General features: G+C 40.4%; 2 protein-coding genes across 5 annotated transcripts; one reads left to right on the forward strand and one right to left on the reverse strand.

Moving 5' to 3' along the window:
• Positions 1 to 3434: 3434 nt before the first annotated feature.
• Positions 3435 to 98644, forward strand: LOC134349420 (transcription elongation regulator 1-like). Of its 4 annotated transcripts, none has more exons than XM_063053697.1 (22): positions 3435 to 3599; positions 7804 to 8032; positions 23063 to 23215; positions 25430 to 25670; positions 29542 to 29772; positions 40382 to 40411; positions 40981 to 41043; positions 43580 to 43777; positions 49768 to 49880; positions 50913 to 51001; positions 61162 to 61322; positions 61931 to 61997; positions 62620 to 62755; positions 73414 to 73503; positions 76201 to 76319; positions 83016 to 83166; positions 88997 to 89161; positions 90788 to 90970; positions 91701 to 91880; positions 94189 to 94272; positions 94357 to 94457; positions 97969 to 98644. In XM_063053697.1, the coding sequence occupies exons 1-22, from the start codon at positions 3484 to 3486 to the stop codon at positions 98168 to 98170; spliced, it is 3102 nt and encodes a 1033-aa protein (XP_062909767.1). In that variant the 5' UTR covers positions 3435 to 3483; the 3' UTR covers positions 98171 to 98644. The 4 variants fall into 4 exon arrangements, with proteins under 4 accessions (XP_062909767.1, XP_062909764.1, XP_062909765.1 ...); XM_063053694.1 differs by having other exon boundaries at positions 3436 to 3599; positions 29431 to 29772; XM_063053695.1 differs by lacking the exon at positions 40382 to 40411 and having other exon boundaries at positions 3436 to 3599; positions 29431 to 29772.
• Positions 98645 to 105332: 6688 nt separating this feature from the next.
• On the reverse strand, positions 105333 to 106660 carry gpr151 (G protein-coupled receptor 151). The gene has a single exon (XM_063054881.1). The coding sequence runs from the start codon at positions 106658 to 106660 to the stop codon at positions 105380 to 105382; it is 1281 nt and encodes a 426-aa protein (XP_062910951.1). The 3' UTR covers positions 105333 to 105379.
• Positions 106661 to 144179: the final 37519 nt, after the last annotated feature.

Raw genomic sequence — 144179 nt, forward strand, 5'->3', positions numbered from 1 at the left:
TTCACCAGATTGATTCCTGGGATGGCAGGTCTTTCATATGAAGAAAGACTGGATGAACTGGGCTTGTACTCGTTGGAATTTAGAAGATTGAGGGGGGATCTGATTGAAACGTATAAGATCCTAAAGGGATTGGACAGGCTAGATGCGGGAAGATTGTTCCCTATGTTGGGGAGGTCCAGAACGAGGGGTCACAGTTTGAGGATAGAGGGGAAGCCTTTTAGGACCGAGATTAGGAAAAACTTCTTCACACAGAGAGTGGTGAATCTGTGGAATTCTCTGCCACAGCAAACTGTTGAGGCCAGTTCATTAGCTATGTTTAAAAGGAAGTTAGATATGACCCTTGTGGCTACAGGGGTCAGGGGGTGTGGAGGGAAGGCTGGGTTCTGAGTTGGATGATCAGCCATGATCATAATAAATGGTGGTGCAGGCTCGAAGGGCCGAATGGCCTACTCCTGCACCTATTTTCTATGTTTCTATGTTTCTAAAGCCAAAGCCATTTTCAGCTGGACTCAAAACTTATGTGAGACTGAAAAAGCACATCATTGTAAACTCCAATCAACCTATAATTATTTGCTGAACGACAAGGCAAAATCATTTTAATTAAGGGAAATATTGGAATTGGCTGATGTACCCAATTCCTAATAAGTGATTTAGGTAACCTCAACTTCAATCAGCACACTTAATTAAAAGAGTACATTTTGATAAAATGAGTAGCCCTCTGTATTTTTGCCCTTATTCAGACCGGAAGTGATTGCCATCTAAATAGCAACTGCCACTAATTAAAAATAGGAGCTCATTGTGAGGGAAAATGCAAGACTAATTTTGTCTCCCAACATTCCGTGAGGTAAAATCTTCCAGATCTCCATAAAGCTGAGCAACAAATATGCCAGGAACAACAGTGATTCAGACTAGCTTTGCAAACAGATCCCGTATGTCTGCAAAACCTTTTTTAGAATCAGAGAAGGCAGATGCTGGAACCGGGACCAAAAATCAAACTGCTGGAGGAATTGAGGGTTGAACATCTGTTGGGGGGAGAAAAGAGTGGTCAATACTTGTCTCAAGCCATGTATAAGGTCTGGACTCACTTCTTTTATTTATTCATGGTCCACATCTGAAAGGGTCAGTACAGTAGAGCTGCTGTCTTACATCTCCAGTAACCCAAGTTCAATCCAACTCTGTGGAATTCATACATTCTACTTGTGACCCTATAGTTTTACCCTGAAGGTTGAGGGGGAATTGATGTGAATACAGGGAGAATAAAATGGGATGAGTCTAAATGGATGATTTTCTGGTTAAAGACTCTTAGTCAGATCTGCTTCTAGCCATGATTATCAGGGCCCATGTGCTCTAACCAACTCTCCACATAGGACACTTTTGAATGCCTTCTGAAAATCAACGTATAACACTTCCACTGGTTTACTTCATATTCTAGTCCATGGGCAACATATTTAAAGAACTCTGATAAATTAGTTAACTTACTTTACTTTCACAAATCCATGCTTACATTATGTGGCTTTATGTTGGAGGCGCAGCATCGGTGCAAAAAGACTAAATAAACTATCAAAAAGTCTGGATCTGTCCTTGGCTACAACCTGAACTCTTTTGAGTTAATAGTGGAAAGGAGGTCACTAATCAAACTGTTATCCATTACCGACAATTTGGCACATCCTCTCCATTACCAACTGAATAAGCAGTCAAACACCCTTTTGAGCAGACTCATTGAACTCTGCTGTCACAAGGATTGTAACAGCAAATCTTTCTTTCCAAATGTAATTCATCTCTGTGCGACAGGAGAACACATATCATAGCACAATAGTCTCTGTTTTATTATTTCATACATTATTTCCCATTAGTGAATTATTATGTATATTATTATTCTGTACTTTATTATTAGTTAAGTCTGCACACTGGTAAGTGTGTTTTTAAATGTTGCTGCTGTACGAGAGAATTCCTCATTCAGGATCAATAAAGTATTTATTATCTCATTCAGTCTTTTTGTCTTTTCAGGCTGATTTTCATTTATGGAATCCAGCATAAATCCAGCAATAATGTTAGGCTAAAACATTCCAAAGTTGTTTCATGCTACCACTGGCAACCTTGACTTAAGCTCCTCAGACCACAATGTCTTGAATTCCAACCTTGATGTATCTCCTTTAATATACTTGAAACCTAAATATTTTAACAAAACTGGCAGTTATTTGCCTAAGTATCTAGTTAATTGTGTTGGTTTTTGTCTTATCCTACTCCTGCAGAGCATCTGAAAACAGTTGATGAAAATAAGGATGCAATACAAATTTTACTTAATTTGTGATCCAGTTACAGCAGTGGGATACTTTAGACAAGTTAATGATTTCACAAATTTATTTCCAAGGTTGCTTACCAGCAGCACCTGTTCCAGGGTATTCAATCCTTGTTGGTTTACTACTTCTTGCTATCCATCTACCCTTTGTGAAATAACCTGAGATATTAAAAAAAAAGCACATATATTTTCTTCTACTAGCTTGATCTTAAACTTTGAACTGATTGCAAGAAGGTTGTGTCAATACACTTTAAAATTTAACGAAGAGAAACTAATACATTAGAACGGATCTGAGGAAAGGCCTCACCCTGCAAGGTTAACCTTCCTCCTCTGTGCACATAATGCTGCCATCCTAAATTTATCCAGATTTTATTTCAGGTATCTGGTATCTAACGTTTTTCGAAGTTTAATAAATCTGTCACATCACAACAGGTAGGCCGCAGCCACGAAAAGTCATGTTGACGAGAATACAAGTAAGAGAAAATTTGCAGATGCTGGAAATCCAAGCAAGACGCACAAAATGCTGGAGGAACTCAGCAGGCCAGGCAGCATCTATGGAAAAGATGTCCTGCTAAATGGTCTTAGCCCGAAACGTCGACCGCACTCTTCCACAGACGCTGAATGGCCTGCTGAGTTCCTCCAGCATTGTGCGTGTGTTGTTCTGTGACGAGAATACATCTTGGTACGTGGTCTGTCTAGATAGCTATCTCTCTTCCATGGCCTGGTCCACACCCGACAGGGCACCACGAAACCTTCCATGACTGGTGGCCATCACGAGACTCAGTACACGACAGATGATGCCTTGAATCTACGAGCTACCTTTGCGCGGCTCCGAGTGAACTGTAACCAGGGAGAGTTATTTATTTTGTTTGATGATAACCTCGCAGTCTCCTCAGAAAGGCATTCCCACAGCAGCGGAACGAATGAAGGGGGAGGGCAAGGCAGAGCACCTTGGAAGCTGCAAACATCACTTCCTACGTCGCACTTCAACCAAACGCGATATCCGACAGACTCTCCGATGTCATCCGAGTGGCAAGCAGCTGGGCTTATCAGCTGCGGGCCCGGCAGCCCAGCAGCGAATGGAGTTTCGGTGACTGGGCGGGAGACTTCAGCAGGGTACGTTGCGAGAAGCGGTCGGTGGTAGCGGAAGGTTTTTCTGTCCTCCCCTCCCCCCATAGCTCTTCATGATGGCCGACGTGGGGTTGTTGATGCAGGATGGCTTGTTACACCCGAGCCAGGCGCAGGCGGATGGAGCTGGCGATCAACCTAAACCCAACAGCGATACCTCCAACCAGGCTCGGTACGTGGATATGAGTAGGTTTGGGACCCTGAGGTTAAATCACGCCATTTGCCCCAAACCTTCCCCTCCCCCCTTCCCCGGAGAGGGCGATCTGACTGAGCCGGGCCTTGGGCCGCCAACCTGTACACCAGCCGGAGAGAGGTGTGAAGTCTGTTCTCCCACACTCTGGAAGAAAGGAACCGGCACCTCTTCCGTCCAGGCTCAGTAGTCATTCAAATCTTCGTAAAGGGAATTAAACCGCTGGGAACTCTGCTAACTTTGCAAGGAGCGCATGTATAAACTTCACACGAGTAGCGTCTGAGGCATGGTACAGCCACGGTTAATTAATCACATCGCACGTACTTTGCTCATACTGATTTTTCTTTAAAAAATTCAAAACCAATTCATTTGCAGGAATTTTGTCTTTAAGTTGCTTTCCTGAAATCATGGAGTTTGATACATGACCTTCTTGGAACTTGCCAATCGACCATTGCTTGTAAATGTTGGCTATTTGATTAGACTGCTGTGACATCTTCTCGTTCCTGTCTTTCTGTGTAGTTATTTGTTAGGGTAAAGGATACCAGGATAAAATCCTGTAAGCCAAGGGTTATTAATCTTTTTTATGCTGTGGACCTCTTTGGCAGTCCAGTGAAGCCACGGACCTATTCTCAGAATATATTTATCAAATATGTAGGATTTAAATATATAAAATCAAATACATAGGATTACAGAAGAAACCAATTACAGAAGAAATACTGTTATCAAAATAGTTTAAAATTTGTGATATAGTAATATTTGTGCTTTATTAATACATTCAACAATAACACTATGCATTTAAAGTATAGATAAGTTAAAATTAAATTTATTTTTAAAGGCATATCAGTGTAAAGGCTGTTGTTGCTTAGCTTGAATAAGAGCATTAGATATGGGTGGTCTTTGATAAAACAACACATGTTGGACGTCCAGTTGATTTCAGTATTTAGGATTATAGTTCCAAGTACAGTATTGAAAATCCAGATTTGCAAAAATGTGTTGTTGTAAATGGAATTACAGCTTCCATAACTTGATTTACAAGGTAGGAATAGGCTTCTCTCTAGGAACGCCAGAATTCTCCAAAATCCCCTGCTCTTCACTACCACAGATATATTTATTAATTTGCACTTTTTATGATACTTAAATGGAAATCTTTACATCTGTGAATTATCTCAAATTGTTTAATATCTAATTAATTTGTGAGCAAAATATCAGTAACAGTAAATGACTGGTAATTGTTTTAGTGATGGTTTTATTGGGGAATTCAGTTAACTCCCATCCTTTGCTTTGAAATGTTATGCAGTCCCTTATGTTTCTTTGACATTTATGTCTCAGTTGAGATTATTTCTTCACATGCTAGTACTGAAACTTTTGTGAATGAGTTTCAAAGTTTAAAAAAATTAAACAGAAATAACTTCTGAAGTTAAAAATTTTGGTGTACAGTATTAACAAATATACAGGCAGAAATCAGGAAGGTCACAGAATTGACTATTTTGGCTGATCTCCAGTGTGATAGGTCTGTGCGTACTGTGATGGAAATTGGGGAGGTCCTGATATCTGATGTTTCTGATTGCTGTTCATCAATGTTAAGAATGCTAAGAGTGGTCCTGATCAAGTATTTTGCTAGCTGTTGGGGCAGAAGCAACAATGCCACTGGGCTGATGCTGCCCTTGGAATATTCTGCCAGTCAGTGTATTAAGTGCTTTAATGCCAAGAACTGACAATCCTTGCAGAAATATTGAAATGACCAAGACTTCTTGAAGGTTGGCTGATATTGACTGCCCTGTTTTTGCATAAAATTACATTTGCATCTTGTTAAGATGTTGATTTCAAAGCCTGCTTGGATTACATTGCCTCATGCCTTGTGAATCAGTTCACTGGATGTTCATTGGAGTTTTTCCCTGTGAACTCTGTCCTGCTGAAGGGTCTCGGCCCAAAATGTCAACTGTACTCTTCTTCCATAGATGCTGCCTGGCCTGCTGAGTTCCTCCAACATTTTGTGTGTGGAATTCTTCCCTGTTTGTTTTTCTCGTTTATATTCTTCTGTATTATATGAAAACCTTGAAAATGATGCATTGAGCCGTTGCTGCTTTCAAGGAGGCTAAGGACAGTCAGGCGATACATTGTTTGAGAGCCTCTGAGATATTTCTCCTTGAGCATTGAGCAGAATGTTGCATATATGAGTATTGATAAATACATTCCACTGCACAGTTTCGACAAGTACGTGAGCTCCACATGTTGGAATGGATACTGACAAAAGGGAATTAGTGCAAGTGCTAAAGTAAAATAATGATTGACTCTACACAAACACAAGAGATTCTGCAGATGCTGAAAATCTTGAGCAATATGTACAAAATGCTGGAGGAACTCAGCAAGCCATTCCCTATTTTTCCATTCCCTGTTTTGGCACCTCTTCCGTCTTGCACTTTCCCTTCTCTTCATCTGCCCATCACCTCCCACCTTCTTCCTTTTCTTCCATGATTCATTTGGCTCACTCTTCCCTCTTTTTCAGATTCCTTCTTCAACCCTTTATCTCTCTCATCTCTCTAGTCCTAGCTTCTTAATTCATCCTCTCACCCACCTTCCCCCCTCAATTGGTTTCACCAACTGACTGTACTCCTTCCCAATCCCCCAACCCCAACACCTTATTTTGACTTTTGCCCCATTCATTTCCAGTCCTGATGTGGGGTCTTGGCCTGAAAGGTTGACTGTTTATTCCAGTTCATAGATGATGCCTAACTTGCCAAGTTCCTCCAGCATTTTGGTTGGTTTGAGTCAACAGTATGTTCCCAGTTGGTGCTATGTTGACAGGTAATAGTTCAGTATCTGAGTTAGGAGACTCGTATTATTTGGAGAGTAATGCATTGTAAAAGTATATGGAAGAACATATCTTGATATATTAATCTCCAGATAATGTGGCAGGTAATTGGTTTGAATTAAAAGGTAATCTTTTTGTGTCGTGAGATTTGTTTTCCTAATCTAAAATCCCAAAAGTTTTAATGTGATATGTAGTTGAATATTTTATTGTAATGTTCAAATGTCCAGTGTTCTTGAATTTGAATTGATTTGCTTTGTGTAAAATTTTCAATAGATTGTGTGCAGAATTTCTCATCCACACCCCAAGCTTATCCCTGCAAAAAAATGTAGGTAATTCAAAGTATAAATTTGTTTACAAGCTGACGTTAATTTCAAAAAATGAATTATTGAATTTTTGGTCTTTGCATTCTTGATTTTGAAAAGTGGGAAATTTGAAATCCTGAAGAAAATTGTTGCAACTGAAACGGGGATATACCTAAGTCAGTATTTGTATTTTTGTTTGTTGTTTCTCCTTTCCCTTGTAGACTGCTGAAAGTTTCCATGTCCCGGCCCCCTTCACCATCTTTGTTGTCATACCGTTGAATCTGGTGCATGAGATTTATTTGTTCCCATTATATTGAGTTTGCATGGGAAACAAATGTTTATGTTTTTAGTGTGATTAGTTTTGTTCCATGCAATTGTAAAGGTTACAATGGAAATGGGTCAAATGTAGTTGTCACTTTCTTTGTGTTAAAGTTACTGAGGGATTTTAAAATAACATTCTGATGTTCGTTTCTTAAGTTCTGTTGTGCATCGAAAAGTGATATTTGTTTCTTCTGATTTAGGTTCATGTGATGTTTCTGGAATTAATTCTGTTCATAGTACCCATCAAAGTAAAAGAATAGCAAATATGTTTCTCTGTACAGTAAAACTTTCTAAAAATTACAATGAATGTATGTTTTGAAGGCAAAAGAACGCATGTTTGCTACGTGGTTCCAAGGTTCCAGCTTTGAAACTCAGTTCTGCTCAGTGAGTTCTGAGGGATATCTAACTGCTTGCTTTTGTACAAATTATCCAAGTTGTTATTAACCATGATATGTCCACTAGATATTGGTCATTGGTTAAAGAGCAGATGAGAACAGTGGTTTCCGACCTTAGGTCCGTGGACCGCTCAGTTAATGGTAGGGGTCCATAGCATAAAAAATATTGGGAACCCCTGGATTGGAAGGTAACTATTACTGCAGAGACATAGAAATTTGATATCAAGCTATTGGTGGATGGCTTATGCCGATCAGTCAAATGCAGAAAAAGAACACAAAATGTGGAAATGGAAATGATTGATTTAAAGATGATACTCCAGTAGTCTCATCTATTTGTGTTTTATCTTTCCCGTTAGGATGGCGCATCAGCAGGCATTACGATTTCGTGGCCCTGCTCCTCCAACAAACGCAATGCTGCGGGGACCACCACCACTTCATGTGCGTCCACCTCCTCCACCATTTGCCATGATGAGAGGACCACCACCACGTCCTCCATTTGGGCGACCACCATTTGATCCCAGTATGCCACCAATTCCACCGCCCCCAGGAGGAATGCCACCTCCCATGGCTCCACCACATATGCAGGTAGGTATAAAAGGTAGAAGTAATTGGAAGCATTTTTATCCACTCTCCTGTGGTCATTTATATTTTAACTTATTTGATATCTTAACTTATTTTATTTGAACTTCTGATCTTGTAGATCATGTTTATAGACATCAAGGGCGTTTTGTTTTAAGTCAGTGATTTGACATTTTTGGAAATGTCTGTCCAGTTGAGTAAATTGCAGTTAATCTGTACTAGCATATCTAGGTCAAGGTAACATCAGCTAAGGCTCTGATTTCTAATTTTGGTAGTGATGGTTTGGAGTGGAAGGAGTCAGGTTGGGCTGGGTAAGTGAGAGGTAAAATGGTGACCCCCAAAGTTATACATTGGCTTAAGTTACTAATTTGAAATGGAGAACAATGGAATTGCCTTTATAAAAAGCAAGTGATCTTCCTGAGTGATCAGCTAGTATACTGTTTTTATCATGGCATGGACTTTATAGATGTTTTTGGTCTGTTTCTATAATTTGTGTGCATTGTATGCATTTAGTATCATGTAGTTTGAATTGCTTGCCTGCCTGCTTTCAAAAGTTCCATATCTGTGGAGGAGATGGGAATAGGAGATTTTAGGATTGGATTTCATTGAAGTACAAGCCTAGTTAAGTTTGTCCCAGAATGTGTCAAGTTGTTTGATTGTCAATGAAGTTACAATTTCAAGTTAGTGGAGAGAAAAGTAATGACAGAAGTAATTGGAGAGAAAAACAATGACAGAACTAATTAAGTGCTCAAGCTAGTTTTTGCCTGTCATTGTTTGACTATTAGATATCACATCTCAGTCCATGTGTGAGTATTTTCCACTTCTTCATGTGCACATATTCATTAAATTATTTACTGTCCAAGCTATTTCCCCTTTTATACCTGTCAACACACTTGTTTAACTGAAGTATTGCCAAACAAAAGAATACTGGTGCACAGATGTCCTTTTCCAGAAATGGTTGAATTGTTATGAAAGACAATTGGACTTTTCATGCCAGAGCTTCAAGGATCAGTGTGAAATGTACTTCTAATTTTTCCAATTTGTTAAATTATGAACACTGAATCTTCAATGTTGATATCTTTAGAATTTTGGAACACCCATGTTGAATGGTTATTTTGGAAAACTCTTTAGTATATCTGGTTGATCATGTGAGTCAAGGTACCTTTTACATTAATTTCCCATCCCACACCAATTGGGAATTTTGATCTGTATTTTTGGCCACCTGGTGTGGCTTAAAGTAAGCTTGAGAAACCCATGTCATGAATGGTCATCCATTCTCTTCCAAAAACACCTTTAAATGGAACAATTTCACATCGACTATTCTGGCCTTCAGTTTTATTTTTCTCTTCTGCTAATTTCAGATTTCATTCAATCAGAGAACATAGAAACGTGTCCCTTGTCCCTCCATATCCATGCTAATAATCAGGTATCCATCTCCACTAATCCTGCTGGGTCTTGGAGATTCAGATGCTCATCCAGATACTTAAATATTTTGCAAGTTCCTGCCTCTGCCACCTTCTCAGTCAGTGCATTCTTCTGGATGGACAGATCCACTCTAACCCTCTTACTCCTCAACTTTAAATCTCTGCTGCCTTGTCTTAGATGTCCATTATGGGGAAGAGTTTCACACTTATCCACTATGCTGCACATAATCTTGTCTACTGTTTGTATACTTTTCTTCTATTTTTGGTTTAATAACTCTGTCCATTTTTTTGTTTGTTATTTATGAGCCGTTATCACTCTCATTGAGTCTGCATCCCTGAATATGTTTTTACTGGGGTACATTGAAAAGCTTGTCTTGCATACTACTCACACAGATCAAATCATCACAAATCGTAGAAGGTGAAACAATAACAGAATGCAGAGTATTGTAGCAACTAAAGAGAGTGCCGTGCAGGTAAGCATTAAGGTGCAAGATCATAACGAGGTAGATTATCATGTCAAGACTCTAGTTCCCTAGTATGTTAAAATATTCAATAGTCATAAGATAACAGCAAGATCAAAACTGTTCTTGAGCCTCATGGTACAAGCAGTCAGGCATTTGTATCTTCTGCCATAGTTAAAAGGAGCGAAGAGCAAATGGATGGGGAGGGTGGGGTCTTTGGTAATACTGGCTGCTTTATTGAGGCAACAAGAAATACAGACAATCCATGGAGAGAGAGTAAGCTGGTTTCTGTGATGTGCGGAGCTGTATTGACAACTCTTTGCAGTTTCTTGTGGTCACCAGCAGAGTAATTGTCATTTCAAGTTGTGAAGTAGCCGGCTGGGTACTCTTTATGGTGTTTCAATTTATCTCCTTGTACTCCGGCTCATCATTACTTGAGATGTTGCCTACTGCAGTGGTATCATCTGCAGACTTGGATTTCAGACAGAAAATACTGTAACTCCATCTACAGAATCTGACCACACAGTGATAAGTGAACAGCGAGAAAAGTAAGTGGCTGAGGATGCAACCTGTGAGCACTAGTGTTTGGAATAATCAGTGCAGAGGTGTTGCTGCATACCCTTACTGACTGTGGTTTGTTGGTTAGGAAATTGATGGTCCAGTTGCAGAGGAAGGTGTTGACTCCCAGCATCTGGAGTTTGAAGAAATCTGCTTGGAATTATACTATTGAAGGCAGAGTTGTAGTTAATAAGCAATTATCTGCGCCTTTATGTGTCTGTATGTGTCTTTATTAAGAGATTGTGGGATGAGTGTCATGTCAGGTAAATGCCATCCGCTGTAGACTTGTTTTAGCGGTAGACAAATTACAGTGTGTCAAAATTGTCTAGAAGGCTGGAGTTAATTCATACCATGACTAGCCCCTCATAGCACTTTATGATGGTGTTTGCCAGAGCCACTAGACAGTAGTTGTTACCTTGTTTTTTCAAAGTACTGTGGTCATAATGGCCTCCTTAAAGCAGTGGGACCACAGATTCAAGATTGTTTAATGTCATTTTCAGTACACAGTGTAAAGGAGAACAAAATAATTATTGCTCCAGATCTGATGCGGCACAAAAAATACACCTAAGGTAAAGAACACAATAATACAATAAAACCCAGTATGTATCCATACATACATAGCTTATAAGACAGGAAATAATAAAGCAGTGGTGGTGGAGGTGTGGGTTAGTGTGTGGAGGTGTTGATTAACCTTGCTGCTTGGGGAAAGGAACTTTTTTTGAGTTTGGTCCTGCCGTGGATGCTACGTAGTTTCGTCCCTGTTGGGAATGGGACAAACAGGCCATCAGCAGAGTGGGTGGGATCCTTCATGATGTTACTGGCCCTTTTCTGACATCTTTCTCCATATATGTGTGGTAGGCTGGTGGCAGTGATGCGTTAATAGTTTTGACTACCTATTGTAGAGCCTTCCTGTCCGCTGCGGTGCAGTTTCTGTACTACACAATGACGCAGCATGCCAGGGCACGCTCTGCTGTGCATCTGCAGAATGACGAGAGTATACATGTGCGAAGTCCAGCTTTCTTCAGCTTTCTCAGAAAGTAGATTGTGTGGAATGGTCTGGGACCATGAGAAAATGTGTGTAATGTGCACTCCCAGTAGTCCTAAGCTACTCACAGGTTCCACTGATGTAAAGTGAGGGGGGTAGGGGTTGGGTATGAGATGTGTGAGTTCTTCTGAAGTCAATAACCATCTTCGTTGTCTTATTGACATTGAGGACGTTGTCTTATTGACAAATAAGACGTTGTCTTATTTGCCTTGCACCAGACCTCAAGATCTTCCACCTCCTGTCTAGCCATCTCATCATTATTGGTGAGCCCCACCACTGTTATGTTATCAGTGAACTTGACAATGTGATTACTTGGGCTTTTGGTCATGCTATCACCTGTGAAAGTGTACAGCAGTGTACAGATAAGAACAGGGAGAGGTTAAAAAAAAGTCTGCAAACACTCTTGCCAGCTGATCTGTTCACTAAGGGTATGGCTGGGGACACCAACTGGACCAGATGGATTCCGCAGGCTCACTCTCTGGAAGACTGATCTTCCAGCTGCAAGGTGATTGTGGGTTCAAGTGCGTTTGAGGATTTCAGGGTGGGTGGTGACATACCAATTGCTTGCTGTACCAAATGATCACAGAATGTATTAAGCTCATCTGGAAGGGATGTGTTGTCAGTGATACTACCTGTTTTTGTTTTTTTAGTCCTGAGTAGCATGTAAGACTGACCACAAATGACAGTTGGTCTGGGGCTGAGTTTTGAACCAATAATTGTTCTTGGCATCTGTTAACTTTATGATGGTCATATCTCAATTTATTGTAAAGATCAGGGTCAGCAGATTTGAATGGTGCAGTCCTGTCTTCACTGAAGGGATCTTCTGGTTCATCCACAGTATCCAGTTTGGGAACACCCAGACTGTGCTCTTTGGTACACAGTCCTCCACATTGTTTTAACAGTATAATGTTTTTTATTGTCAAAACTCCTGGTCTACACTCGTTGTCATTTCTTCTTGGTTTCTTGGACCCTTGACTCTCCTGTGCAACTTCAATCTTAACTTTTCCGGGTTATGATGAACGGTCATTGACCTGAAATGTTTATGGTTTCTTTCCATAGATGCTACAGATCTGCCAAGTGTTTTCTGAATTTTCTATTTTTAGTTCAGTTTTTCAGCATATGCAGTGTTTTGCTTTTAAATTTAAATTTTCATGATGTCAGAAACCAAATGTAGCCCCCTGGCCAGCCTCAGGGTCACTCAGCTTGCTGTCGTCTAGGGAAACAGCCTCGGCCCCACTAAACTGGGTAATTAGTTTGTGTGGATGCTGTGTGATGTACCCCACCCCACCCAAATTACAGACAATACACCAGATACGATTAAATGAATTACAGTTTATAGACATTACTGGATCTATATAATTAATAGAGATAAAATATAAAAGGAAAATAAAAGGAGCCACACTTATCAAAGTTCAATCACTTCATGCACAAACAGTTGGAGCTCGGGACCCTTCTTCACCCTGCGATCCCCTCGGACCACCTCGACCTGCCGCCTGGGACCAACAACTGTGGTCGACCAGACGCTCCACACGAGTCCATCTCCGTCTCCTCTCCTCGCCGAACACCCTGGACCTTGGACTCCTGATCGGGGTCTGACCCTGTTAGCGACTCACAGCACCTTGTCCATCCTCTCCCTCTCCCCCTCCCTCTCTCCCTCTCCCTCTTTCTCTCTCGCCTTCTGCCCAAAAACCCGTGCATCACAATAACTTACAGACACACAGAAAGAATAACATCTATCCCAATTGGTTCGTTCATCCTCTTATCAGTAACATAATCCAAACAAACGGCTAGTGGGAGGATTTTCCCATCAGTTAACATAACAAAGAAGCCATTTCAATTATAACATAACAAAGAGCCATTTTAAGTAGCCTACGCAGTAACATAAAAGAAGAAACCCCTTACACAAATAAACCTTAAACTAACAAGTTTTAACACTTTTATTTAATCTAATAAGGCCAGCAGTGGTTTCCAGTAATAAGTGGAGATGGCTCAAAGGCATTGTTAAGCCAATACCTTTTCTGCATGCTTAGGTGAAAGAAAAAAGGAGCGGGGCACTATTTGATCAGAAAGTTGATTTTGTGCTCAGTTAACTAGGAATAAAACTAACCAGTCATTGACTATCGGAAATTAGGAATATAATTTTCTCTTCTATATAAAACAATTTGCCTCTAATTTACATGCAATGTGAGTACTGATGATGTGTGAACATATTATAGACTCTGTACAGTAAATACAACAAAGACTAACTTTACATTCCATTTTACATGACCACTTCCTGGGAACAAATACAAACGTACAATGTGCTGGAGGAGCTCCGCAGGTCAGGCAGCATCTATGGATGGGAATAAACAGTCGCTGTTTCAGGCAGAGACCCTTCATCAGGTCTGGGAAGGAAGGGGGAAGAAGTCAGAATATGAAGGTTGGGGGGAGGGAGTGCAGGTAGGGGAGGAAGAGGTACGAGATGTATTCCACCATCCTGGGCAGAATATTAGAAAAATAGACCATTTAATCACCAAGCTTGTTCTGTTATTCAGTGTGTTTTGGTGTGATCTGTAAACTATTTCCATGTGTCCACCTTTCTCCTGTATTCCTTATACCCCTGGGTGACATCAATCTACCAGTAGGAAGGTGCGATGTGAATGGTTGCTACATAAATTGCCATTTGTGGAAGAGAATTCTGAATATTTATACCCATCTGGTGTTTGAATACTTTCTTCACTGGATGCCTACTTCTAATTTTCAGATTATGAGTTTAAGGCTAAGACTTGCCAACCAATGAAAATAGTTGTTTTGTACTGGCCCTATTCTTTCCTCTAGATGTTAGAACTTCTGCTCGTTCTCTTAGGCTGACATTCTATGGAGCAGATGCCTGGTCTGTAGCGTTTTCTGTCAGTAATTTATCCCACCTGTCCCATGTTTCATTCTCATAAATTTGCTATTTCCACACACCTCTGGGCTATTATGTCTTTTGGAAGTGAAGCTTCAAGTGTTCATCAGAATATTTCGGATGGGTTCTGGCGAGAGCATGAAACATTAGTTGAATAACTTATTCTCTAGTTTCCCAACTCTTCAGATACAATAGCCAGTGTTCCATTTATTTCGTTTGTTTGGGTAGTTGTCCTTGACATTTAAATTTGTCAGTGTCCAAGGATTTAACATATTTATTTGCTTTTTGCCTTTTTCCATTTTTCACCAATATTTTTTCATCCAAAACTGAACAGAATGTTTTTGATGTTTTCCTTATTGGAATTCAAATGAGAGTTTTCCCATTTATTTCATGATATACTTTTGCATTAGTAAATAGTCAATATACAAAATCATTTTGAATTATTTTCATTGTTTTGTCTGTAAAATATGAATCATATGTGAAAATGTAAAATACAAAAAATGAGCTTTCATCCAAATTAGTCCCTATTTTCCATTTCACCACTTTCGTGGTGAGGCCACACTTAGGTTGGAGGAACAACACCTTGTATTCCATTTGTGTAGCCTCCAACCTGATGGTATAAACATTAATTTCTTAATCTTCTGGTAAAGCCTCCCATCCCCCCCAACTTCACTATTTCCCAAGCCCTTTTCCTCTCTCACCTTATCTCACCATATCTCGTTGCCCGCCCTTCACCTCCCTCTGGTGCTCCTTCCCCCTTTTCCTTTCTTCCATGGCCTTCTGTCTCTTTCACCAATCAACTTCCCAGCTCTTTACTTCATCCCTCCTCCTCCAAGTTTCACCCATCACCTGGTGGTTCTCTCTTCCTTCCCCACACCTTTTTAAATCTACTCAACTTTTTTACTCTAGTCCTGCCGAAGGGTTTCGGCCCAAAATGTTAACTGTACTTTTTTCCAAGAATGCTGCCTGTCCTGCTGAGTTCCTTCAGCATTTTGTGTGTGTTGCTCAGATTTCCAGCATCTGCAGATTTTCTTTTGTTTGTCATCTATTAAGTGATAGTTAGGCCTTTGCTTTATTTTGGAAGCTGCCTTTGTCTGATTGAAACTTTCTAAACGGTTATCGGGTGTAATTTTTATTCAACTGAAAAGAACAGAAAATAATTTTTGTACATAGCTAAATAATTTTGCTCCTTCTGCAGAAGTTGGGACTGTGGATCAGTAAATTCGAAAGGCATATCGGGGAATGATGGAGCGTGTTGTCAGTTAAGTTTCTGTGATATTTGATTAGAAACCATTCAGGCTGAAAATGGAAAATTGAGTGCTTTGCTCTGCTCTTGTGCAGTGTGTGCCTATCAATGTAGCAAAGAAAAAGTATACAAAAATTTCTGTGCTGAGCAGTTTGGAGAAACCTCTTGTCAATGTCCTCACCTGTTTGGTGAATAAATCCTCAACTGGAATATGCAGCTGTTCATATTGGTAGCATAAGACTTACACACATTCATGTAAATGTGGAATTACATTTCAGACTTGGCCTCTGGTCAGGAATATTTACACACAAACCTATTATGCTACAGTTATGTTATTACCATATTATTTAATTTTGTGAATGTGCAAAACTTGTATTTGTGCTGCATCATTCCTATCAATCTAATTGTATTCAACAATCAATCCCTCACCCCCTCACAATGCAGAAATCTACTTGTTCAAATGAAAAGCACTACTATATTATGCATTGAATGTATTCAAAGCTATGTTCATGAGTTTGTGGTTCAATTCAAACTTCATGATGCACAAAAGCTTAATATTCTACTTCTTCATGTTTAAAAAGCGTCTGTAACATTTGTGAGTGTGGGTCTTCTGGCTCCTGTATGGAGTGGTGAGTGCATATGCTGTATGGTGAAGGTCCTCAGCAATGGATGCCACCACCTTGGATGTGGATGCTCATATCATCTCAGTTATTTGACAATGGAGGTATTGAAATGAAACTCAATCTGTGGTTATCAATTTGAGCAAATTGTAGAGAATGTGGCTCAGATTAGATTTTCTTTCTGACGTGAACTGACTTACCCCAGGTAAGATTTCAGGTCATCCCCAGATTACAGCAGGGTTTCCTTACTGGGCCAGAATATTCCTGCAGCCCCATAGTAGCAAGCAATTTCATGCTGCCCAAATGTCATTCGTATCAAAGGCTGCACAAAACAGGTGTTCATAACCTGGGGCAAATCTGTGGTTAAAAGAACACAAATCATGAAACACAAGGCGCCTCTAGACGTGAAGAGCGCAATGCTATAGATTGTCATACAATTTTGCTCGCTGATGTGTGGATGTCTGGATGGGTTTGATAATTCATCTGGCAGTTACCAATTTATTGGACCTTCAAATGGAATGGAATATAAGCTTTTAGTGACAATGGCTTTCTTTTAGATGGAGAATTGAGTTTTAAGGACATCTGCAAGTGATTCTAGCTGTTACTCAAACAAACTTTTGCAAAATAGTTTTTCCACCTGCCATTTTTGAGTTTAAGACCATAAGACAGAGGAGCAGAATGAGGCTATTTGGTGCATTGATTCTGCTCCGCCATGATTTATTATCCCTTCCTTTTAAAAACATAAATGTGAATAAAAGTACAAAATTTGTGGTCCACATCAAACTCCCTACACCCCCAAATGCAGTTCTTGCTGTCCCACGGTGCTGTTGAGAAATGGTCTGCATTACTCCTATGTGAAGAGTGTCATCACATGGTCAGCAAGTTGCGTGCAAAATGGTCAGTGCTCGTTCTGGAATTTCAGAAAAGCATTTGTGACATTTTCAGCCATTCTCTACTTGTTGCCGCAGTGCCTCCAGTGGAATATAGAACTGTACAAAATAGAAGTTTCTGCAACTCATTTGTAGCATTATTAAACTGATTCCTCGTTAATATGTTCTGCAGGGGGATAAATTGTTACTTTTTTTCTGTGTATTAAAAGCAGCATTTCAAACAACTCAGGGAGATGCTAACTGATAATTTGTTCCATCTCTTTTAACTGCAGAATGGTTGTTGAGGTCGTATAGCAGAACAGTGACTTGAAAGTAGTTGCTTAGATGCCAATATTAATGGGGCATCGTAAGGAATTGAAACATGCTAAACTGTCTTAATTTTAATAGTATTCAGAGTCATTCAGCTTTTTCATTTCATTAAAGCTTAGCATATTTACACAACAATGCTGGAGCTTTGCTCCACAACACATGTGAAGCCTATTCTTATGATCACATCTCCTCATTGACAATCAACATTGGCGCACCTCAAGGATGTGTGTTTAGCCCACTGCTCTACTCTCTCTACACCCATGACCATGTGGCTAGGTGCAGCTCAAATGCCATCTATAAATTTGCCGATGACACAACTGTTGTTGGCAGAATTTCAGATGGTGGTGAGGTGGTGTACAGAGGCGAGATAAATCAGCTGATTGAATGGTGATACAACAACAAACATGCATGATGTCAGTAAGACCAAGAAATTGATTGTGGACTTCAGGAAGGGGAAGTCGAGGGATCAGCAGTGGAAAGGGTGAGCAGTTTCAAATTCCTGGGTATCGACATCTTTGAAGATCTATCCTGGGCCCAACATAATTGATGCATTAAAGAAGAAGGCACAACTGCAGCTATATTTCATTAGGACAGCGGTCCCCAACCACCGGGCCACAAAGCATGTGCTATCGGGCCGCGAGGAGACGATATGAGTCAGCTGCACCTTCCCTCATTCCCTGTCACGCACTGTCGAAAGTTGAACATGGGGTTGCCAACTGTCCCATATTTGCTGGGACATCCCGTATATTGGCCTAAATTAGTTTGTCCCATACGGGACTGCCCTTGTCCCGTATTTCCCCCACTAGGGTAGAGCGTTCCTATGAAACCTTTCGTGCCGAAATGGCGTAAAGTGAAGAAGCAATTACCATTAATTTATATGGGAAAAATTTTTGAGGGCACCCAGACCCAAAAAATAACCTACCAAATCTTACCAAATAACACATAAAACCTAAAATAACTCTAACATCTAGTAAAAGCAGGAATGATATGATAAATACACAGCCTATATAAAGTAGAAATAATGTATGTACAGTGTAGTCGAGAAGATTAAGCCAAAACTGATTTGGGGGGGGGGGGCGGGGGCGGGGGATCGGCACATAAATGCATGCGCAGACAGGTGCCAGCGCAAGGCTTCATGGTCATGGTAGTCTTTCTCAGGGTAAACATAAGTGTCCCGTCAACACAAAAAACGCTGCTGAACGCAGCAGGCCAGGCAGCATCTATAGGAAGATGTACAGTTGACGTTTCGGGCCGGGACCATTCGTCAGGATTTGACTGCTCCTTTTCTCCCTTATTTGGGAGTGAGAAAGTTGGCAACTCTAACTGTAAAAGAAATGTTGAGGTGAATTTAACCCTACTTGAACACCCCCCCCCCACCCCCCCCCCCCCGCCGGTTGGCCGGTCCACAAGAATATTGTCAATATTAAACCCGTCCGTGGTGCTAAAAGGGTTGGGGACCCCTGCATTAGGAGTTTGAGGAGACTTGGTATGTCACTGAAGACTCTTGCAAGTTTTTACAGATGTACCATAGAGAGCTTTCTAACTGGTTTCATCACTGGTATTAAGGGACCACTGCACAGGATCAGAAAGAACTGCAGAAAGTTACAAACTCAGTCAGCTCCATCATGGGCACTATCCTCCCCAGCATCAAGGATGTCTTAAGAAGGCGATGCCTCAAAAAGGCAGCATCCATCATTAAGGACCTCCATTACCCAGGACATGTCTTCTTCTCTTTGTTGCCATCAGGGAAGTACAGGAACCTGAAGACATTGTAGCAGCTTCTTCCCCTCTGCCATCAGATTTCTGAATAGACAATGAACCCATGAACACAACCTCACTTTTTTCTTTTTTTGCTCTTTTTGCACTAATTTACTTTTAAAAAATGTATCTTATTGTAATTTATGTATTGCAATGTACTGCTGCCATAAAACAACAAATTTCACAACATATTAAACCTGAATCTGAAGATCTTTGATAATTTCGAGTAAAGAAAGCAACATTTGAGCAGTTGTATGAAGCAATGCTATGGTGATACTGTCAATGAAAAAGTGAAGGTTATTGTGAACTGGCAAATATTTTTAGTTACTTTGAGATGGACAATAAATTTTCGGGCTTCATCTCAATGGCTAACTTGATTTGAAAAATGTGAAGACACTCAAGATCAGCCTTCAAGGGGAGAAGTTAGTGTGGGCAAGTCAAATGCTGATAGCTTCAGGTCAGTGTTCATTGAGAAATAGAGCTGCAGCTTAACACATTTACAGTGCTATTGAAACGAGACGTTAATAGAAGTGCTTATTTAAAAAAAATGGCATTGGAGACTGATCATCATGCTCTTGGACAGAAGAGCCGTGAAGGGAGCTTAACATGTCCTCTACAAATGGCTCACAAAGTTTTGTGTAATCTGTAATTAGCAAAGCAAGAAAAATATGCCATATAAAGGAATTGAAACCTTGTTCTTTAGCTGGAAATTAGCATGGACTATAGTATTTCTAATATCCTGTACCTGTGAAAGATTTGCCATAACTTGTGAAAAATGCCTTTTCCTGTTCTTAAGTCATTTCGCAAGAGAAGATGTTGAAGCATGTAAGACAACAGCCTGGATGAGTTAAGTGTTGAAGAAGTCTGTGAATATGTCAGTGAGTTGGTGTGTACTTGGCTGGGGATGTCATCTGGTCTGTTGGCCTTACAGGGGTTGACTTTGCAGAGCCCTTCTCGCGTCTGCTGCTGTTATAGGCAGTGGCTGCTCACTTGGAAGGGGTGGGGGGTGGCTTTCGTGGCTGGCATTGTGTTGCATTCCTTGTGTGTATACGTTGTGTAGAGCAATGGGGAGGGAGGCATCAGTGGTACAGTCGACACACTTTTTCTTTGTGTAGTCAGTCCTTTGAAGATAAATCTATGATCCAAAAGCAAATACTTTGTACAAGACCCTGCATCTACCCCAGGCACAGCTTGTGAATCTTGTAGTCCTATGTGTTCAGATTTGCTGAGTCATTATGCTTGTGCTGAGCCAACCAAATTGACCTGCTGAAAATGCCATGTATGCCTTGGTCTGTGATGGTTGGCTGAGTAAAAATCACTTAAATCTATATAATGTTTAATGTTGTGAAAACACCATAGGTGCTTGACAGTAGTGTTATGCGACAAGCATTGTCACCGAACCACGTTAGGCATTATTTGGGTAGCTGAAAGTCTGGAGCACTTAAGGGAGTCTAGTGATGTCGGAGGTGACATTCAGAGAGGGAATTCTGTGGCTTCGACCTGCAGCTGCTCAAGGTACATACAGCTTTTGACAGAGTGACTTGTTTATTTCACCAACCAGAGTTTGAGAACATCACATTACAATCTAAGGTGCTCTTTTCCTTCAATGCATAGAAAAAGATATTCTCTTATTTGTTGAATATTTGAGACTTTAAGAATGAAACGTTTACTGATTTGTCTTCAATTTTATTTCTAGTGTCACCCGCTAACTCTGACCCCCTCTCCGCAACCCCCCCCCATACAAACTCTTCACTGTGCAGCCATTTATGTGTGGGCAAAATAAAATGAAGTACACCAATAGTTCACTTACCTTGCACAATCTGGCCATGAGCATTATGTGATAACGCTATTCATCATTCTTCAGTAATGAAGTTCCATAGCAGAGCTAACCAGCAGATGGTGGTATCTCCCCACAGTGAGCTGACTAAGTAATCCTTCCTCTTCATTCCCTCCTTTGGATACTCTTGTAAAAAGTAACAATGTATCCACCCACTGTGACAACTGGCAAACAGTTTTGAGAGCATGTCCCCAAATTGACGATAATCTTAAAGAAAATATCTCTTGTGCTATGATAATTTTGAGCAGAGATGATCATTGATATAATGAATTAGTAATGATAATTATGGATTTTTTTTTCAGGAAAAAGGATGAGTTTTGCTTATTTATGTGTTCCGGTTTAAGATTGCATTGGTGAAGCTCAGTGAAGACCTGCTGGCAGAAAGAACTATTAACTACTTTACTAATCACACCTTTTCTCAAAGGATTACTGTGATCAATAGTCTGTAACTTCCCTTTTGGAGTTGAGCTATCGAACTGCCTGTACAACCTGGCAGTTTTGCAGTGTGAACTGAAGTCTTGAAAGTGCAGGATGGTTGCAGCTAGGTATGTATGGGCCGAATCGGGGCCTGGGCCTGAGAGTGAGGAACAACCCACTGTCTGGCCAATTTAAGTGCCAAGCCAGATTGAAAAGGTCAGGGTGTTGAGCCAGAGGTGAGGGACTGGGTGTTGTTGGGTTTGCTGCTCTGTGAGGTTTGCTTGTCTCTGCACTGAACTAAGGCTGTAGCAGCAGTATACTGCAAAATGTAGCAACAATAATAATAATAACTATAATCTACAATAACAAGTTTATATTTTTTTTAAAAAGTTGTGTAAAAAGGGAGGGGAAAATACTGAGGTAAAATTCATGGATTTGTTGTTCATTCAGAAATGTGATGGTGGAAGGGGCAAAAGCTGTTCCTGGAAAGTTGAGTGTGCCTTCAGGCATCACCTTGATGGTAGCAGTGAGAAGACGGCTTGGAGACCCTTAATGATGGATGCAGACTTCTTGAGGCATCACCCTTTGAAAGTGTTGCTGAGTTTTGGGAAGGTTGTGCCCATGATGGAGCTGGCTGAGTTTACAACTTTCTGCAGCTTTTTTTTTTCAATCCTGTGCCGTGGCCCTTTCATACCAGATGGTGAGGCAACCAGTAAGAGTGCTCTCCATGGTACATCTGTAAAAGTTTACAAGTGTCTTTGGTGATAATCCAAGTCTCTTCAAATTCTCAATGAAATATAGCCACTGTCGCACCACCTTTGCAATTGCATCAAATTTTGGGCCCAGAATAGATCTTCAAAAGATGTTGACACCCAGAAACTTGGAACTGCTTGCCCTTTCCACTGCTGATCTCTTGATGACGACTTATGTGTGTTCTCTTGACTTCCCCTTCCTGAGTTCCACAGTCAATTTCTCGGTCTTACTGACATTCAGTGTAAGTTTAATGCTATGACACAACTCAACCAGCTAATCTGTGTCACTCCCATATGCCTCCTCATCACTGTCTGAAATTCTGCCAACAATAGATGTGTAGTTGCCATTTTTATTGCTTAGATCTATTTATTACATCTCTTTATTGCTAAGCATCCACCTAGTTGGGCATAATTGAACATAGCATAACTTCATGAAGGCACAAGTTGTTTCCTTAGCAAAATGTAGTTGTCCAAAAGTTTGCTGCTGTTAAAAAGATATTGGAGAGATGAGGTATGTTCTAGTTTGTTAACTAAAGGACTGAAGGCTCTGTTAATGATACACTAAGAACGTAACTGCAGTACAGTATGTTTCAAGTTTTTTAATAATTGTAGGAATTTGCTCATTTTCACACCTTTTTATTTTCTGAAATTTTCAACACAGAATTTGTTTAAATAGTTTGTAGATCCAATCATTTTTAGCCCTTTCTGTATTTGCAGCGTGCACATGGATTGTATCTTCAACAAACACATCGATTGAATCTTTGTCCTCGTGTGGTCCTTATTTGGAACTTACCTCAGGTCCTGATTCATGTCTTTTATTTTTTTTCTCAAGAGACCACCTTTCATACCTCCTCCTATGGCCAGCATGCCCCCACCACCAGGAATGATATTTCCACCGGGGATGCCTCCAGTTTCTGCTCCAACAGCTCCTGGGTTGCCAAACAATGAAGAGATTTGGGTAGAAAACAAAACCCCAGAAGGAAAGGTAAGATTTGGAAGAATTCTAGCTTCGTTACATATAATTGAATTATTTGGAAGTAATGGAATATGATAGTTATCATTTTGAAATGATAAGTCATACCTCTTTGCATCTGTTCCCTAGAGATAGAAAAGGATTAAACATTAAGATTTAATTGCTTCTGCCTGTCTTCCTAACAGTATGCTCTGGAGTGATAGCTGGTATGCAGGACAGTAATGCTGGTCTTCAAATGGGGGAAACTCAGTACTGTTACTACTCACCCTAGGAGTGGGCATCCTGTAAGGATCACACCAGGAGCACGATATGCAATGCTGAAAGAGGTTTAAAAGAACCCAAGGGTAAAACTATTGTTATCACTTCTGCTACCAAATTAGGATATTATCCGGTACCACACACACAATATGCTGGAGAAACTCATCAGACAGCTTCTATGGAAATGAATAAACAGTTGGCGTTTCGGGCTGAAACCTTTCTTCAGGACAGGAGAGTTAGATTAAGAAGTTGGGGTGGGGGAGGGGGAAGGAAGATAAGATAGGTGATAGGTGAACCCAGGTGGGTGGGGGAGAGGGAATGAAGTAATTAGTTGGGTGGTGATAGGTGGAAAATTAAAAGACTGGAGAGGGCGGAATCTGAAAGGAGGGGAAAGTGGACCATGGGAGGAGGAGGAGGGGCACCATGGGGAGGTGAAGAGAAGAGGTAAGGGGGGGGCAGAGTGGGTAAATGGAGAAGCCAGAGAAGGAAAAAAATTACCAGATGTTATTCACATTCTTCTATAGGTTTCCATTGACTGCTATTGTTCAGTGTTCTATGAATCAGCTGGACAGGAATAGTCACAAGTAATTCACTGCTGATCCTGTAACAGAAGATAAGACTATTAATGAACCAAATGAAGATATTTCCATAAGCTGCACCACTGAGCAGTCCTTGTGTTGATGTCTGACTGGGATGACAACAGTGATTATTTACATAGAAACATAGAAAATAGGTGCAGGAGTAGGCCATTCGGCCCTTCGAGCCTGCACCGCCATTTATTATGATCATGGCTGATCATCCAACTCAGAACCCCGCCCCAGCCTTCCCTCCATACCCCCTGACCCCTGTAGCCACAAGGGCCATATCTAACTCCCTCTTAAACATAGCCAATGAACTGGCCTCAACAGTTTCCTGTGGCAGAGAATTCCACAGATTCACCACTCTCTGTGTGAAGAAGTTTTTCCTAATTTCGGTCCTAAAAGGCTTCCCCTCTATCCTCAAACTGTGACCCCTCGTTCTGGACTTCCCCAACATCGGGAACAATCTTCCTGCATCTAGCCTGTCCAATCCCTTTAGGATCTTATACGTTTCAATCAGATCCCCCCTCAATCTTCTAAATTCCAACGAGTACAAGCCCAGTTCATCCAGTCTTTCTTCATATGAAAGTCCTGCCATCCCAGGAATCAATCTGGTGAACCTTCTTTGTACTCCCTCTATGGCAAAGATGTCTTTCCTCAGATTAGGGGACCAAAACTGCACACAATACCCCAGGTGTGGTCTCACCAAGGCCTTGTACAACTGCAGTAGTACCTCCCTGCTCCTGTACTCGAATCCTCTCGCTATAAATGCCAGCATACCATTCGCCTTTTTCACCGCCTGCTGTACCTGCATGCCCACTTTCAATGACTGGTGTATAATGACACCCAGGTCTCGTTGCACCTCCCCTTTTCCTAATCGGCCACCATTCGGATAATAATCTGTTTTCCTATTTTTGCCACCAAAGTGGATAACTTCACATTTATCCACATTAAATTGCATCTGCCATGAGCTTGCCCACTCACCCAACCTATCCAAGTCACCCTGGGTTATTTTTCTTTATGGATTTATTTTGCATTAAATTTCTCTCAATTTAAGTCAAAGTAAACATAAATGTAATTTGTTACATACCAAGCTAAATGAACCCAGAGCCTTGGGGCTTAAGTGAAATTCTGCATTTTCATCACATGTAGTTAGTATCGGTGAGCAAACGGGAATAATTCAGTGGGAATCTGCACCCACGGATGAATTGTGATCATCTGTAATGTACTGTTTTTGGGAGCGGCCACATTGATACAAGCCCAAACAATAATTAATCCCCATTCATATGGGGAAAATACCATCTTTTTGTTGCTTGCTATATGTTTTTTATACATTGGGATATGCCTTTTGCATTTTGCATTGAAGAGCTTTTGTTTCTTTCTTGCTTAGGTATACTATTACAATGCTCGGACACGAGAGTCTGCCTGGTCAAAGCCAGAGGGTGTAAAGATAATTCAACAATCAGAACTGACACCAGTCCTGGCATCGCAAGTTATCACTACAACATCAACACCTATTGGTAGTACGGCAGCCCCATCTGTTTCAACACCCACTTCATCTGTTCAGTCTACAGCGCCAGTCTCTTCCAGCACACCAGCTTCAGTTGTAACGGTCTCAGCAGCAGGTCCAGGTGAGCATCTGGGAACACAGGGCATGCAAGAATTATGAGCATTTACTTCAGTTCAGCAAATGAATCTCAGAAATTAAATTTATTGGTGCTTCAGGTTTTACATTCTACAAATACAGTTTTTCAATCTTGTGAAATTTTTGAAAGTTAATTGATGCCTTTTCCAAAGGAAATATTCTCAGTATTCATTAGCAGTTTGGAATATTGATAAAATGAATATTTGATCAATAAGATAGATCTTAAATATGGAAGAGGTAAAGTGTTGAACTAATGTATCCTTCTTAATGCTCTTTGCTTGATTATTGATCTTATGAATCACAGGGATAGATAGAGTTGAGCAACACTGAAGCAGGCCATCGTGATTATGTTCATGTCATACATTCGTAGTGTCTCTATATTGAAGCTCATTTACCAGCACTTGGTCTGCACGCACCATTTCCTTAGTGATTCAAATGCCCATGTAACTAGTACTTAAATGTTGTGAGAGTACCTGCCTCCCAACTATTCAGGCAATGTGTCTGAGATTCCAGTTACCCTCAGGCTATGGGAAATTCTTCCTGTGATCTTTTTCAGACCTGCTGTCCCTGAGCCTAAACCTATGCTGGTTTTTAGGGAAAGGTTTTGATATATTAATTCCATCTCTGCCTCTTGTAATGTTAGTCTTGACGAAGGGTCTCGGCCTGAAACGTCGACTGTACCTCTTCCTAGAGATGCTGCCTGGCCTGCTGCGTTCACCAGCAACTTTGATGTGTGTTGCTTGAATTTCGAGCATCTGCAGAATTCCTGTTGTCTGCCTCTTGTAATTTTGTTGACTTTCATCAGATCCCACTGTCCACCTCTTCCCCTCCTCCACCCCACACCATGCTAAGGAAAACAAACCTAGTCTATCTAATTCCTCCTCAGCATTCTAACTACAATGCCTTTATTGAGACACAGGTGAATGTAGATGCTAGAATCTAGAGAGGAAAAAAAGCAAGTTGATGGAGGAACTTGGTGGGTCAGCTAACCCCTGTGGAGGTGAAGGCATGGTCAACAATTGGTGTCAATATCCTATGCTGCCTGACATCTTGAGTTCTCCAGCAGTATTTTTTGTTACAATGTCTTGCAGCAGATGCAACATAAGAATAAGCAATTCTTGAAGAACCCCACAAGCTTTTGTATGATCTACTTGCTAGTTTGGATTATCTTATCAGCATGCTGATTAAAGTCTCTTACAACAATTATATTCTTCAAACATGTCTGAAATCTTCCTTTTATTAATCCTTGCCTTTTCAATAGAAGTTAATGTTGTCCCTCTGGTTCTTTTTCATATAACTTCAATACTTTGTTAGTCACCCAGGCATTTAATTGCCTGGTTTACTCCTATTTTTCTTGAGCAATGGTACCACATTTGCTGTCTAGTCATTTGGCACTGAAGCAATGTCAGGGACCCAGCAGTCTCCTCCTTTACTTCCCATAGCAGCTGGAGATGCAATACATTAGGCCCTGGAGATTTATTTACCCTTAATCCCATTTAAAAGCATACTTCACTTTTTAATGACATGTTTTAAATTTCACCTTCCCTATCTGAATCATGCAAAAAATAAGGAAGCTTTGTCATCCTGACCAAATTTTATCATTTATCCAAATAATCAAAAAGGTTTATTATTATTATTTAATCCAATGTAGCACATCTGCAGAATCTCTTGTGGTAATGATCTGCAATACAATTTCATTTCCACAATTCTTTTCTCCAACACCCACAAATTTATTCTCTTACAAGCCCACCAATTTCCCTTGATGTTTTGCCACCCACCTTTGAGATGTGCGAGCAAACTGGACCACCCACACGAAGTGTCTGCTACTTGTATTCAGCATTTGGGGTCAAGATTGAAACCCGGAGCTGCGAGACCACAGCCAAAGTGGCCACTAACCATCATCAGCCCAAAGGCAATCAGGGAAGGACAATAAATCGTTGTGATATCTGCACCCCATGGAAAAAAATTGAGTGCGCATTTTACTTTGCCATGTTTCTAGCATTTCAACAGTGTTAGCTATTTTGGAACATCTGAAGGTTGGACAAAGCATTTTATAAATGCAAACATTTTTCCTTCAAACTCACCCACCTTAAAATTCATGCAACTGAGATTATGGAACTTCCATTGTTTCTGTTAATCTTGGTGATTGATGTATATGTGGGAAAATTATTGGTTGTTTGATGGTGTTGCGTAAAAAAGGACAAGATTAGATAATTTTTAAAGCGAGTTGGCCATGCGTTAACTGAACCCATATGTATGCTAGGGCAAAGCAGTTTTTTATTTGAAGATAGGCATCCTGTTCTCAATTCAATTTTAAGGAGCATTTTTTGTTATAAATATGGACATAGAAATCCATAATTATCCTAATGAGCTGGAAGAACAAGTAAGTATCTTAGTTGTTTTAAAAGTTACCAATTTTTAAAGGTAAGTTTAAAATGTCGAAGTTATGGCACCATGGCTGAGAAGATATGTGCTTGTAGAAGTACAGTGGTGCACAGAAGTACACCAAAACAGAGTATTTTTATTCATCAGGGGAGTCATAGACCCAAGGTTACTCTACCATTTGTATGTGAAATAATTTGACACTACAGCAAATATATAACATTTCATAATTTAAGGAGTAACTATCAAAAGTTTGGTGCAATTCAAATTAATGGATTGTTTGTTTCTATATACTGTATTAGCAGTGGGAATTTGCCTAATATGCAGTAGTGAGGGAGTACTTTGTTTTGATCAATTCTCCTCTGTGGATTCATTTCATGGGTTTCAGATAGCATCATCCAGGAATATTTCACCAAGTAGTTCTTCATCATATTTAAATTTAATCGTTGTCAATAATTAAGAGTTTCAAGTAAATGAAAAGATAGGTATCGTTTTTTTAAATCACACTTTTCTAGTCAAGTGATATTGAGACCAACTACAGAAACTCATCAGTATTACTGACAGAGATTGTTCATGCTTACATAAAAAATATAACCTTGGTGTTATATGTACACTGGTTATTCTGGTGTAAACAGTGCACAGAATACTTGGAATATTGTGTATAGTTCTGGTCATAACGCTGTAATATGGATGTGATTTATGCTGGAGAGAGTGCTGAGATTGCCAGGATGTTGCCTGGATTGAAGCATGCAAATTATGGGGAGAGTTTGATTTCCCTGGAGTGAAGGAGCTAAGGAATGACTTGAGAGAAGTGTGTAAAATATGCAAGAGTCATGGACATATTCTTTTCCCATGGTAGTGGATATCCAAATCAATAGGGATATAGGTGTAAGGGATTCTAAAGGGTATTTGTGGGAAGATTTATTTTCATTTACTGATATAGTCAGTATGGATGTGAGGGCCAAAGGGCACAATTCTGTGCTGCACAGTTATGACTCCATGTAGAGGCATTAAGAAATATTTATTGTCTATCCTAATATTTTCTGGAAGTTGACAAAGTAAAGCTTAATTGCAACAAACTTTACTTTTTACAAGTCCTCCACCAATCCAACTTCATCTCCTATTCCTTAACTTTGATACAGCATTTTGAAGCATTTCAAAACAGTAACCATGATTGTGGCAGTACAGTCTCTGATTTTATGAAACAAATCCTGAAAGCCATACTTAATGAAATAGTTGTTTTAAAGATAATTGTTATTCTTGGAAAAGATTTTGCTTGTATTAAAGAAGTTAAGGCTGTCATAGCCTGTTTAGTGTGATATATTTTTCCAACAGCTGCTTTTGTTTCATTTGCAATGGTACAGATCATATGCGATTAAGCACACCAACTTATTCAGCATTAAAAGGGTTTGGAAAAAGTATGAGGAGTGTGTCAAGTGACGGTGCCAGCTTTACTTTTCCACTGGTATCTGCAGCTCCCGATCAGCCTCCACCTGCTGCCTCTGTGGCTACCCCAACACCACCAGTCTCTGTAGCAGTGACTACCAGTGCGACACAACCGTCTGTACCTCAGTCTATGCAACAGGCCATGCCACCGCCTGTACCGCATTCAGTGCCTCAACCAGCCGCAGCAATCCCAGCCTTTCCTCCAGTGATGGTGCCGCCGTTCCGTGTGCCATTGCCCGGCATGCCAATTCCACTGCCAGGTAAGATACCAATTCTCTAATAGTAATGTTATTCATGTCTATTGGTTCATTTTCTCTGGTGGTCACTTTTTTTTTTCTTGGTATCTGCTTCTTGAAACTTGGAATTTGTGTGCTCTATCTTGGTTGTAATCTTTGTGTATGTCCTGGCTTTCTGCAGTAACAGGTCAGTAAAGCTAACCCTTTGGCATTTAAAATAATTAATTTCAGTACTTAAGTTTATAGCATTTCCTGATTCAACTTGCTGATTCTGAACTGTAGAAGTAACAGAAACACTTGAAATCAACATCAAATAGCAGCTCCCTGGTCCCTAGAAAAAAAAATCAGGGTGCTAAAAGCATGCACAATAATCTATTTTGTATCTGATGGATAAATGAAATATGTTGCTGTGCTGAAATAGAGAAATGATATCTAGATGTTAAGCTTCTGACTTAACAAAATTATTGGACATCCCATAAGCATAAATGCCTTTGCATTTAGTGAGCTAACTCCTTTGCCTGATTGTCAGTATAAAATTTTGCTGAAGCGAACACTGTCATTAGAGTGGGAGGGGTAAGGGGGGCTGTGGTCTGGGTGCAGGTTGATGAATGAGGCAGAATAATAGTTTGGTACAGACTAAATGGGCCAAAGGGCATGTTTTTGAGCTGTAGTGTTCTATGACGCTAGCATTCTTTATCGCCCACCTTCCACACATGCCCACATCATATATATTTATCGTCTCTCAGTGAGCATATTTTATTTCATATTTTGTTTAGGAATTCAGAGTAACAGATATGTGTGATATTCAGAAATAATTCATTTGTCAAAAGATAATCCCTGCAGTAGATTAGAAGGTTGCGCAATGAGAAATTAGTAACCTTTGTCTAAGTGGTGTCCGGAATAACCATTGGCTAGTCTGTTTACCTTTTTATGGCTTTGTAATAAGAAATTGCATTGGTTTAAACGGTGCATTTATTAGTCAAACTTTATATATTTTTTCATTATTACACTTTTTAAGGTTGTACTTATTTTTAACAACAATCATTTTGGGTTTAGCAATTAAGATTTAACTTGGATTCTCACATTTATAGCAGTAGTTCTGTAAATGTGCTTGAGAACCTGATGGATAGTGATTCCCAGTGCAGAAATTAGAAATGTTTCATGCTGCTTGTATAATTTAGTATTGGAAATTGTGTTTCAACATAAAGAGGAGAGGCATTTATTCAAATTGCAACGTAGAGTATGAGTTGTACCTGGAAAATAGTATGGAAGGCCTGATTTAATCCCTACAAGAGCCATGTGAACTTGACAACTATGGTCCAGATTTGGCCAGCTGCATCCATTGGCTTGACCTGTTAAAAGGAAAGCCCAAGGAATTTTATGATGTAGAAGAGTCACTTTTGTTTTGCAACATTGAACTGGCATATAAAGTGAAGTTTGGGGAGACGATTGTTTAGAGCTAGGAGTTGAGGACACAGATTGGATGAGCAACAGGTCAAGTCAGAGCCTATTGGGACAGGATGTTTATATGTTGGGCAGATAACAGGTATAAGGGAATTAGACAGCTGATTTGAATGCATGGACTGGAGCTTGTGGTAGGTGATTTTGGAGTTTGAAACTAACAGAGTAAAATGATTAATGATTATGGAAGGTAAAGTGGCATTTATTTGGTGTAATAAGGATGTCTCTGATGAGGTAAGTTAAACATTTGAAATTCTATCCACACAAACCTTCACCTTCAGGTGCAGACCTATGTTAAGCTTCTAGTCTTTAAAGCGATAATGCATGGTTGATTATTGTTCAGAGGATGCTATTTGTGATCCTTTGACTCCATTCAGATGTAAAATTTTGGTTTACACAGAGATTCACTGTGTGACTTTGGCTGGTTGAAGTTGAAAATGAGAAGGAATTATTCCTCATTTACACTAAATCCCAATGGATTTGCAATCCCTTTGGTATAGGTAATGTCAGAGAAATATTAGATCAGAAGTATTAGATCAGATTAGATTAGATTCAACTTTATTGTCATTGTGCCGAGTACAGATACAAAACCAATGAAATGCAGTTAGCATCTGACTAGAAATGCAAAGAATAGTGTTATTTACAAAATAACTGCGAATAAAAAGTAAGTGCTACAGCACACAAATATAAAAGTACTGAGACAGTACAATATGGGTGCAATACTGCTTAGCGCTGTGATGTGAGGTTCAGCAGGGTCACAGCCTCAGGGAAGAAGCTCTTCCTGTGCCTGCTGGTGTGGGAGCGGAGGCTCCTGTAGCGCCTACCGGATGTGAGGAGAGTAAAAAGTCCATGGTTAGGGTGAGATGCGTCCTTGATAATGTTTTTCGCCCTGCCCAGGCAGTGTTTATGGTAGATGTTCTCAATGGTGGGCAATTGGGTGCCGATAATCCACTGGGCAGTTTTCACCACACGCTGGAGTGCTTTACGATCCGATACGGGACAATTGCCATACCACATTGAGATGCTCCTTTTTGATCAGGATGGAGGAGTTCAGGGACCAGGTGAGATCCTCAGAAATGTAGACACCAAGGAATTTGAAGCTTGATACACACTCTACTACAGCTCTGTTGATGTAGATGGGGACGTGAACGTGGCTCCTAGCATGCTTGAAGTCCACAATGATCTCCTTGGTCTTCTGGGTGTTAAGGGCCAGGTTGTTGTCGGCGCACCACGCGGCCAGGTGCTGGACCTCGTCCCTGTAGGCTGTCTCGTCATCCACTCTGATCAGGCCAACCACCGTGTTGTCATTTGCGAACTTGATTATGGAGTTAGAACCATGTACAGGAACGCAGTCATAGGTGAAAAGGGAGTACAGAAGAGGGCTCAGCACACAGCCTTGAGGCACGCCGGTATTCAGGGTGAGAGATGGAGGAGAGAGGTTGTCTAACTTAACTGATTGGGGTCTGTGAGTCAGAAGGTCCAAGGTCCAATTGCAGAGGGATGATCTGATACCAAGCTGGCGAAGTTTGGCGATCAGCTTGGAGGGGATCACAGTATTGAATGCCGAACTAAAGTCAATGAACAGCATTCTGATGTAAGAGTTGGCGCTGTCCAGGTGGGTCAGGGCAGAGTGAAGTGCCGTGGAGATGGCATCCTCTGTTGACCTGTTGGTGCGATAGGCAATTTGATGGGGGACCTGGGTAGTGGGCAGACAGGAGTTCAGATGTGATAGAACCAGTCTCTCAAAGCACTTTGCAATGATGGGGGTGAGTGCAACTGGACAGAAGTCATTCGGCCTCTGGCAGTGGAATGCTTCGGCACTGGCATGATGATGGCGATCTTGGAGCTTGTGGGGATAACTGCCTGGACCAGGAGCAGATTAAAAATGTCCGTGAAGACTCCGGCCAACTGTCCTGCGCAGACTGTGAGCACTTGGCCAGGTATTCCATCCAGACCAGCTGCCTTCCGTACATTCACTCTGCTCAGGGTGGCGCGAACATCGGAGGTGGAAAGTGAGAGAGGCAGTTCACTAGGTGGGAGATCTGCTTTGAGGGTGACTTCCTTGTTCTCTGTCAAAGCGAGTATCAGTAAAATATTCAAAAGGGAGAGAGAAATTGGTTTGTAGTTAGCTTAGCATCTGTATTTGAGAAAATTCTCAAAGCTTTTTAAGATGTTTCAGTAGGGCCATCAGAATAGTTTTGTGTAAGGCAAATCAGGTTTAACAATTATTTGGTGTTCTTTTGAAGCAGCAACTTGTGCTTTTACTGAAATGGAGCAAGTGGATGTAATGTTGAATACTTCAATTCCACAAAAACACTTTATCAGGGAATTTCTAGAATTGAAATATTTTACAATACTTCAGTTCCAGAAAACCCTTGATACTGTACCACATTAGTGGAGATTGTGGAAAACAGAAGGTCATGGTGTAGAAGGTGACTTATTGACGAGATTTGTAGATTAGCTGGTGAAGAGGAAACAGAATCTGACCATAAGTGGATAGTTTTCCATTTTGCAAGATGTGTCAGGGCTTTGCTTTTTACAATTTATACTCTAAATGATGGACTAAAGCACCGAAAAGAATGTTGCTGAATTTATTAATGACACAATTTAATAAGTCCCACACAAGTGAGTGGATAAGTTTCTGGGAAATGGAACTTGATATGGAAATAATATGAAATTGCCCAACTTGGACCATAGATGTATATAAAGTGCTGATTAAAGACCTGATTACAAGTCTCTGAGATGCAGAGGAATTTGTTATGTTCTTGTGCATGATTTGCAAAAAACTAATGTAGTTATAACAACTCATTAGAAATATTAATGTTTAGAAAATGCAAAAGTAATGAAGTTATGCTTCAGTTGCACATGTCCTTGGTAAGTCCATATCTTGTACTGTGTCCTACATTGGTCTCTTTATGAAAAGAAGGATGGTATGGCATTGGGGACAGTTCAGAGGTTTGCTAGATGAGCTGCTGGAAGAAACTTGATTGATTGAAATGTGCAGAATCCTGAGTTGTCTGTATATGGTGAGGATTATGCCTCTTATTGGAGAATCTGTTTTTCAAAAAAAAGGGTTTGACTGTTTGAAATGTAATGAAGCCAATTTTGTCTTTCCAGTTGTCTTTTGTGCTATTTCTTGGAGCAGTGAAAGCAGAATGTTTCATTAGATAAGTGTGGTATAAGTTTACAGCAGGTAGACAGGAATTCAGAGTTGTGGTTATGGTCTGATAGTCATAATCTCAATGAATGTTTGAGTAGTTTCAATGGTGTGAATGGTCTTTTTCTGCCTCTAATTAATATCCTTCTATGTGAGATTGACAAATCAATTGGTGGTCAAGGGATCATATTTTTTCCCAATTGTTAGTGCTTGTGCTGTAGAAATCTACAGACTTACCTTGAAGATATGGAGAGGAAATGTTTCTGACATGATCAAATATGATGTGAAAATTTTGCATGTATAAAATTATCAGAATGCACTCAGTTAAAGATCAACTGCAATGTCAGGGAAATCCTACAATGAACAGTTTATGGGCAATTGAATTAAATAAGTTATTAAAAGCCAGGTTTCAAAAGGAAAATAATGAATCTGGAAATGTTATTGAAGTTTGGGTGTGTTAGAGTCTTGAATTCTTTGTTTCCCTTTTGCCTGCTGTTTTGGGAGCTCCAGTTTCCTCCTATGTACCAAAGACTTGAGGGCTGCTAAATTCGGTGGCTGCTTTATTTTTCCTTTTATGTAAGTGAATGGTATAATCTGTGGGATGCTGATAAGAATTTGGGGAATAGTAATGGATTTGTGTAAATGGGTGTTAGTCATTGCAGACTCAGTGGGCGAGAGGGCGTGTTTCAATGCTATATGACTCTGAGTCTGCCCTTTCTCATGTCTTAACCTCATCTCAGCTGTGAGTTTACTGGTGGTATTTTTCCCATCCTGATTATTCTTTTCCTTTTCCTCCCTTCTCTTGACATTTTCTCTTCTCACCCTATCAGATATTGCTATTAACCCCCAGAACAACTCACTTTTTATTTCTCCAAAAGCTGTATTCTTCTGTTTTGGAGAAAGGGTCAATTGTTAGCTCTGAAATCAAAACCAGAAATTTAGCTTAGTACTTCATCATGTGGAAGTTTGAAGGAAATCTGTACATAAAAATCTGTACTGAAAATGCCTCCAGATGGTGGATCCTGTATACAGGAGTTCTTCTAATGTTTTGTGTCATGGGATTTGCCTTCGTCCAATTTGTCTATTTTTGCTTGTGTAATGAAGTGATATGTGAATCATGGTCAATGGATCCTTTCAGTAAATCTCACTATGGGATTTAAAGTATTTTAAAACTTCCAAATTGTGCTCAGAAAGCTTGTACCAGAGAAAATTCATAATTTCACCGAACAATGTCTCGAGATATTTTTCAGTGTTCATGCTGTGGTAGTAGAGAGTAGATAATTTCTGCACTTTCTATTATGGACAGCAATAATGAACTCCATTATATCATCTTTGAATGTTGCTTCAGTGTTACAATTTTAGAACTTGGCACAACAAAGAAGATCTATGTTCTTGTAGGTTCCTCGGCTTCAGTTTTATGCCTGTCACTTGCCATTGTATAAAACAAGATTAGTTACACCAGCTACTTTTACAGATTCTGAAGGCAAATAAAGCAAAATAATTTGAAAGCTTAAAATTCTTCTTAATGATCTTTCGCAGACAATCTAACAAGGTCATGTAATTGCATCTCTGTCGATGGTAAGTTCAAAATAAATTTCAAAGTACATAGATGTCGCCATATACAACTCTGAGATTTATTTTCTTGTGAGCATATTCTATAAATCCAATAATAATAATAGAATCAAAGAAAAACTGCACCCAACAGGACGGACAACCAGTGTACAAAAGACAACAAACTGTGCAAAAAAGGAAGATAAAGAAATAATAATAATTAATAATATATATTGAGAACATGATATGAAGAGTCCTCGAAACTGAGTCCATAGGTTGTGAGAACAGTTCAGTGATGGGATGAGTGAAGTTAGCCCCTCCGGTTCAAGAGCCTGATGTTGAGGTGTGATATCTGTTCCTGAACATGGTGGTGTGAGTCCTGAGGCTCCTGTACCACCTCCATGATGGCAGTAACGAGAAGAGAACATGACCTGGGTTGTGGGGGTCCCTGATAATGAGTGGTGGGGAGGGATTTCCCCTTGATGGACAGAGCGATATCCACTACTTTTTGTAGGAATTTCCATTCAAGGGCTGTTTCCATAACAGCTTGTGACGCAGCCAGACAATATATTCTCCCTCACACATTTATAGAAGTTTGTCAGAGTTTTAGATGTCAAACAAAATCTTCGCAAACTCCTATGAAAACAGAGGCACTGCTGTGCTTTCTTTGTAATTGCACTTATTGCCTGGGTCCAGGACAGGGCCACTGTAATGATAACTCAGAGGAATTTCAAGTTTCCAGTGATGACTGGCTCATGGATCTCTGGCTTCCTCCTGAAGTCAGTAATCAGCTCCTTGGTCTTGCTGACATTGAGTGAGAGGTGGTTGTGGTATTACTTGGCCAGATTTTCTACCTGTCTCCTATATGCTGATTTGTCACCACCTTTGATTCAGCCAGCAACAGTGGTGGTGTCAGCAAACTTGAATATGGTTTTGGAGCTGTGCCTTGCCACACAGTCATAATTGTGAAATGTGAAGAGCAGGAGGCTAAGCACACAGCTTTGTGGTGTACCTGTGCTGATGGAGATTGTGGAGGAGATGCAACCAATCCAAACTGACTGGGATCTGTAAGCCCAAACAAACTTGAAATATTAGTCAAGCTTTTGTGTTCTATTCATTAAGTGATTGACAATCTGTGCTTTACATATGATGATCCAAGTCTCTTTTTAGATATTGGTAAATGACATAATATCTTTTAACTTATAGCATACTATGCTGCACACTGGCATATTTTCAACACAATATGTATCATCTGCTTTGGTCATAAAATCATTCAGTGGATAAGGGGCAGAATATACATTCTGCCTGTGTTGACTATTCAATGAATCAAGTATTCCTGTTTTGTTTGCACTCATTGCAGTTCTGTTTCCCAAGTACAGATTCAGTTCTATTTGACATCAGAATCTACTTATCCCAGTTTTTTTTGGGATTAAAAATTGCAGACTAACAATTGTGCATTTAAAAAAAAATTACTAGTTCTCTTGCCTTTAATAATTTGGACAGTTCCCAGAATCAGTCTTCAAGAAATAGTCTGAGGAAACTTTATTAGATTTATGGTAAAGTCTTACTTTTTCCTAAATTTGCCGAGATTTTAGCGTATAAATTCTGGAATTTGCTTTACAACTAAATAGCAGCACTGATGGCATTTCAAGCAATGGTGTATTCAGCAGCAAAGGGGAGCAATACGGAAATTCTCGGAAAATGTTAAGCGTCAGAGCTAATGGACCAAGTCATTAACAGTGCAAACATCCAGTTTATGCCACAGATATATCTCTACAATTGCGTAGCTATAAGGGAAGTATTGGGCAATCCATGGCAGAAGACTTGTTTTGAAATGTTAATGTAGCACAAGTAAATCCTGTGAATTTGAAGAGTTCATTTTCTAAGACAAAATTGTGAGTGCAGCAGATAGAAATAGGTAGAGTGAACACAGTCTGCAGTTAACTCTTGATTATAATATTCTTCTGTTGGAGTAATCTTTCATGAAAGATGAAGTAACAGCATATTGAAAAATAATAGCAATGAGTAAAGTCAGCATAGATTTATGGGGAAAAGATTATTTGACTAATCCACTGGTGTTTGGTTACAATTAGAATAGTTCAGTGTAAAACAAAAACTAGTACACATGGGTGTTTCTAAATTTGCAGAAGACTTGACAAAGTGCTTCACAGGACATTGATAACTCAGCTGAGAACACACAGATTGAGATTATATACCGATATGAATTGAGATTTGAAAGCAATGAATGGAAATAAATGAATCCTTGTCAGTTTGATGGGCGATGGCTAGTTCGGGTCCAGAGAATTGGTACAATCCGTCAGCAGTAATATTAACAATGTGGCTGAGGGGGGAGGTGGTGGGCAGATGTCATATTTCCAGCTTTGTTGAAGAAGTCAAATTAAAGGTGATTGTGAATGTGGAGAAGGACTCAGAGGGTTCGGATGGATATGACAAGCTGAGTGCATGGAAGAGAACATAGTAATGTAGAGAAATGTGAATTCTTCCATTTAGTGCTTGAAACAATAAAGGAATGTATTTTTAGATGGTGAGAGATCGGGTAGTGTTGGTGGTCAAAGGCATTTAAATATGATGTAGAAAACTCACTCAAAGACATCTTGCAGGTGTAGCAGGTCCAGGTGACTTATCTACCTTCAGACCTTTGTTTCCCAAGCACCTTCTCCCTAGTAATAGCAACTTCTGGCATACTGCTAGTGTCTTCAACAGTGAAGACTGATGCAAAATACTTCGTTCACCCGCCATTTCCTTGTACCCCATTACTACATCTCCAACGTTGTTTTCCAATGATCCAATATTTACTCTCACTTCTCTTTTACTCTTTGTATATCTGAAAAACTTTTGGTATTCTCTTTGATATTGTTGGCTTGCTTATCTTTATATTTAATCTTTGACCCCCTTATGGCTATTTTAGTTGCCTTCTGGTGGTTTTTAAGTTTCCCAATCCTCAAATTTCCCGCTAATTTTTGCTTTATTATATGCCTTCTTTTTTGCTTTTATGTTAGCTTTGACTTTTCTTGTCAGCCATAGGTGTAACATCTGTTTCATTTGGTAGCAAAAGATTTAAATCAATTTTTGGATGTAGTTTTTATTAAATTTATGTTCTAAGCTGTGTGCTGATGCTCTTTGTAAGGGTGTAGTTAAGACTCAGATCCATGATTTGGAGGAACTAGATTGTTTTATCTTTTTCAGTTCAAAGGGCTGTTGAAGAAATTGATATAATGGTCTTCACAATGGATGTGTAATTTCTTCATTTTGATGTATATAAAATTCTCCTTAAGATGCTGCCAGCTAAAAATGAGATTCGTGAAACTGAAGGAGATCAATTGACTTGGTGATGAGATGTGCATCAGATGGCAATAATGAAGAAAGATTCAGACTGGCAGAATGCAAGCATGTATGTTAGGGCTGTTCCACTCAAATAATATTAAAACATTTTTTTTCTCATACTGTTGCTTGATAAGATTGTAGATGGAAGTTTTGAATTGAAAAAGATATTAAAAAGGGCTTATGGACAATGTCGATTTAAATGTGGATATATGTGGGTCATTCACTTTGGACCCAAAAAAAGTATAGAATGTAATGCTTTCTGGATGATATCAAAGAAGCACTGGAGATCTTGAGAGGTGTGGGGGTCTTGAGCTTAATGAGAGAACCCCATTTCCTCCATTGTTAAAATTAAAAGGATTGCTTCTCTGTAAAAATAGCAGCTTGTGCCAGTTGTACTAATCACATATAAAGTCGAGTGGCTCAACTAGTTTGTGATAGATCAGTGTCAGAACCCAAAATGTGTCAGCGAATCCATCAGTTACATTCAAGAAAAAGTGCTGTTGTTGGCATTGCATTCCATGGTGAAGGAGGATGACAATGTTTTCTTTCTGATCTTAACTTGGATGTAAAGGCAGGACATCATGTAAAATTTCATGTTTAATTGAATGATGTGAAGCATCCTAAGAAACTTGGATGATGTCCAGTACAACTGGCACGCAATTGAACTTTAGCTCAAGACAACCCAGACTTAGAAAACGTAGACAAAGTCAAAAATTGATTTGGTCAGCATGTGTAATTAAATAAAGTCTAATTTTAGTGAATGCGATCATAGGATTGGTTTTAGTGGACTGAGTTCTTCAGCTTAATAAGAAATTATTGTATTTTAATAAGCATTTTTGATTGAAGATCATTTTTAAAGTAATAAGTAATTATATTTGGCAAAGTTTGATCTGAATCTTTGGTAGAATCTGTATCAGTGAGGGATAAATTTATTCCAGCTTAGTTTAAAGCTGCATTATATTTAAATTTGTTTTAGTTGTTTCCTGTAGAAAATGTGCATATATTCTTACTGAAGTAGGTTGGTACGTGCACTTCTTGATGTTCAGTAATTCATCAGTTTCTGTACATTATCTGAAAGATTCATTTATCCTGAGGATGTACATGTGTCAATTCTTGCAGGTTTACAAGTACAGTCTACTCCACTTACCTGTAAGTGCATACCTCAGTTAAGTGTCTCTTTTTTATGTTTTTGAACAAACCACCGTTTTCCTTGTTTAATCAGGAGACTTTGGTATTAATGTTTGCTAGACACCACAATTTCATATCAGTACATCTTTCCATCAAGTTGCATAAAATATAGTTAAATAACTGTAGTTGTCATTGATCTGTTACTCTGTATAGTTCAGGCAATGCAAATGTCTTGATACATTCCTAATGTTGCTGTATAACACGGTATTTATTTTTAAAATAAATGTCATGATGTACACAAGTTTGTTCCTTTTAAATGTTCACCCAACAATAAGTGTGTACATCTCATTGGAATGCAGTGTGCTGTGAAATCCCCTAGAATGCCAGTTTACATTTACACTTCAAACAGTGGCAGTGAATGAAATAAACTGATATGCACACGTTTCATCTGCAATGTTGTATTGTGTTTTCCCCAAGTAATAACCTTAGTGAGGAATTGGAACATGTTTTTACTATAATGCAGCTTTAAAGTCATTGTAGCAGCTGACGCCTATCTTTTCTCCAACATGCTTGCTTATCCATTCCTACAGGTGTAGCAATGATGCAAATAGTCAGCTGCCCGTATGTAAAGACAGTCACTACCGCCAAGAATGGTAATACTTTAACTTGGTCCTTTCTGTCTTATTAGTGGCATGATATTTGAATGTTATGACTTTATTTTAACTGTCCAAATAAGTACTCATCCCAAACCTCTGGCTTTATTTTAAGTTAGATAGCATTATACAAATGTTCTATCAATAAAAGAGTCACTCGGGGCCCTTTATTAGCAACAGATTGGAAAATGCCATGCTCCACTAAGTATTGCTTTGGTTGAGTTGTGGAGGGTGGGATGGGGTGGTGCAAAATTGATACAGTTCACCAGTATTTTTGCTTGTATTGATTTGTGTTAATTTGTTGGTGCTTGAGTAAATCCACCCTTCATTTACTTTGTGCCTCCTCTGTTAACCTGTGCTTGTGTGCGCAAATCCATTTCTTTATGTATGGTAACTAGTTTGCATGCATGCCTTTAGCTGTTGCCGCATAACCTGTCTTTGTAATTTTGTTCTGCAGTTTCTTATAAATCTGTTTCTTTTTGCTTCATTAGTTTTATTAATCTAGTTTAAATAGTACAATATAATTCCACTTTGAAAGAAAGGAGAACTCTGCCATTATAATAATTGTGGTTACAAGGAGTAGAGGAAATTAATTCCAGTGTTGCATCCAACTGTGAACAGGTTTTTGATGTTAAAAGAATCTCAATGTCAAGGTGCTATTCTACCATCGTTTTGACTGGTTCCTTGCATTTATTATGAGCAAGGATCTGTGGTACTCATCTTTGGTGAGTAAAATCTTGGGTGGTGGGCTTATCTCCAGACCAGTGATTTAGTTTTTCCAGCCTTGGCTTTGTGGCCCAATATGTTGGATAGTTTTCAAGCGTACTTTTGTGGAAATATAGGCTGCTGTAGTCCACGAAGGTTTTCTAATGTAGCATTGTGGAATAGAAAAGTTATTTCATGTCCCCAGACCTATCAGTATATGTTAGACATTTCAGTACAAGCTGGCTTTGAAAATTCATCAAAACAGTAAGTCTTGTTCCTTGAGTATCCAAAATGTGGTTTCTAAGGATGTTGTTCATGGGCATAAAAGCCAGGAGCATTGTAATTTGAGTAAAAGATGGTGTGCAGCAAGACTGAGATGAGAGAATATTTGATTTCTTATTGCATAAAACTGTGAAACTTCATGTACAAGCCATTGAAGCAATTTATATTGATTGTCATGTGGACAAAAAAATCGAAGTGGCAGCAGTTTCAATACTAATGAATGAACTACACGTACTTCAGTTCAACAGTATAAAAATCTTGAGAATATATTTTAAAAAAAGGAAGTGAGAACTCATCATTCTATAGGGTTGGGAATTAACCTTTGATTTCCCTAATAAGATGCAGTTGAATTTATTTAAGATAATCTCCTATCTAGCTTTACAATTATTCTTCCATAAAGGAGTCTTTTCTTGACTGTGCAGTGTTCACTTACCTTTTGTGCTTAGGCACTTTTGGAATTGCATTCAGAAATCAAATGTGCTGCTGGCTGGGCAGTGTTAAGTACTAAATGGTAATCTGAGCAAAAGTGAAAATTAAAAATGTCAAAAAGTAAGATGGTTATCTTTCATTCTTTAAAAGTAAACTTACATGCTATAAAGAAAATACTGGTGAAATTGTTATTTGAAATATGAAATATTTTTGAATTCTGTTTTTTGCTGTGTTTTGAACATTAAAAAACAAGCCACAAATTAAAATGAAGGCAGAGGTCTCATTTTAATAATTAGAAGTCTGTGCATTTTGCTTAAACCATTCATTTAGAATTCTGTTCATATAGAGTAAATTATGATTAAGTTATTATGTTCATTGGTGGTGGGTGGTGTTTCCCTTGGATGTATAAACAAGCTTGTTTAAAGTTGTACTGTATCTAAGTTTAATTAAGTGTAAGCCAGGGCACAAGCTTGTTTTAGACTTGCAGGGAACAACTAAAAAGAAATTGATTAAATTTGTTTGACAGCTTGCTTCCAGGTTATGCAAAAGGTTTCTCATTTGTTATTTCATTCTGCATGTTTCATCTTGCAAGTGGCAGAATGAATTAAAGGTGGTTCTGCAACTTGGAGTGTAAAAAAAAGAATAGATTTTAAAAACTGAAAGGTAGCAATGGAAATTATGGAAGGATATAATTTCCACATGAAAAAAAGTTTCAACTCAGTTTTATTTTGGCACAAGAAATTTTACTTCAAACTTACTGATTTTTACAGCAGTATTAACAACTTAGAAATAACCATATCCCCTCAAACCATTAAAGATAGTGGTCATCCTGATAGTGCAGTCTCATTAAATAATAATGGGATTTGAAACTATTTTCAAACAATGATTTGAGCCAGAAGAGGTCATGGTATAGAGAACAGTGAAGACAATTTTTGGATGCTTTGCAACAGAATGTGTTTGGCTAAGTGGGTTTAATTTTTGAGATGGGTGGTCAAAACAGTTACTGATGTAATCTTAAGTCTCGGTCCTAAAGCAGCAAGATAGAATATTGTTCTCTTTTTAATCAGAACTTAAATATAGCCAATATGGTGTAACTTCAATATTCTGTTCTCCTTTTCAGGTATGTTGCCAGGAATGGCCCCACCTATGGTGCCGATGTTGCCTCCACAGGTTACAATAGCTTCCTCTGCTGCCCTACCCGGAGGTATACCAGGATCTGAATGGACAGAATATAAAACTGGTGATGGAAAAACATACTATTATAACAACAGGACCTTGGAATCTACCTGGGAGAAACCGCAGGAACTCAAAGAGAAAGGTAAATATTCATCAATTTTTTAAAGGAAGGCTGTGACTTGCAGAGTTTATCGATTTTTACCTCCATTATCCATCCTTCTGTTGAGCTCCAACTCGAGTACAGTTCTATGACTACCAGGCCTTCAACACCTATGTAAGATGGTTACTTTATCAGCAAAGTTGATGAGCTACTTTCCCACATGGGATATAGTACCTGTGCTGGAATTTCACCTGCATCCAGACTGGCAATAATAATCCTATTCCCTTTCTCCTATCACCACTTCGATCAGCTACTACCCAACCACTTGCTACCTGTGAGAACTATTGTGTGACTTGCGTTTGTGCTATATTTTAATGTCATAAACATCTCCATATTATAAAGAACACTAACACTTTTAAAACTGAACACAGCAGGATATTAGAACATTTAGAGTTTGGCTAAGAATTGTCCTAAAGGAAAAGGGAGTAGTGAAATCTGGAGAGGATTAGGCAAGTGGTGTGTGCATTGGAGATAAGCTGGTATCTCAATGTTAAGGCAAGCGAAGATTTTATAAATAGGAAAGAGCAAGACTGGACTGAAAAATAAGGATAAGAATGTTAAAATAATATATTTTTAAAATTGGGAGCTGATGCAAGCATGTAAGTATAGTTTAAAAACAGAAATAAAAGGTGAAGACTATTCAGACCTGCTCTAACTATCTGGATGATCCTAGCTGGTACCCTGCTCCTGTTTTCTCCCCTTATTTCTGATCTTTTCATGTTTAACGATAATATCTACCTCCTTGAATATATTTAATGAGTTGGATTTCATTTTTAACAGTGGTATAGAATTAATGCTCACAAGCCTTGGATGAATAAGTTTCTACTGATCTCAGTTCTAAATGGCATATCCTGTATGCTGAATCTGTGATCCCTGGTTCTACTCCTTATAGATGATCAAGCCCAAGGTATCTGTTATCCTTCAGGCCCATTAACTTCCCAAGCAATAATTTCTTTACTAATGATGACTTCAGTTCCTCCCCTTTACTGGACCCTTAGATTTTGGGAAGTGATTTGTTTTGTTCTCTGTGAAATATATGTTGAATTGTTCTACATTTTGATTTTGTTCCCAATAATGAATTTCCCATTTTCTGACTATCCGGGAACCTACCTTTGCTTTCACTAACCTTGATTTTACAATCACATTTAATATTTCCTTTACGTTTACTCTCACCCACTCCCTTCATCCCTTAATATATTTTGCCCACCTTTGAATGTTAAACAGCTCCTAGTCTCTGGTCTATGCTTTTCTTGAAGCAGGATCCTGGTCTGAAATGTTAACAATTCTTCCAGCAGATAGTTTTCTGCTGCTCCTTTTCCTTGCAATTGTAAATGTTCTGTGCTTGAGTCTTAGCTGACTGACTTCTCTGCCAGTTAAGAATGAATAATTTTTGTAATTCATCTATATTTCATGTAGATTAGGGCAGACAGTAGATTAGATTCTCGGAAGTGGGACTGTGTTGTGTACTGCTTTCCTTGTGTGTGAAGTAGGAAGTACACACTTCAACAGCAAGCAAAACTCCACTCCACCGAACACACTAGTCAGGATATAGCCTCCAAGTTGCGGGTGCTTTATTTGGGCAGCACTCGCATACAATTGGGTAAGAGTAAAACTGATAGGCACAGAAAAATATTCTAAGTACCTAATGCAGCAAACTTATGATTTAAGTCACAAGAAATTAGGAATATATGAGGCATGACATCTAAAACTTTGACAAACTTCTGTAGATGTGTAGTGGATATTGACTGGCTGCATCACAATCTGGTATGGAAAAACCAATGCCCTTGAATGGAAGATCTTACCTAAAGTAGTGGACACAGCCCAGTTATTCACAGTTAAAGCCCCCTCACTGTTGAGCACATCTACATGAAAAGTTGTTGCAGGAAACAGTATCCATCATCATGGACCCATGCTACCCAGGGCATGCCTTCTTCTCACTGCTGCCATCAGGAAGAAGGTACAGGAGCCTCAGGTTCAGGAATAGTTATTACCCCTCAACCATCAGGCTGCTGAACCAAAGGGGATAACTTCACTTGCCCATCATTGAAATGCTCCTGCACCTCTGGTCTCACCTTCAAGGACTCGTCATCTCATGTTCTCAATATTTATTGCTTGTTTATTTGTTTATTATTTTTTTGTATTTGCACAATTTCATTTGCACACTGGTTGAACACCCAAGCTGGTGCAGTCTTTCATTGATACCATTAACGTTATTATTCTATTATGGATTAATTGAGTATACCTGCAAGAAAGGTAATCTGTTGTATATAGCGACATGCATGTACTTTGATAACTTACTTTGAAGCAAGACTTAAATGTACAATATCCAAAAATTATACACAACATGAGTGAACAATGTTTTAAGGTATACAAGAAAATTAATATCATGCTTGCTTTCCTTAAATTACCAAGGCTAATCGGAAATAAACTTTTATATAATATTAATGCAAAATATGGCTCGGATAGAGTTCTCCTTTATGAAATAAAACAACACTTGCAGACAGTGGTTTCGATGGCGCAAATGAAAGATAGCACAGATTGTGTATATGTACTTCAGTTTGATTGAACAAGCACCAAAAACAAAATGGCTGCCCTCTTGACATGGTCCAGCTGAATTTCAAAATTAAAATGGGTAGTACTATCAAAACAAATGTAGGCAGGACTATATTTAAAAATAAAAGTCTGAACTTGTTGGAAAACAATTTTTGAGATTTTCGGCAGCAGAAGAGCCCTAGCAATGTTGGACCAAGAATAGAATTTATCATTTTAATATTATCCTGCTGCTATAAAACATAATATAATACATTTTTTCCACTGGGCCATTAAAGGTTGTAATGTGGGATGATGTTAATTTACTTTGGGCTGAAAGGAAAAATAATTGGGTCTTCAAGCAATTCACTGAAATAAATGTGTTCACCTCTAGTAGAATTTTCCAACATGAAACTTAGTCATGTTTATCATGGGCATGTAAATTAGTCGTCAACTTTTTTTGGTACTGGTCACTATCAGTTTTTCATTGAGTTTAAAGATAGCTACCATCATTGACTTGATGGTGTAGAATTAGTTCTCAGATCATTGAATTGTAGTACAGTGGCAGATACTTTGACTACCATATTCATGATAATCATCAAGTGCCTGTCTATACTGTTAGCCAGTATTTGGTCGTAGCCTTCTATGCAATAGTGATTCAAGTACATGTCTAAATTCTAAAATGCTGTGAGATTATCTGCTTCCACTACCCACCAAGGCAGTGTGTTCCATGTTCCAACCACACACTGAGTGGAAAAAGTTCTTCCTTGGATCTCCCCTAAAGCTGTTACCCACTTACCCAAAACCTCTGCCCTCTGATTTTTAGATACTTCCGCTATTGGGGAAGTTACCTCTCAGTGAGCCTCCAAACTTTGCATGCCTCTATCAAGTCTCTGTTGAGTTTCCTCTGCTCAAAGGAAAGTTATTGTCATCCAGGTCAACAATTTGATGAATATCCTCTGCATCCTCTCCGGTACAATTACATCAGTCCAGTAATTTTGCAATCAAATCTCCATCTTTGGTCTAACCAGTATTTTATATATTTGTACCATAACCTTCCTGCTCTTGTATTCTTTGCCCTGGCTGCTGAAGGTAAATATTCTGTATACCTTCTTCACCTTTTCTACTTAAGCTATTACCTTCAGGGATCCTTGTGCACCAAAGTCTCTCCATTCTTTGGTATTCCCAAGCAAAGTACCATGCATTTTGTCCTACCGAAGTGCATCACCTGAAACATCAGGAGTAAATTTCTATCTATCTTTACTATCTGCCATTGCTATACCCATTTTATCTACTGATTGATATCACTCTACAGGCTTGACTATCCTCCTCACTATTCACAACACCAAGTTTCATGCCATGTGCAAACTTAATTATCCCTCCTAAATTCATACCCATATTGTTAGTGAATATAACAAACTGCAAAATGTCTGCAACAGCATGTGATTAGTACCATTCTCAGCTTGCTTGATCTTCAGGTTGGTTCAAAGCGTTTCAAATCGTATCTTAACCAGTTAAAATAAAATATTATCTTTCTCACACTTTCAGTCCTTCCATTTATCTTGTGCCTTTGTCCTTCAATTACAGTTTGTCCTTAGTTGACTATTCAACGTCCCTTCTAAGTTATTATACCTGAGCAATTTTGAAAAGAAGAAACGACTAAATGCAGTCTGACATTGACTAAGGCTTATGAATTGAGCTCAATTTCAAAGGGCACCTACTTAACAGCATAGTTAAGTTGCAGCAAATACCTTTGTATGTAGGAAGAACTTGTTTCAGGACCTTATTCAGTTTCACATTCTGAAATTAAAATTGTTGTAGGGTAAACAACAGTGACCATGAAATTGGTGTAGAAGCATAGGTTGATCCATACAGGTACAGGATATGATAGGTAAGTAGAAGTGGTTGCTGGATGAAATTATGTGGATACTCTAATATTAGTGTTCTGTTGCATCCCTTCACTATTCTTAAAAATAACAAAATCTATTAATTAAACCAATAACTTTTTGTTATGTGCTGCACCTAAATTTACCGTGGACAAATATCCAGGTGAGGCATCCATCTTCTTGACCATTATGTATTGACGGCTCTTGTATTCTTGCTTAGTATTGATTGTATATTTTCTGATGCCCCCACGAACAGTGCAGTCTTCTGTGATAGTTTTGCATTTCAGACTATTTCTGTTGCCCTTTTTTAAAGTTTCGAAATGTTGTCTGAAGTGACATCAAACCTCTGGACATGCTACATCTTTAAAGAAGCCTTGCTGATCAGTGTCAACTTACAAAGAGATATTTCAGTGTGTGCATTACTATGCCATTTGGGATAGTCTTACTGTAGGAGATTTTTTTCTAAATAGAGATGTGCCTTTTCACTTTGAGTCAGCAGAATCAACAGAACATGGGCCAGTGGAAATGAAAGAGCACAAGTTCCTCCTTTCCTGAGGTATCAGTGTCCTGCCAAGATTAAGTTCCATGAGCTCCATCTGTGAGCTTAAGGTGTGAACACCCCATGAGCCTTTGAATCCCCACATCATTCTTTGTAACTTCCCATTAAGCACATCTTCCCCCTCCCCTGAACTCCACTTTCTACTTTCAGTTGGGATTAGTCTCTACATGACTCTTTCCACTCGTCCCTCCTCACAGATCCCTCCTGGCACTTAGCCCTGAGAACAGGACAAGTCCTACACATGCCTCTACACCAACTTCCTCACCATCATTCAAAGTCCCAAACAGTCCTTCCAGGTAAGGTGACACTTAAAATTCTGTCAAGGTCATCTGGTGCTCTTGTGCAGTCTCCTCTATATCAATGAGACACACGCAGAGAGATGCGTGAGACACACACACACACAAACACCCCTTGTTCTGGCTTCTTCCCTCTTCCTTTCCAGTCCTGATGAAGGGTCTCAGTCCGAAATATCGACTGTTTATTCCCCTCCGTAGATGCTGCCTGACTTGCTGAGTTCTTCTGAGTGTGTCTGCATACACTACTTTCTTATACTAAGTAAGCATAAGAAATGGAATTTGAATGACGTTTTTACTTATTTAAGAACAGAAGACAACTAAACTGCTAAACTCTTGGACTATTGCAAAACATTTACTGCTCAGTAGATATCTTGGTGTTCCAATGCAAGTCTTTAAATAAAGTACTACAACACAAAGTATGGATTGAAACCATAAAATGTTGATCTTTCATTGTCTTTCCTAAACTGTGTGGTAGCTTTTGCTGCTGGTTATTGGAGCCATTATTGGGGGACATTAATAATAGAGTATACTGTCTCCAATGTTGCTCATTCAATGTTTTATCTGGAGTTGAGTGCATTTTTGTTTTCAGCTTTGAATTTGAAGTAAAGAAAATAAAATTAGTTTGATGTTTAAATGAGCTAAGATGCATTGTCTAGGGACATCTGCAAAATGCTGAAGGCTTTTATTTTTTCCCCTGTATAGTGGAGAAAGAAGTGGAGAAGCCAAAAGAGCTGAGCAAAGAGCCAACAGAACCTGAACCAATGGAGATGGAGGTGGAGGAGCCGAAAGAAGAACCTCCAAAAGAGAAGAAAGAGGTTTGTGGGAAGGCTGTGGGAAAACAGAAAGCTCTTCATACATTATTCCTTTTCATCCTCTATTTCTCTAACTAATTGCAGGGGAGAACACTATAGCATTTGCAGTTGAGCCCTTTTTGGAAGGAGCTCACTCAGAACAGTTTTAAATTAAACCTGATCAACTCAGCTCTGGATTAAAAATCATGCAACCATTGGGTTCTGCCTTCATTTCATTGTATTATGTGTATCATGGGTGTAAAATAGTGTAATGTTTATGATTGGATTGTAATCCAGAGTTCAGAGCTCATTATCGTAATATAAAAATTTGAATTTTATTTGAAGTATTGGGGAATTAAAGGCAGATTATCAGTAAAAGAGTATGGAGCTGCCAGGTATTGATTTGACTCCCCACATTAACCAAATTGCTATTAATTGGCAATTCAATGCAAATACTGAATTGCCAGTTATGTCCACATCCTGAGAATTCAAAAGTCATCAAGCTTTTCTAAGAATATCTAACAGTGTTCTTGTATATTTCTTGATGGCATAATTTAAAAATTATTATTCTCATAGGTGCTATGTATTTTTTATGTTTAAACAATGGTTAAAAATTATTCCTAACATCACTTTCATTCTGTGAAAACAAGGCATGCTTTGCCCCTACAGAATATTGATTAGGAAAGAGATTGATATTGTTTAAGTCAATTTTGAAATTAGAACGGGCATACTGCAGGCAAGGCATTCATCATTGTCCATTTAACTTCTCCATGCACACAGATTTGTGCTTACAGAATTTCGTGCTGCTAACGGTTTGCAAGAAATTGCATTGAGCACTTTAACCACAGTGTAAAAAATTTAGGGGTTGGAATACAGATTTTCAGCTTGCAATCAGTGCGTTGGTAAGTATAATCATTTTCATCTTCTATTTTACAGCAAAGCTCTGTGATACACACTTAATCTGCACAGTGAGATAAAGAGCTTGGATGTGTCCTACAGTTTTAATCAGCATATGTTTATAACATAGCAGTCTCTGCTCTCTAATTTTTTTTTTAGGAGCCAAAGGAGGAGATATTGACTGAAGAAGAAAAAGCTGCACAAAAAGCCAAACCTGTGGCTACCACCCCTGTTCCTGGTACACCATGGTATGTTTATAAATAAGTTTAAGTTATTCATCTTCCCAACATGGAGCTTAAAACTATTTAGGAAAGTAAATGAATTTTTGTTACCTTAGGTTGAATGCTATCCTTGTCAGCGACACTAACATTGCAAATATTTAAAGAATATGTTCACAAACAAGAGAAAATCTGCAGATGATGGAGGAACTCAGCAGCCCAGGCAGTATCTATGGAAAAAAGTACAGTCGACATTTTGGGTGAAACCCTTCAGCAGGACTGGAGAGAAAGGGCTAAGGAGTAGATTTGAAAGGTGGGAGGAGGGAAGAGAAACGCCAGGCGATAGGTGAAACTTGGAGGGGGAGGGATGAAGCAAAGAGTTAGGAAGTTGATTGGTGAAAGAGAAAGGAGGCCATGGAAAAAAGAAAGGGGGGAGGGGCACCAGAGGGAGGCAAAGAAATAACATGAGAGAGGGACAAGAGGATGGAAAATGGTGAAGGGTGGTGGTGGGGCGGGGGAGGCATTACTGGAAGTTTGAGAAATTGATGGTCATGCCATCAGGTTGGAGGCTACCTAAACAAAGTACAAGGTGTTCCTCCAACCTAACTGTGGCCTCATCCTGACAGTGGAGGAGGCCATGGCTGGACATTTCTGAATGGGAAGTGGAATTAAAATGGGTGGCCACTGGGAGATCCCGCTTGTTCTGCTGGACGGACCCTAGATGCTCAGTGAAGCGGTCTCCCAATCTATGTCAGGTCTCACTGATTTACAAAGAGGCCACACCAGGAGCACTCATCATCATAGCTTGTCACACCAGACAGCCAGCCACTCTAGTGTTGCAACACACATAAAAGTTGCTGGTGAACGCAGCAGGCCAGGCAGCATCCCTAGGAAGAGGTGCAGTCAACGTTTCAGGCCGAGACCCTTCGTCAGGACTCTAGTGTTGTTTGGTTGATGTTGAGCAGGTCAGTGTCAGCTAAATCAGGTGAGAGTGGGCAGTTGTGCAGAACGTGTTCAATGTTCTGCACCCTTTCACCACACTCACAGGATTCGCTGAATCCAGGAGTACTGAACACAGTATATGACCCCAACAGACTCTCCTCTGCCCAGTGGAACTTGTCCTTACTCTAAATAATTTCTCCTTTGGGTCCTCCCACTTCCTTCAAACTACAAACAGCCTATGTTCCAAGCCTACACTGGTGACTGTCCCGCACTTTTCCTACGCTACATCGACAACTGCATTGGTGCTGCTTCCTGTCCCCGTGCTGAACTCGTCGATTTCATCCACTTTGCCTCTAACTTCCACCCTGCCCTCAAATTCTCTTGGTATATTTTCAATACCTCCCCCTCCTTTCTTGATCTCTCTGTCTCTGAAGACAGCTTATCCACCAATGACTATTACAAACCAACGGACTCTCACAGCTACCTGGACTATACCTTGTCCCACCCTGCTAGTTGTAAAAACTACATCCCCTTCTCTCAATTTCTCCGTCTCTGCCACTTCTGCTCTCAGGATGAGGCTTTTCATTCTAGAACGAAGGAGATGTCCTTTTTTCCAAAGAAAGGGACTTCCTTTTCTCCACCATTAACGCTGCCCTCAACCGCATCTCTTCCATTTCACACACGTCCGCTCGTACTACAACCTCCCATCATGCTACCAGGGATAGGATTCCTGTGTCCTCGCCTACCATCCCACCAACTGCCGTGTCCAGCACATAATTCTCTGAAACTTCCGCCACCTCCAACTGGATCATCCCACCACCAAACACGTCTTTACCTCCCCTCTTCCTCCCCCCCCCCACTTTCTGCTTTCTGCAGGGATCACTCCCTATGCAACTCCCTTGTCCATTTGTCCTTCCTCACTGATCTCCCTCCTAGTATTTATCCTTGCAAGCGAAACAAGTGCTACACCTGCCCCTACACCACCTCCCTCACTACCATTCAGGACCCCAAACAGTCCTTCCAGGTGTGAGTCTGTTGGGGTCGTATACTGTGTCTGGTGCTCCCAGTGTGGCCTCTTGTACAACGTTTGTGTATCAGTGAGACCCAACATACATTGGGAGACCGCTTTGCTGAGAATCTATGCTCCGTCGGCCAGAACACGTGGGATATCCCAGTGACCACCCATGTTAATTCCACTTCCCATTCCCATTCCGAGATGTCCATCTATAGCCTCTTCGAGTGTCATAATAAGGCCACACTTAGGTTGGAGGAACAATGCCTTTATTCCGTTTGGGTAGCCTCCAACCTGATGCCACGAACATTGATATCTCAAACTTCCAGTAATGCTTCCCCCCTCCCCCCCACCTATCGATTGGCGTTTCTGTCCCCTCCCCCCATTTTTCAAATCTACGCTTCAGCACTTTTTCTCCGGTCCTGCCAAAGGATTTCGGCCTGAAACATCGACTGTACTTTTTTTCCATGCTGCCTGGCCTCCTGAGTTCCTCCAGCATTTTACGTGTGCTGTGAAAATATATATATTCATGCTTTCAGTCTGCTAGTTATTTCATGGGCAGGAGCTGTTACACATTATTAATCAATTTTGAAATTCATTCATTCTTGCATAGTTTTGAAACAGCATCTTAAAGTAAAAGGAAATAAATAATTGAAACTATTTTGCTGCCAGTTTCTTGGGAAAGAATTAGATTTTTAACTGGTAATCTGTACGCGAAAGGTAACCATTAAGTACAAGACACTGCACAGCACTAAATGCTGAAGAATATTGCTGTCCTCCATTTGCTTATCTTATTCTGTATTTGGTGGGCAGTTTTCTTTGGTTGAAACAATTGTTTGATTTGACATGAGTTTCCCAGTGAAGATTCCTCAAGAGATCCATGAACTCTTCCATTACTACTGTCATTTGAGACAATATTGGGGATTCTAGGTATAGCCTATATATTACTATGCCTTTATTTTTGTTCTGAAAGCCAAGCTAACCTAAAATAAAGGAACCCATTATTGTAGGAGCTCTGTTTTTTGTGCAAATTCCTTCAGTGTTTTTCTCAGGACGTTCAGTTGTAATTTTCATTGGGGATTGGACTTCTGGATGATGCCAGTTAATTTAAGATATGGTATGGTAAGTAAATGTGAAACAATCCCAGTGCACTGAATTCACATACAAAATGACAGCTCAAAATCCTAAAGAAAAGGACCAGAGAGTATGGATTTGTTTTATAAGAAAATGATATACTGAAATATTGATTTTGCAAAGGAAGAAATACTGTTGGTCTTGAAACGCATAAAGTTGGTTAAATCCCTGGGGCTGACGAAGTGTATTATAGATATTGTGGCAATCAAAGGATGAAGTTGAGATCCTGGCAGAGATTTCTGTATCTTAGTTTTTGGTGAGGTTCTGGAAGACTGAAGTGTGGCTTATGTTGTACCTTCTATTTAAGAAGAGCTGCAAAAACAAGGCATTGAACTAGAGGCTGGTGGGCCTTATATCAGCGTGATTGACTGGAGGGAATTCTGGGAAACAGAATCTATCTTCATTTGGAAAAACAAAGACTGATTACTGCATGGGAAGTCATGTCTCACAGATTTAATTGAGTTTATGAAGAGATGCTCAAGATGATTGAGGGCAGAGCAGCAGACATTGTGTACGTGGACCTTTTGATAAGATCCCGTATAATAAATGAGCCAAGAAGGTCGAGGCGTATGTCATCCAGGGTGAGCTAGCCAATTGATGAAGATTGTATATCTTGATTGGATGGGGCTTTGAGTACAAGAGCTGAGACATCATGTTACTAGTGTTTAGAGAATTGATGAGACTGCACCTGAAATATTGCGTGCATTTCTGGTCGGCATACTAGGACTGATGTGATTCAGGGTAGAGTGGGTGCAAACAAGGCTTACCAGACTAGACTTGAGTTATGAGGAGAGACTGGATAGGTTGGGACTATTTCCCCTGGAGCAAAGAGGCTGAGAGGTGATCTTGGAGACATTTAAAAAAAAACATTCGGGGCATGGATATGGTTGATGTTACAATTGTTTTTTCCTAGGTCTGGAGTCCAAATTAAGAGTTCATAGGTTAAAGGTGAAAGAGGAAAAATCTACAGTGGACCTGAGGGGCAAGTGTTTCATACTGATGGCATTGGGTATATGAGAAAGTGGTAGAGATGGGTTCAGTTGCAAGGTTTAAGTGATATTGGGGCACAATTATTGGTAGGAAATTTTTAGAGGAATATGGTCCAAATGCAGGCAAATTGGACTAGTTCAGGTATCTATCTAAAAGGTGAGTTTATTTTATTTATTTAGAGATGCAGCATCAATTGGTCCCTTACGGCCCTTTGAGCCATACCACCAGCAATCCCAGATTTAACCCTTAATCAAGGGACAATTTACAATGACTAGTTAACCTACTAACCGGTACATCTTTGAGATCTGGAGCACCAGGAGGAAACCCTCATATTCCACAGGGACGATGTACAAACTCCTTACAGAGGATGCCAGGATTAAACTCTCATCTCTAAAGTACCGAGCTGTAATAGCGCCACACTAACTACTAAGCTGCCGTGGTGCTCTCAGTGCAGCTGGGGGACTGGTTTCTGTGCTGTATAACTATGGCACCTGGTTTCCTGTAATAAATGCTAATCAATGCTGTTCTATCAGATTAATATGCTGAAGTTGTAGAGGAGCATTTCTTTTCTTGCAAGTGTGTAGCACAAGCTGACATATAGTTCATATCACATTCGGACTTTACTTTGTATGTTTGAGATGAACTGTTGATTATTTGGAGACTAGTTTCGTAGATAGAAACAGAAAACCTACAGCACAATACAGGCTTCTTGGCCCACGAAGCTGTGCCGAACATGTACTTACCTTAGAACTACCTAGGCTTACCCATAGCCCTCTATTTCTCTAAGCTCCATGTGTCCATAGAAACATAGAAAATAGGTGCAGGAGTAGGCCATTCGGCACTTCAAGCCTGCACCACCATTCAGTACGATCATGGCTGATCATCCAACTCAGAACCCTGTACCTGCATTCTCTTCATACCCCCTGATCCCTTTAGCCACAAGGGCCATATCTAACTCCCTCTTAAATATAGCCAATGAATTGGCCTGAACTGTTTCCTGTGGCAGAGAATTCCACAGATTCACCACTCTCTGTATGAAGAAGTTTCTCCTAATCTCGGTCCTAAAAGGCTTCCCCTTTATCCTCAAACTGTGACCCCTCGTTCTGGACTTCCCCAACATCGGGAGGAATCTTCCTGCATCTAGCCTGTCCAATCCCTTTAGGATTTTATATGTTTCAATCAGATCCTCCCTCAATCTTCTAAATTCCAGTGAGTATAAGCCTAGTCGATCCAGTCTTTCATCATCTGAAAGTCCTGCCATCCCAGGAATCAATCTGGTGAACCTTCTTTGTACTCCCTCTATGGCAAACCTGTCTTTCCTCAGATTAGGGGACCAAAACTGCACACAACACTCCAGGTGTGGTCTCACCAAGGCCTTGTACAACTGCAGTAGTACCTCCCTGCTCCTGTACTCTAATCCTCTTGCTATGAATGCCAGCATACCATTTGCCTTTTTCACCACCTGCTGTACCTGCATGCCCACTTTCAATGACTGGTGTATAATGACACCCAGGTCTCGTTGCACCTCCCCTTTTCCTAATCGGCCACCATTCAGATAATAATCTGTTTACACCTGTTCTTGCCACCAAAGTGGATAACCTCACACTTATCCACATTAAATTGCATCTGCCATGAATTTGCCCACTCACCTAACCTATCCAAGTCACCCTGCATCCTCTTAGCATCCTCCTCGCAGGTAACACTACCGCCCAGCTTTGTGTCATCCGCAAACTTGGAGATGCTGCATTTAATTCCCTCGTATAAGTAATTTATATATATATTGTAAACAACTGGGGTCCCAGCACTGAGCCTTGCGGTACCCCACTAGTCACTGCCTGCCATTCTGAAAAGGTCCCGTTTTTTCCCACTCTTTGCTTCCTGTCTGCCAACCAATTCTCTATCCACATCAATACCTTACCCTCAATACCGTGTACCTTAAGTTTGGACACTAATCTCCTGTGTGGGACCTTGTCAAAAGCCTTTTGAAAATCCAAATATACCACATCCACTGGTTCTCCCCTATCTACTCTACTAGTTACATCCTCAAAAAATTCTATGAGATTTGTCAGACATGACTTTCCTTTCACAAATCTATGCTGACCTTGTCCGATGATTTCACCGCTGTCCAAATGTGCTGTTATCACATCTTCGATGACTGACTCTAGCATTTTCCCAACCACCAATGTCAGGCTTACCGGTCTATAATTGCCGGTTTCTCTCTCCCCCCTTTTTTAAAAAGCGGGGTTACATTAGCCATCCTCCAATCCTCAGGAACTAATCCAGAATCTAAAGAGGTTTGAAAAATTATCATTAATGCATCCACTATTTCTTGAGCCACTTCCTTAAGCACTCTGGGATGCAGACCATCTGGCCCTGGGGATTTATCTGCCTTTAATCCCTTCAATTTACCTAACACCACTTCCCTACTAACATGTATTTCCCTCAGTTCCTCCATCTCACTAGACCCTCGGTCCCCTACTATTTCCAGAAGATTATTTATGTCCTCCTTAGTGAAGACAGAACCAAAGTAGTTATTCAATTGGTCTGCCATGTCCTTGTTCCCCATGATCAATTCACCTGTTTCTGACTACAAAGGACCTACATTTGTCTTAACCAATCTTTTTCTTTTCACATATCTATAAAAGCTTTTACAATCAGTTTTTATGTTCCCTGCCAGTTTTCTCTCATAATCTTTTTTCCCCTTCCTAATTAAGCCCTTTGTCCTCCTCTGCTGAACTCTGAATTTCTCCCAGTTCTCAGGTGAGCCACCTTTTCCTGGCTAATTTCTGTTTTTTCTTTGGAATTGATACTATCCCTAATTTCCCTTGTCAGCCATGGGTGCACTACCTTCCCTGGTTTATTCTTTTGCCAAACTGGGATGAACAATTGTTGTAGTTCATCCATGCGATCTTTAAATGCTTGCCATTGCATACCCACCATCAACCATCAAGTATCATTTGCCAGTCTATCTTAGCTAACTCACGTCTCATACCTTCAAAGTTACCCTTCTTTAAGTTCAGAACCTTTGTTTCTGAATTAACTATGTCACTCTCCATCTTAATGAAGAATTCCACCAAATTATGATCACTCTTACCCAAGGGGCCTTGCATGACAAGATTGCTAACTAACCCTTCCTCATTGCTCAATACCCAGTCTAGAATGGCCTGCTCTCTAGTTGGTTCCTCGACATGTTGGTTCAGAAAACCATCCCGCATACATTCCAAGAAATCCTCTTCCTCAGCACCCTTACCAATTTGGTTCACCTAATCTATATGTAGATTGAAGTCACTCATTATAACTGCTGTTCCTTTATTGCATGCATTTCTAATTTCCTGTTTAATGCCATCTCCAACCTCACTACTACTGTTAGGTGGCCTGTACACAACTCCCATCAGCGTTTTCTGCCCCTTAGTATTATGCAGCTCTACCCATATCGATTCCACATCCTCACGGTTCATGTCCTTTCTTTTCTAAGGCATTAATCTCCTCTCTAACCAGCAATGCCACCCCACCTTCTTTTCTTTCATGTCTATCCCTCCTGAATATTGAATATCCCTGAATGTTGAGCTCCCATCCTTGGTCACCCTGGAGCCATGTCTCTGTGATCCCAACTATATCATATTCATTAATAACTATCTGCACATTCAATTCATCCACCTTGTTACGAATGCTCCTTGCATTGACACACAAAGCCTTCAGGCTTGCTTTTACAACACTCTTAACCCTTATACAATTAAGTTGAAAAGTGGTCCTTTTTGATTTTTGCCCTGGATTTGCCAGCCTGCCACTTTTACTTTTCACCTTACTACTTTTTGCTTCTACCCTCATTTTACACCCCTCTGTCTCTCTGCACTTGTTCCCATCCCCCTGCCACATTAGTTTAAATCCTCCTGAACAACAGTAGCAAATGCTCCCCCTAGGACATTGGTTCCAGTCCAGCCCAGGTGCAGACTGTGCTGTTTGTACTGGTCCCACTTCCTCCAGAACTGGTTCCAATGCCCCAGAAATTTGAATCCCTCCCCCTTGCACCATTCTTCAAGCCACGTATTCATCTGATATATCCTCCTATTTCTACTCTGACTAGCACGTGGCACTGGTAGTCATCCAGAGATTATTACCTTTGTGGTCCTACTTTTTAGTTTATCTCCTATCTCCCTAAATTCACCTTGTAGGACCTCATCCCATTTTTTACCTATATTGTTGGTACCAATGTGCACCACGACCACTGGCTGTTCACCCTCCCACTTCAGAGTGTCCTTTAGCCGCTCAGAGACATCCTTGACCCTTGCACCAGGGAGGCAGCATACCCTCCTGGAGTCTTGTTTGCGGCCGCAGAAACGCCTATCTATTCCCCTTACAGTCGAATCCCCTATCACTGTAGTTCTCCTACTCCTTTTCCTTCCCTCCTGTTCCGCAGAGCCACCCATGGTGCCATGAACTCAGCTGCTGCTGCCTTCCCCTGATGAGACATCTCCCCCCAACAGTATCCAAAGCAGTATATCTGTTTAGGAGGGAGATGACCTCAGGGGACTCCTGCACTACCTGCCTACTGCTACGCTGTTTAGTGGCCACCCAATCCTTTTCTGCGGTGTGGCCAACTCACTGAACGTGCTATTCACGACTTTCTCAGCATCGCGGATGCTCCAGTATGAGTCTAATCGCAGGTCCATCTAGGAGTCTCATAAAAGACCCTATCGTTTCCACCTTTACCACTGCCGCCGGCAGCCCATTCCATGCACTCACCACTCTGCATTTTAAAAAAAAACTAACTAACTTACCGCTGACTTCTGCTCTGTACCTCTGACTATCCACACGATCAATGCCTCTCATTATCTTGTGCACCTCTATCAGGTCACCTCTCATCCTCCATCGCACCAAGGAGAAAAGGCCGAGTTCACTCAACCTATTCTCATAAGGCATGCTCCCCAATCCAGGCAACATCCTTGTAAATCTACTCTGCACCCTTTCTATGTTTTCCACGTCCTTCCTGTAGTGAGGCGACCAGAATTGAGCACAGTACTCCAAGTAGGGTCTGACTAGGGTCCTATATAGGTGCAACGTTACCTCTTGGCTCTTAAACTCAATCCCACGATTGATAAAAGTCCAATGCACACTATGCCTTCTTAACCACAGAGTCAACCTGCGTAGCAGCTTTGAGTGTCCTATGAACTCGGACCTGAAGATCCCTCTGATCCTCCATACTACCAAGAGTCTTGCTGTTATTGCTGTATTCTGCCATCATATTTGACCTCCCAAAATGAACTACCTCATACTTATCTGGGTTGAACTCCATCTGCCACTTAGCCCAGTTTTTGCATCCTATCAATGTTCCACTGTAACCTCATGTTACATTTTTCAAAATTTAAAGCAGATAAAACATAGTTGAATACCAGATTTTGTGTCTCTCTTTCTCTTCTCCCCCCCCCCACCGCTTTGGATCAGGGAAAATGGGAGGGAAGACTGACAACTTAATTTTATTTTTTATTTTGTGTTATTAACATGATATTGGGGGGGAGGTGCAACAACGTCACATTGCAATCCACTGTTAAATTCAGAGCTCAAAGATTTTCAAGGTATAGGGCTGTTCTTCCAGTAGATGGTGCTAAATTTGCAAATATGACATGCTGTTGGAATTATAGTATTTTTTAATAATTCTACTTCCACCCACCCACCCCACAATCCACCTGTAGGAGTTCTGTTGAAATTAGTCTTGCTAATGCAATCTCCTCTCCTCTTCAGGTTTTGGTTTCTTAATGCATTCTACTTTGCCTTTCTTTATTCTTGTCACTGCTCATCTTCAACTGCACGTTAAACAATTGATCCAAGGCATTCTACTTTGCCGCTTCAGTCTGTGTCAATAATCTTTGCCATATCTTGAGTTCCATCTTTGTTTCCAAGGATTTCAAAACTTTGGAACTACTTTACTCTTTTGTCCACTTCAACCACAGCTTTTTCCTCTCTCTCTTCTCCCTGTTCCTTCAATTAGTTTACAATTTTTGATTTCTTGTCATTTTGGTCTTTGTCCCAGTTCTTCTGTTTAAACAAGAGAAAGTTGATCTCACCAAAGGTGGACAGGAGTGATGCTCAACTTAATGAAATATTTTCATTTTAGGTGTGTTGTGTGGACTGGTGATGAGCGAGTATTTTATTATAACCCAACAACCCGCTTGTCAATGTGGGATAGGCCAGATGAACTGGTTGGAAGAGCTGACGTTGACAAAATTATCCAGGAACCTCCTCACAAAAAATGTTCTGACAATGAGAAGAAACTTGGTGAGAGATCCTAGTTATTGATTTAAGCATTACTGTAGCATTATTTCTCATGTAACACCAGTCCATATCTCCAAGTCTTGATGATTAGACTAGCAATGTCAATGTTCCTCAAGGTCATAGTGTTATTATTGCAAGAACTTGGATAACTTAAGATGTGTTTTTTAATCAAATCCAACTATTCTAAAAGGAGGTAGTGTAGTGGAGAGGATGTCCTATATAGAACATGGTTACTGTTTTCTGTGAATTGTGATCTGGGTTTTATTGAATAGTTACTCCTGACTCCTGAAAGTTGCACCTGACATGATTGGTTCAAAATTTTTATTTGAAATGATTATTGCATTTTAAATATCTTAAAAAAGCACGACTTTTAATGACTGTTAAGTTGATTTATTTTTACCTTTCGCATTTGGAGTTGGGTTTGCTTTTTAATATCTTCATTCATGTAAAGAATCGAATTTGCAGCGGTTTCTCCGAGCAGTGGTATTTACTTCAAGTTTAACATGAGTTAGTTACCCAAGGAAATATTTGAATGTTCAACAAATAAAATGGTTGTGTCAATTGGAAAGGGTAGATTAGTTCATATTTAAAAATTGTCTTTTTTTATTTAGTGAGAGATGAATCTGAACCCCTGGAGGATGAATATGATGATGAACCGATTAAAGCAAAGAAGCGAAAGTAAGGGAAAATTGAAAAATAGGCTACACTCTTAAAATATTTACTGTTCCTCAATTCGTGTGAGACTATTGTGTATTTAGTTTGCTGCTTTAATGTATTTGCTTACAACTAAACATTTATTCAAAGAAAACCATTCATAGTAGGGATTGACCTTTTGGCTTATCAAGCATGCTCTGCCATTCAACAAAATCATGGTTGATCTTATCCCATGTCCCTGATTCCTCTTGATACTCTGAAATTTATTCCTCTACTATGAATGTAATCATTCATAATGTGCAATCATTAATATAGCCTTCATAGCAATCCAAGGTGAGAATTCCTAAGATTCACAGAACCAAGTGATGAAATCTATCCTTGCTTCAATTGAAAATGGCCTGTTCTTCTTTCAAGAGTTTGACTCTTTTGTTGGGATTTCTGGAAAAAATTTGCAACACTTGGCTGATTTTGAAATTGCTAATTCAAAGAAGTACAACAGTATCACCTTTCCTCCAGGACCTCACTAAAATAAGTATACTTCAACCTTCCCTGGTTTTGTTCCTTTCCAATATTTTAAATCCTTTGATGTACAACAATTGCTTTTGCTTTTGTAAAGTCACTTTTTAAAATTTAAATTATATTATAGGAAGGATGACCTGAAAGATCCAGAGTCTGAGAAGGAGGCAGCAATGGAAGCTGAGATCAAAGCAGCACGGGAGAGGGCCATAGTTCCACTGGAGACTCGCATGAAACAGTTCAGGGATATGCTGCTTGAGAGAGGGGTAAGGACCTATGTGGATTCTCTATTTTTGTCTCAAGCTTTTGCAAATAAGGAGTACTAAGTTTAGGGTTGACTTCCCCTTTGATTGCTAGCCAGTAATGAATTCAGTTTGTTTTTCTGGCGGCCAAACCAAATCATCAGAGGAGGCTCCACAAAGGTAGGGGCAAGTGATTTAAAAAGTAACGTTTGCGAGTCTTCAGGATTTTTCTTCTGGCCTAATTGTATTGACAGAGGAGACTTCACACAGGTAGGGGCAAGCGATTTAAAAAAAAAAGTAGTCTTTGCAGGCTTTCATGTTTTTCTAGCGGCCCAATCATTAACAAGGACAAATAAAAACTAAGGTAGGGACAAAGGGAGCAGCCATTGTTGAGTGTACCAGTGTTGGAGTGGTGAGGCTTTAGCCCAACAGGCTTGAGTGAGACAAGTTTCTGATAACTTTCTTCTTCATTCTTCTTTGTTAGTGCAGTGAGTACAGTGCAACTCCAGGGTCTGTGCTGTGTCCTTTGTGTAAGATGTGGGAATTCTGGGAGAGCTGCAGCCTCTGGGATAACCACGTGCGCCAGGTGCACCCAGCCGCAGCTCCTCAAAGAATCTGTTAAGGAACTGGCGCTGCAGGTCAGTGACCTTTGGCTTGTACATCAAACTGAAGAGATAATAGATAACAGCTACAATGAGGTAGTCACCCCTAAGTTGCAGGTAGCAGGTACCTGGGTGACTGTCAGGAAATGGGTAGCTAGTGCAGAGAACCCCTATGGCTGTTTCCCTCAGTAATAAGTTTATCACTTTGGATACTGTTGAAGATGACAACCTAGGAAGAGGGAGTCACAGCGACCAGGTCTCTGGCACTGGTGCTGCTGTGGCTCAGAAGGGAAGGGGAGAGAAGAGGATTGCAGTAGTGATGGGGATTCCAGGAGTAGACATGAGATTCTGTGGTGTATTGCTTCCCAGGTGCCAGGGTCATGACATCTCGATGGAGTCTACGGCATTCTAAAGGTGAGCAGCCAGAAGTCTTGGTGTATTTTGGCATCAATAACATGGGTAGGAAAAGGGAGGAGTTCCTGAAAGAATTTAGAGAGTTGGGCAGAAAGCTGAAAAGCGGGACTTCCATTATTATATTCTCTGGATTGCTGCCTGTGCGACACACCAATGAGGATAAGAATGCGATAATTTAACAGAGGAGCTCATGCAAGGGGCAGAGTTCCAGATTTCTGTGTCATTGAATCTCTTCTTCGGAAGGAATGACCTGTACAAGAGGAATGGATTACACCTGAACCTGTGGGGGACCAATATCCTTGCAGGCAGGTTTGCTAGAGTTGTTGGGGACAGTTTAAACTAATTTAGTAAGGAGATGGGAACTGCAGTGATAGGAGTGTGCAAGCAGATGCAGTGTGTAGGGAGACTGTTAGGAAGGACAGGTATTGAAGTATAACATGGGGACAAAAATTAAAAGGTGACAAATACAGGACTGAAGGTGTTATATTTGAATGCTCGCAGTATATCCAATAATGTAGATTAATCTTGTTGCACAGTTAGAGATTGGCACGTATGATGTTGCAGGCATCACGGAGTCATGGTTGAAAGAAGATTATAGTTGGGAGCTTAACATCCAAGGATACAATTGTATGGAAAGGATAGGCAGGTAGGCTGATTGGTGGTAAAAAATTAAATCAACTCCATAGAAAGAGGTGACATAGGATTGGAAAATGTATAATTGTTGTGGGTAGAGTTAAGAAACTGCGAGGATGAAAAAGACCCTGGTGGGAGTTACATACAGGGCTCCGAGCAACAGCCAGGATGTGGGATACAAATTACAACGGGAGGTAGAAAGGGCAATGTGACAATCACGGGGGATTTCAATAGGCAGGTAGATTGGGAAAATCAGATTGGGGCTGGGAAGGTAATGTGACAGTCAGGGGGGATTTCAGTATGCAGGTAGATTGGGAAAATCAGATTGGGGCTGGATCCCAAGAAAGAGATTTTGTAGAATGCCTACAAGATACCTTTTTTAGAGCAGCTTGTGGTTGATTCCACTAGGCGCAAAACAATTCTGGATTGGATGTTGTGTAATGAAGTGAATTTGTTTAGGGAGCTTAAGTTAAAGAAAACTTTAGGATTCAATTATAATATGATAGTATTCACCTTGCAGTTTAAGAGGGAGAAACTAAAGTCCGATATATCAGTATTTCAGTAGTGTAAAGGGAAATATAGAGACATGACAGAGGAGCTGTCCACGGTTGATTGGAAAGGGGCACAAGCAGGAATGACAACAGAACAGCAATGGCTGGAATTTCTGATCGCCTCACTACAGAAAGGATGTGGAAGCCATAGAAAGGGCGCAGAAGAGATTTACAAGGATGTTGCCTGGATTGGGGAGCATGCTTTATGAGAATAGGTTGAGTGAACTCTACCTTTTTCCCTTGAAGCAACAGAGGATAAGGGGTGACCTGATAGAGGTGTATAAGATGGTGAGAGGCATTGATCGTGTGGATAGTCAGAGGCTTTTTCTCAGGGCTGAAGTGGCTAGCACGAAAGGGCACAGTTTTAAGGTGCTTGGAAGTAGGTACAGAGGAGATGTCAGGGGTAAGTTTTTTTACGCGGAGAGTGGTGAGTGCGTGGAATGTGCTGCCAGCAACGATGTTGGAGGCGGATACGATAGGGTCTTTTAAGAGACTTCTGGATAGGTACATGGAGCTGAGAAAAACAGAGGGCTATGGGTAACCCTAAGTAATTTCTAAGGTAAGGACATGTTCGGCACAGCTTTGTGGGGTAAAGGGCCTGTATTGTGCTGTAGGTTTTCTATGTTTCTAATTCAGTAGGTGCACGATAGATACATCCTAAGAAAATACTCTAAAAGCAGGATGACATAACTGTGGCTGACAAGGGAAGTCAAATAAACATAAAGGCAAAAGAGAGGGCATACAATAGAGCAGAAAATAGTGGGAAGTTGGAGGATTGGGAAGCTTTTTAAAAATCAACAGAAGGTAACAATAAAAGCCGTAAGGAGAGAAAAGGTGAAATATGAAGGTAAGCTAGTCAATAATATCAAATAGGATACCAAGTTTTTTTTTCAGATATATGGAGTTAAAAAGGTGAGAATAGATATTGAACACTGCAAAACAATGTTGGAGAGGTAGGAATGCAGTACAAGGAAACAGTGAGCAAACTGAGTAAGTAGTTTGAATCAGTCCTCACTGTGGAAGACACTAGCGGTATGCAGGAAGTTCAAGAGTGTTGGGGCAGAAGTGAGTGCAGTTGCAATTACTAGGGATAAGGTGCTAGGGAAGCTGAAAGGTCTGAATATAGTTAAGTCATCTGGACCGGATGAACTACACCCCAGAGGAAGCTGATGAGATTGTGGAGGCATGATAATGATCTTTAACAAATCACTAGATTCTGGTATAGTTCTGGAGGACTGGAAAATTTGCAAATGTTACTCCATTTTTCAAGAAGGGAGGGAAGCAGAAGAAAGGATATTAGAGGCCAATTAACCTGGCTGAGTGGTTGGGAAGATATTGGAGTCAGCTGTTAAGGATGAGATCTCAGGGTACTGCCTGGTTTCCTTAAGAGAAAATCTTGCTTGACAAATCTGTTGGAATTCTTTGAAGAAATAACAGGCAGGATAGATAAAGGAGAGTCAGTGGATGTCCTGACGAAGGGTCTCGGCCTGAAACATCGACTGCATCTCTTCCTAGAGATGCTGCCTGGCCTGCTGCGTTCACCAGCAACTTTGATGTGTGTTGTCGGTGGATGTTGTATACTTTGACTTTTCAGAAGGCCTTTGACAAGGTGCCACACATGAGGCTGTTTAACAAAATAAGAGCCCATGGTATTACAGGACAGATACTAACATGGATAGAGTTTTGGCTGATTGTTGGGAAGTAAAAAGTGTGAATAAAAGGAGCCTTTTCTGGTTGGCTACCGGTGACTAGTGTTCCGCAAGGGTCCATGTTGTGACTGCTTCTTTTTGTTATAATGTCAGTAATTTGGATGACAGAATTGATGACTTTGTGGCCAGGTTTGTGGATGTTATGAAGATAGGGGGAGGGGCAGGTAGTGTTGAGGAAGCAGAGAGGCTGCAGAAGGACTTAATGACTTAGTGTAGGAAGATGGGCCTAGAGGTGGCAGATGCAATACTGTTTTGGGAAGTGTATTGTCACGCACTTCATTAGACAGAATAAAAGCATAAACTATTTTCTGAACAGGGAGAAAATTCAAAAATCTGAGCTGCAAAGGGAATTGAGAATCCTTATGCAGGAGTCCCTAAAGTTTAACTTGTGGAGTGAGTGGTGGGAATATTGTTAAATGCAGTATTAGTATTCATTTCAAGCATACCAGGGTATAAAAGCAAGGATGTAATGTTGAGGCTGTGTAAAGCACTAGTGAAGCTTCACTTGGAGTATTGTGAGCAGTTTTGGGCCCCTTATCTAAGAAAGGATGTGCTGACATTGGAGGGGGTCCAGAGGAGGTTTACAAGAATTATTCCGGGAACGAAAAGGTTATCGTCTGAGGAGTGTTTGATGGCTCTCGTCTGTACAGGCTGGAATTTATTAGAATGAGTGGGCATGTCATTGACATTTATGGAATATTGAAAGCCTAGCTAGACTGGATGTGTAAAGAATGTTTCCTTTGGAAGGAGAGTCTAGTACCAGAGGGCATAGTCTCAGAGTAGAGTGCCGTCCATTTAGAGTAGAGATGAGGAGGAATTTCTTTAGCCATTTGGTAGTGAATCTGTGGAGTACATTGCCACAGCTGGCTGTGAGGCCAGGTCATTGTGTGTATTTAAAGCAGAGGTTGATAGGTTCTTGATTAGTCAGGATGTGGAAGGTTGTAGGACGAAGGCAGGGAAATAGGATTGAGAGGGGAAAATGGATCAGCCATAATGAAGTGGCTAAGTGGACCCATGGACTCAATGGGCTAATTCGGCTCCTATGTCTTATGGTCTTAAAGTTTTTCTTGAATGTTTTGAGATGCTATCAGGTGCCAAGTGACATCTGTGCTGCTTGTTTCATGAGCCTTGTTTTGTATTGTCTCAGTATTTTTAGAGTTTTGGGGTAATTATTTTACGGGAGCTTTGGCAACATTAGAGCATCCTTATTTCCGTATGCCATCAGTTTCTTACTGTATGCCATCAGTCTTATGAACACTTGAATTTTCATCTATTATGAACCAAGTCCACCTGTACATACACAGGTATACCTCATTGTATATAGTTCATTGTATATAGTTATTTGCACTATTGTTTTGTTTGCTTTTTGATTCTGTACAGCAAGAGCTCAGGGAAACCGGCATCTAATTCCCTGTATGTGTCCACATACTTGGCGATAATAAAGGATTCTGATTATTTAAAATTTCTCAGTGCAAATTTAGAGATTTCCATTTCAGTACCTACTTCTGCCTGCTGTTAAATTCCACTTACTCTAAAGTAAGTCTCATTGAACATGGGTTTAATTATTGTTTAGTGTCTTCATTTCTAGGATGTGGATTTCAAAGGGATGACTGATACTTAGTGCCCATTTTTTGCTGTTGAAACGAATAGCTAGCTCAACTTGGCTACTTTGGAGGGCCTGCAAGATTCAACATTTTCAGATCTGTAGTGTTATTTCGTTTAGATTTGGTGAAAATGGAAGATTTCCTTCCCTAAAGGAAAATGATAAATGTTCTCTGACAAATGAAGTAGTTTAATGATATTGATACTGATACTAGCTGTTTATTCCACATGTGTTTATTGAGATGCATATTGTGGCTGTTTGAATTTCTTACACCTTTTTTGTGTTAACAATAATTGAACCTTCCATTTTATATGTTTAATTGGGCTTTCACAGCAATTTGTCTATCTAAGATAAGTGCTGTCAATGGTTTTAAGACTGAATGTATTACTTATGCAAAAATTGCCTTTCACCTTGGGGTTTATGAGCTGTCAGCTCTGATGGCAAATTAACTGTTTGATTTGGTTTTCGTACAAGGCATACCTTAGGAATCACCCAGAATTTTTACCCAAGGTCGCATTCCAGTTCCGGTCAGGTCAGGATGTAATCTGGCAGTTTTATGCACTGCCAGGCAAATTAGAGCTAGAACATTGCAAACATCCAAATGGTGGAAACAGTCTAAAAGTATTGTGTGGCTGTTGAAGCAATTCTGATGGTAATTTAGTTCTTGTGAAATGACTTAAGATGGATGGGTATCAAAGCTTAGCTAAATGGGTGGATACACCTAAATCCTGCAGGCAAGGTGGTAGGCAACTAGATTTGTAAAAAGTTCAAATTCTTTCAAAACCAGTATGTGTGTACCTTAATTTGGTCTAGCCTGGTAGAATGTGCAGCTACTATTGGGAGCAGTCCTCTCAATTGCTGATTATTATTTTTTAAAATCAGTGATACTGGTTTCTCTGGCAAATTGGCTTGACAGCTTTTTAAAAAATATATTAATGGGTGCACTGTATCATTTGATTTTCTTAACGAACATGAATTCAAAGAAATCCCACACAAATCAAAATGCAGATGATGGAAATTACAATGGAAGATGGTGGAAATCTGAAATTTAAAAGGGAAAATATCCAGCGGGTCAGGCAGCAGCTCTGAAGATAGAAACAATTCAAGTGCAAGATGAAAGATAACAGATGAGAGAAGGATAGGGAGTGCTGGACCTGTAAGATACAGTTCGGAGATGTGAAACTTAATTGATAGCAAAAATATGAAATAAAGCACTTGGAATATTCAGTGAGTATCTGTGAAGAGTGGAACGATTAACCTTTCGTCTATAATTTTGCATTGTAACCATCCAGTTCTCTTTGTAGCTGGAAATGCTAGTTATCTTAATTTGTTGAATTCATTATTCAGTCCTGAAGATTGTGATGTCTCCATTTGGCAGATGAGATGATGTTGAGCTTAATTAGAACCAAAAGAAGGAGCTGGAAATATTGAGCAGTTCAGGGAGAAGAGCTTCGGCAGAGCTGTTGAACTTCAGGGCAAATGTTTCAGACAGAAAACGGAGATCCAGCTAGGCATCGGGAAGCTCAGAGTCATCCTAGTTGATGAAGATGTCTTACAGAGTGATTGGCCAACTTGCTTTTGGTTCCTTCAATGTCACGAACAGAATGGCATTTTCTAAATTGCAGGAGCTACAAATCAATTCTTACTGAATTTGGTAGACATTATTTCAAAGGAGTTTTTGAGTCCATGGGGGCTGGGAAGTGAAGAGGTAAAAGGGCAACTGTTTTGTCTTCGTTTGCACTGCAAGATGTAATGAGAAGGAGAGTGGATGATATTAAAATGAACAAGTAAGCTAGATTTTAATGGAAGGAGACAACACCTACCATTAAAATTCTGAAAGGGTTTGGGTTGCAGACTGTGAAGATGTGTTTGATTATGACATTACAATAAACAAAAAGTTATGGATGATGGGCAACTGAATGTAGAGACTGGAGTGGAAGGTGAGGACAAGGGGTAACAACGTCTGAGAGAACAGAGAGCTACAAGCAGAATGGGAAATTGAACAGACATAATTGAAAGCCTCTGTCAACTGTAATATTGTTTGCTAATTTATCCTGTGAAATACAGGAGGAAGAGGCGAGGGGGAAGAATAAAATTTGGATGAAGCGAAAGTGATTGTATAGGAGGAACTTGTAAGATCTATGAGATGAGGAAGCTTTGCGGATACAGTCATCAGCAAAATGGGGGAGGAGAGGTGTTCCGTATCTTCCACAGAGCCGGGCATACTTTTCTCACAGTTTTGCAATTCTACAGGGAGAACTACTAGTGCTCATCCTTTAATTTCAGTCCATTCTCTGGAGTTTTTGTATGATAGACACTACATACTGTTATTTTGGTGAATAGAAGACACATGGCATGCAGTAGATCATATTTTGCTTTTGGGCTTTGCATTGAACGACAGTGTGCCTCCTGTCCATTTCCACGGCCCCAGCAAGATTTAATATCAGATGATAAGCCTCAAATTAGTTTCCGTCAAAATGTGTTGAAATGGTACTAATCTTTGCACATATAGAAGTGGCTGAGCAGAGGCTATATCCAGAATGTCATATTGACGTTTTCATCCCCATACTCAGTATGCGATTTCCCTAATGAGTTGAGCTCTTTGCCTGCTCAGTAGAGGGTGTGTGTCATTTGAAGAAAGAGGTTGACCCTGGGAGGTAGGTAATTTAAACTAATATCCTCCCTGCTGCTTTCTTTCCCTTCTTCTCCAATAAATAAGTCATATCAATGGGAATAAATGCTCTCTTAAAAAGTAATTAATATAGGTTATTAGAGACCGTTCATTGTTTATGGCTCTGCAATTTAATCCACTTCTTGCCTCACAACATTGCTTAACTGTAGGAACTAGGAACACAGCATAACATTGGGAAGTTAAGTGGCCTTCATGTAACCATTATTTAGCCTTGTGTTGAAACTACTCCACTGTCCCCATTCGAGATGGCAACACCCATATGACTGAAGTTAGGATTAGTACTAAGGTATTCCAAGTGATCTTGCAATTAAGCAGGAGCCCTGAATATTGGAAGGCTGGCCTTCCAAGTTATTTTAGCAGAGTCTTAATCACTCTTTTCAATTTCTAATTTACCCTCCATGAACCGGAATTTCTAGCTGATGCTTTAACTGCAAGATCTGTTGGTGTTAGGAAAGATGAAACGTGCTATTTTAAGGCAGTGGTTTATCAACAATTGCACAGCTTTTAAGCTAATTTAATCATTTTTGGGTAAAGCCATAGTTTGCTTTTAAATTACCAGTAACCATTTTTTGGGGTCAAGTCATATTTGGGAGCCAAATTTATTGGGATCAAGTCTCTCAGTTGTTTCCTAGTCAAGCCTTGTCTTGCCTCTTCTTATAGGATTGCAAAGAGAGCTTATGCTCCAGCCAACTTTTCAACTTTCTCAAAGGGCCCAGACTGTTGCTGCATCCTCAACTAAAACTGAAGTTTCATCCTGTAGTCTACTTAATAAGAGTTTGAATTGATTTTATTTCTTACATCCTTCACATACATGAGGAGTAAAAATCTTTGTTACGTCTCTGTCTAAATGTACAATGTGCAATCATAGTAATTTATAATAAATAGAACTGTCAATGTAACAGAGAAATACACTCAAATCAGTGTGAGTTAATCAGTCTGCTGGCTCGGTGGAAGAAGCTGTCCTGGAGCCTGTTGGTCCTGGTTGTTTGCTGCGGTACCGTTTCCCGGATGGTAACAGCTGGAATAGATTGTGGTTGGGGTGACTCGGGTCCCCAATGATCCTTCGGGCCCTATTCTCACACCTGTCTTTGTAAGTGTCATGAATCATGGGAAGCTCACAACTACAGATGCGCTGGGCTGACTGCAGAATCCTGCGATTAAGGGAGGTACAGACAACTAATGTCATTGATTTGTTTGTGTCCTTTGTGACTTTTCCTCTGTGTAAATAAAAAAAGATAGTTTTATGAAGCTGTGTCAGTAATCACAAAAAAAGACCTCCTTATTCTTGGATGTTAACTGAAGTTTTCCTGTCTGTGCGTTGCATCAGTATTTAAAAGTTCAACATCATCTTTTTTTCCTAGTTATCCAGTTCAGCTGTACATTCATGCAAGTACATCCCCAATTTTTTTTAATGCTGTTTTCTTTCTTAAAGCAAGACACAACATATTTCTTTTTTCCCCTTGTGTTGTGCACCTGATGCTACATTTTTTCAATTCAATCTATTAATTCCTCTCCATATTTTCCTAACATCTTGCATTTTTAAATGTTCCATGGTATGATTGAACATCACCTAATCTACATCTGAAAAAATAACAACTTTTTACTTATGTCATAGAATCTAAATTAATAGTGGTTGCAATCAAAAGATTAAACTTCAAGGCTTTCATTTTGTCAGAACTCCTGTTGTGGTCATCTTAAATGTCACCCGGTAGTGGATCTTTTAATGAGAAACTAGTTGAGCGTGACTGATTTCTTAATTGTTTAGTGAGTTTCAAGGCTAATTAGTGGAAAAATAGTCAGCATCCCACTGTTTTTTGTCATATCTAATAAAGATGTGTGGTTGTAGTAATTTCAGGGTGAAATAGTGGGGTTGGATCAATCAATCTTAAGATGTATTTGCTTGTTTGATCATCAAAGGAAAAGGAAACAAATTCAATATCCACTCCTAGTCTGTTTTCCCAGACTGTTCAGTACAGTATTGTCCCCAAGCTCAAACAATCCTCTGGTGCTGCATTCAACAGAGCCTTGAAGATGAGCATCATTCTTGACCATAGAAGTTAATATTGCCACTCTGACACTAGATCTAGGTAGACATGACCACTACTTGTGGCAGTAGTACAGGAACAGCGAGCAAAGCCATTGCTATTGCTTTTTTCAGGCATTCACCCTGACATAACCATAAGCCATAATAAAACCCAATTAAATGGAGTAAAATCATTTCATATAAAATAAAACTTGGAGAATACCTGCTTTGTTGGAACATGTTACTACTTCAATAGGTGTCTCCTTTTTTTTTTTAGCTGTACCTGGACATTGAGTGGACCTTGATATTGTGGCTTTGTTTGGCAGAAGAAATGTATTGGAATATGCATTAGAATTTAGAACTGGTTTACAAACAATTACCTCTTTGCAAATCAGCAACACTTCAGAATTGGATGGATTTAGCTTAGTTGTTCTTTGTGTTTTCTGTCTTTATAGGTCTCAGCATTTTCTACATGGGAAAAGGAACTTCACAAGATTGTTTTTGATCCAAGATATCTCCTCCTGAATCCCAAGGAGAGAAAACAGGTAAAAAGGACTACACTGATTGGGTTAGAGGAGATTATCTGCAAATGAATAGTAGTAAAATGCTGGGGCAGAATACCAGTGAATTAGTAATCTTTGTTGATGTATTCTCCCCTTGCATTCTGCCATATTTCCTTAAAAGTCTAGGCTGGATTTTGCTGTGGTTCAGTTTACAAGTATTAGTGTTCCTCTAAAATCTTGGTGGAAGGTCACATTTGATTTTCAGCAGGTGTAGCAAAGTTGGTTCCAAGCACCATCGAGGTGTTGGGCACCATTTTCTTTGGCTTACTCCCTTATCTTTGGTCTTTGAGAGTTGGCCAGTTAGAACCATTAGAAATGGCTTTAATAAAAAAATTCAAATACTTTAAATATTGATTTAATGTATATATAAATAAAACTATTTCCAGTCAAGATGGCACTGAGCTGCTGTCTCCTTTGAGGTTGTAGTTTAGATTCGATTTTTTTTTTTAGGTTTGTACGGATGGTTTTGGAGATGGGAGTTAGGGGGTCAGGTTAGAGTTTATGGACGGAGATGAGGGGGAGTCGGAGATCAGGCCAGAATACAGCCTTCCGCTGTGCTCAGCACTCTGCGTTTGAAGGATATTTATTGATGAATGTTGGGCCAGCAAGACTTATGGGCAAGAGGCATGAGGGCCAGTTAAACACTGTGTCACCAAGTTGGCAAGAATGGAGACTGAATCCTGAAGTTTAGTGCTTGTCATCTGTGACTCCTGTGGGTGATACTGAAGACCGTTGGGGTGTCTAACTGTCAGTGGCCAAATTTCCAAAGCCCTGTGACTCAGTGTGTGTAGAATGGGGGAAAGGTGCTTGTTTTTCTGTTGTTTTGATGCTGCTGTTCTTTTGTTGTTGCCTATTGTTTTGCTTAATATTTTGGGGAGGCTATGTTGGCATCATAATATGTTGTGATACTTACAGGCTGCCCCCAGAACATGCTTGGTTGTTAACATAAATCGCACATTTCGCCGTATTTTTTTTGATGTACATGTGATCAAAAAATGAATCTGTATCTTATTTAAGACACTAATAAATAATAAAAGAATCATAGACTAAATTACAGGTAAGCCCCATTCTATTTCCATCATGACAGCAACACTTCGTAAAAGGACTGAAAATGAATTCTGCTGGTCTGGCAGCATCTGTGGAGAGATACGGTACTGTCACTATTTCTGTCATCTAGACTGAAAGATAAAGGACAGGTAGCCAGTATAGAGGTGATGGGAAAGAGTGGATCAAAAGTAATAAATGGATTCAGGTGAGTGGCTTGATAGGCAGATGGCGGAGGGAAGATTGGAAATAATGACAGAGACTGGGAGGTGACAGGTGGAGGCAAAGAAAAAGAAAAAAAGGAACTGCTGTCATTGCTGACTGATCAAGATCTAGTAAAACACAATTTTAAGATTATGGAAAATGAGCCAGGGTGACAAGAAAATGTTTTGCACACAGTAGTCATCTAAAATCACCATCTAACAGGCAGAAGCAGATTCAGATTTTTCTGATTAAGGGAATGTGGCTGACATAGGAATTACTGTCATTGCTCTTGATGATTACCATTGCTTTATTTGTTGATACCTTTCTTCTACGCTATGATAGAATATTCTTCAGTGGGCAGGTGAAGTTGGATGGGGGAAGCGTGAGGATCTGTTTTTCAAATTTAGATGAAATATTATGGTCTTCACTTAATCTTACACATCAGTTCTTTGCTTTTGTTTTAATTGCATCAAACTACATTCTGCACTTCAACTAGTCACACTTTTAGCTCCCCAATATCTGAAATTGCCTCCTTAGCCTCTACCTCTGAACCTCACCTGTAATATCCTTGAGTATGTTTTATGTCTTGGCAAAAGGTATTGTATAACCTTTAATGTCAGTACCTTGGTGTAGAGAGAAAATCATTATCCATGGTTCCTGATCACCTGCCCTCCAGTGAAATAACTTGAGATGCTTTACCATTGTAACTGTGGCATGTTTGTACAATTTGTATTTGATGTTTGCACAGGCCGCTAAAGTTGAAATCTCATTTTCAAAATGCTGATATTACTTAAAGCTTCTCAATTACCTGTTGAGAGGTTGTCTAGTATTGTACTACAGGTACAGCTGCATTGTATTCCATAAGACCATAAAACAGGAGCAGAGTTAGGCCAATCAACCCATCAAGTCTGCTCCTTGATTCAATCATGGCTGATTCATTTTCCTTCCCAACCCCATTCTCCAGCACTCTCCCTGTAATTTTTAACATCCTTACTAATCAAGAACATGTATCAACCTCTGCTTTAAATATGCCAAATGACTTGGCCTCCGCAGCCATCTGTGGTAATGTGGCGGACCTGTGGAATTCATTAATTCCACAGGTCCGCCACCTTTGGCTAATGAAATTACTCCTCACTCTCTTCCAAAAGGGGCATTATTCTATTCTGAAGCTGTGTCCTCTGGCCCTAATTTATCCCAGTATTGGAAACATCCTCTCCACATCCACTCTACCCAAGCCTTTCAATAAGATTCTTTATCCCCACCCTCCCCCAACACCCATTCTCCTAAACTCCAATCCTTAAAATCTGATCACTGTTAAGCAACAAGTTTTAATTAGTCTGAAGATATTGAATTTCCAGGAAAAGGAAATGGGCATCATTCCAGTTTTTACTTGTTAAATATCTGAAATTTAATGTTTCTGTGATGCAACAGGTTTTTGACCAGTATGTGAAAACAAGAGCTGAAGAAGAGCGAAAAGAAAAGAAAAACAAGCTGCAGCAATCAAAGGAAGATTTCAAAAAATTACTGGAGGATGCGAAGTTAACTCCCAGGTAAGTGTCCTGTGAGCTTTGTTGCCAGCTCTGGTACCTCATGCTCACTCCTAATTGTTCTTGTCAGACCTCTCAGTTGGCCACATTCTGTCGATCTGGAACTTGACCTTGATCAGATCAGGTAAGGACAACAGTTTTCCTTTCCTTTTTAAAAAAAAACACAACTGGAGAACTCCCTGTATCTTATTGTTGTCCTTCATGTGATGTGCTTAACTTAAATCACTTGAAGGACAACAATGAAATACATTAATTAACCTGAAGGGCTCTGGAAATTTGCAGATTACTTTTTAAGTACGGACTTAATTTTGTTTGGTATCTGGTAATTAGGGAATGGTTTAACTATCCTTAGCTACTTTCCACAATCTATTCATTGCGGTTGCTATCGAACAAGGTTCTGATATTATCGCTTCCATTCATGAGGTGGTCTCGGATGGACTTGCTCCAGACTTGTCATTTCACCACCATCCCTCCAAACCTTGATGGATACCGTTCATGTTGCTTTGCTTGTAGCTGAATGATTTGATTTGTAATGGGGTAATTGTTGCTGGTAAGTGCAGTCAAGTTTCAGACTTTGCCAAAGGCCTATCAAAATACAGAAGTCCCAAACTTGGTGACAGATTCCAGCAGGCCTCTCTTCTCGATGAGTTCCATCCATAAATCCCATATGGGATTCCAACAATATTAAGCGAATTTCTGACATCATTCTTGCTGAGGAATCTGCGCATAAATCCTTTGCCAGGTTGGACACTACTCTTGCTTTTTAATTTTTTTCTTGCTTCAGATTGTTAGTATTTTATTATTTTAATGCTTGTTGTATTTTTAGGTGTAATTCCAAGTCCAGAACTGTCAGGGATATCAGAAGACCATAAAGGCATACAACTATAAGACAGGAGCAGAATTAGGCCATTCAGCCCATTGAGTCTGCTCTGTCATTCTGTCATGGCTGATTTATTATCCCTCTCAACCCCATACCCCTGCTTTCTCTCTGTACCTTTTGATACCTTTACTAATCAAGAACTTGTCAATCTGTGCTTTAAATATGCCCAAAGCTTGACTTCCCCCAACCTTCTGTGACAGATTCACCACCCTCTGGCTAAAGAAATTCCTTTTCATCTGTTCTAATCCTTGTATTCTGAGGCTTTGCCCTCTGGTCTTAGACTCCATCACTTCTTATCTTCTCTACATCCACTCTATCTAGGTCTTTCAGTATCCAAAGGGTTTCAGTGAAATCTGCCATTCTAATAAACTCCAGTGAATACAATCCCAGAGTCATCTAACACTCATACATTAACTTATATATTTCTGGGATCATTATTGTGAACCTCATCTAGAGCCTCTCCAATGCCAACACATCCTTTCTTAGATAAGGGAGATCTAAGAAACTAATGGGGGATTTCAAAACGCACTTAGGTTGAGAAAATCAGGTTGATTTGATGCTGGATCCCAAGAGGGGAAATTTCTAGAATGCCTATGAAGATGGCTTTTTAGAACAGCGCATGGTTGAACCCACTAGGGGATCAGCTATTCTGGATTGGGTGGTGTTCAGCGGACTGGAATTTATTAGAGAACTTAAGGTAAAGAAACCCTTAGGGGCCATTGATCATAATATGATACAATTTATCCTGCAATTTGAGCGGGAGAAGCTCAAGTCAGATGTATCAGTATTACAGTGAAGTAAAGGGAATTGCAGAGGCATAAGAGAGTAGCTGGCCGACATTGATTGAAAGGGAACACCAGCAGGGAGGATGGCAGAGCTGCAGTGACTGGAGTTTCTGGAAGCAAATTGAATGGTGCAGGGTAGATGCATCCCAATGAAGAAATATTTTAAAGGCAGGATGGCACAACTGTAACTGACAAAAGTCAAAGCAACATAAAACCCAAAGAGAGGGCTTATACTCAAGCAAAAAATAGTGATAAGTTAGAGGATTGGGAAGCTGTTAAAGACCAGCAGAAAGCTAAAAGAAAAGATAAATTATGAAGGTAAACTGGCTGATAATATAAAAGAAAGAAACAAAAGAGTAGACATTGGACTGCTGGAAAATAACTCTGGAGAGGTAGTAATGGAGGGCAAAGAAATGACAGACAAATTCAGCAAGTATTTTGTGGCAATTTTCACTGTGGAAGACACCAGCAGTATGGCGTCAGGACAGGTTCAAGAACAGTTACGACCCCTCAACCATCAAGCTCTTGAATAAAAGGGGATAACTACACTCACTTTATTTCTGGTGTTCCCACAACTGATGGTCTCACTTAAGGACTTGTTATTCTTGTTATTTCATGCTCTTATTATTTATTGCCATTTATTTATATTTGTATTAACACAGTTTGTTCATTGATTCTCTTTGTAGTTACTGTTCTGTAGATTTGCTAAGACTGCTTGCAGGAAAAGAATGTGTTTGTATGTGGTGACATGTATGCACTCTGATAATTTTACTTTGAACTTTTAGAAGTGAGTGTTCTTGCTATTACAAAGGAGAAGGTGCTTGGGAAGCTGAAATTTCTGAAGGTGCAGACCAGGGTTCTGAAAGAGGGTGCTGAAGAGATTGTGGAAGCATTGGTAGTGATCTTTCAACAATTACTAGATCTGGAATGTTTCTGGAGGAGTGAAAAATTGTAAATGTTGCTCCACTCTTTTCAGAATGGAGGGAAGGAGGAGAGAGTATATTATAGGCCAGTTAGTCTTACTTCAGTGGTTGGGAAGATGTTGGAGTCCATGATTAAGAATGAGGTTTCAGGGTACCTGGAGACACATGATAAAAAAGGCCAAAGCCAGATATGTTTTCCTTAAAGGGAAACATTGCCTGGCAAATTTGAGGAATTAACAGGCAGGATAGACAAAGGTGAGTCAGTAGATGTTGTTTACGTGGCTTTCAGGCCTTTGACAAAGTACTGCACATGAGGCTGCTAAATATGGTGCTAGTACAGAGAAAGAATGGCCAAATTGGCAGAAGCACAAGAGTGGGAATAAAGGGGGACTTGGGTTTTGTTGTCTGCCAATGACTAATGGTGGTGTCCTGTAGGGATTGGTGTTGGGGCCACTTCTTTTCACATTATATGACTTGGATGATGGAATAGATGGCTTTGTGGCCAAGTTTGTGCATGATACAAAGATAGATGGAGGGGCAGGCAGTGTTGAGGAAGCAGGCAGTCTGCAGAAGGACTTAGCCAGATTACGAGAATGGTCAAAGAAGTGGCAGATGGAATGCAGAGAAGGGAAGTGTGTGGTCATGTAGTTTGGTGGAAGGTATAAAGGTGTAAACTATTTGCTAAGCAGAAAATTCAGTAATCAAAGGTGCAAAGGGACTTGGGAGTCCTCGTTCAGGATTCCCTAAAGGTTAACTTAAAAGTTGAGTCGATGCAATGTTTGCATTCATTTCACGAGGAATAGAATATAAAAGCAAGTGTGCAGTGCTGAGGTTTTATAAGGCATTGATCAGACCGCACTTGGACTATTTGAACAAATTTGGGCCCCTTGTTTAAGAAAGATTATGCTGGTATTGGAGAGAACCCAGAGGGAGTTCTTAGGGATAATCCTGTGAATGAAAAGGTTAGCCTAAGAGCGTTTGACGACTCTAGGCCTGTCCTCACTGGAGTTTAGGAGACTGAGGTGTGGATCTCATTGAAACCTATCGAATATACTGGACAACAATTTGAACTGCTAATCATGAAAATCATCATAAAATTTCCCAATCAGGCACACAATTTTTTGTAATTGTCTATATAGCTATTTTAATTCATAATTCAAATCAATTAAAATGTTCCCTACAATGTAAACTGAAATGTTTTCTAACCTGTCCGGGCCTGTCTGGGCATGCTTAGTCAGGGCGGATGCTGCATGGCAGGACAGGTCTTAGAAAACCAATAAAAGCATCACCCACACTCACCGTTCTATGAATTGTGTTTACACGTATATTGTTTTACTATCATATTGCACTTGCTCTATTTCCACATGTATTTGTGATAGAAAAATGTCTCACCAAAGTTGAAATAGCTGTAATACTTTTTGTTATATTTGTGGTGAGTATACGCTTAAATCACAAAGACTGAACGTGACTGCTCTTTCTAAGAAAGCCTATGAGCTCTACTTTGGGTGTAAAATTGGCAACCAAGACAAAGCCGGGGCTCCTCACATTTATTGTGCAACATGTACTGTCAATCTTAGAGCTTCGCTCAGAGATACTCGGAAGTCAATGCCATTCGTTGTCCTGATGGTATGGCGAGAGCAGAAGGATCTTGTGATACCCCAGTCTGCCTTCAGCCATTAGACCTGTGTTACATGACAATAGGCTGCCAGTTCTGAAGCCACCAGAGACGTGGAGTCCAGAAGAGACAGACGGAGATGCACGAGCTGGGAATGGAAAATGACACTGATACAGATTCAGATGTTGAACCCTTTATGTTGTATGAGCCTTATCTGATAACTCAAATTAATGACCTGGTCAGAGACTTGGGTTTGTCAAAGGCAAAAGCAGAATTACTGGGTTCAAGTCTGCAAAGATGGAATCTGCTGTCATCAAGCACAAAAACTTACATAAACGATTTCAATATTTGAGGCATATGTTCCCCAGAATAACTGATGCCAAGATTAAGAAAGATCTTTGTTAGTCCACAAATCACAGATCATCAATGACAGGTAATTCGAAGAACTTCTCGTGGGACCGGAGAAAATTGCATGAAAGGCATTCAAGGACGTTGAAAATTTTCTTGCTAATTACTGAGCACTAAACTACATGCAGCTGGTTAATAACATGCTTCAAACATGCAAAACAATGATGTGCAATATGTCACTAAAGGTTCATTTTCTGCATTCCCATTTAGACTTCTTCCCTGCAAATCCTGGCATTGTCAATGACTAGCATGATGAAAGATTTCACCAGGACATTGTCACGGAGAAACGGTATCAGAGTAACTGGGATCTATCAGTGCTGGCTTGATTATTGTTGGATAGTTAAGCAAGAAGGCTCAGATACTGAGTATCAACAAAATCATCAACAAAAACATTTTTAGCTTAGTTGAACTATTGCAAAGTGTCAGCACCATTATGCAATAAAACGCATTACATTCAATAGAAGTTATTTTCTTGTTTCTCCAAATTCCTACGTGATACAAGTAGTCTGAAATTATGTTTGTGTTCAGCTTCAAGCGGTCTATCATAACCATAAAAAAATTCTGACGAAGAAACACTTTTGGAAAAACTTGCTGCTCAGTGATATTGAAAGGCCTAGATGGAGTGTCTGTGGAAAGGATATTACCTGTAGTGGGAGGTTTTTTGATTAGATGGCACAGTCTCAGAATAGAAGGATGTCCCTTTAGGACAGAGATGAGAAGGAATTTGTTTCACCAAATTACAGCTAATCTGTTGAATTCATTGAGTATATTTGAAGTGGCGATTGATAGGTTCTTGTTTAGCTGGTTATTGAGGAGAAGGAAGGAAAATGGGGTTGAGAGGGATAATAAATCAGCCATGTTATCATGGCTGATGCAGTTCTCTTGCAACCCCAATCTCCTGCGTTCTTTACATATCCCTTCATGCCCTGACTAATGATGAATCTTTCAACTTTGGATTTAAACTACCCAATGACTTGGCTTCCTCAGCTGCCTGTGGCATGAATTCCACAGATTCACCACTCCCTGGCTAAAGAAATTCTTCCTCACCTATTCTGAATGGACATCCCTCTATTTTGAAGCTGTGTTCTCTGGTCATAGGAAACATCCTCTCCACATCCACTCCATTGAAGCCTTTCAGCATTCAATAGGTTTCAATGAGGTCATTCCTCACTCTTCTAAATTCCAGTCAGGACAGGCCCAGAGCCATCCTTTATATGACAAGCCTTTCAATTGCCGAATTATTTTCATGAACCTTCTTTGAACCCTGTCCAGTGTCGGCACATCCTTTCTTACCCTAAAGGATCAAAACTGTTCACAGTACTGCAAGTGAGGCCTCACCAGCACCTTATAAAGCCTCAACATTATATTCTTGCTTTTATATTCCAGTCCTTTGAAATAAATGCTAACATCGTATTTACCTTCCTCACCACCAATTCAACCTGTAAATTGACGTATAGGGAATCCTGGATGAGCACTCCCAAGTCTCTTTGCACTGTGGTTATACTTGGATTACAAGTGATAACCAAGTTCCCGTTCTTAGTTTATTGCCATATGAGCAATCCCATCCAAGGAAGCATTTGTGCTGCTGCCTTTTTCTTTGGTATATTGCTAAGTGAAGGGAGAAACTGTCCAGAGTTCGATGCTTGTCATTGGATCTTTGATGGCAAAACAATCTGGATACCGTAGATAATTCAATAGAAATTATTGTGCCAGTGTAGACAATGGACTTTATTGTGGAGTGATAGCAAGACCTCTCACTTCTGTAGCAGTTTTATCAAATAAAACATTAAAGAGACGTGACAGGAGCATTATCAAATATAAGTATAAATCTGGAATTTAAGATTGGTCAATTAAAAAGAAAGCTGAATAAACTTTCAAGACGTGTCTGATCAATGACCCAGAAGGATTTAAATGCAAGAGTATTGGTTTCTAAAATAGGTACTAAAACATGCAGAGCAGAAATACTGAATAGTTGGCATGAAGCTGCGCAGTAGTTTCACGTTCATAAATTTAACCTTTTCCTTTTGCTGTAATGCACTCATTCCAGTCCTCATATGTCTGAATTCTTTGAGGAAATTTTGTTCCTAGATCCACGTTCAGTGACTTTGCTTCTAAATTTGGCAAAGACTCCCGATTTAAGGCCATTGAGAAGATGAAGGATCGGGAAAGCATATTTATCGAATTTATTACCAGCATGAGGAAGCGTGAGAAAGAAGACTCGAAGAGTCGTACAGAGAAGGTAAGGTAGTTGTAGTTCCAGTGGTGTGAATGGTGAGAGTGTGATTGTAAGGGGTCTAGACCCTCCCAGCAGAAACCAAGCACACTGAAATTTTATTTTTAATGAGTCCTTGTATATTTCAGACTGCACTTTTATGTTTGGGCTTCCTGGCAGCTTTTGAGGGGAAAAAAATCCAGTGTAAATGAGCATGCATCAGAAATAAAGGTCGTGTATTCAAAATTGATGAGATTTGAATGTCATGTGGCTGTGGTGTCAAGAGCCCTGGGGTTGTGGCTTCCACTGCAAGGCAGCTTCGCAGGGAGGTGGCATCAGTACCATTATGATAGCAACACATTGTAGCCTTCCCAGAAGTCCCCGTGTGCTGTGCGAATGAGATTTTTTTCAGCCTCTGAAGCCTAATCATTTATAACGTTTACAAACAAGGGATGTTAAGTAACTGCTTTTATGTAAATTTTGTCCATAAATATATTTTTTTAAAAAAACTAAAAAATATGACTGTTAACATTTTATTACATTTACTTTTAAGTCATGACTGAAGTTGCTTATAATGGTTATGCTCTTCAGAGGGTAATTTGTTAACTGGTTTTGAAAATTGTAAATAATCTTGCCTAATTTAAATTTGATTACTGAATTGAAGAGTAATTTTTTACATGTAAATGGTTTTATTTGAAAATTGCATGTTTATTTTCGAAATTTATCTTAAATTGTAACTTGTTGATTTTTTGCATTTTGATGTTTCCTAAAGCTCTTTGTAACCATTTTATGTATTCTGTTTCATAACGAGAATAGTCTTTACAGTTTTGTGCTGTGCGGCCTATCAATCAGTTCAGTCTGACAGCTGTCAATCACTGACAAAGTATTATGGGAATCCCTAGTGAGGAAAGAATTGGTGTTTCTCTGTGTGGTGACTTTAGCCTCCCGCAGCTCTGGTACTTTACATTTTTTTAGTTCTTTTCCTTGTGAAGTGCAAGTTGTGCCCAGAAATGTGTTAAGACAAAACAATCAAAACAAGATCTGGATAGAGCCAGATCGTGTTCGTTCTTTTACTTTTTTGTTTTATTGCTAACTCTTGTAAAGTAAAGATATTTTAACTTGTTTTTATTTATAGTCCTGTTAAAAATTTTAACAAGTTACAAAATTAATGGTATAGGAATATGTTGTGAAGCTTTCTGAGTCTTTCTGTGCCTTAATGCATACCAATAGAACAGGTAGTTCTTGGATTACAAAAATGAATGGCTTTGTTTTGAGAATGTGCTCCTTTCTCCCTTCCCTTAATATCCAAATTTTATTTTTTTTTTTTGGTTTGGATAAACTCAGCTTTAGCACAGAATTCCAAAAGTTCCCTGCCAAAGGATTTGGAAATTTCTTCCACTCTTGGTACTGAATAGCCAACAAATTAATTTGAGACTCTGGCTGCAGGATCTAGACCCTCCTGCCAGGGACCTATTCATTCCTGCATAAACCCTTTGATCTCCTGTAGAGGCTAGAGATCGGTATATTTTAGTGACATAAGCTTTCATTCTACAGAATATAGACCAAATGAAAATTTAAAAAAACACTCCAAATAAGGGAAATCAAACTAAAAACAGAAAATGCCAGGTTAGGAAACATCCCTGGAGAGAGAAAGGGTTAACATTCCAGTTCAAAGACCCGTTGGCAGATGTATAGGCCCTGTCTATTTAATCGCAAAGGGCAATCCCGCCCTATACCAAGGAAATAATCTAGTGCATTGTCTTTTGCTAACTCGGGAGATTGGACCTGTAATACAAAATTCCAGGTATTTTCTCCTAGGGAATACCAACAAACCCACTGACTCCCACAGATACTTTGACTACACCTCTTCCCACCCTGTCACCTGCAAGGATGCTATTCTCTTCTCTCAGTTCCTTTCATCTTTGCCACATCTGTTCACAGGTTTTACATTCTAGGACATCAAAGATGTCCTCTTTTTTCTTTTCCTCGGAAAACAGTGTTTCCTTTCCACTCACAACACGCTGGAGGAACTCAGCAGGTCGGGCAGCATCTGTCGACCGATCTTTTCCACAGATACTGCCCGACCTGCTGAGTTCCTCCAGCGTGTTGTGAGTGTTGCTTTGACCCCAGCATCTGCAGATTATTTTGTGTTTCCTTTCCACTGCTGTCAATGCAGCCTTCATCCACATTCCTGCTTATCTGCATTCACCTCATTTCCCTCAGACGTAACAAGGATAGGGTTCTCTTTATCCTCACCATCCACCCTCTGCATCCAACATATTTTATCTCCCCAACTATCTCCAGTGGGATTCCATCACCAGATACATTTTCCCCTTCCCTCCACTTCTGCTTTACACAGGGATTGCTCTCTTTGTGACTCCCTTGTCAGTACATCACCCCAGTAAGCACAAATCCCTGCAAATGTCCTAAATTTTACACCTGTCTCTACACCTCCCTTATCATCATTCAGTCCTTTTAGGTGAGGCAGCGCTTCACCTTTAAATCTGTCAGTATCATTTATTGCATCCGGTGTTCCCAGTTGGCCTCCTGTACATGGTGAGATCTGACACAGAGTGGGGGATTGCTTTATCAAGCACATAGGCTCAGTCCTCTGTAACAGCCAGGATCTCCCAGTAGCTAGAATTTTTAATTCAATTTCCCATTCCACCACTGACGGTCTATCTACAGTCTCCTTTACTGCCACATTGGGGCCAGGCAGCAACTAATAAAGCAACACCTCATATTCCATCTTGGTACTCTCCAACCTGATGATATCAGCATTGATTTCTCTAACTTCAGGTAATGTTTCCTCTCATCTTGCACTCCCCCCCCCCCCCTGCATTTTGTTCTCCCATTTCCCTGTGGCCTCTTAATCCTTTTTTCCCTTTCCCTACCCTTATGACTTGCTAATCACCTTCAACTTTTCCATTTTCCCATCTTTCCTTTATTCTGTTAATCTGTCCTATCAGATTCCTCCTTCAGCTCTTTGCCTCTTCCACTTATCACCACTAGCTTTTCACATCATTCTCATTCTGCCCCACCTCCCTCCATCCCCTCCCCACCTACCTCTCCTGTTGCCTGCCAGCTTGTTTCCCTCCCCCTCCCTATTCTTTTATTCTGGCTTCAGCTCTCTTCCTTCAGTTTTGAGTGAGTCTCAGCCTGACCTGCTGACTTCTTCCTTTGCTTTATATGGGTTGCTCCAGTTTTCCAGATATTCTTATGTCTCCTAATTGCATAATGTTCTTTTAGTTTCATTCAAATCATCTTTCTATAAACTCTTTGCCACTCTAATTCTTTACTTATTTGTATGCATTTTTTTTAGTGAGTGGAAGACACCCAGGTTCTTCTGAACATCAATGCCTGTCAGTTTCTCACCATTTAAAAATATTATGCATTTTTAGTTGTTTTTCTAATTAACTGGTAGACTTCATGTTTCATATTCTATCTGCCTTGTCCCAGCAAATTCACTTAACCTGTTGATATCCTCTGCAGCTTTCTCTTGTCCCGCATTTCCACCATTTGTATCGTTTACAAACCTGGATGTATTGCACATGGTGTCTCTCATCCAAGTTATTGATTTAGGCACGGCTTCTGTGGCACACCTTGAGTGAAAACTTTCCTACCAAACTAACATTTACACAAACCGTCCATTAACCATTCTTTGTATATTTCCCCAGTCGTCGTACCTTTTTTTCCACTTAATTGAAGACTCTCTGAAAGTCCAAATACATTGCATCCACTGGTTATATATTTACTGTGTATTATGCTGACTATTAACAATACTGCTGGAGTTTTATCTCAGGTCATATGTTAGATACTCCAGCAGTACTGACAAATACAATTTCCTTTTCACAAATCAATGAGTGCCTAGTCCTGTTGTTTTCGAGACATCTTGTTCCCATTTAATAATAGACTATCATTTTCCTTTCTGTTGGGACTTGGATTGAGATACTAACTACGGAGACCAATTAATCTATTAATTAATTAATACTATTCATTACTAATCACTTCCTCTGTAAAATGGACATGCTTTATGGGATTGGGCCAGGGTTGGAATGCTACATTCCATAACAAAAATACAGCACTGGTATCAGGCAAGCACTGCCCATTTACAGCATCCTAAAAAGTGGGATGCAAAATGTGTGAAATGCACCTCACCTGTCTCTTTCATCTCTGACGGTGCTGGGTGATGAGTTCCCATTTTGTTTAGGTGTAGCGGCTTTAGCAACAATTCTTAATAACTTGTTCACCTCTTAACTTCAGTGAAGCTCTGTTCCTGAAGTAACTTCTTTTACCATCTTAGATAAAGGCCTGAACTCCAGTAAATAGCCAGCTTTACTTGTGTTAAGGTTTGGCAGATTGATAACATTTTTGTGGGAAGTGTAGGATGCCAAGGAATATCTCCTTCACTAACATATATAGCCCTTCATTTGAATGAAGTATTTGCAAGGAAGCACTACAATATGACTGTGCGTTGAATGGGGTGATAATATTTCAGTTTGTTTGCTTATTCAATTTTTAGTATTACTTTATTACTGTAGTAGCAACTTTTGTTCTAGGTGCCATTTTGAAGCAATTATAAACTGCATGTGTAGGATCTCAAGGAATTAGCCTTGAGAACTTAAGTATGCAGTTTGTGTCTAGTTGAATGACGTGTACCTTCATGCACATTTTAGGATTTTTGTATGGATTAAATGCTGAATTAAAATGGGAATTTAATTAAATCTTGTAAATCTTTAACCTTAACCACGAGGCATTAATGATGCTGTAGACTCAGCAAGCTTCACACAAGTGTCTACCAATTACACACTTGATTTAAATCACTAATATTTTCCTTGCTTGCTAGTTTTATGTAACTGAAATCATGTAGTCTGTATTACAATTTGGTGTTTATTGTTTTAATTTTGCATTGAAAGTCCTTTAAATACTTTGAACTCTGCAGTTAATTTTATAGTATTCAAATTGTTATCTTGCTTTGCTTTTTGGAAAAAATCCAACTGTTGTGGATTTATACCTGCAGAGATTTGTTCTTACTTTGTGATTGTCATCAGCCATTTTGTACATAAAGCTTTATAAAAATATTTAAATTGATCCTTGATTATTTGGCTCATCTTTCTGGAGGTGGATTGTATGTAAATGGGGTCCAGGGAGAAAACTGGTTTTGGATTAAGTCTGTTAACTTTAATTTGAAATTTGGTATGGGTCTTTTTAAACCTCCTGTTAAAACTGACTGCTCACTGGTTTGGCAGCTTGACATTCTGGTCTGCTTGGTGTTGTCCTTTTTGTGTGAACTGTTGTCATCATCTGCTACCTGAAGCACTCCCTTGAGCTACAGAGGAAATGGCCCAGCACTGGGCCCAGCAACTCTAGATTCTAGTGTTGCACTGATTCACCTTGTGTTGTGTCGTTGCTCAAATTGAAGGAGGCTGCAAATGGTGTAGTGACTTCAGTTTCTCTTTGGTGTAGACCTATGAAACAAAGACATCCAAGATGTATAAAAAGGTGCAAAATTAGTGAACAAGATACCGTATCCCACAAGAAATTCAAAATCAAATTGTAAATTGCTAAAATTATTAATTGACCAAAAGTTTATAATTATGTCAAATTCCAATACCTATCCAGCCTCCCTTCCCAAATAAAGCAGATGAAATATATGAAAAATATATTTTAAAAAATATATTATTTGTGCTTGAGGACACATTTTGTTAGTTTCAGTATAGACTGTATTCACTTCAGTGTGAGGTAAGTCAGTAAGGTAGCGGTAACTAAAATTTCCAAATTACAACTGCTTTCTGACCTGATGTCTTTTTCATTTCTGTCCCATCCACTCCTTAACCTACAACTCAAAACTGATCAGATAAAGGGCAACTTTTTTGACATGCTATCTGAGCACCATTTGGACAGTCAGTTACGCTGGAGCAAAGTAAAGGAGAAATTTGAGACTGACTCACGGTACAAAGCTGTGGATAGTTCTGGATTGAGGGAGGATTTCTTTAAACAGTACATGGAGAAATTGGCCAAGGTAAGCTTTTGTGTATTGAAAAGTATCCAAACACATTGACATTTTGAATCGAGACTTGTTATCAGGACTTTATGCGTCCTGATTAACGTCTCGGCCCAAAACCTTTTCCATAGATACTACCTGGCTTCCTGAGTTTCTCCAGCATTTTGTGTGTATTGCTTTGATTTCCAGCTTCTGTAGATTTTCTCCTGTTTATATCCTGTTTGAGGTGGCTTTGCTGCAATTCCTTTGTACGAAGTAAAGGCGTATGATTATGGGCTGAGTTGGGTTTGCTGTTAAAAGATTCTGAAAGCTCTGAAGAATGAATTCCTGGCAGACGTTTGGATGACTAACAAGAATCAGTACCCTTTGCTCTTTATTTTTCTCCGTGGCTGCAACATTTCACTCTGTATCCTGTTTCCTTTCTGCTACTTGTCTATAGAATGATCTGTTTGGATGGTGTGCAAATAACAATACCTTGGTAAATGTAACAGTTTAAAAAAAACAATGGCAATTGTAATTTGAATGTGGCGAGATGTAAATTTTTTTAAAGAATAAAAAACACACAAGTAGGAAAAGCTTTTTAAGTATGCCATTTGCTTTTAGTTATATGTACATTTTTATATTTGCTTTTGGCTGATGGTTATGGTGACTTCTGCTGGGGTGTTCTGCCAACCTTGCTGGGTTTTTGGGTGAGTTGGTAGAGCTTTGAGGAGTTATAAGTATAGAAGGTCTTTTGGTGATTGGTTAGACTGCTTGGAGCAGGTGTTCGCCTCCTCTTCATTGCTTACTCCATATTTGTGTTAGATAGCAGCAGCTTCACAGCATGCTTCAAGTTTGCACATCCTGTACCTGTCAAATCTAGTGGGGGGGGGGGCAGAAGAAAACTCACTGGTGATGGAGTAAGAAACCTGTTATTGGATTAATAATATAGAGAAAGAGAATTTAAATGGCAGCAAAGCAATTTGAGAATTTGATTTTCAAAGAAAATTGAGAAGTGTAAGTGAGAGAAAGTGACTATGTTGTTACTGGATTATGCTAAAACTGGCTCACTAATGTCTCCCTGACTTGCAAGTAACCCCAGCATCGGCTTGCAGGTGGCTTTTGATCTGATGTTATCTGATAAGCCACTTTAGTTATTCAAAACTGCCACTGATTTAGGAAGATGTGCCACCACCACCCTGCCCAGTGTGGTATGCCTTTGCAAGTTCATGTCTTGGCCACGTTATCCATTCAGCACATGCCCCAATAGAATTTTACCTGTGCTGTACAGAGTTAACTGGTGTTACTGCTGGCAATAGATAAACAAATTTCATGACACATGCTGGTGATAATAAACCTGATTCTGACAATTTTCAGAAATAACTTACAAACATTGGCCAGACAGATCTGAACACGCAAAGCTCCTGTGATTACTGTTTTAACCACTGTGCTAACCAACCTCAAACTTAATTGTTGACAATATTATCTTGCCTTACCCATTCTTTTCAAGCTTAAATGAATCCTTGTCATTCATTAAAACAGTTGCCTTTCATTATTATTTCTTGAAAGTATTGCAAAGCATGGAGTAATTCTTTTGTGAAAATGGATCTACTTTAAAAGCATTATATACTTTAAAAACCCTACTGTCTCCTCTTTGCCTCATAGCACATAGACTCTGATAAGGAGAAGGAGCTGGAGCGCCAAGCAAGAATAGAAGCAAGCTTGCGAGAACGGGAAAGAGAAGTTCTGAAAGCTCGCTCAGAGCAGACCAAGGAAATTGACAGAGAGCGTGAGCAGCACAAGCGAGAAGAAGCTATTCAGAATTTCAAAGCCTTGTTGTCCGATATGGTAATAAGCCCATGAGTTCAGAAAACAAAGCGCAAGTTTGGCTGTGCTCATTTTCATCTGAAGAACTTTATTTTTAAGTTATTAAGTTTTGCTAAATGATTTAATTTCTTCGCTGTGAAATTGGTCTGTGTTTAGTTCTTCCATTAGCAGTTAAGTGGATCAATTTTAAGTGCATTTATTCTCATCGGATGTTGGTGTAGAAGTTTAAATTTCCATCAGAGTTGAATATTCTTGAGATGTAATGAACTGTGTTGAGACTTTCAGTGTTTTGAATTTCTTTTATTTCCTATCTCACCTTGCAGTTAATTCTGTTTTCTTGTAAATTTTCGTATTTTGCAAGAATACATTAAATGCTACAAAATTTATTTGGGTTTCTCAGAATCCACTAACTCTCAAGTGGCAAGCTTCAATCCCATCAAACTGGAAACACATTACATTACATTTGCTCATTAGTTTATTTATACTATCTGATTCAAAGCTGCTTACTGATACGTGATTCAATAATATTTGGTGAAATATTTGGCTTTGCTTTTCTTTCTGTTGAACTTCTAATCTTTATCAACTGAGGGATACCTGTGAAAGATTCCATCAGCATTGTCATTCTTTTTAGAAACATTGAAAAACAATCTTTATTTTCTTCATGCCACAAATTCTTTGTACTTTTTGTTTTAAAGATGCAACTCTGTTGTTTGTTAATACTCCTTTCTTATTTGTGCTTCATGTTTTGCAGGTCCGTTCTTCGGATGTTACATGGTCAGATACCAGGAGATCACTTAGGAAAGACCATCGCTGGGAATCTGCTTCATTACTGGAAAGAGAAGAGAAAGAAAAATTGTTCAGTGAACATATTGAGGCCCTTACGAAAAAAAAGAGAGAGCATTTTAGGCAGCTTCTGGATGAGACTTCAGCAGTGAGTGTGACTGGTTCATAGTTACTTATCTTTCAATACAAAGCTGATGGAGGTGTGTAAAATGGAATGACATAGATAAGGTAGACAGCAAGCTGATTTTCCCCATGATAGGAATTTGTAACACTAGGGGTCATAGGTAGATGTTGATGAGTTTGGAGTAGATCAGTTCTGAGTTGTTGCTCTGAACTATTCCAGATATTGACCAAGATGACAATGCTATCAAAAGAACTTTCAGTCACATTCACTCTGGAATAAACAACAGGCATGTTGTATCAACATAGGTTGAAGACGGCAGAGGGGATGTTGGACAGTTGAACTATTGGGAATGTTTAGGGAGATGGCATAGACTCAATTATTTGAGTACCTTCCTGAGTTGTAAGGAAATATGGAAAATGTAAATGAGAAATACTAGGTTAATTAAGTACTCTGACTTATCCTAGATGGTGTTCAATGTTCCATTATCAAGGCAAGTGTAGACTTTCTGTTGTATTCCTTATGATTATCATGAATGGGCGTGAATCATTTATCAATAATATTTTTGTCTGACATTTTAGAAGCTGCCGGTCACATGTATTTCATTAACAGTATTTGCCACTTACCACTTGGGTCTGGCCGTTGTTGTCACAGTCCACACCATTACTTGAGAGTTCACTAATGGAGCGAAACATTGAGTGGTCATAAATGAATGACCTACTTCTAACATGGAGGTTATTAACAACTGAAAATGGATCTATAGCACTACACTTTTGAACTCCTGAATGTCCTGTGTCTGTTGTGACAGAACTTTTCTTCCTATCAGAACGAAGAGCTGCCTGCTGATAATTTTGGCAGTGCAAATTGCAGATCAGAAACAGGCTTGTTATAAATCTCAATGCAGAGATAAAATGCCAAGGGTATGGTTTTGGTTTAAGGACTTGGTATTTATAAGGGTCACTATTACACAGGTGAATAATGTTGTATTCAGGGTGCATTCCAAGGAATAAGAACACCAGAAAACTAACAATAAGAAGGGGTCATCTTAGAGATGCTTCAGCCGGAGCCTAGACCTCTTACAGCAGCGAATGAGCCAGTTAAAGTGATTCATATAACATGTGGCTGCATGTGGATCGAGCCACACTTAAACAGACTGGGGCAGGTGGAACTCTGAGCCGCACAACATGGAGAGCGTGGACCATTGCTGGGCTCAATGTGTTTGTGTACCTGCTTGATCCCATAGTCCTTCTCATCACCTCCTGCTGGAAGTGATGGACCTGCTTTGGTTACACAGCTCTCCCCAACCCAGAACATTTTCGGTGCTAAAAAGTACAATGACCAGAAATGCCAGAACTCTCTACCAAGTAAAGAGGGAGGAAGGCAACAGCTCCATCATGTCTGCTCTAGCTCAGTCAGCGCCAGGGTTCAAAGTAAAATTTATTATCAGAGTACATACATGTTACCACATACAAACCTGAGATTCCTTGTTTCTGTGGGCATACCTAGCAAATTTGTAGAACAATAACTGTAAACAAGATCTGTAAACAGGAACTGTAAACTGTGCAAATGCAGATACTGAATAAAGAGCTATAAATTAGAAGCATAAATTAACAAGATAAAAGAGTCCTTAAATTAGTGTAATTATATCCCTTTGTTCAAGAGCCTGATGGTTGAGGGGTAGTAACTGTTCTTGAGCCTGGTTGTATGAGTCCTGAGGCTTGTGTGCCTTGTACCTGATGGCAGCAGCGAGAAAAGTGCTTGTCCTGGTTGGTGAGGATCTTTGATGGATGCTGCTTTCCTATGGCAATGTTTCATGTAGATGTGCTCAGTGGTTGAGAGGGCGTTATCTGTGATGTACTGGGCTGAATCCACTATCTTTTGTAAGATTTTCTGCTCAAAGTCCTGTTCATGTTGTCTCTGTAGTTCACTCACACCAATCTACACGGCGATGAGATCACCATATCATTGTTGCGTGAGTACCAGTGACGGGTTGGAGTTCATACTAGGTTCAGGGGTAACATCCTCTGGTTGTTCAGATGTCAAGACTAAGAGCAATACTGCAAATGGGGTGGGGGGAGCGGAGGGAGGGTCAGTGCTAAATCTGATACCTATTGCAATTCTCCAAGCTTAATGTTGAAGGAAAACAGATTGCTTTTCTAAATGTTCTGTGCACCAAAATTTTCCACAGCCAAACATGAGAATGCAAAGGTGTTACAAATCTGAAATACACACAAGGTACCATTAGTGATGGTAAAGTTAAGGTTTCATGATCACTGCTTATTCTGTAAGCTTTCCTATAAGTTTGCTAATAACACCTAATCTTTTTGCAATGTAGATCACTCTCACCTCTACATGGAAGGAAGTGAAAAAGGTCATCAAAGAGGATCCTCGCTGCATCAAGTTCTCGTCAAGTGATAGGGTAACTACGTCTACCAAACTTTCAAAATGCTTGCACTTTCATCCAAGTACAGGCCTGTACTTACTTGCTTATGCTCTCTTTAAGAAAAAACAGAGGGAATTTGAAGAATATATTCGAGATAAATACATCACAGCCAAAGCAGACTTTAGAACACTGTTGAAAGAGACCAAATTTATTACTTACAGGTGAGTAATCTCAGCTGACTCCTGGTTAAAATGGAAGCTTTCACAGTGGAGAGGTTGGGGAACAAAATTCAAGACACTTGTTGAATGATAGAGCTAAGGATGGAATGTAGAAAATGGGATATGTTTAAGTTGGTGGTGTAAAAATACAGAAACCTTGGATGGTTACAGTACTGGAAAAATAAAAAGTATGGGTGCAGGGATGCTGAAGAAAGAGAAAAACATGTGTTTTAAGTTTTTAAGTGATATGCACCAGTAAGTAAACGGCGGATGAGAATTAATGTGGACAACTACCTGAATCACCAAAGGATAGAAAACTATGGACCTAACGAGGGTAAATGAGAGCAGTAGGTATAATGGGTGATATGGATATTGTGCTGTATAACACTTGGGCAGCAAAGTTGTGTGTTTCTGTTCATGGAGGATGATAGACTAACTGTGGAAATGATAAAATAGTTAGAAACAGAAAATATACAGCACAAGACAGGCCCTTCGGCCCACGAAGTTGTGCCAAACATGTCCCGACCTTAAAAATTACTAGGGTTACCCATAGCCCTCTATTTTTCTAAACTCCATGTACCTATCCAAAAGTCTCTTATTAAAAGACCCTATCGTATCCACCTCCACCACCGTCGCTGGCAGCCCATTCCACGCACTCACCACTCTACGTTTAAAAAAAACTTACTCCTGACATCTCCTCTGTACCTACTCCCAAGGACCTTAAACCTGTGCCCTCTTGTGGCAGCCATTTCAGCCCTGGGAAAAAGCCTCTGACTATCCACATGATCAAAACCTCTCATCATGTTATACACCTCTATCAGGTCACCTCTCATCCTCCGTCACTCCAAGGAGAAAAGGCTGAGTTCACTCAACCTATTCTCATAAGGCATGCTCCCCAATCCAGGCAACATCCTTGTAAATCTCCTCTGCACCCTTTCTATGGTTTCCACATCCTTCCTGTAGTGAGGTGACCAGAACTGAGCACAGTACTCCAAGTGGGATCTGACCAGGATCCTATATAGCTGCAACATTACCTCTCGGCTCCTAAATTCAATTCCACGATTGATGAAAGCCAATACACCGTATGCCTTGTTAACCACAGTCAACCTGCGCAGCTGCTTTGAGTGTCCTATGGACTCGGACCCCAAGATCCCTCTGATCCTCCACACTGCCAAGAACCTTGCCATTAATACTATATTCTGCCATCATATTTGACCTACCAAAATGAACCACTTCACACTTATCTGGGTTGAACTCCATCTGCCACTTCTCAGCCCAGTTTTGCATCCTATCAATGTCCCACTGTAACCTCTGACAGCCCTCCATACTATCCATAACACCCCCAGCCTTTGTGTCCCTGAGGCACACCATGCAGAATATGACTGGTCTACAATCTCTCTTACCCTTCTGTGGGCAAGCCAGTTCTGGATCCACAAAGCAATGTCCCTTTGTATACCATGCCTCCTTACTTTCTCAATAAGCCTTGAATGGGGTACCTTATCAAATGCCTTGCTGAAATCCATATACACTACACCTACTGCTGTTCCTTCATCAATGTGTTTAGTCACATCCTCAAAAAATTCAATCAGGCTCGGAAGCCATGACCTGCCCTTGACAAAGCCATGCAGACTATTCCTAATCATATTATACCTCCAAATGTTCATAAATCCTGCCTCTCAGGATCTTCTCCATCAACTTACCAACCACTGAAGTAAGACTCACCGGTCTATAATTTCCTGGGCTATCTCTACTCCCTTTTTTTGAATAAGGGAACAACATCCGCAACCCTTCAATCCTCCACAACCTCTCCCGTCCCCACTGATGATGCAAAGATCATCGCCAGAGGCTCAGCAATTTCCTCTCTTGCCTCCCACAGTATGGCGTACATCTCATCCAGTCCCGGTGACTTATCCAACTTGATGCTTTCCAAAAGCTCCAGCACATCCTCTTTCTTAATGTCTACATGCTCAAGCTTTTCAGTCTGCTGGAAGTCATCACTACAATCACCAAGATCCTTTTCCGTAGTGAACACTGAAGTAAAGTATTCATTCAGTACCTCTGCTATTTCCTCCCGTTCCATACACACTTTCCCACTGTCACACTGATAGGTCCTATTCCTTCACATCTTATCCTTTTCCTCTTCATATACTTGTAGAATGCCTTGGGGTTTTCCTTAATCCTGCCCTCCAAGGCCTTCTCATGGCCCCTTCTGGCTCTCCTAATTTCCTTCATAAATTCCTTCCTGTTAGCCTTATAATCTCCTAGATCTCTAATATTACCTCGCTCTCTGAACCTTTCATAAGCTTTTTTTTTCTTCTTGACTAGATTTTTTACAGCCTTTGTACATCATGATTCCTGTACCCTACCATAACTTCCCTGTCTCATTGGAGCGTACCTATGCAGAACTCCACACAAATATCCCCTGATATTTGTCTGGTGGTAGCAAAAGCACAGCTGTGGATTTTGGCAATAGGTGGAATTAAGGCAAGGTTAAATAGGATTACTGTTATAAGTGAAAGTGCAGAGTCAGTGCAGTGTGGGTTGGAAACTGTTTGGCTTGGACCATTTAGACAACTGCAATGTCTACATCACGCTAGTGTTCATTGATTACAGCTCAGTGTTGAATACGATCATCCTCTCAATACTAACCAGTAAGCTTCAAAATCTGGGACCCTTTACCTCTCTTTGCAAATATATCTTTGACTTCCTCATCGGAAGAACGCTGTCAATGCAGATCAGACGGCTCGCTGACAACAGTTGGTTCCTCTTCACCATTAGATTTCTGAACAGTCCATGTACACTACCTTGCTACTTTTGCTCTCGTTTTGCACTTTTTACATATTGTAAATGTATATTTTATTTATTGTAGTGTACTGCTGCCACAAAGCAACTAATTTTAAAACATATATCTGATAATAAACCTGATTCTGATTCAAGTTGCTGGTTAATTATCAGGAAAAGGAAATGTACTTAGTACCATGGCAGTATCAATGAGGTTAGCTTTGTCCTCAGTTGTATTGAAGCAAGTTGTAGTTTTTATGGGACGAGATGATAAGAAAACTAGTTTGGCTACACTGAGGTAATAGAGGGCTTGAGAGTTGATTTGGATTATGTGGAGCAGGATGTGAAACTTGTTTTCTGATTGTACTCATGCTATGACATTGTGATATTGGGGAGTAAAGTTGGTAACAGAATCAGATTGGAACTTCTAATGCAGCTCAATAGATCAGAATACAGCTGAGTGTATTCCCACTTTGGGTGATGAGTTTTGGGAAAGGATGGTCTGGTCAGCTGTCTCACATACTATAGGTAAACAGTAACAATATAAGATTTTTAGGACCACAGCACAACTGAATAATTTGGGTTAATTTAGCAACCTGTGTGTTCACTACTTTGAAAATTAGAATCATCTGTGATGCAGATCGTATTTTTATTGAATGGCTTTAATTTTAAATTTAATAGTTTGCACCATATGCTGCAAATCAGAATGTTGAGTTTTACTTTTCTCCCCCAGATCGAAGAAATTATTGCATGAATCAGATCAGCATTTGAAAGACATTGAAAGGATTCTTCAGAATGACAAGCGTTACTTAGTGCTGGAGTGTGTGCCAGAGGAAAGACGCAAGCTTATTATGGCCTACATTGATGACCTTGATCGGCGGGGCCCTCCCCCACCTCCTACTGCTTCAGAGCCAACTAGGCGATCAGCGAAGTAACACCAAAAAAAATCTCCCGAGCATGAGTAGGCTCCCCATCAACTGAGACTTGTGCATGAGCCATCTGCCAGACTTATCAACGTTTGTGCAGTATTAATGTGTCTGCTTTGTCCAGTTTTGTATATAGTATGGACACATTTGTACCAGCTTGTCATCATGTTGAAGTGGAAGCTTTGACTCATCATTCAGTTGTGTAAAATAAGAACAATTTTTAAAAGAAAGTACAGCTGATGTATTACCTGCAGCATGGTCGTTAGTCCAAACAAATGGCTGTACAACACAACTCTGTAAAAACTAGCATTTAGTTACCAGTAATTTTCAAAGTCAGTCACTGATCTCAAAAGGGTTTTGTTTGTAACATTTAAGCTTTTACTTGTGTTTAAATGTAAGTTTCCAAAGTGACTTTATTAACTAAGGTGTTGGAAATGTTGCCTAGTTGAAATGTTTACTGCAATAAACCATCTTTTTTCTAAGTTTTGGAATGCATTTTTGCAGTGTTGATTTAAGCTATTTTAAGCAAGGTTGAAAGTACTGAGTCTCATGAGTTGGTAACTTTACTTTTCCGGTGATTTAGTAAAAGACAGCACAGTGTTATAGCTAGTGGAGCCACCGCCTCAACTCCAGAGACCTGGGTACATTCCTGACCTCCATTGCTGTCCATATGGAGTTCGTATATTCTCTCTCTCTCTCTCTCTCTCTCTCTCTATATGAGAGAGAATGTACAAACTCCATATGGACATATATATAAAAAACACAATACAGGCCCTTCAGCCCATGACGTTGACTCCAATTTCCTCCCACTTCATAGGCAGGTTAGTTTGCTGGAATTGATGGGAATGTATGGAGAAGAGGTTACAAGTGAATTAGGAGGGAAAAATGTCAGTACTCTTGAGCCAGCATGTTATTTGGTCTTTGAATTTATGTTGTCAGGAAATATGGCAAGAAAGTGTATTCAGTTTATCAGTTGTACATCTTTCAGGTTTTTAGGGGTGATCAACCGAAAGTTGAAGTAACCATTGACTCTTGATCTGATTACACATGTGTCATTGTGATTTGAGAGTCTCCGGGTCCTAAGTCTTGAAACACACCATATTGTAAGCAGTATAGGTTTAAATTCTATCTCTTGGCTTCAAGAAACTTAAAAGTATATCCGTCAAATAAGACATTTTAACTACTGCCCTGGCTAATCACAGCATTAGAACACTCAACTTAGAAGTTGGAAAAGATTACATGATGGTTGATATAGATGAGGTGGGCTGAATGGCCTGCTTCTGTACTGTACTACAGGTAATATAATGCTTGGTTCTGTAAACAGTGACATCAGAAAGCACATTAACACTGCAGATGTCATTGAGTACTTAGAAATCTGTCCAATGGAGTAAAGAGTTGAACGCTATTTGCTTGTATCTGATTTTGTCTGCAAAACAGTATTTAAAATTTCCAAATGGTTACTTATCCATGAGAATTCTTTTTCTGCAGCTGTAGTGGAATTATTGGCAACCAAAGTGATTCTTAAAGGTGAAAAAAGTAGCAAAGGTCCAGAAAGGGTGATGAATACAGGACTGAAGGTGTTATAATCAACTGCACGCAGTATACAGAATAAGGTAGATGAACTTGTAGCACAGTTACAGATTGGCAGGTGTGACATTGTGAGCATCACTGAATTGTGGCTGAAAGATGATCGTAGTAGGGAGCTTAATGTGAAAAGATGCACATTGTATCGAAAGAACATGCAGGTAGGCAGAGTGGATGGGGTGAATCAGTTGGTTTAATAAAAAAATGAAATCAAATCATTAGAAAGAGGTGACGTAGGGTCAGAAGGCATTGAATCGTTGTGGGTGGAGCTAAGGAACTGCAAGGGTAAAAAGACCCTGATAGGGTTTGTATACAGACCACCAAAAGTAGCAAAGATGTGGTTCACAAATTACAACAGGCATGGAAAATGTATGTCAGAAGGGCAATGTTATAGTCATGGGGGATTTCAATATGCAGGTAGATTGGGAAAAATAGTTGATGCTGGATCCCAAGAGGGAGAGTGTTGAATGCCTATGTGATGACTTTTTAGAGTAGATCATAATAGAGCCCTAGGGGGTCAGCTATTCTGCATTGGGTATTGTGCAATAAACTGGAATTGATTAGCGAGATTCAAGGTAGGGGGAAGTGATCATAATATGATAGAATTCAGCCTGCAGTTTGAGAAGAAGGTAAAATCAGTATTCAGGTGGAATAAAGGGAATTACAGAGGCATGAGGGAGAATCTGGCCAAAGAAATGGAGAGCAAACTGAATAAGTACTTTGAATCAGTCTTCACTGAGCATTATGCCAGAAGTTTGAGTGTCAGGGCAGAAGTGAGTGAAGTTGCCAATACTAGGGAGGATGTACTTGGGAAACTGAAAGAGGTGGCTGAAGAGATTGTGGAGAGCATTAGTAATGATCTTTCAAGAATCAATAAATTGAGGCATGGTTCCAGGCAAATGTCACTCCACTCTTCAAAAAGGGAGAGAGGCAGAAGAAAGGCCAGTTAGTCTAACCTCAGTGGTTGGAAAGATGTTGGAGTTGATTGTTAAGGATGTTTCAGGGTACTTGGAGATGTGAGGCCAAAGTCAGCATGGTTTCCTTGAGGAAAAATCTTCCTGACAAATCCGTTGGAATTCTTTGAAAAAATAACAAGCAGGATTGACAAAGGATGTTATGTACTGAATTTTCAGAAGGCCTTTGACAAGGTACCACTCATGAGGCTGCTAAACAATTTAAGACCCCATGCTATTACAGGAAAGATATTCACACAGATGGAACATTGGCTGATTGGCAGGAGGCAGAGTGGGAATACTGTAAACAGAGCCTTTTCTGGTTGGCTATCGGTGATTAGTGTTAACTAGGGGGTCTGTGTTAGGCTGCTTTTTACATTATACGTCAATGATTTGGATGATGGAATCTGATGGCTTTTTGGACAAGTTTGTGGATGATATGAAGATGGGTAGAGGGACAGGTAGTGTTGAGAAAGCAAAGGTTACAGAGGGACTTAGCTAGATTAAGAGAATGGGCAAAAAGTTGGCAAATGGAATATGGCATCGTGACGTGCATGGTCATACACTTTGGTAAAAGGAATAAAAGTGTAGACTATTTTCTAAATGAGAAAATTCAAAAATCTGAGGTGCAAAGGGATTTGGGAGTCCTTGTGCAGGATTCTCTAAAGGTTAATTTGCAGGATGAGTCAGTGGCAAGGAAGGCAAATGCAATGTTAGCATTCATTTCGGCAGGACTAGAATATGTAAGCAAGGATGTAATGTTGGAGTATCGTGAGTAGTTTTGGGCCTCTTAGAAAGGATGTGCTGACAATGGAGAGGGTTCAAAGGAGGATCACGAAAATGATTCTGGGATTGAAAGGCTTATCGTAGGAGGAGCGTTTGATGGCTCTGGGCCTATACTCACTAGAATTCAGAAGAACAAGGAGGGATCTTGTTCAAACTGATCGAACGTTGAAAGGTCTTGATCGAGTGAATGTGGTGGGGATGTTTTCTATGGTGGGGGAAGTCTAATACCAGAGGACAGCCTCAGTTAACGGTAGGAGTCCATGGCATTAAAAAGGTTGGGAATTCCTGGAATAGAGAGACATCCATTTAGAATGGAAATGAGGAGGAGTTTCTTTAGCAAGTGAGTGGTGAATCTGTGGAATTTGTTGCCATAGGCAGCTGTGGAGGCCAAGTCATTATGTATATTTAAGGCAGAGGTTGATTAGTTAGGGTATGAAGGGATTTGGGAGAAGGTAGGAGATTGGGGCTGAGAGGGAAACAAATCAACCATGATGAAATGGTGGAGCAAAATTGATTGACTGAATGGGCTAATTCTGCTCTTATATCTTATGGAAACATAAAACGTGTACTATGGCTATTATGCAAATGCTCAAAAAGACAAAAAAGGAATTCCTTTAAAGGACAAAAAAGAATAACTGCAACAGGGTGCTAAGACTAAACATTAAACATCTACAGTGGCTATAAAAAGTATTCACCCTCCCCCTGGAAGTTTTCATATTGTATTGTTTTACAATATTGAATCCCAGTGGATTTAATTTGGCTTTATTGACACTGATCAACAGAAAAAAAAACTCTGGTGTCAAAATGAAAACAGATCTCTACAAAGTGATCTAACTTTATTACAAATATAAAACACAAAATAATTGATTACCTGAGTATTCATCACTTTTAATATGACCCACCAAATTATCACTGGTGTAGCCAATTGGTTTAGAAGTCACCTAATTAATTAAATCAAGGTCTGATTTTGGAGAACTGTGTGGAGTTAAGGTGTTTCAATTGATTTTAGTAAAAATGCACCTGTATCTGGAAGGTCCAACTGCAGGTGAGTCAGTATCCTGGCAAAAACTACATATGAAGACAAAAGAGAACTCCAAGCAACTCTGCCAAAAGGTTAGTAAAAACCACAAGTCAAAAGATAAATAATATCCCTTGGAGTACAGATAGGTCAATCACTGAGAAATAAAAAGAATATGACACCGCTGTAAATCTGCCTAGAGCAGGCCGTCCTCAAAAACTGAGTGACCGCGCAGGAGGGGGGCTAGAGAGGTAGGCCATCAAGAGACCTTTGACAACTGTGGAGGAGTTACAAGCTTCATTGGCTGAGATGGGAGAGGCTGCACATACAACAACTGTTGCCCAGGTGCTTCACCAGTCACAGATTTATGGGAGTGTGACAAAGAGAAAGCCACTGTTGAAAAAACAGCTCTCATAAAATCCCAGCTAGTGTTTGCCAGAAGGCATGTGGGAGGCACTGAAGTCAGTTGGGTGAAGGTTCTATGATCTGATGAAACCTAAATTAAACTTTTTGTTCGTCGGATAATCAAAAATACACACAATCCCCATCATGAAGCATGGTGGTGGCTGCATCATGCTGTGGGGATGCTTCACTGCAGCAGGCCCTGGAAGGCTTGTGAAGGTGGAGGGTAAAATGAATGCAGCAAAATACAGGGGAATCCTGGAGGAAAACATGATGCAGAACTGCGACCTGGGAGAAAATTTGTTTTTCAGCAAGACAATGACCCCAAGCATAAAGCCAAAGCTGCACAGGAATGGCTTAAAAACAAGAAAGTTAATGTCTTGGAGAGGACAAGCCAGAGTCCAGACCAAAATCCAATTGAGAATTTGTGGCTGGACGTGAAAAGATGTTCACTCACGATACCTATGCAATCTGACAGAGCTTATGCAGGTTTGTATCGAAGAATGGGGAACAATTGCAGTGTCCAGATGTGCAAGGCTGATAGAGATGTATCCACACAGACTCAAGGCTGTAATTGCTGCCAAAGGTGCATCTGCTAAATACTGACTTAAAGAAGGTGAATACTTATGCAATCAATTAAGGGGGGGGGGTCAATACTTCTTATAGGCACTGCATGCTGTGCACAGCTAATTGAAACAGGGAAATTATATCTGCTGAATTTAATGTTATTGTTTTTTGTTAGTGTAAAATGAGAGCACCAAATTTGTTCCCTGCTACCTCTAAGATCTCAAATTGTTGGCAACAATTTATATTGTTTTTGCTATAAACGCATCATTCATACAATAAATACTCTGCATACTTTATTGAATTTACTATTAATTGGTATCAGTGCAAATACTTGAACAAAATCTGAATTACTTGACATGCTTACTGGCAATTAGGCTGTTTTGGGAGAAGAGAGTTCCCTGAGCTCTTTTGCCATAGATTTGCCCTGTTTGAATGCCGGTGGTTATATCTTCTGGACAATTTTCAGCTTATACAACAGTGACGACTTTACGATTTCTCTTTTTACATTGAAATACATGTCCAAGTGGATTGCTATACCTGCCAATCAGAGCTCACTTCACTGATTCAGTGAAATATATGATGTGAAATGTGGGCCCTCACAGAATATCTTTAATACTACCGCCCGTTTAAACAAAAAGTTATGAAAAATTATAAAGGACCGATGCACAAATCCGCAACCTCACCTAGTTTTCCAGTGGCATTTCGTGCGATGGTTGAAAACAAGAGCGTTCTGTGCACATTTATTGGGATTTAGTCAATAGATCTTCACACAATTGGCTACGATATTTGAGCAATGCTAAAGCATTGATTTTACATCAGACAATTCATTCGTACACAATACGTGCGGAACTATTTATTTCTGCACCCATATCGCAACAAACAATGCATGACATTCCATAGAGCGAGGCAGAACGGTTAGCATTAAACATCGATCGCTTCATATTCAACAATATTGCGTTTAAGCGCACCATCGCACATGTAAATAATTATGCAAACAGACTGCATTTAATTTGCAGCATATCACAGTCGTTGATGAGTAAATAGACGTGCCTCCAATGCACTAAGACAGAAAGGAGACAACACTCCAGGGTCAAGGCATTCCAATCGCTGGCTAAGATACAAATTCGTGATGTATTTACCATAGCGGTTCACTAGAAAAAGGCTGTTTTCTAAAGGCGGAACACGTTAAATAGTTCACTGATGCTCGCACATACCCACCACAGTCGTATATTAGTCTTTTGATCATTAAAACGTCGAAATATTTCAGTCTTTGTACATAAACCCGAGCTAGACATTTAACAGCAACCACGAGATACTGTGTCGTGGGTAACCTCACAACCTTAAAGCGTCGAAATTCAGTTCAAAGTAGAAACAAAAAGTCCAATGTTAGATTAAATTGGTAAAGAAATAATTACAGTTGGAGCGTGGGCAATGCAGACGGACACGATTAACACACGAACCCTGTATGTAAAACTCTCTATTTCCTTATCCCATGGCTATCTAGGAGAGGTCACTCAGCCCCTGGAGTCGGTTTACCATTCAATTATTTCTTGGCTGATCGGCGTCAAATGCATCACTGGGAGACATGTTTATATGCTACAATTGGCTGCATATTCCTACCCCTACACGCAGGGACAACTTCCACTCGCAGACACAAATGCTTCGTTAGCCTAAAATCAGTTCTTTAACCAGGGTAACAGTCCTGGAAAACGCAACTAATAAAAGGCATTTGGAAAATTAATTTCGATATTAGACACAGCTTTGCTACCTTTTAGAATTTCATTTCAACACCCACCCCTCCCTATCCCACTTGAAAGAGGATTTTGATTCCTAGTAAATATGGGTTAATGTATGGATTTAATCGTACCCCAGCTCCTTCCCAAAACTTCTAATGCCCATTCTCCTGGTTCACATCTTTCTACCGGCCTCAGGGAGTGGAGGGTCTTCTCCACTCTGATGTTCCCAGGGAACGGGGTCTTCTTCCACACTGGCCGCCGCGTTTTGTCTGTCGTGCCAAAACTGTTCCATGTCGGACAGGACGATGTTGGCCGTTTTATTCGTGGGGCTCTCTGTTTTTTCTTGAGCAGCTTCATGGTCTGGAACTTGAACAGCTTTCTCCTTCTGGCACTGTTGTCGGTTTTCCGGAACACTCTCTGACCTGGTCTCCTGGGGTTGGCTACCGGAGAGACTCGGAGATGTTCGCGGCTTGCTGGAGATAAGCCTTTTCCACAGACCTGTGAAACCTTCTTTGAACTCTTCAGACATCGAGACGAAGATAAGCGGGTTGACCGGAGAGATACTGAAGACCAGGACTTGCGAGAACACGATGAAAGCTGCGGGTGGCGAGGGGTCGTCCTTCTGGATGTGTCGAATCCAGAGCCACACCACCCACTCAGGGACGCACATGGCAGCGAAGGCCAAACTGACTCCAAATAGCATAGTGGTCAGTCTCCGCCCTCTGATCTGATACCGCAAGCTCTGATTTTTAGTACCTCGTCGTTTGCACTTTCTAAAAGCTTTCCAGTGATAAGTGAAAGTACAAGCCACAGGAAGACAGTAAACCAACACAGGGTACAACTTTGCAAAAACTGCCAGAAAACTGGACGCAATTTCAGGCCAGTCAAGAATGCACATCATCTCCTCAGCTTCATGGCCGGTAGTTACAAAGAGCCAGTGTGGCACCGAGAGTATAAGCGCCAGCGCCCAGATAGAGGTGATGACCAGGGCCAATCTCCGATGTTTGATTTGGACTTGTTTGGACGGATGTGACACATACATGAAACAAGCTTTGGCCAGCACAGCTAAGGTGAAACTTTTTGCAGCCAAGCAACTCTGGAAAAACCAATCTGCCGTCTTGCAAATGAACCAGCCGAGAGTCCAGAAAGGCTTGGAGTAAGCAACGGCCCTGAAGGGGACGCAGAACAACATAATCAGGAGGTCAGCCACGCTCAAATTGAGTATTAACGAATTTATCATCGAAGTTCGACCTTTCCTTGCATTCGTGACCAAAACTGCAATAATTAGGAAATTTCCAGCAAAACCAACCAAACAGATAGCGGCTAAAATCAGCGGGATCACTATGTTCAACTGTTTGGGATCGGTGTTTTGATATTCTCCGTCCAGTTGGGCGTCCTCATTGCTACTATTACGGACGTTGGAATTATTCAGTTGAAGTAAAAGTTTCTCCATTGGGGTTATATCGGCATACACGGCTTGCCTTTGCCACTTCTCTCCGGAGATCTTCAGTTATGCCGTGTGAAAACAAAGCTCAGCCAACCCGAATGGCAAGCGGCTGCATGAAAACAGTCGGAGAAAGATTTGCAAGAGCTAGTTTCAGCACCTCGGACAGCGCCAATTTGCTAGTCTCATAAATATGGAGCAGCCTAAGGGAGGCAATTACAACGTACTTTAAGACCTACCTCTTCATAAATCATGCATATCGTTTCAGACTAAGGCATTACAATATTATAAACAATTTAATCATAAAGTTAAAGGAACACTATATATTGATATTTTAATTTACGTCTGGTTTATTTTCTGCATGTCATTCGCGGTTACCAGCCTATTTTCTTCCTGATCAGGATTAATTCCCAAGTGTCGAAATGACCTCTGATGTCAAGTAATCTTCTGTCTTCAGAGTCTATATTACATTATTGTTTAGGATGTTAAAATGCGTTAGACATGTGTGCTAGGTTCTGAGTTGTTATTAACATTTTAATACCCTCGTAAATTTCAAGATTTAAATCACTTTTCTCTCTACTTCGACTTCTACTTTTACAGACTGGAGGTCATTATGATAATAGAAATGGAATGATACGTTATTTTGGAAGATATAATTTGCAAAAACAACATGTATGTTAAATAATGTACTCCAAACATTAAAATATTTCAGACGTTTCAATAGAACAATAGTAGATAACATATCAACAATTAACTTAATACTAACAAGTAAGCAAAAGTTTGATCTAAAGAAGTAGCTTGTAATCTCCTTAGAAGAGGGGTGAGAAGTTAATTCTATTCAGCATGCCCAGTATTGGTGGAGTAGCTGTGATGATGGAGATTCAGCATCTCAAGCAGTGGGAGAATTTCATAAATCAAAGTACATAATTGGCCCATTATGTCAATGCTAGTTCGTTGAAAAAGCTTTATAATTAGCCAGCCTTTCCACAGATCCAACAGTCCTTCCTTTTTTACATATTCCTTTAGGAATTTTTATTTGAATCTGCTTATACATTTAGTTAATTCCATAGCTAAAATATAGTATATTTTTAATACAATACTTCATAATTATGTCTTTTCATAACTACCCTTCCCCAATAGAAATAGCTTACCTTTTTTTTCATTTTATCAAAGCAAAGTAGGTTCTGAACCCTGGATCATGAGAAAGGGAGTTTGCTTATACCCTCAGAGCTGATTAGTTACTAAGGCAGGATGAAGGTATGGAGCATATTCATTGAGCCACGAGAAACAAACTTTTGCCAAGACAAGTATCCATTTAAAACCAATCCCCTATCCATGTTTATGCAGGCCTCCTGTTTTGTATTACTGTATATTGGCTCCATTCTGTTATAATTGAACTTGCTGCCACCAATAATTAAGATAGAGCATTTGGTATCATTGCAGCATATTGTAATTATATACAGTACTAATTTACAAATATTATTTCTTTGTTGAACTCCCTATCTACAAACAAATTTTTTTTGTCAGTCATTCATCTTTTCCTTCAGTCACTCAGTGGAAATATCAGTATCTGCGATATTAAAACACTCCATTATTTTGACTATTAAAACATAATATGTCTTTAACATAAACTCTCAAAATCACACAGCAGGCCAAACAGCTGCAGCGAGCGAAATACAGTTCACGTTTCAGATCCATCGTATTTATATGAGCCAATCCTCATAGAGGGATCAGGAGTCGGGAAAGTGAGCAATTTCAAGTTCCTGGGTGTCAAGATCTCTGAGGATCTAGCCTGGTCCCATCATATCAATGCAGCAATAAAAAAGACAAGACAGAAGCTGGATTTCATTAAGAGTTTGTAGAGATTTGGTTTGTCAACTAAAACACTCAAAACATTTTATAGATATACTGTGGAGAGCATTCTGACAGGCTGCATCACTGTCTGGTATGGGGGAGGGCGTGGCTATTGCACAGGACCAAAAGAGGTTACAGAAAGTTGTAAAGTTGGTCAGCTCCATTTTGGGTACCAGCCTCCAAGGTATCCAAAGCGTCTTCATAGGGCGATGCCTCAGAAAATCTACGTCCATTATTAAGGACCCCGATCACCCAGGCCATGCCCTCTTCTCATTGTTACCATCAAGATGGAGGTACAGAAGCCTGAAGGTACACACTCAGAGATTCTGGGACAGCCTCTTCCCCACTGCCATCTGATTCCTAAATGGACATTGAACCCTTGAACACTACCTCACTTTCTAAAAATATATATTACTTTTGTTTTTGCACTATTTTTAATGTACATATATGCTTAATGTAATTGACTTACTTTTCTTTCTTTTTCTTTCTACATTATCATATTGAACTGCTGCTGCTGTTAACAAATTTCACAACACCTGCTGGTGATAATAAACCTGATTCTGATTTGATTTTGACAATATCAATCTGATGTTAAAAAACTCTCCAACTTCTCAATCTCCACATGTAACTGGATTACATTGCAGTTACGATTCGGATGACTCTCAGTGCCTGAATATTTTGTAAGAAAGTTATTCTTTTCTTTTTCCAGCAGTAACATTTGTAATATATGGATCCTGGTAATCTCTTCCAATGGAAGAAAAACAAACATGGGTTCTTCCAAATAACGATAAGTGACTTCAGTCACTTAAGAGCAGATACAAATAGGAATAAAATCATTGAATGGACAACATTGGCAACATTGTGCCCAAAATATCAGGTAGCTGGGTAATTCCCACTTTCCAGCTCTTAAGTCAATTTTCTTGAAGCTTCTTGCTCTTCTAGTGCTTATTCAAATACCATTTAATCCACTATACAAGTCATTTCTCTATAGCAATGCCATTAGCTCCCATTAGCATCTTTAAAACTAAGATTAAATTTCTCACAAAACTTTAAGTTCAGAGATTGTAACACTAGTTTGTGTAATCCAGAGATCATTATATATAGCCAAGGCATGGTCTGATTACAATACTTCATGAGTGCTCTAACCTCTAGTAGCATCCTAGTCCTCTGGATGTAAAGCAACGTAGAACAAAGAACATATAGTTTGTACAGACCCTTCAGTCCATGACCTTATGCTAAGATTTTAACTTCCTCTAAGATCAATCTAACCCTTCCCTCCCACATAGCCCTCCATTTTCAATTCATCCATGTGCCTATCTAAGAGTTTGCCAAATGTTTCTAATGTATATGTCTCTACTATCACCCCTGGCAAAACATTTCACGCCATCTCTCAGACATTCCCCCTATACTTATTTCCAAGCACCTTAAAATTATGCCCTCTCATATTAGCCATTTCTGTCACTGGCTTTCCGCTCTATCTATGCCTCTTATCATCGTAAGTGCCTCTATCAAGTCATTTCTCATCCCCCTCCATTCCAATGAGAAATCCCTAGCTCAGCAACCTATTCACATAATACATACTCTCTAATCCAGGCAGCATCCTCGTAGATCTCCTCTGCACCCTCTCTAACACTTCCACATCCTTCTTGTAATGAGGGAACCAGAACTATACGCAATACTCCATGTGTGGTCTAAACAGAATTTTATAGAGTTACACTAATGAAGGCCAACACCGTGCATGTTCTTAACCACCCACAGAGAACAGAGGTCACGGAACAGATCCCTGCACAACACCACTAGTGATCACCCTGCAAGTAGAATATGCTGCCACTCTGCTTTCTGTGGGTCAACTGATTCTGAATCTACCCAGCCAAGTTTTCTGGATCCCATTCCTCCTGACTTTCTGTATGAGCCTACCATGGGGAAACTTGTCAAACACCTTACTACAATCCATATGCACCACATCCTCCACTCTACCTTCATCAATTTGTCCTGTTGGTTCCACGAAACCTTCTATCAGCCTCATGGAGTATCACCTGCTCCTTACAAAGCCATGCTGACCAACTCTGATCAGTTCATCAATGTTCTCTCTAATTTTTTTTGGACCACATGGAAATCTGAGCAGGAAATTTTTACATGGCTTGAAAAGTGTGTGGCACTTCAATAAAACATTATATAAATGAAAATTCCAGCTGCAACAAAGGCTACGTGCACAGGAGCATTTCAGTTACTGCCCGGCCAGTTTCCATGCAGCTCAGAAGGAAGGGTGGAGTTCTGCTTCTCCTACTACCTTTCTGGAACAAAGGAATAACGTTAGATTATTAGGACAAAGGTTTCACTCATTTTTGGTATTCACTATCATTGAGATTGTGATAATCAATGCTTATAGATCTCTGTTTCTTCTGACAGTGTTTCCAGCTTTTTCACCATTTAACTGCAAATTTAATGTCCAATGTTGATACAGTTCCATAATGAAATTCACTTACTATTTAATATTCTTTTATAACTTACAACTTGCATCTTTTTCAAGTTACCTTTTTGTGTTCTAAGTACAACTCCAGCATTTCTCTGCACATTCAATGTGCTTATGTACCCCAATAATAAATCCCAAATATTGCACATCACATGAGCTGCTCATCTCCCAATCTTGTTGCTAAAGCAACCTCTCTCTTCCTCGCTGATGAGAGAGAGCCTGACTGAAGTGCTCGATTATGGATTGTAGTTTTAGATGGAATCTAGATCAAGGTCTCTTTGGGATCTTTTGCTTTTGCTTGCATGGTGGGGAGTTTTCTTCTGCTGGTGCAAATGGGGAGGGGGAGAAAGGGTCAATGCTTCTGCTACTGTTTGGGCTTGGGAGGGGGAAGGGGGCTTTGAGGTATTGATCTTGCTCTCAATCATTCTTTAAGGTTTCTTGTTTCGTGGACATCTGCAAAGAGTAAGAATTTCAGGTTGTGTACTGTATACGTTCCCTGATATTAAATTGAACCATTTGATTTGAAAGTTGTTGAAAACAAATTAGAAGGCAAAACCATCCTGCATTTCAACACTACAACCTGAGTCTGCTCCTGAATCAGCAGATAATACTTCCCCATCATTTAAAATTGAACAATTCTCCAAACAATATAAACAAGGTAGCTATTCCATATTATGCAACAAGAAGCAAATTGATTTCTGAAAAAGTTGGTTCAGACTGATAGTATTATGTTTAAAGAGCATTGATTTAATGAGATAGTTCTGAGGGAAACTGGATCTGTGGAAGCTTCTGTGCCACAATCTGAAATACAGTAAAAAGAAACAATGGTTTGAGATGTGTCTATTTTAACACAAGGAGTGTTGTGAACAAAGCGGATGAGCTTAGAGCGTGGATCAGTACTTGCAGCTATGATGTGGTGGCCATTACAGAGACTTGGATGGCTCAGGGTCAGGAATGGTGACTTCAAGTGCAGGGTTTTAAATGTTTCAGAAAGGACAGGGAGGGAGGGAAAAGAGGTGGAGCATGGCACTGTTGATCAGAGATTGTGTCACCGCTGCAGTTTTGTCTACGGATTCTCTGTGGGTGGAGGTTAGGAACAGGAAGGAGTCAATAACTTTACTGGGTGTTTTTTATAGGCCGCCCAATTGTAACAGGGGTATCGAGGAACAGATAGGGAAACAGTTCCTGGAAAGGTGTAATAATAACAGACTTGATGAGGTGGGAGATTTTAACTTCCCAAATATGGATTGGCATCTTCCTAGAGCAAGGAGTTTAAATGGGGTCGAGTTTGTTAGGTGTGGTCAGGAAGGTTTCTTGACACAATATGTAGATAAGCCTACAAGAGGAGAGACTGTACTTGATTTGGTATTGGGAAATGAACATGGTCAGGTGTCAGATCTCTCAGTGGGAGAGCATTTTGGAGATAGTGATCATAATTCTATCTCCTTTACAATAGCATTGGAGAGAGATAGGAACAGACAAGTTAGAAAAGTGTTTAATTGGAGTAAGGGCAATTATGAGGCTATCAGGCAGGAAATTGGAAGCTTAAATTGAGGACAGATGTTCTCAGGGAAAGGTATGGAAGAAATGTGGCAAATGTTCAGGGGATATTTGTGTGGAGTTCTGCATAGGTACATGCCAATGAGACAGGGAAGTTATGGTAGGGTATAGGAACTGTGGTGTACAAAGGCCATAGTAAATCTAGTCAAGAAGAAAAGAAAAGCTTACGAAAGGTTCAGAGATCTAGGTAATGTTAGAGATCTAGAAGATTATAAGGCTAACAGGAGGGAGTTCAAGAAGGCAATTAGGAGAGCCAGAAGGGGCCATGAGAAGGCCTTGGTGGGCAGGATTAAGGAAAACCCCAAGGCATTCTACAAGTATGTGAAGAGCAAGAGGATAAAACGTGAAAGAATAGGACCTATCAAGTGTGACAGTGGGAAAGTGTGTATGGAACCGGAGGAAATAGCAGAGGTACTTAATGAATACTTTACTTCAGTATTCACAATGGGAAAGGATCTTGATGATTGTCGTGCAGACTTGTAGCGCACTGAAAAGCTTGAGCATGTACATTAGATCAGATTAGATTATATTATGAGGACAAGCAGTCCTCTTTTATTGTCATTTAGTAATGCATGCATTAAGAAATGATACAATATTCCTCTGGTGTGATATCACAGAAACACAGGACAGACCAAGACTGAAAAACTAACAAAAACCACATAATTATGACAACAGTGCAACAATACCATAACTTGATGAAGAACAGGCCATGGCACAGTAAAAAAAGTTCAAAGTCTCTGGAAAGTCCCACATCTCACGCAGATGGGAGAAGGAAGAAAACTCTCCCTGCCATGCCTGCCCACAGTCCGACTCTGAGTTGTCCGAAAACTTCGAGCTCCGATCAGCCTTCCAAGTACTGAGCGTCATCTCTGCCGAACGCTTCGACCCTAGCCCCGGCCGCCAGCAGCAGGCAAAGCTGGGGATTTTGAGGCCTTCCCTCCAGAGATTCTCGATCGCGCAGTAGCAGCGGCAGCGAACCGGGCATTTCAGAAATTTCCAGATGTTCCTCTGTGCCTTCTCACGTCTGTCTCCATCAAATCAGAATTGTGCATGGTACCCTATTTAACAAATACGATATCATTTCACCGTAGAGGCTGCGTGCGCTGTGTCGCGCCGCCATCTTCTCCTCCTGCTTAGATATTAAGAAAGAGGATGTGCTGGAGCTTTTGGAAAGCATCAAGTTGGATAAGTTGCCGGGACTGGATGAGATGTACCCCAGGCTACTGTGGGAGGTGAGGGAGGAGATAGCTGCACCTTGGGTGATGATCTTTGCATCATCAATGGGGACAGGAGAGGTTCCAGAGGATTGGAGGGTTGTGGATGTTGTTCCCTTATTCAAGAAAGTAGAGATGGCCCAGGAAATTATAGACCAGTGAGTCTTACTTCAGTGTTTGGTAAGTTGATGGAGAAGATCCTGAGAGGCAGGATTTATGAACATTTGGAGAGGTATAATATGATTAGTAATAGTCAGCAAGGCTTTGTTAAGGGCAAGTCGTGCTTTACAAGCCTGATTGAATTTTTTGAGGATGTGACTAAGCACGTTGATGAAGGAAGAGCAGTAGATGTAGTGTATATGGATTTCAGCAAGGCGTTTGATAAGGTACCCCATTCAAGGCTTATTGAGAAAGTAAGGAGGCATGGGATCCAAGGGGACATTGCTTTGTGGATCCAGAACTGCCTTGCCCACAGAAGGCACAGGGGGGCTGTAGATGGGTCAGATTCTGCATGGAGGTCGGTCACCAGTGGTGTGCCTCAGGGATCTTTTCTGGGACCCCTACTCTTCGTGATATTTATAAATGACCTGGATGAGGAAGTGGAGGGATGGGTTAGTTTGCTGATGACACAAATGTTGAGGGTGTTGTGGATAGTGTGGAGGGCTGTCAGAGGTTACAGCGGGACATCGATAGGATGCAAAACTGGTCTGAGAAGTTGCAGATGGAGTTTAACCCAGATAAATGTGAAGTGGTTCATTTTGGTAAGTCAAATATGATGGCAGAATAACGTATTAATGGTAAGACTCTTGGCAGTGTGGAGGATCAGAGGGATCTTGGGGTCTGAGTCCATAGGACGCTCAAAGCAGCTGCGAAGGTTGACTCTGTGGTTAAGAAGGCGTACTGTGTATTGGCCTTCATCAATCGTGGAATTGAATTTAGGAGCTGAGAGGTAATGTTGCAGCTATATAGAAACCTGGTCAGACCCCACTTGGAGTACTGTGTTCAGTTCTGGTCACCTCACTACAGGAGGATGTGGAAACCATAGAAAGGGTGCAGAGGAGATTCACAAGAATGTTGTCTGGATTGGGGAACATGCCTTATGAAAACATGTTGAGTTAAATCGGCCTTTTCTCCTTGGAGCGATGGAGGATGATGGGTGACCTAATAGAGGTATATAAGATGATGAGAGGCATTGATCGTGTGGATAGTCAGAGGCTTTATCCCAGGGCTGAAATGGCTGCCACCAGAGGGCACAGGTTTGAGGTGCTTTGGAGTAGGTACAGAGGAGATGTCAGGGGTAAGTTTTTTTACGCAGAGGGTGGCAAGTGCGTGGAATGGGCTGCCGACAACAGTGGTGGGTCTTTTAAGAGACTTTTGGATAGGTTTATGGAGCTTAGGAAAATAGAGGGCTCTGGGTAACCCTAGTAATTTCTAAGGTAGGACACATTTGGCACAACTTGGTGGGCCGAAGGGCCTGTATTGTGCTATAGGTTTTCTATGTTTCCAAATGTTTTATAGATGTTTGGGGCAGGCACATTCAGACAAGCAGATTTTTAAAAATGGTTTTCCAAGTACATTATACCTGTATATACTCAGATCTGGAGAACAGCAGAATTTTGAGTGAATTTTTGATTGATACTGTACTCTGAGTTGATGTATAATTGCTACAGTTTGCAGGTCCCTCCTCAGTGCGAGATCCCTCCACGAGCTGGATCACCGCATTGATGTCGTGTGGAGGCTTGCGTGCCTCAAGGAGCCCATCAGGTGATGCCAGCTCAGGGCCACCCATGTTGGAACTGCTGTGGAAGAGATTCCAGATGAAGGCTGATCAGACTCTGGCTCCTGGACCGGCAGACTCGCGGCCTCACTTCATCATGCCAATAGTGCAACCTCCACCTCTGACTCCAGTCTTGACCTGCAAGCCGTGTTTTTAACATGCTGCCACTCAAACCCTCATCTCCCCTTCCCCCACCACCTCTCCACAATCCTGTCTCTCTCAGGTCTTACTGTCAGCTCCTGGGTCCTCTCAGCTCACCATCCCTGAACACCCCAAACTTCCCTTCCCTTCAGACACTAACAAACCCCCAGCTCTCATCCATGCCAGGTTTTCACCAGTCCCTCTGACCTTCCCTCTCTGAGACAGAACGTTCTGTCCTCAGTAAAGGCTTCACCTTGGTCCCACTGTGCCCACACCTCAGTGAGTTTAGCACCCACCATGACACTGAACTCTTCTTCCGCTGCCTCCGTCTCCGAGCCTATTTCTTTGGCAAGGACTCCCCAACCCACACCATAACCCCTCCTGTCACCTTCAACCCTCCTCCTCTTCCTGGACACCCCGCCCTGGTCTGCCTGCTCTGGACCTTTTCATTGCCAACTGCCAAAGGGACATCAACCATCTCGACTTTTATACTCCTCTCTCCTATTCCAACCTCACTCCTTTTGAATGCTCTACTCTCCTCTCTGTCCACACTAATCCTAACCACACCATCAAACCTGCAGATAAAGTGGGTGCTATAGTTGTCTGGTGTACTGACCTCTACCTTGCTGAGGCCCAGTCCCAACCCTCGAGCACCTCATCTTACTTAACCCTCAAACAGGACCCCTCTAAGGAGCACCAGGCCATTGTCTCTCATACCATTACCAACTTTATTAACTCTGGGTATATCCCATCCATTGCCACCAACCTCATAGTTCTCACACTCTGCACCTCCCATTTCTACCTCCTACCCAAGATCCACAAACCCAGTTGTCCAGGTAGACCCATTGTTTCAGCTTGTTCCTGCCCCACTGCTCTCATATCTGAGTACCTTGACTCTGTTCTATCCTCACTACCATTAAGGACCCCAAATAGTCCTTTCAGGTGAGGTGGCACTTCACCTGTGAATCTGTTGGGATCATATACTGTGTCTGGTGCTCCCAGTCTGGCTTCCTGTATATCGGTGAGACCCAGTGTAGATTAGGAGACTGTTTCACCGAGCACCTTAGCTCTGTCTGCCAGAAAAAGTGGGATTCCCCAGTGGCCACCCATTTAAATTCCACTTCCCATTCCCATTCTGATACGTCTATCCATAGCCTCCTCCACTGCAGTGATGAGGCCACATTCAGGTTGGTGGAACAACACCTCATATTTTGTTTGGGTAACTTCCAACCTAATGGCATTAATATCGATTTCTTGAACATCCGATAATGGCAACCCCCTCCCTCCTTCACCATTCCCCATTCCTGTTTCCCTCTGTCACCTTATCTTCTTGCCTGCCCATTGCCTTCCTCTGGTGCTCCTCCCCCTTTTCTTTCTTCCATGGCCTTCTGTCCTCTCCTATTGGATTCTCCCTTCTCCAGCCCTGGATCTCTTTTAACCAGATCTTTACTTCACTCTCCCCCTCCCTGTTTCACCTATTACCCTGCGTTTCTCTCTCCCCTCCCCACACCTTTTAACTCTACTCCTCATCTGCTTTTCTCCAGTCCTGCTGAAAGGCTGAAACGTCAACTGTACTCTTTTTCCATGGATGCTCCCTGGCCTGCTGAGTTCCTCCAGCACTTGTGTAATGCGCTGGCTGATATTTTTACTGCTAAGAACAAATTACGAATTATAAAGATAAATCTTTTAATGGTATGCTGTGTACTGTTGTTATTCTGTGGCACTAATTTGTAACAGGGTAGTGAATTTCACAGCATACATACAAGCAGGGGCTTTAGGATGGGATTGTGCCTCAGTCTCATGAGTTTTGTGGGGAATGTTGGGATGCTGTCTTCCCTAGACTTACACAGCCAAGGAAACCAGGGTGTTTCACTTGGATCTCTAGCATCTGCAGATTTTCTCTTGTTCATCATTAATCAAACTGCCCCAACCCAGGATGTCTTTCACCTGGTCCAAATATGCTGTCTCACCAAGATCTGAGACAGCCTTGCTGTGGTCCATCGATGTGGCCACGAGCTGGAGGAGTGGCTTGACAAAAAACAATTAGAAGTGTGAAGAGAAGAACACCTGCCATACGAAACAACAACAAATACGAATTTGCTGAGATCTGATTGTTCACTTGTACTGTGTGAAATGAGAACTAAGTAATCTCAGAAGGCCTATATGTTGTGTTCCTAATTTGGGTTACTATCTTATATTTGGCCCCTGATAGAATTGGTTGCTTCTAATTGAACATATTCTATACTGACACACCTTCAAACATCCAATTCCTTGTTCTTTTAAAGAGTAGTTACAAATGGACTACAGAGATCCCATTTCCAAAGCTAAGAAATTAACTCAGTCAAAACTTAACAACTGTGGGCTGTAATGAGCAGTAATAGCCCTTTTGATTTCTCCTTTCTGTAAGCTCTGACTGCTCTGACTGCTCCAAGTCTCTCATCCATTTTGATAATCTCACCAATGTTGCCATTTTACAAAAAATGTCCTAGTTTTCAAATGTTAATGAACAGTGGTAAGGTTCCAACTGGAGCTTAGTATTGAGTTCTGGGCATCACATTTTCAGAGGTTTCAATAACTGGATGTTCAGAATTCGCACTGGAGACTTGTTGATGAAGGTACCAGAGACAAAGCACATGAATTAGGGTTGTCCAGCTCAGAGTATAGAAAGATAACTTGTAGATGTTGGATGCAGATGGTATATTGCAATGGGATGTTAGAGAATTAACTGAAGGGGCTAAATAAATAAATTCACTTGTGAATTATATGATGGAGAAGCTTGAAACACATGTATAAGAAACAGCAAGCTAATAATCATCGATCATTGGAATATCACAGATTGGTAAAGAAAGTAATCAAAAGAACCAATGAAGTGTTTGCCTTGATATGTAGCATATTACTGCTATGTAGAACAGTACCATTCAGCAAGCTGGGGTTGAATCCCACTTATATGATTAATTTTATAGCTGAAATCTGTACATAGAACATAGAACAGTATAGCACAGTACAGAACCTTCAGCCCACAATGTTGTGCCAACCTTTAACTTCAACTGTCAATCTAATGCTTCTCTCCCACACAGCCATCCATTTTTCTTTCATCTGTGTACCTATAGTGGTACTAGAAAGTTTGTGAACCTTGTAAAATTTTCTCTGTTTCTGCATAAATATGACCTAAAATGTGATCAGATCTTCATGTAATTAACTAAAACTAGATAAAGCGAACCCAATTAAATAAATAACACAAAACATTAGACATTTATTTATTGAGAACAATGATCCAATATTATATGTATTTGATGGAAAAAGTATGTGAACCTCTGAGGTAATGCCTTCGACAAAAGCTATTTGGAGTCAGGTATTCCAATCAATGAGATGAAAATAGAGGTGCCCTGGAACCTCCTGTCTGTTCCCCTTACTATGGAATCCCCTATGACTACCACATTCCTCATCCTCCTCTTTCCCTTCTGCACCACCGAACCAAGCTCAGTGCCAGAGACCCGATCGTCGTGGTCATCCTCTGTCAGGTGATCTCCCTCAGCCACATCCAAAATGAGATAATGATTACTGAGGAGGATGGCCACAGGGGTGCTCTCTACTATCTGAGCTCTTTCCCTCACTTCCCTGACCACAGGGATATACGGTGTATCAGAAAGATAGGTTAGTAGGCAGAGGGGGTGGTGTAGCTCTGTGTATAAGAAATAATATTAAATCATTGGAAAGAGATGACATAAGATTGGAAGGTGTAGAGTCTCTGTGCGTTGAATTAAGAGATGGCAAGGGTAAGGGGACCCTAATGGCAGTTGTGTACAGCAGGAGATAGAAAAGGCATGTCAGAAAGGCAATGTCATGATAATCCTTGGGGATGTTAACATGAAAGTGGATTGGGAAAACCAAGTCAGTACTAGACCTCAAGAGAGAGAATTTGTAGAATGCCTAAGGGATGGCTTTTTAGAACAGCTTGTTGTTGAGCCCACTAGGGGATCGGCTGTGCTGGACTGGGTGTTGTACAATGATCCCGAGGCAATAAGAGAGCTTAAGATTAAGGAACCCTTAGGGAACAGTGATCACATGATGATCGAGTTCACATTGAAATTTGAGAGGGAAAAAATAAAATCCAATGTGTCAGTATTTCAGTGGAGTAAAGGAAATTACAATGGCATGAAAGGGGAACTGGCTGACGTTGACTGGAAAGGGACACCAGCAGGAAGGACAGCAGAGCAGCAATGGCTGGAGTTTCTGTGAAAAATGAGGGAAGTGCAAGACGGACATATTCCAAATAAGAAGAAATTTTCGAAGGGAAGAAGGACACTACCATGGCCGACATGTGAAATCAGAGCCAAAGTAAAAGCAAAAGAGAGGGCATACAAGGAAGCCAGAGCTAGTGGAAAGATAGAGGATTGGGGAGCTTTTAGTCATAGTCATAGTCATAGTCATACTTCATTGATCCCGGGGGAAATTGGTTTTCGTTACAGTTGCACCATAAATAATAAATAGTAATAGAACCATAAATAGTTAAATAGTAATATGTAAATTATACCAGTAAATTATGAAATAAGTCCAGGACCAGCCTATTGGCTCAGGGTGTCTGACCCTCCAAGGGAGGAGTTGTAAAGTTTGATGGCCACAGGCAGGAATGACTTCCTATGACGCTCTGTGCTGCATTCCGGTGGAATGAGTCTCTGGCTGAATGTACTCCTGTGCCCAACTAGTACATTATGTAGTGGATGGGAGACATTGACCAAGATGGCATGCAACTTAGACAACATCCTCTTTTAAGACACCACTGTGAGAGAGTCCAGTTCCATCCCTACCACAAAACTTGCAGAAGGAAACTAACAAGGTCATTCGGAAGGAAAAGATGAATTATGAGAGGAAGCTGGCGACTAACAGCAAAGAAGATACTAAAAGCTTTTTCAAGTATATAAAGGGTAAAAGAGAGTCGAGGGTAGATATAGGACCAATACCAAATGATGCTGGAGATATTGTAATGATAGATGCAGAGATGGCAGAGGAACTGAATGCGTATTTTGCATCAGTCTTCACAGTGGAAGATGTCTGCGGTATACCGCACATTCAAGAATGTCAGGGAAGTGAGATTTGTGCAGTGAAAATTATGACTGAGAAGGTGCTCAGGAAACTTAATGGTCTGAGGGTGGATAAATCTTCTGGACCTGATGGAATGCACCCTTGGGTTCTGAAGGAAGTAGCTGGAGAGATTGCAGAGGTGTTAACAATGATCTTTCAAGAATCAATAGATTCTGGCATTGTACTGGATGACTAGATAAATGCAAATGTTACTCTGCTATTTAAGAAGGGTGGAAGCAGCAGAAAGGGAACTATAGACCTGTTAGCCTGACATCAGTGGTTAGGAAGTTGTTGGAATCGACTGTTAGGGATGAGATTATGGAGGTGGAAGAAATAAATGGGCAGACTATTATTTAGATGGGGAGAGAATTCAAAATGCAGAGCTGCAAAGCGACTTGGGAGTCCTTGTGCAAGGTACCCTAAAGGTTAACCTGCAGGTTGAGTCAGTTGTGAAAAAGACAAATGCAATGTTGGCATTAATTTCTAAAGGTACAGAATATAAGAGCAGGGATGTGATGTTGAGGCTCTACAAGGCACTCATGAGACCAACTTGGTGTATTGTGTGCATTTTTGGGCTCCTTATTTTAGAAAGGATAGACTGACATTGGAGAGGGTTCAGAGAAGATTCACGAGAATGATTCCAGGAATGAAGGGTACGAAGAATGTCTGGCAGCACTTGGGCTGTATTCCCTGGAGTTCAGGAGAATGAGGGGGAATCTCATAGAAACATTCCAAATGTTAAAAGGACTGAATAGATTAGATTTGGCAAAGTTATTTCCCATGGTCGGGGATTCTAGGACAAGAGGGCATGAATTCAGGATTGAAGGATGTCCTCTTAGAACTCAGATGTGGAGAATTTACTTTAGTCAGAGGGCGGTAAATCTGTGGAATTTGTTGCCACAAGCGGCTGTGGAGGCCAAGTCTTTGAGTGTACTTAAGACAGAGGTAGATAGGTTCTTGATCAGCCAGGGTATCAAAGGGTATGGGGCGAAAGCAGGAGTGGGGATGACTGGAAGAATTGGATCAGCCCATGATTGAATGACGGAGCAGACTCGATGGGCCGAATGACCTACTTCTGCTCTTATATCTTATGGTCCTACAAAACAGACACACAAAGTTAGGTTACTGACAGAGCCTCCTCTTCTCAAGAAAGATCTGTTTATGTGCACCATGCCTCGATCAAAACAACTCTTAGAGGACCGCAGAAAAAGAATTGTAGAGATGCATGAAGCGGGAAAAGGCTACAAAAGTATTTCTAAAGACTGGAGTGTTCATCAGTCCACTCTGCCTAGGAGAGGGCATCCTGCAAAGATCACACCAAAAGCACACTTGCAATGCTGGAGGAGGTGAAAAAGAACTCAAGGGTAACAGCAAAAGACCTGCAGAAATCTCTAGAACTTGCTAAAGTTTCTGTTCATAAGAAAAACACTGAGCAAGAATGGTGTTCACAGAGGAAACCATTGCTCTCCAGAAAAGAAACATTGATGCACGTCTCAAGTTTGCAAAAGACCACCTGGATATTCCACAATGCTTTGGGGACAATATTCTGTGGACAGATGAAACAAAAGTTGAACTTTTTGGCAAAAATGCTTATTGCTGTGTTTGGAGGTAAAAAGGCATTGCACAGCGGCACCAAAAAGGAGCATCATGGTTTTGGCTTGCTTTGCTGTCTCACGGCCTGGACAGCTTACAATTTTTGAGGGAATAATGAATTCAAAATTGTATCAAGACACTTTACAGGAGCATGTCAGGGTAGCGGTCCATCACCTGAAGCCTAATAGAAGTTGAATAATGCAACAAGACAATGATTTGAAAGACAAGAATAATCAACAACAGAATGGCTTATAAAGAAGAAAAAACATGTTTTGGAATGGCTGAGTCAAAGACCTGACCTTCATCCTATAGAAATGTTTTAGAAGGAACTGAAGCAAGCAGTTTCTGTAAGGAAACCCACCAGCATTCCAGAGTTGAAGCAGTCTTGTAAGGAGGAATTGTCACAAGTGCAGAGCACAGGTGGACCCTAAAGCAGGACACAAACACGTTTTGTAGCGTTAACAAGAATAGAGTTTATTAATCGTTACTAAGAAAGCAGGGAAGCAAGGATTGTTCAGAGGGAGATCAAGGAGTGAGCAAAGCAGAAGCAGGAATAAGCGTGGCTAGACTGGGACTTGGACTTGGACTTGGAACTCGGAACATCAGAAACCTGGACCTTTCTTAAACACAGGACACGGAACACTGAGCCGGGACTCCTCCCTGGGTACAGGACATAGAGCCGGGACTCTTCTTTCAGACACAGGACACAGAACACTGAGAGACAGGATTCCCCAACTCAGAGTAGCGGCAAACAGCCGGACCTACTCAGTGGAGATGAGAACACGAAGAGACAATTCTCCACTCAGGGTAGCGGTAAACGGCCGGACCTACCCTGCGGAGACAAGGACACGAAGAGACGGTACCACACAACGATAGACAGTTCATATCTTGACACGAAATGGCTCCAAGTAGTGGCAAGCCCTTGACGTGGCCCAGGAACTACAGACAGTGGCTCTAGTCTCGCTCTGGCGGGTTAACTTGATGGACCCACTCCGGTGAGATAGCTTAGCTGTTCGATCAGGCAAGGTAACTTAACAAGCTGGCTCTGGTGAGGAGAGGCAACTTCCAGGCACTCGCTTTGGGAAGAAGACTTAAGTAGCTTCGGCGAAGTAACTTGGCTCGTTCCGGCAGGCTGACTTGCTCGCAATTGCTTCGGTGACGTCTGATGACGATCTAACGCCGAGTAGCTGTAAACCCGACACTAAATACTGCTCGTTCAGCTGAGACTCAAGTGCCTTTAATTACAGAGCCCAAGCAACACGGGGAAACAATGAATTAAGGAAAACAAGGAGTCAACTGTCCTGATCATGACACAAAGTAAATATAAATGGACCCAGGGAATAACCGATCAGGACCCTGACAGGAATGGCCTAAAATCCTCCAAGAAGATCAACAGTTACCGGAAATGTTTGGTTGAAGTTATGGCTGTGCAAGGGGATCACACTAGTTACTGAAAGCAAAGGTTCACATACTTTTTCTAACATGTAATATTGGATCATTATTCTCAATAAATGAATGAACAAGTATAATGTTTTTTGTGTTATTTTTTTAATTGGGTTCTCTACCTAGTTTTAGGACAAGTGAAGATCTGATCCCATTTTAGGTCACATTTATGCAGAAATACAGGGTTCACAAACTTTCTAGCACCTCTGTATCTAAGAATCTTTTATATGTCCACAATATACCAGCCTCTACCACCCTGGCAACAAATTCCATGCACCCACTGCTCTCTGTATAAAAGAACTATCTCTGACACATCTATACTTTCCTTCAGTCATCTTAAAGTTACGCCCCCCTCATATTAACCATTTCCACCCTTTGAAAAAGTCTCTTGTTGTCCACCCTATCAATATAATATTCACCTCTCTCAAGTCACCTCTCATCCTCCTTCACTCTAAAGAGAAGCACCCTTGCTCACTCAACCAATTCTTGTAAAACATGCTCTCTACTCCAGTAAATCTCTTCTATCCCCTCTCTGAAGCTTCCACAGCCTTCCTATAATAAGTGGACCAGAACTGAACACAATACTTCACGTGTGGTCTAAGCAAAGTTTTACAGAGCTGCAATATTACCTTGTGGCTCTTGAACTCAATCTCCCACATTCACAGAAAATTTACAAGGATGTTGCTGGCTCTGGAGGACCTGAGTCAAATGGAAAGATTGAATAGATTAGGACTTTAATCTTTGGAACATGGAAGACTGAGAGGAGATTTGATCGAGGTCTACAAAATTATGGGGGTATAGATAGGGTAAATGCAAGCAGGCTTTTTCCTCTGAGGTTGGTTGGAACTAGAGCTAGAGGTCATGCGCTAAGGGTGAAAAGTGAAAAGTTTAAGGGGAACAAACGAGGGGAATTTTCTACACTCAGAAGGTCGTAAGAGTGTGGAAGGAACTGCCAGTGCAAATGGTGCATGCAAACTTGATTTCAATGTTTAAGAGAAGTTTGGACCGGTACATGGATAGTAGGGGTATAGAGGGCTATGGTCCTGGTGCAGGTTGATGGGTGTAGGCAGTTTAACTGGTTCAGCACAGACTAGATGGACTGAATGGCCTGTTTCTCTGCTGTACTTTTCTCTGACTTTATGACTCTAATGAACACTAACACACATATGCCTTTTTAAATCACCCTATCAACCTTCTGAGAGAAGTACCCATGCAGCCAAAGCTTTCTAGACTTTCTTAAGTGGTGTATGCTCTCTGGGACAACTCAGACTCTATAACACCCAATCTTCTTTGACTGCAAATATTGTCATCAAATATTAATAAATCTAGAAAAGAATAAAGCTCCTATTGTTACTTCTGACTTTCTTACTATCAAAGCTGATATACACAAAACTTGTAACTAAAATTACTTAAGCACTTGTGGTGCTATGTTTCTGCACTCACCATTCCACCACCCCCCCGCCCCACCAAACCCCCGGACAGAACTGAGTTCTCTTTGTCCTCACTTTTCATCCTCTGACATTTCACCATCGTCCACATCTTCTCTTCCCTATCCCTTTCTGCTTTCTGCAGGAAGAACTCCAGAACTTACACTCCATGATCTGCACATCTCCCCACACCCCTCCTGCCCTGTCCCCTGGCACTCTCCCCTGCCCTCGTAGTGGATGGAATACACATCCTCCCTCACCATCATCCAGGTACCAAACAGCCCTTCAGGTGAGGCAAAGATTTGCATGCACCTTCTCCAATCTCTTCTACTACAATTAATGCTCCGGGTGTGTCCTCCTTTTTGTTACCGAGACCAAGGATTATTTTTCAGAGCACCTATGCTCAGACCACAATGACCATCCCAAGCAGCCCTCCTCCTCATTCCTGCACTGACCAGTCCATCCATGGGATTCTCTACTGTCAGAATGAAGCCCAACATAAACTGGAGCAGCAACAGCTTATATTTCACCTCGACAGTCTACAACCCTTTGGCATGAATATTAAGTTTTCCAATTTTCAGTAACCACTTTTCCCTCTCCTTCCTGTTTTTCCCATACCCTCCTGATCCTCCACTGCTCCTCCCTTTCCCACACTCCCACAACCTCTTCACCCATCTTCATCCCCCTACTCCTCATGGTTCCATCCACCCGTATTATGCACAGGCTCCCTCTCCCCTCACTCCCATCCGGTTCCAACTGCTGTAATCATTAAATATGGGCATCCCAGATCAAACCGAGAAGACAGGGCAATGCTCAGACAGGACAGACTGAAGAGTTCGTCTACTGAGGTTGTACATGAGCAACTGAGGGGTGAGAAAGGGATGGCCACATCAATGGGCTTATATTATAGACCACCTGATGGTCAGCGGATTGAGAGGAGCAAATTTGTAGAGAGATCGCACACTGTTGCAAGCAACATAAGGCTGTGATAGTAGGTGTTTTTAACATTGAACATAGAACAGTATAGCACAAGAACAGGCCCTTTGGCCCACAATGATGTGGTGACCAGCTGAAAGGTAAATCAAAAAAACCCCACACAAACTAATCTGTACCCCATCTGTTATTTTTATACACACATTCTTTCTCTCACTCTCCTTTTTCTCCCTCTGTCCCTCTGAATATACCCGTTGCCCATCCTTTGGGTCCCCCCCCCCCGTCTTTCTTCCCGGACCTCCTGTCCCATGATCCTCTCGTATCCCTTTTGCCTATCGCCTGTCCAGCTCTTGGCTCTATCCCTCCCCCTCCTGTCTTCTCCTATCATTTTGAATCTCCCCCTCCCCCTCCCACTTTCAAATCCCTTACTCACTCTTCTTTCAGTTAGTCCTGACGAAGGGTCTCGGCCTGAAGCGTCGACTGCACGTCTTCCTAGAGATGCTGCCTGGCCTGCTGCGTTCACCAGCAACTTTGATGTGTGTTGCTTGAATTTCCAGCATCTGCAGAATTCCTGTTGTTTGCAAATTAATTTCTCCTACCTACATAATAGGGAATGAGACAGGGCAGGTGACAGGAGTTTGTATAGGGGAACACTTGCGTCTGGTGATCATAATGCCATTAGTTTCAAGGTAATTATGGAAAAGGATAGGTCTGGTTCTCGGGTTGAGATTCTAAATTGGAGAAAGGCCATTTTCAATGGTAAAAGAAAGGATATGGCAAGTGTGGATTGAGACAGGTTGTTTTCTGGCAATGGAGTACTTGGTAAGTGGGAGGACTTCAAAAGTGATATTTTGAGAGTATATAATATTTATGTTCCTATCAGAATAAAAGGCAAGAAAAGGGAGCCTTGGTTTTTGAGAGATATTGAAGCTCTGGTATAGAAAAAGAAAGAGACGCATAACAGGTATAGGCAGGAAGAAGCAAATAAGGTACTTGAAAAGTTTAAAAAATGGAAGGGAACACTTAAGAATGAAATCAGGAGGGCTAATAAAAGACATGAAATTGTTGTGGCAGACAAGGTGAAGGAGAATCCCAAGGGAAATATAAAGGCAAGCTAGCCAATATTATCAACGAGGATACCAAAAGTTTTTTCCAAATATGTGAAGAGTAAAAGAGAGGTGAGAGTAGATATCAGACTGCTAGAAAATAATGTTGGAGAGGTAGTAATGAGGGACAATGAAATGGCAGATGAACTGAATAAGTATTTTGCATCAGTCTTCACTGTGGACAACACTTGCAGTATGCCAGATATTTGAAAGTGTCAGGGGCAGAAATGAGTGCAGTTGCTATTACCAGGGAGAAGGTGCTTTGGAAGCTGAAAGGACTGAAGGTTGATAAGTCATCTGGACCAGACGGACTACACCCCAGGGCTCCGAAAGAGGTAGCTGAAGAGATTGTGGAGACATTAGCGATGATCTTTTAAGAATCTCTAGATAGTGGCATGGTTCTGGAGGACTGGATAATTGCAAATGTCACACCACTCTTCAAAAAGGGAGGGAGGCAGAAGAAAGGAAATATAGCCAGTTAGTCTGACCTCAGTGGTTAGGAAGGTGTTGGAATCAATTGTTAAGGATGAGGTTTCAGTGTGCTTAGAGGCCAAAGTCAGCATGGTTCCTTAAGGGAAAATCCTGGTTGACAAATCTATTAGAATTCTTTGAGGAAATACCAAGCAGGATAGACAAAGGAGAATCGGTTGGATGTTGTGTACTTGGATTTTCAAAAGGCTTTTGACAAAATGCCACACATGAGGCTGTTTAGCAAGATATGAGGCCTTACTGGTATGACAGGAAACATACTAGTATGGATAAAGCAGTGGCTGATTGGCAGGAGGCAAAGAGTGGGAATAAAGGAGCCTTTCTGATCGGGTGCCACTGACTGGTGGCGTTCCACAGGGGATCAGCCGCAGGACTGCTTCTGTTATGTTGTATGTCAATAATCTGAATGGCTTTATGGCCAACTTTACGGACAATATGAAGATCAGTAAGTTTTGAAGATGTAGGCAGGTCACAGAAAGACTTTGATTAGGAGAATGGGCAAAGATTTGGCAGATGGAATATAGTGTTGGGAAATGTATGGTTATGCACTTTGGTAGAAGGTCCAAAAGCGTAGACTATTTTCTAAATAGGGTGAAAGTTCAAAAATCTGAGGTGGAAAGGAGCTTGTGAGTCCCCTGTGCAGGATTTCCTAAAGGTTAAATTGCAGGTTGAGTTGGTGGAGAAGAAGGCAAATGCAATGTTTATATTCAATTTTAGATTATGAAGGCATGTAGTCCCCTGTTATTGTCATTTCGTAATGCATGCATTAAGAAATGATACATTGTGTCCTCCGGTGTGATATCACAAAACACAGGACAAACCAAGACTGAAAAAACTGACAAAACCACATAATTATAACATATAGTTACAACAGTGCACAATACCATAACTTGATGAAGAAAGTCCGTGAGCACAGTAAAGTTCAAAGTTTCTCAAATGTCCCACGTCTCACGCAGACGGGAGAGGGAAGAAAAACTCTCCCTGCCATGCCGACCACAGTCCGACTCTGAGTCATCTGAAAACTTCGAGATCTGATCAGCTGTCCGACACCGAGTACCGAGTGCCATCTCTGCCGAGCGATTCGACCTCCTTCTCAGTCGCCAAAAACAGGCAAGGCCAGGGATTTTGAGGCCTACCCTCCGAAAGATTCCCGACCACACAGTAATGACAGCAGCAGACGAGCGTTTCAGAAATTTCTCCAGATGTTCCTCTGTGCTTTCAGGTCCGTTCTCCATCAAATCAGAATTGTCCACGGCCCCTATTTAACAGATACGACATCATTTTTCACCGGAGGGCTGCGCACACGCGGCGCGCTGCCATCTTCTCCTCCTTCTCCTCCAATTTGAGAGAATATAAAAATAAGGATGTAACGTTGAGGCTTTAGAAAGCATTGGTGAAGCCTCACCTGGAGTATTGTGAGCAGTTTTCAGTCCCTTATTCAAGAAAGGATGACAGAGTTCAGAGAAGGTCCCAGGACTTGAAGTATTGATGTATCAGGAACATTTGATGGCACTGAGACTGTACTTACTGGAATTTAGAAGAATGACTTGGGGATCTCATCAAAACCTATTGATAGAGTGGATGCAGAGAAGATGTTTCGTATAGTGGGGGTGTCTAGGACGAGAAGGCACAATCTCAGAATAGAATCATGTCCATTTAGAACAGAGATGAGGAGAAATTTTCTTTAGCCAAAGGATGGTGAATCTGCGGCTGTGGAGGTCAGATCATTGATTGTATTTAAGGTGGGAGATTGATAGATTATTGATAAGTCAGGGCGTGAAAGGTTATGGAGAGAAGGCAGGAGAATGGATTTGAGAGGGATAATAAATCAGACATGATGGAATGGTGGAGCAGACTCGATGGGCGAATTGGCTTAATTCTGCTCAAATATCTTATGGTCTTATGGTCTTATGGCTTCTACAGATATAGAACCATAGAACCGTAGAAACTATAGCACAGAAACAGGCCTTCTGGCCCTTCTTGGCTGTGCCAAACCATTTTCTGCCTAGTCCCACTGACCTGCACACAGACCATATCCCTCCATACACCTCCCATCCATGTACCTGTCCAATTCATTCTTAAATGTTAAAAAAGAACCTGCATTTACCACCTCGTCTGGTAGCCCATTCCATACTCCCACCACTCTCTGTGTGAAGAAGCCCCCCCTAATGTTCCCTTTAAATTTTTCCCCCCTCACCCTTAACCCATGTCCTCTGGTTTTTTTCTCCCCTTGCCTCAGTGGAAAAAGCCTGCTTGCATTCACTCTATCAATACCCATCATAATTTTATATACCTCTATCAAATCTCCCCTCATTCTTCTACGCTCCAGGGAATGAAGTCCTAACCTATTCAACCTTTCTCTGTAACTGAGTTTCTCAAGTCCCGACAACATCCTTGTAAACCTTATCTGCACTCTTTCAAACTTATTTATATCCTTCCTGTAATTTGGTGACCAAAACTGAACACAATACTCCAGATTCGGCCTCACCAATACCTTATACAACCTCATCATAACATTCCAGCTCTTATACTCAATACTTTGATTAATAAAGGCCAATGTACCAAAAGCTCTCTTTACGACCCTATCTACTTGTGACGCCACTTTTAGGGAATTTTGTATCTGTATTCCCAGATCCCTCTGTTCCACTGCACTCCTCAGTGCCTTACCGTTAACCCTGTATGTTCTACGTTGGTTTGTCCTTCCAACATGCAATACCTCACACTTGTCTGTATTAAACTCCATCTGTCATTTTTCAGCCCATTTTTCCAGCTGGTCCAAATCCCTCTGCAGTCTCTGAAAACCTTCCTCACTGTCTACTACACCTCCAGTCTTTGTATCATCAGCAAATTTGCTGATCCAATTTACCATATTATCAACCAGATCATTGATATAGATGACAAATAACAATGGACCCAGCACTGATCCCTGTGGCACACCACTAGTCACAGGCCTCCACTCAGAGAAGCAATTCTCTACCACCAGTCTTTGGCTTCTTCCATTGAGCCAATGTCTAATCCAATTTACCACCTCTCCATGTATACCTAGCGACTGAATTTTCCTAACTAACCTCCCATGCGGGACCTTGTCAAAGGCCTTACTGAAGTCATTGTAGACAATATCCACTGCCTTCCCTTCATCCACTTTCCTGGTAACCTCCTCAAAAAACTCCAATAGATTGGTCAAACATGACCTACCACACACAAAGCCATGTTGACTCTCCCTAATAAGTCCCTGTCTATCCAAATGCTTGTAGATTCTGTCTCTTAGTACTCCCTCCAATAACTTACCTACTACCGACATTAAACTTACTGGCCTATAATTTCCTGGATTACTTTTCGATCCTTTTTTAAACAACGGAACAGCGTGAGCCACTCTCCAATCCTCCGGCACCTCACCTGTAGACATTTTAAATATTTCTGCCAGGGCCCCTGCAATTTCAACACTAGTCTCCTTCAAGGTCCGAGGGAACACCCTGTCAGGTCCCGGGGATTTATCCACTTTAATTTCCCTCAAGACAGTAAGCACCTCCTCCTTTTCAATCTGTACAGTTTCCATGATCTCACTGCTTGATTCCCTCAATTCCATAGACTTCATGCCAGTTTCCTTAGTAAATACAGACGCAAAAAAACTATTTAAGATCTCCCCCATTTCCTTTGGTTCCGCACATAGCCGACCACTCTGATCTTGAAGAGGACCAATTTTATCCCTTACAATCCTTTTGCTCTTAATATACCTGTATAAGCTCTTTGGATTATCCTTCACTTTGACTGCCAAGGCAACCTCATGTCTTCTTTTAGCCCTCCTGATTTCTTTCTTAAGTATTTTCTTGCATTTCTTATACTCCTCAAGCACCTTATTTACTCCCTGTTTCCTATACATGTCATACAACTCCCTCTTCTTCTTTATCAGAGTTGCAATATCCCTTGAGAACCAAGGTTCCTTATTCCTATTCACTTTGCCTTTAATCCTGACAGGAACATACAAACTCTGCACTCTCAAAATTTCTCCTTTGAAGGCTTCCCACCTACCGATCACATCCTTGCCAGAGAACAACCTGTCCCAATCCACGCTTTTTAGATCCTTTCTCATTTCTTCAAATTTGGCCTTCTTCCAGTTAAGAACCACAACCCTAGGACCAGATCTATCCTTGTCCATGATCAAGTTGAAACTAACGGTTATGGAAACTAATGGAAACTAATAGATATATTAAGAGCTAAAGGGACAAAATTGGTCCTCTGGACAATCAGAGTGATGATCTATGCATGGAGCGAGAAGAAATGAGGGAGATCCTAAATGGATTTTTTGCATCTGTATTTAATTGGGCGATGGACACAGTATCTATAAAAGTGAGGCAACGCAGCAAAGAGGTCATAGACCGTAGAGTGGTTGTAGAGGAGGAAGGGTTTGCTGTCTAGAGGCAAATTAGGGTGGATAAATACCCATGGCCTGACAAGATGTTCCCTTGGACCCTGTGGGAAATTGCAGAGGCCCTAGCAGAGATACTTAAATCATCCTTGGTGTCAGGTGAGCTACTGGAGGATTGGAGGATAGCCAATGTTTTTCCTCTGTTTAAGAAAGGCTCGAAGAATAAGTCAAGAAATTATAGGTCAGGGACCCTGATATCAATAGTTGGTAAGCTATTGGAAGGTATTCCAAGGGGCCAGATCTATAAGTATTTGGATAGACAGGGACTGATTGGGGATAGTCAACATGGCTTTCTGCATAGTAGGTCAGATCTAACCAATCTTATAGACTTTTTTCAAGGAAGTTACCAAGGAAGTCAATGAAGGCAAGGAAGTGGATGTTGTCTACATGGACTTTAGAAAGCCTTTTGACAAGGTCTTGCATTGGAGGTTGGTCAAGAAGTTTCAGTTACTTGGTGTTCAAGATGAGGTAGTAAATTGGATGAGACAGTGGCGTCACAGGAGAAGCCAGAGAGCAGCTGTAAATGTTTGCCTCTCGAATGGAGGCCTGTGACTGGCGTGCTGCAGGGATCGGTGCTGGGTCTATTGTTGTTTGTCATCTGTATCAATGAACTGGATGATAATGTTGTTAACTGGATCAACATATTTGCAGGTGACACCAAGATTGGGGGTGGGGGGTGGGCAGCAAGGAAGTCTATCAAATCTTGTAGAGGAATCTGGACCTGCTGGAAAAAATGGAAGATAGAATTTAATGCAGATACATGTGAGGTGTTGCACCTTAGGAGGACAAACCAGCATAGAATTTACATGGTGAGTGGTAGGGCACTGAGGAATGCGGTTGAACAGGGGGGTCTGGGAATACAGATTAATAATTCCTTGAAAGAGGCATCACAGGTAGATAGGTTGTGAAGAAAGCTTTTGGCATATTGACCTTCATAAAATAAAGTACTGAGTACAGGAGTTAGGATGTTATGTTGAAGTTGTGTAAGATGTTCATGAGGCCTAATTTGGAATGTTGTGTGCAGTTTTGTTCATCTACCTACAGGAAAATTGGCTGTGAGATTGAAAGAGTACAGAGAAGATTTATAAGGATGTTACCAGGACTTGAAAGCTGAGTAATAAAAGAAGTTGAATAAGTTGGGGCTTTATTCCCTAGAGCATGGAGAGCTATGGTCTGGGATTATGTCAATGGGATGAGGCAGATTAATATTTTGGCATGGACTAGAAGAGCTGAAGGGTCTGTTTCTGTGCTGCAGTGAGCTATGACTCTATAAGTATGAACTAAACTGTTTGATACACACAGTAAGCAAAATAAAGAGAGAAGAGGAATTGCATCAGAATAAAAACTTGGAAATAGATAAATAAACTATTAATTTTAAAGAAAATTTCCAATCGCAATTCAATCTGAAGGACTAAAGATCTACCCCATGCAGTAGTTAATTTACAATGTCACAAGGGTGTTTTGCAAAAATTAAGACTTTTCATATTGTTGAAGAGACGTAAAGTTGAAATGAATAAACCCTGACTTCATCCGTCTTGTAAACACAAAACTCATGCTATTAATTGCACCACACTGACAGAAAGTTCTGAATTTGCACATTCAAGCAACCATTTGAGTTTGCCTGAAGTCAGCAGGCAACTTGTATATAAGAAATAAGAGTGTCAATTCCCTGATCAGTAATTTGGAGATGTGATAGGAATAGTTTGAGAACCAGCACCTAATACATGAAACTATAACAACAGGAAGCGCTGGCGATGCTTAGCAGATCAGGCAGAATTTGTGCAGTGTGAAAAAATGTGATACAGGTCAAAGACCTCGAATATATCAAGCACCATCTCTCCAAACGAAATTCAAATTATTTCAGGCAATATCGAGCATGATTTGGGGAGGGAGAGAACAATGAATTTATCACAAAATAATTTCTTTGTTGTTAAACAATTTTTTTAGTAACTCATCAAACAGAAACATATTTCATGCCACTAAACACCTGTTTTTGTTCCCTTGGGTAGAGACCTCAAACATTTAGTGTGTGTCAAAACCAACACTCCAAGCCTGGGTGAGGTGACTGAAAATCTGAGCTCTGTATCATACATGATTTTCTGGCTATTTTAATTGACGGTCATTAAACTGTGATGTCTGCTGGAACCTTGACCTCTTTGCAACTCTTCTCTCCAGCTGGTGCTCAAATTTGGGATTTTAGCCTGCAAGTTAATCAATGTAAAGATGGTTTAAATTTCTCTTTACAAGGAATTGAAATGGAAACTATTGGCAGCTTGCCATTTTCAGTATGCAGACATTTGACAGTAAGCAGTGTTTTGAAAATATATGATAAAATGCTTGCATACATTGCCAATAATGGGAGTTATGTAATGAATAAACTGGATTTCCTTTTAATGATGATCAAATTTATTCTCAGCATCAATTATTAGAAATGTTTATTCAGACCAACAGACTACCCAGAAAGATATGAGCCAAATCAGGGAAAATGGGTCAAGCTAATATGGGAGTTTTATTTTGCACGGACCAGTTGAGCAGAGGGTTTTTACTGTGCTGTATGATATTGACAGAATTTTAAATCAGGGAGTGTGGTTTCTCAGAGCAATCGATTCCCATATTAACTAGAATCCACATAGAGAGATGCAATAAATATAAATGTCAATATTCAAAAGGGCACCATGAAAGTGTTTGGAGAAACCTGCTGAGCAAAGTAAACGAAAGGCCCCCTTTGAGGTATCAGAAGCACCGTGATGTGGAGGTTGAATTCTGCATAAGAACATAAGCATTGGAGGGGGATTAGACCATTTGGCCTATCAAGTCTCTCTCAACTCCGTTTTTTCTGTGTTTTCCCTGTAACCTTTGAAGTCCTTATTAATCAAAAACCTATCAATTTTCACTTTAGATATACCCAATGACTTGGCCTCCACAGCTGTCTGTAATGAATTCTAAAGACTAACCACCCTTTGGGTAAAGAAATTCCTCCTCTTCTCTTTTCTAAGGAACAATGTTTTATAATGAAGGACAATGTTTTACTGTGAGGCTGTGCTCTCTGTTCCTAGATTCTCCCACAATGGAAACATCCTCTCTACCAAGGCCTTTATATTCAATGACATCACCGCCCCCCACCCTGTTCTTCTAAACTCCAATGGGTATAGGGTATGGGGAGAAGGCAGGGGAGTTGGGATGACTGAAAGAATTGGATCTGCCATGATTGAATGGCGGAGCAGACTTAATGGGCTGAATGGCCTACTTCCACTCCTATATCGTATGATCTCATGGTCTTATAGGCCCTGAGCCATCAAAAGTTAACCCTTTGATTCCTGAGATCATTCTTAAGAACCTCCTATGAACACTCTCCAATGTCAATTCATCGTTTCCCAGATATGGGGCCCAAAATTGCTCACAGTACACCAAGTGAGGCAGCAACAGTGACTAATCAAAAGTCTTAGATACTTAGTTTTTTTTCTTTATTTAAGTATTGTGCTCATATATGACGTGGTGGCATAATGATGTATGCCATTCACATTCTTCTTACATAATGAATTATGGAAGCAAACAAAGAATGCTTAATCAAACAATATATTTACAATATTACTCAAATATTACTGAATTACTGAATATGCAACACTCCTCCCTGCTTAGCTATAAACCCCAACTCAATATAGAAAGCAATTCACCTCAACAAATTGCTCTCTAGTCATCTTTTTTGTCTGTTTTCTATATTTTTCAGGTACTTCCTTTTCCCACAATTAATGGGACAATCCATCAGCATTTCCATGATTAGTTGTTCTCTTGAATTCAATCTTGTAATTTTGTGCTGCAAAAAACAGAGCCCATATCTGTATTCGTGTTGCTGCTGTCAGTAGAATGCCCTCCTCTGGATTGAAAAGGGACACTAGTGGTTGATGATCAGTAATGAGGGTAAACTCTTTCCCATACAGGCACTGGTTGAAACACTTTACACCCCAAACCAGACTCAAGGCCTCTCTGTCAATTTGTGCGTAATTATTCTCTGCAGTGGCACCATGTTGCAAAGGTTATGGGGCATTCACTTCCATCACTTGTACAGAATGTGACATGATTGCACCTAGACCATAAGACAAGGTGTCACAGGGAAGCTTCACTGAACAATGTGGATCATAATGTGTCAGTACAGTGTTTGATGTCACCATTTCCTTTGTCTTTTGGAAAACCACCTTGCACTGCTTTGTCCATTCGCATTTCTTCCTGATCTGTAATAATGAGTTCAAGGGGTGGAGGACAGTGGCCAGGTTTGGCAGGAACCTGCTATACTAATTGACAAATCCTAAAAAGGACTGCAGCTGTGACATGTCCTTTGACTTTAGGTCATCCACCACTGCTTTAATTGTCTCAGCACACCTGTATAATCATTGTGTGTCAATGGTGTGACAGAAATATTTCAAATGTCATTAGAAACGGGGATGGTGCCGGAGGATTGGCGTATTGCTCATGTGGTTCCATTGTTTAAAAAGGGTTCTACGAGTAAACCTAGCAATTATCGGCCTGTGAGTTTGACGTTAGTGGTGGGTAAATTGATGGAAAATATTCTTAGAGATGGTATATATATTATATCTGGATGGACAGGGTCTGATTAGGAACAGTCAACATGGATTTGTGCGTGGAAGGTCATGTTTGACAAATCTTATTGAATTTTTTGATGAGGTTACTAGGAAAGTTGACGAGGGTAAAGTGGTGGATGTTGTCTATATGGACCTCAGTAAGGCCTTTGACAAGGTTCCACATGGAAAGTTAATTCGGAAGGTTCAATCGTTAGGTATCAATATCAAAGTAGTAAAATAGATTCAGCAGTGGCTGGATGGGAGACGCCAGAGAGTAGTGGTGAATAACTGTGTGCCAGATTGGAGGACAGTGTGTAGCTGAGGGGGGACTTGATAGAGGTATTTAAGATTATGAGGAGGTTAGATAGAGTTGACGTGGATAGGCTTTTTCCATTGAGAGTGGGGGTGATTCAAACAAGGAGACATGAGTTGAGAGTTAAAGGGCAAAAGTTTAGGGGTAACATGAGGGAGAACTTCTTTACTCAGGGATCTATACTGGGTCCAATGTTGTTTGTCATGTATATTAATGATCTGGATGATGGGGTGGTAAATTGGATTAGTAAGTATGCAGATGATACTAAGATAGGTGGAGTTGTAGATAATGAAGTAGGTTTTCAAAGCTTGCAGAGAGATTTAGACCACTTAGAAGAGTGGGCTGAAAGATGGTAGATGGAGTTTAATGCTGATAAATGTGAGGTGCTATATTTTGGTAGGACTAATCAAAATAGGACATACATGGTAAATGGTAGGGCATAGAAGAATGCTGTAGAACAGAGGGATCTAGGAATATTGGTGCATAGTTCCCTGAAGGTGGAATCTCTTGTGGATAGGGTGGTGAAGAAAGTTTTTCGTATGCTGGCCTTTATTAATCAGAGCATTGAGTATAGGAGTTGGGATGTAATATTGAAATTGTATAAGGCATTGGTAAGGTAAAATTTGGAGTATTGTGTACAGTTCTGGTCACCGAATTATAGGAAAGATGTCAATAAAATTGAGAGAGTACAGAGGAGATTTACTAGAATGTTACCTGGGTTTCACCTCCTAAGTTACAGAGAAAGGTTGAACAAGTTAGATCTTTATTCTTTGGAGTGTAAAAGGTTGAGGGGGGACTTGATAGAGGTATTTAAGATTATGAGGGGGTTAGATAGAGTTGACGTGGATAGGCTTTTTCCATTGAGAGTGGGGGTGATTCGCACAAGAAGACATGAGTTGAGAGTTAAAGGGCAAAAGTTTAGGGGTAACATGAGGGAGAACTTCTTTACTCAGAGAGTGGTAGCTGTGTGGAACGAGCTTCCAGCAGAAGTGGTTGAGGCAGGTTCGATATTGTCATTTAAAGTAAAATTGGATAGCTGTATGGACAGGAAAGGAATGGAGGGTTATGGACTGAATGCAGGTCAGTGGGACGAGGTGAAAGTAAGAGTTTGGCATGGACTAGAAGGGCCGAGATGGCCTGTTTCCGTGCTGTAATTGTTATATGGTTATATAGTGTGTCATTTATGTCATTGATGCTTGGTTTAAAGAATTCACATTTGTCACATTGTGCTCTGAGCCCATAATCTTCTATTTTTTTTGACACTGCCCTGAGATTTTGGAGATGTTCTTTGTCATCTTTATTGGTAACAATGATGTCATCAGGTAACACTGAGTACCTGGGCAGGTTTGCAGCACCTGGTCCATAACTTCCTGCCAGAGTGCTGGTGCAGATGATACTCCAAAAGTAAGCCTATTGTAGCGATAAAGCCCCTAGTGAGTGTTTATGGTGAGAATCACTTTGGACTCTTCTTCCATTTGTAAGTAGGCCTCAGCTAAGTAAACTTTGCTGAAGTCTTTCTCCCCAGAAAAGTTTGATTTACTTTCAGTACTGGGTTTTTGGTAACCTTAAATTCAGATCCTGACAGCCCTATCCTTCTTGGCTACTGGGACCACTGCTGTTGCCCATGGGCTCCATCCAACCTTGAAAGGAATTCCTTCTGCCTGCACGCTGTCTAGCTTAATGGTTAATTTATCATGGATGGTATAAGGAACCAGATGGGCTTTGTAAAACTTGGGTGTGGCATTTTTATTTAAAACTGTTTTACCCTTAATATGTTTGAGTTTTCCAATGCCATCCTTGACCACATCCTTTAGCATCATCCGGTACCTTTCTTAATTCGCTTTCAGTTGATTCTATTACAGGGTATGTGGCATATAAATGGTGGATGGATCTCCAACCAAGTTGTAGTTGTCTCAGCCACTCACGTTTCCACAATGCTAGCCCTCCTGTTTTTACCACATACAAATTGGTTGTTGTATTTCACTGTTATGAATGTCATTTCCACAGGAGTTGTCTTTTCTCCAGTATACATTCTTAGTTGTATATTTGCAGGCTTCAGTTCAGTATCTCTGAAATGTTGTTCAAATTTGTTTTGTGGAATGAATGAAACAGCCGATGCAGTGTCCAATTCCATTTTAATTAATTTACCTTTCACGTCTGGTGAAGAACAGAATGCTTGTCTCCTGTTAATTCTCACAATGTAAATCTCAAATTTACCCAGTCCTGTGTCACTCTCATTATTATCTGATTTTTCATCAAGAACATGCAGATTAGTGCTCTTTTTGAAACTGTAACTTGCCTTTTTAGGTTTTTCTCTTCCCTGTGCAGTCCATTTATCTTTGTCTGCCTGACATGCTCTTTTATGTGTCCTGTTTTGTGGCATTTTGCCTTTAAATCTGCATTGGTCTGGTGTATGTGAGCCCCTGCCACAGCAGTAACACAATTTGTGCAGCTAAGATGGGTTTTGTTTAGACATTGCAATTTTGTTCAAGCTCACTTTCATTCCTGACTGCAACTCAATTGCATCTCTGGCTGCTGTTTCCATTGATACAGTGATTTCAACTGCTTTTTAAAATATGAGTTGTGTTTCAGTTAGGAGCTGTTTTTGAATGTTTTCTCATAAGATTCCACAAACTAAATGACCTCCCAGTGCATATTTAAGCCCATCACTGAACTTGGACAATATCTTCAATTCAGCCACGTAAGATAAAATGGAGTCCTCTTCCTTTTTATTCCACTTATGAAACCTAAAATGCTCTGCAATCAACAATGGTTTTAGTTCTAAATGTTCCTGCATTATGTTCATGATATCACAAAGCTCATTTTGGCTGGTTTGGTTGTAGCAGTGAAACTTCTAAGCAATCTTTATGCATTTACACCCATTGCACTCAGCCACACTGGCACTGGATATTCATCAGCTAATTCATTTGCTTCAAAATATTGCTCAGTTTGTTCAGTATACTTCATCCAGTTATCTTTTGTGTAATCCAATGCATCTATCTTTCTGATTTCTGCTTTATTATTATTATTGTTATGATGATGCTGATGATTATCATTTGGTGAATCCACGGCTGTACTTGTTGCTCATGAGCTCATGAGGTCTGTGGGCCTCAGCGGCTTGCTGTAGAGCATTAAGTTTCTAGGTTTCTCAAGCACCTGTATTTACCAATCATTATCTTAACTAGTCCCATTAAGCCTTTGTACAATAATTTCAATTTAATCTTCTCAAGTTAATTGTGATTGGCATGGCTTTTCCCACACTAAAAAGGACTCCCGTTTAGTGCCTTATGGAGGAGTGAGGTTCAGAGAGAGAATCATCAGGGTTTGAGAAATGGCGGTTGGTGGCACTGGCTGTGAATGGTGTGGGGATGTTGGGAAATAGTGTAGGTTTAGGTAGGGGAGAGGATCTGGAAAGGAACTAGAAATGGAGGGTTTAGGTGAGTGCAGGTTGGCAGGATGAGGGGGGTGGGGAGGTTGGAATAAAGTTGAATCCAGGTCTTGAAAACGAAAAAAGAAACATAATATTGGAATGATTTCAACTAATGGAGAGGAAGGATGGGAATTTTTGAAAAAAAGGAAAGAAGACTTCTAAATATTGTTTAAATTTGACCCTTCTTCTACTCAATTGTATTAATTTAGCTACAGAGTTCAAATCGGCTATACATTGTGCTCATACTTTAAGAGGAGGTAATATGTTAATCATTTGTAAGGAACAGTGTGAGAAGGCATTACGTTTGAAGACTTTACTTGACAAAAAGATAAAAAGATAATAAAAGATAGGCATACTGAGAAGATTAACATTACTCTGAAAGCTGCTGAAAAGTATTTTGGTACAACCAGTGTTATATGGGAAGCTGTAAATGAAGCTCTGATGATGAGTTATCTGTTTTTCAGTCTCCCTGTGAAGGTACATAATGAGATTAAGAATATTGCAGTGAAATGTGAGATGCCTGATTTTTAATGGTCAAGACTTTAATAAGTTTATTTTGATTTACTAAATCCACCCAATGTTTTATGTATTCAGGAAGCCTGGTTGTCACCACATTTAAGTTTTTCTTTGCAATATTATATTGTAGTTAGGAGTGATAGGTTAATTGGTAGAGGGGGTGGTGTTGCTAGTTGTATAAGGAAAAGGACGGGATATAGAGTTGTGGGTGTGAATGAAGTGTGTGAGGTTGTAGAAGAAATATTTGATTCAACAGGTAGGGGTATTGAAATGGATTTTTTTTTAACCCTGTGGAAAGCTTTCATTTGATTTGTTAGAAGGTATATGTAGCTCTAGCTCACTAAGGATGTATGGTGTGGGGATTTTAATGCACATAGTTCACTGTGGGCTTTTTTGTGCAATGATGGTAATAGTTTGATTGTAGAAGAACGTTTAGATATTTCCCATCTTGTGTGTCTTAATGATAAGGGATACAAGACTTAATGTTTATAATAGTTCTGAAACTGCTATAGATTTAAATTTAGCTTTGAACATTCTGACCAGAGTGCGTGAGTGGAATGTCATGGGAGATGAAACATTGGGGAGTGATCATTTTCCTATATTTATAAGCTTGGGTTGGATTTATATAAGGGACAGGAGGCCACTTTTAGGAGGCGGAATTCTGGTAAAGCAAATTGGAAGAAGTTTAAGGTTTTACGTGATGAACTTCGCTCAGAGCTGAATGTTGAGGATGATGTGGATTTCTGCAATGAAAGGTTATGTCACATTATTATCAAACTGCAGTGGAAGTGATTCCCATTAAAAAGGACATTAGCAGGAGAAAGGCTGTACCATGGACTGAGGAGTGTGTGAAGGCAATTAGGGAGAGATATAAGGTGCTTAGGTAAGTTAAGAAGTATCACTCTCCGAGTGACCTTATTACATATAAAAGGACACAGGCCATGGTGAGGAAAGTGGTGAAGGTTGCAAAAAAGGTTTACTGGAAGTCATATTGTGATATAATTGGAAGGAATATTAAACTTGGAAATGTTTGGAGATGATTAAGAAAATGGGTGTGTATGTGTGGGGTGGATTCATAGGGTTAATAACTTTCCAGTATCGATTAAAGAAGGTAATATGATTCTTATTGGAATAGAGAAGGTTGAGTTACTGCTCAATCATTCATATTAAAATTTTTGAATTATATTTGGAGATTAGGCCATCTTCCCTCCTCATGGAAATAGGCAGTAGTAGTGCTTATTTTAAAACTTGGGAACTGCCCCCGCAACCCCCCCCCGGTCAGATTCTTCTAGTTATTGACCAATAGCGCCAACGTCCCATTTGTGTAAACTAAAAGAGCAGTTGAATTATTTTGGAAAACAGGGATTAAGGGAGCTAGGGATTTACTTTTTGGAGAGAAGGAGGATGAGAGGAGACATGATAGAGTTATACAAGATATTAAGAGGAATAGATAGAGTGGACAGCCAGTGCCTCTTCCCCAGGGCACCACTGCTCAGTACAAGAGGACATGGCTTTAAGGTAAGGGGTGGGAAATTCAAGGAGGATATTAGAGGAAGGTTTTTTACTCAGAGAGTGACTGGCGTATGGAATGCACTGCCTGAGTCAGTGGTGGAGGCAGATACACTAGTGAAGTTTAAGAGACTACTAGACAGCTATATGGAGGAATTTAAGGTGGGGGGTTATTTGGGAGGCAGGGGTTAAAAGTTGGCACAACATTGTTGGCCGAAGGGCCTGTATTATGCTGTACTATTCTATGTTCTATGTTCTATATAGTGTTGTATCAGAGCAGATTTTGAAGGGGTAGAATGACATTGATTCAGTTTCATATTTGGAAGATGATATTAGGAAAACATACGTAAATAAAGAAGTTGTAATTAAAGTAAAAAAAAGTAATTTTTTGATATTGAAAAACCATATAATATATTATGGAAGGAAGGTCTTTTGATTAAATTATGGAAATTAGGAGTGAAAGGAAGGATGTATAATTTTTTTCTGAATTTTTTTATTTGAATGGTCTATGTTTACTGAGTTCTCCAGCACTTTGTGTGTGTTGCTTGGATTTCCAGCATCTGTAGATTTTCTCTTGTTTCAGAAAGGATGTATTGTGATGGAGAGAGTCCAGAGGAGGTTCACAAGTATGATTCCAGAAATGAAGGGGTTAACATAGATTAGATTAGATTAGATTAGGTTATGAGGACAGACAGTCCTCTTTTATTGTCATTTAGTAATGTATGCATTAAGAAATGATACAATATTCCTCCTTTGTCACATCACAGAAACACAAGACAGACCAAGACTGAAAAACTGACAAAAACCACATAATTATAAAATATAGTTACAACAGTGCAAGCAATTCCATAACTTGATGAAAAACAGGCCATGGGCACAGTAAAAAATGTTCAAAGTCTCTCAAAAGTCCCACATCTCACACAGATGGGAGAAGGAAGAAAACTCTCCCTGCCATGCCCGACCACAGTCCGACTCTGAGTCGTCCGAAAACTTTGAGCCTCCGACCAGTCCTCCGACACCGAGCACCGAGCACCATCTCTGCTGAGCATTTGACTCCAGCCCCGGCCGCCAGCAGCAGGCAAAGCCAAGGATTTGGGGCCTTCCCTCCGGAGATTCTCGATCGCACAGTAACAGCGGCAGCAAACTGGGCATTTCAACGCTGTCTCCATCAAATCAGAATTGTGCACAGCCCCTATTTAACAAATGTGATATCATTTCACCGGAGAGGCTACGCACGCTGTGTCGTGCCGCCATCTTTTCCTCCTGCCATTTGAAGAGCATTTGGCAGGTTTGGGCCTGAATTCATGGAATTTAGAAGAATGCAAGGGGATCTCATTGAAACCTACCGAATGTTGAAAAGACTAGATAAGGTGGATGTGGAGAGGATGTTTCCTATGGTGGTTGGGGGGGGGGGGTGGGGGGAGTGTCCAGACTAGCGGCATAGCTTCAAAATTGAGGGGCAATCCATTAGATTTAAGGAGGAATTTTTTTAGCCAGAAAACGGTGAATCTGTGGAATGCTCTGCTATGGACAGCTATGGAGGCCGAGACCGTGGATATATTTAAAGCGAAAATTGATAGTTTCCTGATTGGTCAAGGCATCCAAGCTTATGGCGAGAAGGCAAGTGTATGAGGTTGAGTAGGATCCGGGATCAGCCATGATGGA

The sequence above is a fragment of the Mobula hypostoma genome, chromosome 7 (genome assembly GCF_963921235.1).
Source record: "Mobula hypostoma chromosome 7, sMobHyp1.1, whole genome shotgun sequence".
NCBI classification, from domain to species: Eukaryota; Metazoa; Chordata; class Chondrichthyes; order Myliobatiformes; family Myliobatidae; genus Mobula; species Mobula hypostoma.

What these genes read in the sequence shown, in the direction of transcription:
- LOC134349420 (XM_063053694.1), top strand. Translation starts at nt 3,484, where the DNA reads ATGATGGCCGACGTGGGGTTGTTGATGCAGGATGGCTTGTTACACCCG. An exon ending in AGTCACTACCGCCAAGAATG is followed by an intron (nt 41,044 to 43,579) that starts GTAATACTTTAA and finishes TCTCCTTTTCAG; the next exon opens with GTATGTTGCCAGGAATGGCC. An exon ending in GCAGGAACTCAAAGAGAAAG is followed by an intron (nt 43,778 to 49,767) that starts GTAAATATTCAT and finishes TCCCCTGTATAG; the next exon opens with TGGAGAAAGAAGTGGAGAAG.
- gpr151 (XM_063054881.1), bottom strand. Translation starts at nt 106,660, where the DNA reads ATGGAGAAACTTTTACTTCAACTGAATAATTCCAACGTCCGTAATAGT.